Below are 144179 nucleotides of genomic sequence, written 5' to 3' on the forward strand. Positions count from 1 at the left end.
TTGTACACTCTTGTCCAACCATTCTGGCACATTGAGACCTCCAGCTTTTGTAGCTGCGATTGCGGAGAGTATTTCCCCGATTGCCTGGATGAAAAACTCTCTGGTTTGCTTCCAAGCATATACCAAAGATTCCCCTGTCTGCTGCAATATGTCAGATCCTGTGGATTCAGGGCTTATTTCCCCGATCAATCCTGGGTGTTTATTACCATGTTGTGACATTGCAGCAAGCTTCCTGCCCACAACCAAACTATACATAAAATGCAGCAAACGTTGTGGAGGACCACAAATCTTTCTCATAAGTTCCCTGTCGTCATTGGACAATTTCACTAACGAAAGTCTGCTGATGGAATTATAAACCATGTCGAATAGAATGTCCACCACCTTAAAGAACCCCTTATCAGGATTGCAATGCTGTATCACTTGTAGCGTCATAGGTATTGGGATTTGGTTTTCCAGCATCATTAAATCAGGTATCATCAAACTGAATTCCTCATGTACCTTCCTTCGACGTTTATTGTGGCTCTCCAGATCTTGGAGAAGCAGAAGCAAGCATATGGAGTCAACAATCACAATCAGCATCAAGGTCTCCTTGTCGAAATCATGGTATTTTTGACCCATCAAAGTGAGTTTTGATTTTGTAAACCCATTCACAGCCAATAAAAGTTTTGCAAGAAGACAAATGGACCAAATCCCAAGTATGAATTTGAAGCAAAGCATCTAACTTTTCTTGCATAACTTTCTGCCACAATGAATTAAAGGAAAAAGCATCTAAAGCAGAAAAATAATGATAATCATGAAGATAAGCTGGTTCAGTTCTTACCTGAGAGAGATACCGAGAGGAAGAAGGAGGTGATGGAACCATTGAAGGAGGTGATGGATCCATTGAAGAAGGCAACTCATCAGAAGGCTTAGAGGACTGTTATAGAGCTAAAGAAATGCATTCATTGGAAGGACACACTCAAGAAATATGTCAATAGAAGGATTGGTGAAATGTGATGGTAGGAAAGAAGAAGGTAAAGAAGTTTGAGGGATAGCAGAGAAAAATTTAAGTTCCGAGAAAATGACAATATGAGAAACTTGCAACTTATCTGTGGTCTTTATGAGCAATTTGATACAGTTCGAGGAACCCCTGGTTCTTCAATCCATCAATCTGTATCAATAGGGCTGCCTAAAAGGTTAATTAGATTGAATAATTGGGTAGTTGTAGCATTTTTATTAGTAATTTTAGTAGTATTTTTATCAATCTTCTTATTGATTTTATGAATAAGGGTTGTAATTGTATGGAGGAAAAAGAAAGATTATGATGAGAGCTGATTCAAGTTGAGTCGGGCACCCGGCATAAGACCCGTCGTATGGCCTATCATGTTCTGTTCCTAAAGGATTAAGCAGGTTTTTGGAACAATTGATATATTATATTATAGTATGATATGAGTCACATGGGTCAGTTGCTCTCTTCTTCATTTCGTAGAATCCATAATCAATGACTTGGAGCTAAGCCACACGCTAACCAACCACTGGCCTTAATTGTTTGTATATTAATTACTAATTTATTGTTTATGTCCTGTCTGTGTGATTTGGAGATGTGCTGATGTACATCAGGGGCGGAGCCACATTGAACCCCTCAATTTTTAAAAGCCTATAGAATAACTTAGACAAAGTTTAGAGTGTGTATAATTGCCCTACTTTTGCCCTCCATAAATTTTTGAAATATTCTATCTAATTCCACCATTGCCTCATGTAACTATTAATTTTTTTTTTTTTTTTATAGTTACCCTCTCTATTTCTAGGATAGAAATAGATAGAGTTGGTGAGCCTTCTATCTACTCAAGTAGTTTCTTGTGATGATTCCATTAGGTACTTGATTGCGATGAATGGCAAAATAGATTCTTCGCCAAAATAGAACTTGAATTCTTATGAAGCCATCTTTATGTAAGAAAATTATTGGATGCAATAAAAGAAAAAGGAAGATATTCCAAGAGTTGAAAATCCTACGTGCAAAAGCTCGATTGATTGCAAAAGAATATAGTCATATATAATATGTTGATTTCAATAATGCGTGTTTACTTATTGTTAAGCATAATTCTATTCATGTTTTGCTTGTTTTAGTTGTCGTGTGTGACTTGTAATAAAAACAACTTGATGTTAAGACAACTTTCTTGCGTGGTGAATTTAAAGAACAAATTTATATGAAATAGTCTCAAGGATCTGAAATTAAAGAAAACAAAAGGACCATGTTTGCTTGTTGAATATCCTATAATGAATTCATGATATGGCGCTTTACCTTTTTATTAGTCTCATGTTTCTTTTACTGCTCTTTTCTGGAGGAAATGAGTATTGGAATGGATTAGTGATTTATTGCAGACTAGCATACTACTAAATGTTTCCTGAGACTTGCCTCAAGTCTTGAGGTGTCAATAGTTCAGTACTTCAGCATTAGGAGACAGGACCCTCTGATGCTTGAACCCGTGAACCATTTCAGCTGTACATGGCTTTGGGGCACTTTTTATAGCTTTACAGGTTATTGATGATGGAAACTATTGTTTGCTATTGGTATTTGGGGCAGGCAATTAAGCAAATATTGTGTATTATCATTTTGTGAAGAGTGCTGTGAAATTCTGCAATTCTGGAAGTGGGACTTGACAGCACGATTGAGCCTACTTGACTTGAGTTCAAGTTCTCGAACATGACACCGAGCTCGAGTCAGAGCATCATCTTTACTACTCATTTGACTCCGAGTTTGATCTCGACTTGCACTTTTTAAGTGTCATGTTTGAGCGCGAGTATAGTGCTACTCGAGTTCAACTCTAACTCGATGTCACCCCTGCCAATAATTGCATGCAATTTTTACTCTATACTTGTCAATAGTACACTAATCTCCCTTGAATAGCTTAAAGCCTTAAACTAATTTGTCAAAAAAAAAGCCTTAAATTAATGCTGGACCCGAGCTTAAAGTTTTGGCGGGTCATGTTTTAGATAAACAGCATGAGTTAACTTGTATTATTTCATCATATTAAGTTCGTCTCTAATGTTTACACTTCTCCCCTAGTAGTCACCAATCACCATATCAGGATTGTAACAAGTTATAATGTCTCACCAATTCGCAATTTTACTCCACTAGATACGCCATTATTGTAGCCTACCAATCTTATCAAAATTAACCCTTTCTTAAACTTAAAGTAAGGAAAATTAAATTAAAAAAACTAAGTTGAGACTATTATGAACTACAAGGAACTAGCTAGTTTGCAAAACAGATAAATACAACTACTCACATTATAGGAACAAATAACAACAGGGCACAATTATACTAGTAATGCCCTATTAGCCCATTCCACAAGCAAAATTTAGGTGGTCGTGGACTTAAAAGGCAAGTATGGCTGTGTATTTGTTCGGTTGCATATAGTTGCTGGAAGAATTTTGTCCACTTGTACAGGTTGATGTTTTGACAAGAGAAATGATGCAAATGTTAACACACCAACACCCATGCAATCGCACCAAACATAGCCGTACCTTCTCCATCCAGCATTTAACTATAATAATGAAGAAATTTGCGTGGTTTCAAGAGTTCAGCTTTGGGTTCCAGGCTTAGAAATGAAGAATCCTGCAAAGGAAGATCTGCAGTCTCCCGGGTAGTCCCGAACCACGGCCAGCGACGACAGTCGTAAATATCACATAACGTTTGCAGGAAAAGCAGCAGCACCACAAACACAGGCCAAATTCTCTTCACAAAATTCAAGAAAGCGAGAGCCCATTTCTTTATCCAGTTACAGGCCTTCACTATTGGGACATTGTCATAATCTTCGTTCGTGTACCTGCCGAAAGCATCAATAAAACTGGACTTATTACCTAGCCTTTCCATGTTTTTTTTGATCGACTTGAATAGCTTGACTACATCTTCATCTTTCAATTGCGTTTCGATGACCTTGGCATCCTTGAGCAGCTGCACATCTTTTTCAGTTTTTATGATAGCACACATATGGTCTCTGACTTCTGATTGCGGCCCTTGTCTGGCATCCTTATATGCTGCTTCAAACGCCAGCAAATTTCTCAATATGACTTCCGAATTTGCATGCAGAGTCATCATTGGGAGGTATACTACCTTCTTAATTTTGTCAAAAACAATGTTGCCGAAACCACATCCAACTGGAAGGGCATGAAATGTTAGCTTAGGAATGTTGTAGAGTTCTGAAACAGAATGAACTTTATCCAAAGCACTGGCCTGCTTCATCTCACTGGAACTCACAGCCTTCCCGATACCTTGTACAGTCTTGTCGAACCATGTTGGCACTCTGAGACCTCCATCTTTATAAGCCGCAGTTAAAGAGTTTATTTCCTCAATTGCCCGGATGAAGAACTCTCCGGCTTGCCCCCCAGCATATACTAGAGAATCCCCTGTTTGCCGGAGTATATTAGATACTGTGGATTCAGCTTCCGCTGCAGAGTTTATTTCCACAGTTGATTGCATCGAGGATGCCAGTGATTGGCTGGTAATAGAGTCCGTTTCCTCGGTTGATCCTGGGACGAATTTACGAGATTCTACTATTACAGCTAACTTCCTGCCCACAGCGAACTTATACATAAAATGCAGCAAATGTTTTGGAGGACCCCAAATCTCTCTCATATAATCCCTGTCATCGTCGGCCAATTTCACTGGAGATAGTTTGCTGACGAATTCGTAGAAAATATCAAACAGACTAGTCAGCTGAGTGAACTCCTCTGCCAGAGTCTCATCCCGTAACACTAGATCAATCAGAGTAATCGGGATTTGATTCTCGAGCATCATCATATCTGAAATCATCAAACTGGGTTCCACCTCCTCCTCCTCCCCTGGCTGTCCCTTATAATTCTCTAGAACATCAAGAGCATGAAGCAAGCATATGGAGTCCACAATCACAATCAGTATTAAGGTTTCCTTGTCGAAATCAAGGTAGCTGCCATAACATGATTGGATTCTCTCTTCAAATGGCCATGGAAGGCTCTTAAGAAGTTCCATGATTCTCTGGAGTTCAACGTTATGGATACTGAGTGCTGCACGCTTTATCCAGAGCATCTTCTCCTGAAGTTCGGGACGGCAGTGATGGAATGGTCCGAGGCCTAAACTCTGGGGAATATAAGCCTCAGGCTTGGTGTCTTTCAAAATTTTGGAAAGTTGAAAAATGCTTGGACCACTTGGTATAGTTTCTAGGGGAGTTTTGTAAGTAAGTATCATGTAGTTTCTCCAGTTATTTTCACTCTCTTTTGAAGCGAAAAATGCACTGGACAACATTTTTGCTGATTGCTATAGGTTTGAGACAAACTCAGTTAGCAGTCTTGTGCTTTTATAATGGTGATGGAACGTGGTCCTACAAGTTTTTGTGAAAATCAATGATGGAGCTTCAATTACAATTTCCTAATAAAAAAATATTAGGACTAACGTGATTCAAAATTGGCGGCCTAGGAAACCAAAAATGATTCACACCGGTCTTAATTAATTGTTTCTGCAGTGATTACTAATTTATTGTTTGTATAATGTTATGCTCTATCTTGGTGATTTTGAAATTAATGTGCATGATTAAACTTTTCTAAAAGTTGTTACATTATTTATTTAGGATTATGCTGTCTTCTTCAAGAGATCTGGTTGCCATTCAAGTGCCATGAAATTATACATTTGAAAATCACAAATGGAACAATCCTTTGTGAAGGCATAAATTTTGTGGTGGGGTTCTTTGGTAGGTGTAACAATCCTCCCATTGTCTGATCCTTGACTTAATTCAATAGCAAACACAAAAAAGATAAAAAGCATAAAGTTGAGACAAATAGTTAGGTCAATCCTAAAATTTTGTCCATGACAAAAAACCAAATTAGGAGTTTAAAACTCTCAACCTGAGGATGCTAATGTATCTTAAATAGATGAAAATTTTGGTAACTTTGTCTCATCAATCCCTAAACTTTTCTAAAATCTATTGGCTTTTGGATTTTGACTTTTCTTTTAAAAGAAAAAACTCTAAACACATTTTCTGATCATCTGCTTAGTTCACATGAATCATTTTTTACATTTTTTTTTTTTGTTTACAAAAACCTCTGTTTTCAAACTCGGACCGGACCGGCCGGTCGAACCGGGAACCGGCCAGGTAGCCGGTTCGAGTCACATTAAAAAACCGGAAATTTCAAAACCCGGTCAAAGCCGGTCAAAAACCGGGTTTGACCGGAAAAAAACCGATTTTTCCGGTTCAACAGTATTTTTTTTAAAAAAAAATTCAAACTTTTTAATATTATGTTTTGACCCCCTAAATTGTTAAAACTTATTGATATACCTCAAATATTTGATACTTTATAAATATTATCCTAAAATTTGATGTTATTTTTCAATTAAATTCATAATTTTAATTCTAAACTTGTTAATATTTATTAAATAATATAAATTGCTACTTGATTGTTCTAATTTCTTTGTATTTTCTTGTTAAATATATTTGAAACATCAAATATATATGGATATACCTTTATTAATATCAATATATTATTAGATATTTTATATATAATATTTTAATTTTTAAATAATTTTTATTTATGACGTCATCCGGTTCGACCCCTATCGACCCCCGGTCGAACCCATTGACCCCTGACCCCTGACCTCGGCCGAGTCGCTATCCGATCCGATTCTGAAAACATAGACAAAAACACCAAAGAGTTGCAATCCAAACAGGAAGCATCAAAAAGTATTCAGAAAAAATACATCAACAAATAGAGAGCCAAACGAAACTAATACTCAACAATAGGGAATATGTTACACCATTGACTTGAGGGTTGATTTCTGGTCTGAGTCAATATGACTTGGAGCTGGCTAAGTCATATACTAACCAACCACAGGCCTTAATTGTTTATGTAGTAATTACTAATTTATTGGTTGTGATCTGTCTAGGTGATTTCGAGATCTGCATGATTAATATTTTTTTTAAAAAAAAAAAGTTGTTTATATTATTAATTTGTTTAGGATAATGCTTTCTTTTTAATAAGATTTGGTTCCTATTGAAGTGATGAAGTATACACTTGAAAATTACAAATGGAACAATGCTTTTTCGAAGACACCAATCTTTTTTTTTCTTTTTTGCTATGGTGGGGTACTTTGGTAGGTGTAACAATCCCTCCATTGTCAAATACTTGAGTTAATTTAATTTTTTTAAAAAAATAAAAAGCATAAAATTCGGACAAACAGGTACTTAATCATAAAATGTACTTCATGACAAAAACCATATTATGACATTAACACTCTCAAACTGAGTATGTTAATTTATCTTAAATAGAACAGAATTCTGGAATTTGATTTTTCGTAAGTCGACCCTAAACTTTTCTGAAAAACAAAGCATCGAAGAGCAAGGAAATACATGATGAACAAAAACAGAGCCAGAGGGACTAATAATCAACAAACACTTTTAATTTATGGGTTAATTTAATTTTGTTCATTCAAAGGGGTTCAAAATCTCAATTTGCTCCGTTAAACCAAAAAAATGTCACCACCAAAGTAGCAAAATGTCACCACCAACCTATTATTATATTGCATATTTAATAAGTACGAAGAAATCAAACTATTAAAGACAAAAACCCAGAATGATTATTTAATCATTCTACTAAAGTTTCCCTATTTTAATTATTTCAATGAAAAAAATTCCATTCTTTTGGTAAGATGGACTAGTGCAGTATTTATCCTTTATAAAACATCTAAGGGCCTATTTGGCAAAGGAGTTTTTGGTCAAGTTTGTCTCTTACAAGTTTTTTAACAATTTTAATTACAATAAACTCAAAAAAATTCTCAAAATTTTTAAATTACACCCTTCAAAATATCCAAAACATACAAAAAATTTTCCATTCCTCCTTTCTTCTTCCACCTCAACCCACCACCACCTTCTCCGCCAACCAAGACCGGCCAGCATCGGTTCCAGTGTCGGCCCCTTTTCTTTTTCCTTTCTTTCTCTTCTCCCTCTCCTCCTCCCCTCCCTTACTTTCCCCCCCTCTCCTCCCCTCTCCCCCGCCACAACTCTCCCCCTCCCTTCCCCGCCACCCTATAGATCACGCCGGGGGGAGGGTAGCCCGGAAGGGGGAAAGGGAGGAGAGGGGGAGAGGGAGGGAGAGGAGAGAGGGAGAGAGAAAATTGCAAAAAAGAAATAATAATTTGTTTCTAGTGCTGCTTGTTCGAGGGGGAAGAGGGGGAGAAGGGAGGAAAGGGGAAGAGGGAGAAGAGGGGGAGAGAGAAAAACGAAAAAAAAAGAGGTGGCGGGGGAGGGAGAGGGGAGAGGGAAGCGAAAAGAAGAAGAGAGGAAAGAAAACAAAAAAGAAAGAAAGAAAAAGAAAACAAAAGTTTTCCATTTTAAAATTTTTTTCTACAATTTCTACAATAAATTACAATAAAATTTTAGACAAACATCCAAAAAAATCATTTATCAAACGGGACCTAATTTTGCTCCACAGAAGAATCAAAAGTAATCAGCAAAAGATTGCAATTTATCATCCCGCAAAACTTCATATTGAATAACTAAAATAACTTGGTTTATTTTCTTTCTTTTGCAGTTAATATCCTTCTACAAACAACCAATTTTTTATTGCTTTAATGAAGGGATAATTTTACAAACCTCCCCAAGGTTTGTGACAATTGCAGGCAATTCTTTTAAATTTTAAAAATTACACCTATTTCTCTATTTTTCACTGTTTAAGTAACATTGTAGATCTAAAAGACTAGATTTTTCTTTAAAATCCTAAACTACCCTTATTGTTATGATTAAAAAAAGAAAAAGAAAAAATGAGAGAGAGAGAGAGAGAAGAATGGTTATCTTTGTCTACTTTATGAATTTATCCTTGCTTGCTATACCTGCTACGTTTTGCTACAAAACCCATCACCCTATGAAACCAATCAGGCAATCACTCGAACTCAATGCCAAAATATCCAAGCAACTCAACAGTTCCAGCGGTTTCTGTGGTTCCAAAATGCCTCTCTATTACCTACAGGCTTTGACTGCAATTAAGCATTGAATCAACTAAAACCGCCATAATGAACACCCAAAAGCTTGCCTACAATATAATACCAACCTTTCATGAACCAGTAACACTTTATCCATCAATACCATGCCCCAAACTCCAACACCATCCCTGCCATCTTCCTAACACATAATAATCCAGGTCACCATCACAAATATTAATACCAAGAGTACCGTCTAGTGTGGTGAAGAATATAATCCACTATACTTCATGACAGTCTAGAAACATAAGTTAAAATCTCTGAAATTCAGTCTTTCTAGGAAAACCATCACCTACAATTACAAATAAAGAAAAGAAATCCAAATGCTATCATTGATATCCGAGAAAATTTTTCCCACAACAAATAAAATAACAAAATTCCTCATTCGATCGCTCTTCCTACTCCCGTCACCCTTTCTTGGGTAATATATAAAAAAACTCCTTGTGATTTATCGAATGTTTAATTTAACTCTCTTTGCTTTGAAAACTTAACTATAACTCCCTGTGATTTCGACTAAATTGAAAATTAAATAGAAAGTATCCAATCTAACAGTACATGAGAGTTACAAGCTTCTGGTGAGAGTTTGACTTGCAATAAATAATATTTAATACCTGCACTTATCGAAAACGCCCCTATATCGAGATTAAAAGCTGAAGAAAGATAGAGGAAGGGTTCTAAATTCTTATCCCGTTATTCTCCAAATACTTCTCCTCTCTCGGATCAAAGCTAAAATAGTAAGGGATTAGGAGTGAAATTGGTGATTTCAGAATCTAACTTGGTATGAGATGTCTTCTAAAATGTCTTCCTTAAGTTATCGAAGCGGCAGTAGAAGTAAGGATTTGAGATATCAGTACAAGTTATATAATTATAAAAGGAACCGAAAGAATGCTAAGGGATTTGAGATATCAGTACAAGTATGAGGATGAACTGGCAAGTGATGTCCTATTTTGCTAGAATCCTCCACTGATTCTTGAAAGAATTTGGGAAATTTTGAATTTAGGGTTTTTTCTTACTTCTCTCTACTTCTCTCCATTCTTCGAATTACAAGTCCAAGAATGAAGAAAAATTCTCCTGATGTATTCATTATACAGGGACAATATAGGTATTTTACATATAACCATTAAATTCAAATTGCATGCTTTCTGTCCAATTCTCAATTTAATTAAAACCACAGGAGTCATACTGTAGGTTTCGAAATCAAAGGGAATAAAATAGAACATTCGGCAAATCATATGGAGTTTTTTGGTATTTTATCATTTTTTGTGTTAATCACTGCCATTATATTCATCTTCTACCTTGTTTGACAAGAAACCACTCACTCATTTTGTGATTTGGGAATTTCAATTTGCTAATATTTGCCAAAAATTGAAAAATAAAAGGGGAAAAAAAAGGAAAGGTTCTAATAATAACAATGAAAAAAAGCAGGGAATAAGGAACAGACACCAGAGAAATGGAAGAGGACGGCTATAGTTGGAGCCATTGGTTGAGATTGGAGAAGAGCGACTAGTTCCTAGTTTGTTTTGTTTGTTTCACTAGGTGGTATCCACCGCGCACCGCGCGGTGGTATATGCCCAGTTAATGTTTAGCTAGTAATGTTGGTGAGAATGAAAATTAGTGAAATGGAGTACAATCAAATGGAACTATAAAATGGAACTATATTATACAGGCATATTAATGAAAATTATACATGAAAATTATAGTAAGATAACCATGATGGCTCAGGGCTCCATGAAGCCATTGTTCTAGTCTTTGAAATACAAAAGTGAAATACAGACAGATTCAGTAACAACTCAAGGCATCAATCGAGCAGTGAATCCAGTCCTGTTCATACAGGAGAAAATAGAGCAGAGCAAGTAATGCCTCCGAAGCAAAGAAAAAACTGCAACAAAAGCAAAGCAAGCAAACGCAAAAATTATGACAAAACGAAAGCAGACAGCTGTATTAATGCACATATAGCCTCACGAAATGTGAAGCTAGGATTGAGGTTTACACAATCGCGGAAATGTGAAGCTACTTTTTCTAGTTGGAGAACAAGAATCATCTACATCCAATCTTGATTGAACTACTGATGTATAACTACTACTTCCCTGTTTACATAATGACATCACATCACGCAGCAAGAAAAGTAAATATTAGAGCACCCTGTGAGACATTTTCAAATCTGAATTACCTTCAAAGGGAATGTCTGTATATACAAGTCAACTTTCTGGTCATCGCCAGATACTCTAGTAATCTGCCTCACAAACTTTGTTTCCACATTATATACAAGCTGCAATTTTGAATCAATAAATGTCATACATCTTGACGTGATGTAGCACAAACTCCCAAAAAATAAAACATAATCAGGTTTTGCTTTAAAGCATAATATGAAACATAAATCAAAGTACCTGAACAACATATTCAAATAAATACAGGGTCCACTGGGTAAGCATGTACCTACCTTCCTTATATCAGGATCATTCCAAGGACTCATATTAGATGAGAGGCATCCTCCTTCAACTGGACAAGAGCATAAGCCACCCAAAAAATTAGGCAATTGACTGAAAAAACATTAAAAAAAAAGTCAGGATGCTATAATTGAAATTCTCACAAACAGGACGACCTAAAAGTAGAAGTAAACCTTGAGTCAATGGCTTCAAGTAGTTTTCCCAAAGACTTAGGCTCCAGAACCTGCAAATTTGGACAATGTGATTTTATCGAATCTGAGCCACAGTAAAGGTAGAGAGAGAGAGAGAGAGAGAGAGAGGCACACAGCCTTGCCTAAATTTTTGCAATAGTTTTAGCATCAAGAAACTTCTGTGCAGCAGGCCAGAGCACCTTCTTAAAACCAGGGCCAGCATTAACAATGAACATCCGATGGAGTGTCTGCAACAATTACAGGGAAAAACCAAAGCCACATTCACCAATAATTGTATCTAACAGAGTAATTATTTATTTCCATAAACTGAATTTGACAGGAGCTACTTAATACCTCAGGATAGTAATTTTTGTTAATTTTTGTCATGGATGCCAAAAAATTAGCAGTTGTCCTTGAAAATTTTTTAACTCCCTGTGTTCAAAAGTTCCCTGCTGTTATTTACAACAGTATCTGATGCAACTGTAAAAAAATGATCTTTAAAAGGAACTGGAAGCATGTACAAGCTAGTCAACAATTTGTAAATTTCTGTCAAAAGCACAGTACACTGATACCATCCTAAAATATTAGTTGCTTCAATGCTGAAAAGCTTTTTCAGCGCATATAGCACAAACAAGTTGGCACCAATCAAAGGAAAAATGTTATTATCTAGTAAGGTATTTTCTAAAGACACGAATCACGAACCACTGCCCCCATGGCAACCAATTTTGCAAAATGACAAACGTACCAGGCCTTGCACATCTAGAATTGTGGTGGCTGAACAGATCCGCCTCTCGTACCAGCTAAACAATAGTTTGTTCCATTGCAGCAAACCTCTCGTATTCACCGCGCACTGGGAAACAAACTATGAACCAAAAGATGAATACATCAATACATTGAAACTGCATATAAGCAAGCTAACAAATCAATTTCAAATCGAGTATTAAATAATCTGCAATAAATGAAAATTTTCTTACTAAAAAATTTAGAGACTACAAAATTACAAGGATCTCATGGTAAAAGAAACATTAAGTAAACAACAGTACATCAAAAGACTAAACATACCAAATTAAGGAGAAAAAGGCTAAACATAGAACAAACTTAAGTAGCGTTAAAGCTGGTGAGAATAATCCAAGCAGCTTCCCTCCTATCACTACCAGCGATCAGCTTAACACAAAATACCTATTAGAAACACCAGATCAGTTTTGGATACTCAAAATACCCAAAAGAAAAAACAAAAAAACATTGCAATCATGGGTTCTGAACCAAGTACAATCCCTGCATGCATAAAAATCTTTCCTTCTTATACAGGATGATGGCACATAAACATTAAGAAATAATATCATTTTCCATTGAATGCCTTCTGCACAGAATATTTGAGACAAATAAATGGAGCAAGAAGTAAAAATCTGGAACCCATACAACAAATTGAACAAAAGGTGAGATGGCAAAAAAAAAAAATCAGAGTTAAGAGATTGGCTAAATAAACACAGTTTTGGCAGGCACTTTTTCCTCACACTAGACATCGTAAGCTCAACAAAAAACTCATTATTGTACTGAAGCAAATTACAGCATAAATACTTTTGGTTCTGCTGCAAAACTCAGACACCCATAAGCCATTTAGTGGTAAGTGTTAACGACACTTGTAAATGCAACTACACCACTCTATGCAAAGTATGCATCCTCTAAATACAGAGTCACAACTATTGCAATGGATAAGTAATGACAAAAGACATCTATTCCAAACACAATTCAAACTGGATCTCCCAGTACCATCTATAACTCATATGCCTAACCATCCGTGTTAAGAAGCCAGTAGTAAAGATAAAAGGCAAAACTAAGAAATAATACCCGTAGTTACTTTGTGGAAACCAAAGAATAGAATATAACTTGAAAGCTGAATCTTAGGTGATCTGCAAAGATAATTGGGGAATAAAGATCACAATCTAAAAAGCTAAATCTATCTCTTCTTGTGAGTTTTTCTTGCGTTTTTCCTCAATCTACCAAACAGAAATCAAAATATGACATAAAAGCAAAATAAGACTATTAGCAGCAGCAAAACTAAATAACTAAACAAGAAATTAAAACCTTTAATCTTCAATAAAAAAGAAAAAAAAAAAAGAGAAGGAAGCAGAAACTTGAAGGTCTAGTTTAGCGTAAAATAAAATTAGAAAAATGGCTGGAAAATAAACTACAGAAAAATTGAAACCTTGAAAAGCTAAATCTTTTTTTCTTCTTCTTGTCGACTTTTCTTCCATTTTTCCCTCAATCTATTAGAAGAAAAACGAGATCCCTATCTATCCAATATATAGTAGAAATGAGATCATTAACAGCAGCAAAACTAAAGCACTAAACAAGAGATCAGAAATCAGAAACTTTTCTTACAAAAATTTGAAGGTACAATCTAGAGTAAAAATGGAAAAAAGATTGAAAAATAAATTAAAGAAAATAGCACAACCTGGAAAGTTGATTCTTTTTCTCCTTCTCATGGACTTTCAATCCATTGTCCTCAATCTATGAGAAGCAAAATGTGATTGTGAGTAACTGCAAGTTCAAGAAAACAAAGAAAGAAACAAAAACTAAACAAAAAAACATCAAAATAAGCAAAAATATCGAACCCATTTCGGAGAAAATATGAAGAAGAGGAAGAGAGGATGAGGGCTTTCTAAATAAAGAAGCAGAGGATGGGCGAGAGATTGAGAAAGGGGAAAGGACGGTTCTGTGAAGCATTGAACCCAACGGAAGTCTCACCAACTCTGAGTCTCTGACAGTATGTCCATCTGTTGCACGTGGAAGGAAACAAATGCAAGGAAAGGAAAGCGTAAAGGCCAAGGGAAACAGCCTGAGGGTGTGGACGAAAAGGGAAAAAGAAGCGGGCAGAAAGCAACACAGCAGTAGCAAAAACAAGCGAAAGGAAAGACGAACGAAGAAGAGAGCAGTGGGAAAATCAGGTGCGACCAAGATAAAATTTGGAGTGGAAACAACACCAATATGTGGCGGAGAAAAAAAGAAAGAAGCAGGTTGGAGTTGGTAGAGAGGAGCCTGAACAGCGGGCAGAGAGGCAGCTGACGACCCCAACCGAACACCTGCAGACAAAAACAGTAGCACTAAACAGGCGGAAGGAAAGACGGGACGAGGAACGAAGGGGAGAAAAAAATCAGGTGCAACAAGCACACTTGCCAACCAATCACTTCGCGCCACGTCACCATCCAGCCAATCCCGCCTCGCCACGCGGAGGACGACCACGTCCGACGTGGATACCGGGCTTCCGCCCTTAGTCTATATGGTTAATGAGTTAACCAAAGGGCATTGATGTCCTTTTATTGCACCAATGAAGGTTCCTAGAACTACGTAAATTTTAAGAAAAACTCAATAAAATTGTTAGAAATGTCAAAGAGATTTTTGAGAATATGCCGTTAGTAAGGAGAATGCGCCGTTAGTAAAAAGGCTCAAACGATCAACTTGGAACAACTTTATGAACAGATGACTAAATTGAGAATTTTTCAATTTAAGAGATCAAATTGGGAGTTTGTGCTACTTTGGAAGATCAAAATGATTTTTTTTTAGTCTGAGGGCCAAATTGACTTGTTTGCTACTTTGGAGGTGAGATTTTTTTTCAATTAAAGGGATCCAAATTGAGATTTTGAATTAGTTTGAAGGACCAAAAATGAAATAAACCTTTAACTACTCAGGGGAGGGACAGGCCAGGTGATTGAGGGAGAAAGTGCAAGTGAGAGATTTCGAATACGAACCCTCTTGCTTACACTTAAAAGAAAATCCCTCAACTACTCAAATTTGAAGGACAATATGAATTGCACATTGCACAACTTCTAGGTATATAAAGCATTGAGTAGTATATAAACGGTCTCATCGAACAGGATAAGAATTTTTATTTTGGAGAAAAAGAAGCATCTCCAGACCGTTAAATCCTCACTAATAAGAGCTTTCAGATTAAAATCGAGATGTTATTGTGCAACCCTTTTGCAAGTAATATATGTAATTTTTCAAATATATAATGTTATACAACTAATCTAACGGATCCAAATTGCTCGTTATCGTAACATTAAACTCCAAATATGTGTGTAATTAATCAGATGGATCCAAATGTTTTTCTATCATGGAACATTTTCTCATCATTCGGTTGATTTGGACAATGAAATGGTGAAATCCATCCTTCATTGCGTGCTATGTGATGTCGCCCTCCAGACTCCAGTCTCCATCCCTAAACTATTGAATTTCACCATAGACATGCCCTTAATTTGTTCAAACAATTAATTCCCTCGGCAAAGACAGCGTGGGAAACTTCACCCCAGACATCAAGGTTTCCTGTTTATCTTGCCCTCTTCTAAGCTTGCTTCTCTTTTTCAAGAATTCAAGCAACAAAAAGAAATTAAGCACCATGCTGATGCTTATCTCCAATCCGCCTTTCCCCATTATCTCTTTCTTATGTTCTTGATTAGAGGACCAAGGTTCAAATGCACAAACAGATGAAACGACTACAAGTATCCCTGTGTAAAACCGAACTCCCAACCAATACTGTCAAATATCTGCTACTATCTTCATCAAGCAGTTTATATTGATCTACGTATCAAAATCATGTCAATAATAGTCATTCTTTACTAATTCGGGCAACCTGATGCAAAGATATATGATCAATGAACTAAAGCTAAAGGTATGCGGTCCAATTTTGTGTTTGTCATCATCAACTGCACAACTTGCTCTTGTACCTCCTGCTGTTGAATAATTGCACCCCTAAATAATGCTTAATTTTCTTTGCATCAAAGTTACTCTCACTACTTTTTGTTTTGGAAGACTCAATTATTTCCCCTTTACATTGATTAGGTCTAACTTGGCTCCATTCGTAAAAGCCACCCATCATAATGAGCACACTACTTAATTATTTCCTCAAAAGATGTTCTTTCACCTTTCAACATTGGAACATATTCCCATTGCAACATATCAAGTATGAGCGTAATGTTTCACAGTTATGCCTGAAAAGTCAGCATATTCGGGTTCTAACACCTTGCATGTTTCAGAAAATTACCATTTTATCATACACTAGATATATCATAAGGGTAGGATGATCAACTGATCATTATTTTAGGAGATTGACTTGACACTTTTCCAAACATAGATCACTAATACAAAGCAAAATTAGCTAGTCTCCAAGCGAGACAAACATCAAACATAACAACTGACACACATACCAATAAATAATAAGGGGGTAAGAAGTATTAATCCACAAATAGCAGTGGTACACTAGGCAAAAGCTTGGGTGGTGGGACGGGGGCTAAGACAGTGATGTATTTCTGCGGTTGCTGAAGATTAATATAAGCATTTTGCTTACACTTGCATACGTTGATGTTTTTCTATCAAGAGTTGGTACAAATCTAAGCTCCCTATTAAGCCTGCACGGTTCCTTGAATCCATTACGCCATGCCTGATCTTACCTGCCCCATCCAATTGGGCGCAGGAATGGTTGTTTAGTGTTTATCCGGTTATTGTGACTTATGATTTTTGGTGTGCAATTACATTATATTGTTGTATCGAATATATGTAAAGTTTTGTTCACTTACATCAACTTTTTCATAAACACAACAGTGTAATGTGACTATACGCTAAACAATGTAGCAATTACAATAATCGTATAGAACCGTATGAAAGCACCACCATAATTGACACCAATTTGTAGCTAAATGGAATATCGAAGAAGTTTGCAGGGTATCGAGAGTCCAGCTTGCAGGTCCAGGCTTAAAAATGAAGCATCCTGCAAAGGAAGGTGCTGTTCTGCAGCAGTCTCTGCTATAATCCCAAACCATGGCTGGTGACGGCATTCGTAGATACCACAAAACGTTTGGACAAAAAGCAGCAGCACCACAAACACAGGCCAAGTTCGCTTTACATAATTCACCAAAGCAAGAGCCCATTTCTTTATCCAGTTACAGGCCTTGACTACCGGGTGATTATCGAAATCTTGATTCGTATATTTGCCAAATGCATCGATGAATTCGGACTTCTGACCTAGCTTTTCCATGGATATCTTCATTGACTTGAATATTTTGACTACATCTTCATCTTTCAATTGCGTTTCTATGACCTTGGCATCCTTCAGCAACTGCACATCGTTTTTTTTTACAATAGCACACATTAGACCCATATGATCTCTAACTTCTGATGATGGTCACCTTGTAAACTCCACATATGATGCTTCAAACGCGACCAAATTTCTCAATATGACTTCTGAAAACTAATTCAGAGTCATGATTGGGAGGTAGACTTTTTTGTTAGTTTTGTCAAAATCAATGTTACCGAAACCACATCCGACTGGAAGGGCATGAATGGTTATGTTAGGAATATCGTGAAGTTCTGAAACAGAATGAACTTCATCGAATACAGTTTCTGGCTTCTTATGATCAGTGAAGCTCACAGCCTTCGCAACACCTTGTGCAGTCTTGTCCAACCATTCTGGGACTTAGAGACCTCCAGCTTTTGCAGCTGCGGTTGTAGAGTTTATTTCCCCAATTGCCTGGATGAAAAACTCTCTGGCTTGCTTCCCAGCGTATATCAGAGATTCCCCTGTCTGCTGCAAGATGTTAGATCCTGTAGATTCAGGGCTTATTTCCCCGATCAATCCTGGGAGTTTATTACCATGTTGTGACATTGCAGCAAGCTTCCTGCCCACAACCAAATTATACATAAAACGCTGCAAATGTTGTGGAGGACCTCAGATCTTTCTCATATGTTCCCTGTCATCGTTGGTCAATTTCACTGGCGAAAATCTGCTAATGGAATTATAAGCAATGTCGAATAGAATGTTCACCACCTTAAAGAACCCCTTTTTCAGGATTACAATGCTGTAACACTGGTAGAATCATAGCGATTGGGATTTGGTTCTCCAGCATCATTAAATCAGGTATCATCAAACTAAATTCCTCCTGCACCTTCTTTGGACTTTCCTGGTAGCTCTCCAGATCTTGGAGGAGCTGAAGCAAGCATATGGAGTCAACAATCACAATCAGCATCAAGGTCTCCTCACAAAAATCAAGGTAGTTGCCATAACATGAGTAGATTCTCTCTTCAAAAGGCCTTTGGAAAACTTTTCAGAAATTTCACAATTTCGACCACTTTGACATTGCGAGCAGCGAGTACTAAACGCTTTAACACCATCGACGACTCAGGTAAGTCGAGACGACAATGATGAATCGGTCCGAAGCCTAAAACTCGAGGAGTATAAGCCTCAGGTTTGGTGTCTTTCAGAATTTGGGAATTTCTGAAATGCTTGGACAACTTGGCATTTCTTCAAGGGGAGTTTTGCAAGTTAGTGCCATGTACTTTCTCCAGTTCTTCTCACTCTCTTTCGAAGGGAAGAATCTACTGGACAACATCTTTGCCATGGTTCTGTACCTTGAAGCAAACTGATCATTGCCAGTCTTGCACTTCTCATAATGATGACGGAAAATGGAAGGATTTCATACGGTCCTGGAAGTCTTTCCTGAAATCTTCTTAATCCAGCCCATATGCATCAATAATGGAGTGCCGATGACAATTTTGTAATCAAAAGTATTTGGATGAACATGATTCAAAGATGGCGGCTTAATAACAAAAAATGATTCACATTGGTCAGTTGCTTTCTTTTGCATTTCATAGATTCCATACTCAATGACTTGGAGCTGGCTAAGTCATATACTAACCAGCCACTGGCCTTAATTGTTTATGTTGTAGTAATTACTAATTTATTGGTTGTGATCTGTCTAGGTGATTTCGAGATCTGCATGATTAATTTTTTTTTAAAAAAAAAAAGTTGTTTATATCATTAGTTTAGGATAATGCTTTCTTTTTAATAAGATTTGGTTCCTATTGAAGTGATGAAGTATACACTTGAAAATTACAAATGGAACAATGCTTTTTCGAAGACACCAATCTTTTTTTTTTCTTTTTTGCTATGGTGGGGTACTTTGGTTGGTGTAACAATCCCTCCATTGTCTGACACCTGAGTTAATTTAATTTTACATGAATAAATAAAAAAGAATAAAATTGAGACAAACAGGTACTTCATGACAAAAACCATATTATGAGATTAACACTCTCAAAGTGAGTATGTTAATTTATCTTAAATAGAAGAGAATTCTGGAATTTGATTTTTCGTAAGTCGACCCTAAACTTTTCTGAAAAACAAAGCATCGAAGAGCAAGGAAATACATGATGAACAAAAACAGAGCCAGAGGGACTAATAATCAACAAACACTTTTAATTTATGGGTTAATTTAATTTTGTTCATTCAAAGGGGTTCAAAATCTCAATTTGCTCCGTTAAACCAAAAAAATTCTCACTACCAAAGTAGCAAATATATGTCAAATTGGTCCCTTAAACTGAAAAATCCCTCATTTGGGTCTTCCAAAGTAGCAAAAAAGCTCGATTTGATCCTTTAACCAAAAAGTTCTCAACTTGGTCCAAGATGATCAATTAAGCCAATTTTGTTAAAAGCATTAAAAATTGGTTTTGTAAAAGAATTTAATCGGCAAAAGAAGGAAAATAAACTAGTTTTATTAATTGTTCAACAAGAAATATTGTGAACTTAATTTTCCGATGACGAAGGGCAATCTTTTGTTGGTTACTTTTGATTCTGTCAAGCAGCAATTTAGGTTAGAGGTTTTGTAAAGGAAAAAAGTTACACAGTCTCTACAAAAGAAGGTTATCTTTTGGGAAAAATACGTGGAACTTCATTGCGATTTGCAAGAAAGTCAAGCCACCTTCTATGGTTCGAAAATATCCACAATAACTCCAATTCTTATTTTCCTTCTTCTATCGCATTTTGTAATCAAACATCGAGATGTCTTTGCTAGAACTATCAATTATTGTGCATCATTCGAAACCACAAGAGGATCTTATGCATATTTTTGAACCATAGGGAAGTGGATTGACTTTTGCAAACCACATGGAGGTTTCACTTATATTATCCTAATTTTTTTTAATTGAAATAAGCAAAGCAAGAAAACTTTACTAGAATAATAAAATAATCATTCTTAGTTTTTATCTTTAATAGTTTGATGTCTTTGTCTTTATTTATAATAGGTTTGGAACTAAAACTATTTTCTTAAATTGAAGATCCAAAATGAGATTGTTTTGTTTTTAAAATTTGAGGGAGAAATTGAGACTTTGTACTATTTTGGAGGACCAAAGTGAGGCTTCCTCAATTTGAGGGACCAAATGAATATAGTTTACCACTTTAAGGAACAAACTGAGAATTATTCATTTTGAGGACCAAAATCGGATTTTTGATCAACTTGGAGGACCAGAAATTGACCCTTAAGTAATTGGTAGAACAAGTTCCCACTTGTTAGAATAAATAAGGATTAATTTCATTTTGGTCCTCCATAAAAATTTCAATTTTGTCCCTTATATTGAAAAGCTCTCAATTTGGTCCTTTGAAATACCCAAACATCTCAATTTCATCCCTCAAACAAAAAACCTCAATTTGATCCTCTTATTGAAAAAAATTATTCCAAATTGATCATCCTATAATATTAAAGGTATTAGAGGCTTGCTGATTATATGAAAAATTAAACTACAAGATAGGAAGTTGTTTTAATAGTTCTACAAGTCTAGCAAGCATTTTGCAACCTAGTGTTTTGCTGACAATGATGCAATCTTTTGCAGGTTATTTATGATATAATATTGAACAATTTAGAGATTAAAAAAGTGTGCAAAAAATTAATTCAATAAAAGAAGGCACTTTTCATTGAAATTGCTAAAATAGGAAAAAAATTTTAATAGTGTAATAAATCTTTCTTAGTTTTGTTTATTACCACTTGATTCTTCGAGAGTTATTGAACCACTAATGTAATAATGGAGAACCAAGGTGGTACTTTCTCAATTTGGAAGACCAAATTGAGAATTTTTTTTATTTAAGAGACCATATTGAGATTTTGTGCTACTTTACTAAAATGAAACTTTTCTAGTTAGAGGTAGGGGTGTGCATCGAATTCGAATTCGGAAGTTTGAATTCGGAATTTTTCGAAATTTTGGTACCTGGTAATTCGACCGAATTCGATTTCGAATTCACCAATTCCGAATTCGAATTCGTACCGAATTCAATTCGGAATTCGGTAAATTCCGATTTCACCGATTTCACCGAATTCGGAAAAATTTATATATTATTATATAATATAAAATTTATAATAATATATAATATTATATAAATTTTATAAATTTTATATTATATTATATTATATTATATTATATTATATAAATTTTATATAATATTATATAGTATAAATTTTATATTACATGTATAAAAAATATATTTATATATTAAAAACGAATTTGAAATCGAAATCGGAATTCGAATTCCGATTTCGAATTGTGAATTCGAAATCGGAAATTCCGATTTGAAAAACTCCATTACCGAATTCGAACCAAATTCGAAATATATGAATTCGGGAAATCCGAATTCGATTCCGATTTCCGATTTACCGATTTCGAAAATTCCGAATTCAATTCGAATTCGGTCGGTAAATCGGAATTTTTCGATTTTGCACACCCCTAGTTAGAGGTATCAAATTGAGACGTTTTGCTACTTTGGAGGACCAAATCAAGATCCTTTTAGTTAGAGAGAACAAATTGAGATATTTAACCACTTTAGAGGCCAAAATGATATTAACCCCATCTATAAGAACTTTTCTTCTTCTCTTTCAATACAATTACATCAATCCTACTCAGGCCATAGCTGTTAAATCCTCATTAAGAAGAGCTTTCAAGACTTAACGTCGAAATGTTATTGTCTAACCCTTCTACAAGTAATATGTAATTTTCCAAATATATAATATTCTACAACTAATCAAATGGATCCAAATTGCTCAATATAGTGACATTAAACTCCAAAAATGTGTACTAATCAAATGGATCCAAATGTTTTTATATTGTGGAACAGCTTCTCATCATTCTGTTGATTTGGAAAATGTACCGGTGAATCCATCCTCCATTGTGTGCAGTATACATCACCTCTATTCAAACAATTGATTCTCTCGTCAAAGACAGCGTGGAAAACTTCTCCCTGGACATCCAGGTTTCTTGTTTATCTTGCCCTCTTCTGAGCTTGTTTCTCTTGTGCTCATCTCCAATCTGTCTTTCCCCATTTTCTCTTCCTTCTGTTTCTTGAAAAATCGACAATGACTTAAAGTCCATTGGGACGTTGTAAATTAAGTGATCGTGTGAGATTCTCAGTTGAATTACAAACTTTTCTTTTGAACCAAAAAGAAGTAATGGAATAATTATTCTAGTATTTTTTGTGACGTAATGTATGTGAAATAAAATAATAATTTGAAATATAGAAAGATGAATTAAAAAATATGTTTATGATGTAAATAAAATAATATTTCAAATAATTTTGTATCCGAACACATCTGGAATTAGCGTATTGATCAGCAGCATCGAGCTATGACTTTCCAAGGATTTTTGTTGACAGGTTTTATACTTTTCTCTAGAAGTTTATTCTTAGGAGAAATATATATGTTTCTCTTAGTCTTAGCGAACTTAAATGGAAAGACCCTTTAAGAATGATTTATTTAAGGGTCAATGAATTGAAGACATCATGCGTTCTCTTGGGATGGTTAGTTGATTAGTAAAAATGGTCTGTTTATGGTTTTTTCACCTTTTACATTTTCCCTATCAAATTTATGATTACCAATCGGGAAGGCAACTTGGCCCGTTTGAGACATTTGTGACAGGTTGTCGAGCCTGTGCAATAATAAATACCTACTCAAACAAAATATAATTTCTGTAGATAGTGATAAGCAGGGTCGAATCCATAGGGATTGAGGTTATTTGTCTCTTTTCAAATTCAAATTAACAAAGAGGAGTTTTTTGGTAATAATTAAATGGTTCAAATAAAAATAAATGGCCAACTAAAAATGAAATGACAAATTATTAAAACCAAATTAATAATAACTACGCTCTAATCAAGAAACAACCTTGGCAATGGTTTGTAGCCCACTTTGCAACGCTAGACGGCTCAAAGCTAATGTAGTGAGGAATTTGCGCCTTTTTATCACTTTCTGTTCCAACTCCTTGCGAACAGCACAAATTCCCAAAAGTAAATAAAATCTACTAGTTAACGCACATTTGGTAGTATAATGCGAAGGAATTAATTATAAAATATATAACAAAATTGCGACCTATCAATTTGTTTTCAAAAAAAAAAAAGAGAACTCTGTAAGGATGGGATTTTCCAGAAATTAGATTACTTGTTTCAGTCAAATATTTGCTATTTTTGCAGTTGTTTTGGGAGAGAAGATAAAAGTGATATTTTTGCCCATGTAATTTTTTAAAAAAAATGGATGCCAAGAGAGAGAGAGAAGTGAGATTTAAAAAAAGAGGAAGAGGAAAGGAGATTTGAATCCAAGACTTTAGAGATCTCAACATAATTGATTTCTAGACTAAGACCTCCTTGACTTTTGCCCATATAATTATCTTCCTTTCTTTCTTTTGTTTATTTTTTTGGGTTAATCACAATTAAAAAACTTCACCTAGAAATGCAATTACAAATTCAAAATAAAATTTTCCGTTGAGATGGAGTTTTTATTGGAAATGATGGAAGTAAGAAGAAAGAGAAAAAATAAATAAAAGAGGGGAAAAAGGTGAAAGGGAAAAAGATAAATGAAAAGTCAAATTAATGGAAAGGTAATTTTGTGCTACAGGAAGTTAAGTGACAAAAATTAAAAGTTAGGGGATAAAGCGAGAAATAGGGTACACCTTCAGTGGATTAATTGTAATTAATCTTTTTTTAATGTTTCACAAAAACTATATATGCATCAAACCTTTATTCTCTTGTGAAAAGTGTCCATGTAATAATTAACAAGCTAACTTGGAGTTAATCAAAATCGTATCTTGATTTGCAGACACTGCAACAATCAGTTGAGAGTTGAACTAAACTTTTAATGATGAGTTTAAAAATAAACATTCATTTTTAATCACCATTTCACCATTTTTTTATTTATGCCAACGAGAGAGCATGAGGAAACATTAACCAAAAATTCTTGGCAAAGGAGACGAATTTAATTTTAAAAAAATGAAAACTGTAAATATGTTCAAGTCAAAAGAAAAAACAAAGGCAAGCTAACAACTAGCTAAGAGATCTGGAATTCTAGATCATTATATATTTTTTTTTTTAAAAAAAAACCCCGACACCACCAAAAAACAAAAAACAAAAAACCCTGTCTAGTTTTCAGAAACCTACACCAAAGTAATACTTTATCAACTGAATAATCCCAAGAAGAATCTCCTGACACAAAAAGAAAAGTTTAACAAAAGAATTAATTCATCTCTAAGTGTACCTTAAGCTTAATGGATCCAACATCTAATTTTTTTTTTTTTTTGAATTTAATTGTGTTCTGGTTCAACTAATACTTTTTTAATTTAAACTGTATGGAAAAAAATACAAAAACTATAGAAGTAGATCACAAAAAAAAAAGAAAAAAGGTTAGAAAAACTATGAAAGGACATATCCTTTTTAGCTGTGTTGCATTAACAAGCAGGATTAAATAATCTAAATTCAGATATTTATACAAATATTTAATTAAGTGGTCCAATTAATGAATGAATTAATTAGATATTTAATTTACTCCTAATAGAATTTGGTACGTAATGGGACACCATGTCACGTGCCTCACCCACTAAGACCACGTGACTGCCAGTCCACTCGAATCTCCAGGTGATCTGTCTCCGATATTTCCGCGGAAATCGAGATGTATTTTAATTTTTGTTTAATCGTTTCAAATGTCTGTCGTTTTCTGACTTACTGTTTGATTTATAATTTTGTCAGCAGAAATTGAAAGAAACTAATGTTATATTACAGCAGGTCCATATTTTGAGTAATAGCTGTTAAAGAAACTGTTAATCTTACTTCAACTGTTAAATTTTTAAACAAGTAAGATTAATTAATAATATGACAATTTGAGTAATAGTTGTAATAACATAGTAGCACTGTACCACGAACATAAATTGACTCAATTGATAAAAACAAATCACTTCCTCACAAAATTTCATTGTTGATGTGAAAGTTGTATTGGTGAGCGATTTGTAAGAGTATATGTGAATGATCTATGATCCCGCAAACATATCCTTCCTCGTGATAGTGATCGAAATCGAATTCATTTTAACTCTTTTTACAAAATATAAAAAGAAAAAAAGAGTAGCATTAAACTTGATAATTCAAAACAAAAATTTTTAGATGAATGCCCATTGTTACCGTTGTAAATCTTTAGTTGGAACCTTTCTCCCCGGTTAAAAATGAAGGGTTATCCTAATATGTGTCCAACCTACCATGCATTTATACGCTTTTCTTAATTAATTTTACTTTTTAAAAAATTTATCAGTTGAAGTACATTTCAATGAGTGGCTAATGAGCACCTTTAACCTGACTCAAAAATGAAATAGGTGTTGCTATTTGTAATTTTTTAGAAAAAAGTGTTATTATGTTTCGATTCTAGTTGATAATATGATTCCCAACTTTAGATCACAATTTAACACATCATGGATCTATTTGTTTGTTCTCTTGTATATGATTGGTTGAAAATTAACTATAGCTCTTAGGTATTCATGAAAACGTGATAGGTTTTCCTGTTTGATATCCCAACGCGAGTTACACCAAATCGTGTACACACAGTGGCTGATTTAAGGTGGGGGCACGGGCAATACTTGTAAAATTTTGATATAATTTTAAATGTGTTTCCAAAGCTTTTTTTTATGAAGGAAGTAAAAGAATTATGTGGTTCTCTAAATTGGTTTATGAACTAATATTTTAAAAGAATATGTGGATCACGAAATTCCATTTAAAGTAAACTGAAAAAAAGACTTTTTATTTCAACTTATTGGTGAATTTTTTTTTACTTAAAAAACTAAAAAATGAGTAGGTAAAAAATTTTAACGTTACTTTTACTCCTACTGAAAACTTTTTCTGGCTCCGCCAGCCACTGTGTACACATAAAGAAAGAGGTAGATCCGTTGTTTAAAAATTCTAAGATTATCAATACAGTTTTGAATTGCATTTTTTGATGAAAAAAGTGATACTGGACAATTTTTTTTGGTGCATCTTTTAAAACACTAAATAGAAAAACCCTTTTGTGACGTAGTATGATATGGCTCATAATGTACCAACCTTTTAGTCGTTCTTGGTGGTTCCTGATGTTGACGTATCGTACTTTGACATGAAGAAGCCTAGTATGATAAATCAACGTTATGACTAGAATGTACCAATGGATGACTGTTCCATCGTTGTTGTCATATTTTTATTTTATTAATATTTTAAAATTAACATATACTTTTTAATCATATCATTTAAAAAAGTAGTTTTTAAAATTTTCAATACATATTTATTAAGAGAATATTTTAAATACAAAGGATATATATATCAATTTATCAATGCCACATCATCTAGATATCATATTTTTATAAAAAGTTGAATTTCTGAAAAACGGCTCTAATATTGGAACGGGGAAAATATATGAGTAGGGCACTTTTGATGCAATTGTTGGCAAAAGTTGGCCATCTGATTGAGATTTTTTGTTTTGGGTGTCAATAAAATTACCACTAAGTTCCTTCAAAAAAAAAAAGTTACCACTAAGTGAAATGGATATGTACGAATAAATAATAGAGTAATTTTTTTACATTATTAGTGTATATATTTTTTTAAAAGTAATAGATTTATATCATATCACATAATATGAATTTGAATTTAAAAGTTAAATCATGAAGATGTAGCATACATTTATAACTATTAACATAAAAAAAAATTACTACACTATCAATGTATAAATAATAGAGTAATTTTTTTACATTATTAGTGTATATATTTTTTTAAAAGTAATAGATTTATATCATATCACATAATTTGAATTTGAATTTAAAAGTTAAATCATGAAGATGTAGCATACATTTATAACTATTAACATAAAAAAAATTACTACACTATCAATGTATAAATAATAGAGTAATTTTTTTACATTATTAGTGTATATATTTTTTTAAAAGTAATAGATTTATATCATATCACATAATATGAATTTGAATTTAAAAGTTAAATCATGAAGATGTAGCATACATTTATAACTATTAACATAAAAAAAATTACTACACTATCAATGTATAAAAAGTTTAATCCTAAATAATGTTCCAACAAACCTAATGTCTTCCTTCTGTATGACAATTTAATTAAAACGTGTAATACCAGTTAATGTCTTTTTAAAGTGTTAACTATTTCTTCCGTGGTGTCACTTCAAAAAAAAAAACTACTACAATGTAATACTATCAATTGAAAAAATATACTATTTTCAAAAAATAAATGTAGTAAGTACTATTATTTCCATTAGCCTAATAATTGAGCTCTATCAATGTGCAACTAATGATTGATTTCTTGAATTAAAAGATGGGTTTAATGGGCACTGGTTAACATAATTAAAATTCACTTAACTTACCATATATATAAATATATACTGATAATTATTATTCTCTTTTATATTTATATACATATTTTAATGGATATTTGTTAACATATCTAATATTTTTACCTAACTTATCATCTATGTACACATATTAATAATTATTAGCCTCTTATATATATACATACTTTCTTTATTTAATTTTATCTAACATCTTTTATATCTATTTATTTTCTTTAATTAATCTTGTATAATTTTTTAATTTAATTTTATCTATTATCCCTTGTCTTTGCTGTGTCAGCTTTAAGACAGACCCTTAAAAGATTAGGCAAAGACTCTAATTCAATTAATGCCTACACAAATATGTAAGATATTCTTCAAAGCCCATATAACGGCCATATAGCCGCTTATATAGCAGTATAGCAGTCCCATGGGATTCTGAGTCTGACACCATCTTTTACAAAACTACCCCTTCTCCTCTTCAGCTCTCTATTATTTATGTTCGGCTTTTCCTGTCACTTTCAGCTTCAGCATTTGCTCGTCCTCTTACTCCTCTCCACTCTCCTCTCTGACTCTTGAGGTACCTCCCTCCAATCCCTGTTTCAGGAATTTTATATTATGCTTTCTTCTACATTGCTTTCTTGGTGCTTATTATGGATAATTATTCTGAATTTAATTGCTTCAAGAATCAATATTTCAAGGAATTTATGTTCTGGGCTTTTGATGTGTTGTTTTTCTTGAAGATTTCTGTTTTTTTTTTTTTGGGTAGCAAGTTTTTTAGCTTTATCATTTGGGTTTTTGTGTATTCTGTTTTGCTTGCATGCATGGGCTGTTCTTTTGCAAAAATTTTTTCATTCTTGAGATTTAGACGTGTTCTGCACAATAGATCTGAAGATATACTAGGCCTTTAGTTTAATTTAATATCTTTAAGTGTACAATCGTTTGTTTTGGTTTGTAAAATCGTTTTACCTGTTAACTCTTTTTAGTCCGTGGTTTCTTTGACTCGTGTGTTTTCTGGATCTGTGAACTGAATTCTGCTTTTGGAGTAAAAATGTGAATGATTAGAATTGAGGGCTGAAAGCTTTTTTTTTTTTTTCTTTTCTTTTTTGGTAGTTCACAATGCATTTTCAAATCTGAAGTGAAGAACCCTTTTGATGGTAAAAGGGTGAAGTGGAATATACTGTAAGAAGAATGTGGTTGTCCTTGTTTGTGATCACTGACAAGTGAATGCTCATGTGATGTTTGCTTAGCAAAATAAGGGTAAAAAGCAAAACTCTTTAATGGATCTGTATAGAATTAGCTTCAGATTTTGATGCCCTCTTTTAGCTGTAAATATTAAAATAATACATGGCACCCATGAGAAAGATAAATAAAAGGATCAATATTGCGAAAACTTTTTGTTGCAAAGGCACGTGACTGTACAAAATTGAACAATTTCTGGTGATTGGGGCCCCGTGGTAGTTAAATCAGCGAATTTGTACCTGTTAGGTGATTTTTGAACGATCTTCTTATTTGTTTGGTACTAAATCATTACTGCAAAAAGAACACTTTGAAAACATTAGATATCATCCTGTAGGAACTGTGCTTTTACCGTCCTATGGTAGATTGTACAGATTCCATTCATTGATTGTCTCAATGTATTCTTCTGTGCGTGAATGGTGCAGAATCTATAAGTTCTAGGAGAACAAGTCAAGGTGTAAAATCTCTAAACGTCTGACTTCAGCACAGTCTCTCGTTTTCTTACTTCTGCATTTTTGTTTTTCATTGAGTTGCTATGTTAGAAACTGTTTTCAGACTTTTCATGCCTCTTGTGGCTAGTTAAAACAGTTTTAGGTAGGACAATGTGGTTCTGGCATGAAACAATTTTATGGCCATTTTTAAAATATATTTGGTGCTTACGGTTACATCTGTATCCTTTTGAGCTGTTTGTCACGATAGTTTCTTTGGAGTTATCATTTCTGACATATGTGAACTGGAATGTTGCTTGTCAATAAGTAATTAGCTGGCTATCTGGTAAAATGTCTCATTTGATAACTGCAAGTTTCTTCTGTTTATGCCATTGTAGCAGATTTTGAGTCTAAAGTGCATGGTGTATGTTTTATCTGTAAACTAAAGAATTCTGATTTTCATTTTTTTAGGGTGTACTATATACATTCATTCACCAATATGTCAGATCTTGAGGCCCCTCTTCGCCCCAAGAGGAAGAAGGGCTTGGTGGACTACTTTGTCCAGTTTCGGTGGATCATTGTTATCTTTGTTGTTTTGCCTATCTCATTCACGATGTACTTCCTGCACTATCTGGGGGATGTGCGGTCTGAGTGTAAATCCTTCAAGCAGCGTCAAAAAGAGCATGATGAAAATGTTAAGAAAGTTGTGAAGCGGCTCAAAGAAAGGAATCCATCAAAGGATGGTCTTGTTTGCACAGCGCGGAAGCCATGGATAGCTGTTGGAATGCGCAATGTTGACTATAAGCGTGCTCGGCATTTTGAGGTTGATCTTTCTGCTTTCAGAAACATACTTGATGTTGACAAGGAGAGAATGATTGCTAGAGTTGAGCCTCTTGTCAATATGGGTCATATATCTAGGGTTACCGTCCCAATGAATCTAGCCATAGCAGTTGTTGCTGAGCTTGATGACCTGACTGTTGGTGGGCTCATTAATGGCTATGGGATTGAAGGGAGCTCCCATATTTATGGCCTATTCTCTGATACCGTCGTAGCCTATGAAATTATATTAGCAGATGGGCAGTTAGTTAGAGCTACCAAGGACAATGAATACTCTGACCTTTTCTATGCTATCCCATGGTCTCAGGGAACACTGGGGCTTCTCGTTGCTGCTGAGATCAAGCTTATTCCTGTCAAAGAGTATATGAGAGTAACTTACAAACCAGTTGTTGGCAATCTCCAAGAGCTTGCACAGGGATATATTGATTCTTTTTGCCCCAGGGATGGGGATCAGGATAATCCTAACAAGGTTCCAGATTTTGTAGAAACCATGATTTACTCTCCTACAGAAGCTGTTTGCATGACTGGTAGATATGCTTCAAAAGAAGAGGCCAAACAGAAGGGAAATAAGATTAACAGGGTTTGTTGGTGGTTCAAGACATGGTTTTATCAGCATGCTCAAACAGCTCTAAAGAAAGGTGAGTTTGTGGAGTACATCCCTACAAGGGAGTATTACCACAGACACACAAGGTGTTTGTATTGGGAAGGGAAGCTCATTCTTCCATTTGCTGATCAATGGTGGTTCAGGTTTCTCCTTGGTTGGATGATGCCACCCAAGGTATCTCTGCTTAAAGCTACTCAAGGTGACGCTATTAGGAACTATTATCATGAGATGCATGTCATTCAGGATATGCTTGTTCCTCTTTACAAGGTTGGAGATGCTCTCGAGTGGGTCCACCGTGAAATGGAGGTATGATGATAATTTCTTTTCTTCAAAACAACGGTACACATACCCGGAGCTTTGTTGCCGGTCCTTATTATCCATTTAAGTTGCTAATTAGAATTTACTGCTTGCCTTCCTATTATTATATATATATATATATTCTGTTTGATCTCTGAATGGTTGTTTTATGTTTCTTTAGTTGTATCCAATTTGGATGTGCCCACACCGAATGTATAAACTACCAGTGAAAACCATGATTTATCCTGAGCCAGGATTTGAGCAACAGCACAGGCAGGGTGATACACATTATGCTCAGATGTACACTGATGTTGGAATCTACTATGCCCCTGGACCAGTCTTGAGAGGTGAGGTATTTGATGGGGCTGATGCTGTCCGTAGAATGGAGAACTGGTTGATTGAAAACCATGGATTCCAGCCACAGTATGCTGTGTCAGAGCTGACAGAGAAGAACTTCTGGAGGATGTTCGACGCTGACCTCTATGAGGAGTGCAGGAGGAAATACAGAGCTGTTGGAACTTTCATGAGCGTGTACTACAAGTCAAAGAAGGGGAGGAAGACAGAGAAGGAAGTGCAGGAAGCTGAGCAAGCTATTCTTGAGACTCCTTATGCTGAAACTGCTTAACTTTTTTTTAGGTTGAAACTGAGATTTCTGTAGGACTGGATCCGTTTTACAATTCTTGCAGTTGTGTTGGTTGTATTGTCTTCATCAGATGTTGTAGTTCATACTTTATTGGACATGCGAGTTTTCTTATTGAGCTGGTTTGGACCATGTTGCGCTCTAAATCGTCTATCTATTAGGATTGGAAATAGACCTGCTTAATATCTATACTATATATAATAAAGAGAAAGGAAGGGTTTGGGGTAAACATCTTTATACTCACAAAAATTAAATTTTATCTTAACTATCCAATTCCAATTATATATAGGATTAATCTTTCCTACATTAGCAGTGTATACACTGTCAGCATTGGATGAATGATAATTATGTAAAATTTGAATTTGAAATTTAATTTTTATACACATGTCATGAATTGGATGAATGATAATTATGTAAAATTTGAATTTGAAATTTAATTTTTACACACATGTCATGAATTTAACGGTGATAGTGTATGCACTGACAATGTATATAAAATTTATTCTTATATATAACCAACATAATTTTCATCGCAATTACCAATAGGTTTAAATATCCAAATTTTTTCGTATCAAACAAAAAGGTTTAACAACCAAGATAACTATCAATGGGCATAATTATCAAGATGGCTATCAATTCATTAAAATTTTTTTTATAAAAATTAACTTCTTCTTAAATTATACACACATGGGCGTGCCCTCAACACTAGTTTTGTTTACCCGAGTGAAGCATGCAAATGGAACAGGCCCTTTAACTCTTCATTTGATTTAGGACTGCGTTTTGTGTCATTTTGTTTTCTTTCTTCTTCCTTTTGTTGCTTTATGAAATATAGATGTAGATGCTTACTGTTGCTTCATGAATTACCAGCATTAAGCAACAATACAAACACATTCACTGATATATACAAATCATCCAGAAACAAATCAATCCCAAATAAGCTTGATTTTAAGTCAAGTACAGAAATTACTATTAGTCAAGTACAGAAAAACTTAACTCATTAGTTTGGGATACACTTGATTTTATATATATATATATGAAATTAAATATATATTTCTAATATTTTATTATTTGCTAAGAAAAATTACTATTTTATTTATTTTTAAAATAAAATAATTATTTTTTTAAACTAGAGTAGGCTCGCACTTGAGTTTGACTCAACTCGAATTTGAGGTCAATCTCGAGTTTTACATTAAGAGCTTGTCAAGTTTAGATTCAATAAAATTGAGTCAAAACTCGACTCGATAAGATCAAAATCGAATTCGACTGGCCTCATTTTCAACCCTACTCACAAATCAATTAGATCTCACAAACTTATTAAATTAGGTTCTCTAACACTACGCCGTACTAAAGAGAAAGCAGTGAATATTTGCAATCATGCAATAAATGACTCAGGTTAGGTTATATCATTGGTCTAATACGAGCTATTGCTTTCAATATAACAAAAAAAAAAAAAGTTGATATAAATGATCTAACTTGGACGAAAATGATATGACCAAATTAGAGTATTAATGGCAACGTACAACCATAAAGGTCCAAATAGATAGAGTACTGTTGTAAAATGGTACTAAATCAAAGTGGTACCGAAGGATTTAAATAGGTTAATTAATCAGGTGAAAGTGGTAGGTCCCAAAAAAGAAAGTGGTGAGCCTGGTTGGTAGTGCGGCTAGTGCCACATATTGCAACAATTACGTGATGTGATATGCAATGAGAATGTCTCGACAAGCATCTAATTAAAAAGTTAAATACGAAGATGACAATTTGTACTTATTCATGGTACAACTCCTGCCTTATTGGATTGCCCAAGTTAATTGGTAAAATTCCTAAAAGACCACCCAATTTATCGTCTCTACCCAAGGTTTGTAAAATCGGGATCCTACGTAGGATCGATTTTAGTTTCACAGAATCAGATCGTAGGATCGTAAGATCCTACCAAAAGCTCCTAATTGCAATTAAAGGCTGTAATTCTTTGATAAATTACAAATATATCACAAATATTTTCATTTACTTGCAAAATGGAGCTTCGTATTTCACAAATTTACAAAAAATTGTAGGATCGTACGATCCTACCGATCCTGCTACGATCCTACATAGATTAATATGATTTGCTACTCTGAATACGATCCGGATCGATTTTTGACAACTATGTCTCTGCCCAAACTCCACCCTCCCGCCCCGACCCCAGCCTCTCTCCTTCGAGACTCGTTTGCTTCCTCCCATTCCCGTCCTCTAATTTCAGGTCCCGGCAATTAATTCACATCCTTGTACCATGCCATACCACTAACATTAGTTGGTGATCATTTTTAGTCACTCCTTTCAATATAGTTTCTCATTTAATCATATATATGTTACTATTCAAATTCAAATTTTAAATTTGTAAGGATAAGATCGAAAAAAAAGTACAAAAATATTACAATCAAACACTATTTTTAAAAAGTTTGATTCTCGAAATATGACAAAATAATTAGAACAAAGGAAGTGATAAATTTATTCAAATTCGTTCAGCACTATGGAATCTGTCACCTGACTATCCATTAAAAACATACAGTAAAAGTTTTTCAATTACATTATTACAGTAAAATATTTTAAAAACACCCCCAAAAAATAGTTAATCCAAACGGAGCCTATGACTTTTATAATAATTAGCGATTCATATTAGGTCCTAAACAATGTGGCTCAATTAAGATCATAGAAAAAAAAAATTTAAGAGAAAGGGCAGCTAATTGGGGCTAATTTCTCTGATTATTGTTCAAAAAAAGATCGCAACAATAATGTTTTGACGGACTTTTGGTACGAAATTATGCCTACTAGGCTAACAAAGCCCAGCAGGCAAGAGAAAAAAAAAATTTAGTAAATGTTTGGCTGCCGGGCTAAACAAGCCGAGCAGCAAAACGGAAATCTACAAAAAAGCTGCCGGGCTGACGCAGTTTTTTTTTAAAAAAAAAAACTCAAGGTTGCGGGGTTTAGCCGTGATAAATTTCCAAAAAGTCTGGTGGGCATCAAAAATGAAAAAAAAAAAAAGAAGAATGTTAATTACAATTCGTAGGTGTTACTACAATTTATTAGTAACACCTACAATTAGGTGTTACAATTAGTAGTAGCGTTACAATTAGTAGTAATTTAGTAACACCTACAATTAGGTGTTACAATTACTAATAGTAGTACCTTTGAAATGGTGAGGTAAAAAAAAGGTGACGAGAGATGAAGATAAGGGTGTTGAGGGACATGTGAGAAATGAGAGAAGATACGCTACTACTGGTCTACTGCTACACTAATATACTTATTTCCCTTCTTTTCTTCAACATAGTCTCCTCATGTCCCTCTCTCCACTTTTGTCTTTACCTTTTTCCCACCACCTCCGACCTCCTCCTAGACCTCCTTCTCATCTCCTCACTCTCACACTCACACATGCACTCACCTTCATCTCACTTTCGTCCCTCCGCATTTTTACTTGTCCCTACAATTTTTCCATTTTTAAAAATTTTTTAATATAAAAGTTAAAAAGATTTTTAAATTTTTTTAAGAATCTATAAGTAGTACAGTATTAGTAGGACAAGTATTACGAAAAAAAGAAAAAAAAAACAAAAAGAAGAAGAAGCTACCGACTGCCACAATACTACTCCGTCCCACCACTACTGACAAATAGTACTACTGACATTACAACCTGCATCTGCATCTGCATCTACATCAATGTTTTGAAACCGGACCGGAAGGGTCGGTTTGACCGATTGAACCGCGAATCGGGCATAGCACCGGTCCGATTCAATGCCATAGTTGACTTTTACAGAAAACCGGTCAAGAACCGGTCGAACCGTGAAACCCGCCATTGAACCGGTTTTCAACCTTCCCTTTTTTTTTTTTTTTTTTTTTTAAGTTTTAAAAACACAACTACCAAGGATCGAACTCCGGACCTTTGTAACAGAAGACGAATGTAGTAACCATTGCACCATCACATCTTATTAGTTTTTTTTGATAGCTTATTTATATAAAGCAAACACTCATATTTCTTTTTTCCATTTTTCTTACAAAATCTCATCCTCTCATGGCTCTTTCTTTTTAATTTTCAACTCTCTCTCTCTCTATCCTCTTTTCTTTTGTCACTCCCTTTTTAATCAAACCTCTTTATTTTTAATTTATTGATGTTTTCTTCCATCTTTTAATTTTGTTTTTATCCATTAAATTGAAAAAGTTAAAAAAGAATTATTTTTTTAACCCAAATTATTTAATGCCACAACCACTCACTTTTATCTCATTTTTTGTTTCTTATCAAGTTTACATTTTTATTTTCGATTTTCTTGACTTCCTTCGAACTCCAAACTTCATTTTTTAAATTGCAATCTCTAAATCTCAAAACGTAAATTAAAATTTAAGTTCACAATATCTAAATTCTCACAGACGTGAATTTTGTATAATTTCAAAATATTGTGATATTTTTGGGTTGGATTTAGATATAATTGAAATTGAGATGAAATTTATTTGTTTTAACTTATAATTTAAAAAATTTATTTTTAAAAATCGAAGTTATTAAAAAATAGTAAACTTTTCATCATATAAAGTATTAAATTAGTCCATTACATGTCTTATTTTGTACATATATATATTTATATAAATTATTTTTTAAAAAATTCATTGAACTGAGGTTGAACCGGTCCGACCAGTTGAACCTCGACCCTTTCATTTCACCGATTCAATTAATGGTCCGATTTTTAAAACATTGATCTACATGTGAGTTTCTCGAAAAAAAAAAAAAGGGGATGAATGTTTTTAGTTTATACTCGGTTGTTTGCCATGCATTGGGCCCATTTTTTTTTCACTTTTGATGCCCGCCAGATTTTTTGGAAATTTATCATGGCTGCAGACTTACTTGAAGTTTTTTTTTTATATTTTTAAAAGCTGTGTCAGCCCGACAGCCAAATATTTATAAAAAAAAAAAAAAAAATTTCTCTCACTTGTAGTTTTGTACCAGAATTCCGTTAGAACATTATTGTTGCAATTTTTTTTCGGACAATAATCAGAGGAATTAGCCACTAATTAGCCTCACAAACTACACTTCAACGGTCTAGGCCTTAATTCCATTTGACATCACTAATACTAGCAACTAGTTTGGGAGTTAAGATTTGACAAGAAAAGAAAATGAAGAGAGAGAAAGAGAGGTGGATTTTCAGCCATTTAGGAGATGCATTTTCAATATATAAAAAAAGGAATGATGTGTTAGGTGCTACATTAAAAAATTTTCCACCCATATAGGGTGAAAAATGAAGAAAAGTAGGAAGCTCAATAATTTTTTAAAAAAATTGCCATTTTTTTAAATGGCTATTGCATAAAGTTTTATCAACATACATATCTAAAATCATAACCATCTTTATCAAACTCTTAAGCAGCATGCATTTTTGGACTGCATTTTTTTGCAGAAATATTTTTTAGATTTCTCTAAGAATATTTCTTCTCACATTTTTAATTATCTTTTTACCTTATGTATCTCCTTTAAAAAAAAAAAAACAAAGTGTGTATTTCTCTAAGAACTCTCAAAAAAATGCAATCCGAACGGAGTAATGCATAAGATTGCCAACAAACTGCATCCCGTACGTAATTTTTTTCCCTTAAAAAAAAAAAGGGGGACACATCATGTCCAAACGCCCAAATCACGTCCTTTTTCCAACGTTCACTTTTCTTGATGCCAGAGTGTCTCCACCTTGGTGGGTACAAGAAAAGTATCCGTTACAAACTTGAACGTTAAGCCCTGCCCTGCCCCATTAACATCCCCTTCCAATCTCAAGAACTTTCTCACATTGTTAACTAGAAAACCTGGAAACATCCAGCCAGGCATCAACCAAAGATCCATCCTATTAATTCTACCCCCACCACCACCTCCTCCAGCACAACCAAGGCTTCAAAAATTCATCAATCAAAGTCCTAGAAGAAGAAAAAAAAAATGGGTATGGTGGTGGTGATCTCCCTTCCATTTATCTTGTTCTCAATTTTACTGGGATTTGGATGTTATTTCCTGGGAAGAGCTAAAGGGAGGCAAGATTTAAGGAACAATGCTCAGGTCTTCGGGGTCCCTGCTCCGCCACCTGGTTCTGGGACCGGTACTGCAGCATCTGGCGCAAATGCTGCAAATTCTTCTTATTTTTCTCCTCAGAGTACTCCTCCTCATCAACCATTTTCTTCAAAATCGGATAAATTGAGCGATATGGTCTGAGGAAGGTTGATTTGAAGATGGAATTGGGGATTCTCCTGGCTTGTGTTGGGCTTTGAAGTCTACAGAACTTTGCTATAGTTTTTTCTTGATTGCTTGTATATTACTTGTACAATGTGATTTAAGTGTTTATTTGGACTTGAGCTCTCATTCTTTGATACTTAATCATATAAGGATTGGCATGAAGAGATTGATTAATTTGTACGACTTGTATTATGAATTAATCAATAAAATTGATATGCACTATCCATATTTACTTCTATTTTCTTTACTCGGGAGTTGCTTGTTTCTAGGGGGTTACAATACCAAAGAAAAAACTTTTTATTTGTCATTCAAAAAATGAAAGGTACTGCTACATTTATCTTTATCCATGGCTAGAACAAGACATGAAATTCTATCTGTCTGGAATCAGTTGCAACCTTAGTGGGTTTGGGTTGCACAGAACAAAATTCTTGATAAGAGCACTCAAAGCTACTGGCAAGCTGGGGACAAGTCTCTTGCAGTAAGTCAATACGAATCATTCAAGACTAAAAGGGCCTGGAGTTCAAAATGTTTTACAATGCAAAATGTTTTCCATTTTTGTATTTTTCCCCCCTTGTTTTCTGTTGGGGGTTTAGGTCCAGAGTAATTCTACGATAGATGTTCTTTGTTGCACACTTTGTGTAGGAAGTGTATTTTATATATATATATATATATATATATATATATATATATATAAAGCAAATGGGCATTCATAGGTAACATCAATGGATGCATTGGTGGAGCTCTCTCGGAACCTGCCTTCTTTTGGCTTCAGTAAGAAGAGATCCATCGACCTGATGGCTTAATCAAATTCGTCATAACTCTCATAATGATCAACTTCACGAAGATCCTATTATATTCCGAACACCATTTGTTGCTCAAACCGTAGCAAATGCTACTCGTACAGTAGTAGATCAAGGTATGCAATGAACAGAAGTCATGATAAAAGATTCCGGTTTCAGGAGAGACATAACGCTTCGAGCTATTCATAGAGATTAAGATTTTTTTTTTTTCACTACCTCAGAACCTCCTTTTCTCTTAAAACTAAAATAAAGCATTCATATATATATATATATATATGTGTACGCGCGCGCGCGTGCCTGAAGAGATTCATATATATACACACACATACCTGAAGAGATTATACAAATAGTGGGGAAGCTGGGAAAACAATTTTCAGTGGGAAAAAAAGTAACACTAAAATTGTTTATGTGTACCTTTTTATTTAAAAAATATAAAATATCAAAACTCACATAACTGGCAGAACTAATGCATTTATGATATGAAAAATGCAAAATATATATATATATATATATTCTACTATTAAATAGTCATTTTACTTGAAAAAGCATGTAAAGCCATTTTCAATTGCTTACAGCTGGTCTGCATGTTTCGACAATGATTTACAACCATTTCATTTAAAACTCCATGAAATATATATTTTTTTAATGTAACCAACTAAATAATCATTTATTCAAAATTTTTAAATGAATGAGTTACAAATTACACCAAGTTCCAAGAGAGCCATAAATTACAGCAACTTCCAAGAAAATCAAATGGCTAGACCATAAACTCTAGACTTAGAAATTTTTGGGTTATTTAGCATCCATTATCATCAAACTACAAAAGTAGTCTCATGTATATTTCACTTCTCAACATTTTAGTGTGTACAAATAATAAACTTTTTCTAAATTAGCTAAGTACTAAGAAAAAGTCAGGCGGACCCCAATGCCCCCACTTTGGATCCATCTCTAGATAAAATTCTTTTTTTTTTTGTGAATAAAAAGTTTGGATGAGTTTGGTTTTGATCACTACCACGAGACATAATATGCCTTCGAAATCATAGATCGCTTATAGAGGTTGTTACAGATTGTCCATCAACACAACTCTCGTATTGATATTGGGATTCAAACACATTATTTTTTGTAACGAAGCAGTCTGTCTTTGCCAACTGACCCAACTTATATTGGTCTAGATAAAATTCTATACAGGGTGGGATTTCAGGGAATGATGTAAATATGTAGCATACATCTTTTTGGCAAGTATAGGTCCTGGAGGATGGTTTTCCTAGATATTGTTTGGGAAATGTAATATAATGTGCATTTTTTTTTGGGTCAAAGAAAGCCTTATGGTCATCACATTGCCATTACACATAAACAAGGGGGTGTATATTAATCAAACTACTTAATTTGAGTTTGTGAGTAGTTCGGTCAAAGGCTTGACTCAAATTTAGCATTGATTGAGTTTGAGCAACTTGATAACGTAATCGAGTCAAGTTTGAATAGAAAAAACTCAAATTCGAGTACTCGTTAAGCCTTATCAAGTACTTCCTCCCTTTTTTTATAACTGACGTTTAAGGTTTTGCACACCAATTAAGAAAAATTTTTCATTGTTTAAATCTATACACTACTTTCCTTTTATACCCTCATTAATTGTCCAATTCACCCATGTTTTCTCTCACTAGAGTACTAAATGGTGCTGTTTTACTAGGCCAAAAGCAATGCAAACTAACTAAGAGTAGTAATTAAGAGCCCTGTATTGGAAAAGAGAGATAAAATGGTAAAATTGTGAAAAAATAATTAATGTTGTATGGGGATAGTAAAACGACAGATAAAAGTACTTAAGAGCAAATTTCTTAAACGTCAGTTATAAAAAAAGGGAGGGAGTAGTATATTTATAATATAATTATAAATTATTTATTATATATTATGTAATTTACTGAAAAGTAAAAACTGAGTTTGAAAACTGAATCGAAGCAAAATGACTCCTACTTGTTGGTTCAAACTTATTTTAGCCAAGTAATTAGTGCAAGAATTATCTCTCGCCAATAATGGCATAGAGTAACGAGTACATTGCAACTCCCCAATCTTCCATTGCCAAATTGAAAAACTTGTATAAATCATACACCAACTCGAAAAGGAACATACAATTATGAGCACTCATTAATTAATCATTTTCAGTATTCCCGAAATGGGCTGCTACGCTTGGGCTTGGGTCGTGTTAGAGGCTGGGGACTATTAGGATTAGACAAGTTCAGACCACGTGGAAAATTGCAGTCTAAATTCTGGGATGGGACACTGCTGTTGTGACAAAATTGATATCGATTATTTGAATATTTGTTCTTAATGCTATACCCTTTTCTAACTCTCCTATTCCTTCTCACCTACTTGTCACTCCTAACTGTCAAGCGCAGTATTCAAACTCTCGACTTGTTAGCGGAAAAGATTCTAAAAGTCCTCCCTAATTACTTGGGTTTTCACCGCTATACAAAAGAAAGATTGCAAAAGGAATGTATTGGGTAGAGTTTGGAAAGAAAAAGCATCGCAATATGCAAGTAAGATTTTGTTAATTACTTAAATTTCTTCCAATAACACTGAGTGTGTTTGGACAGGAGATTATTTGTCCAAATTTATTTACTTACATCACCATTACAATTTTCAATACACATTTTTATCTTTTCAATTATCTTTTTATCTAACATACATCATATCACAAAAAGTGTTATAGTAATTATTTCAAATAATATTTCAAATAATCTCCTGTACTGTGATAATGTGATGATCAGCCTCCCTACAAATGTATCGACAGGTGATAATACTAGAACGAAAGAGTAGGAGTTAAAACAAATTTTGATTTAAAAGACAATTTTACTGGAAAAAAGGGGGAAAAAAACTTCGCTAAGTGAAGACTTGCTCTGGTTCCTATATTTTGAGCTTGCAATATTTTGTATCACCAACTAAAAATAATATGCAGGCGTCAAAAAGATAAATAAATGTGAAAACCAAATATCAGTGGCCAAAAGTGACATCATTGGTAATACATATGTACAATTTTTTTTAAGAGATTCTCTAGCATAGTAAGAAAACCATGATGCATTTCAAGTAATGAGAACCAAGTAAAAGTTTTGTCGAATTCCACGTGTTTTCTTTTCGGACCAGGCCAAAAGGTTGTCAATAAAAAACGTTTAGGTCAGTTTTATTTCATTTCCGCGTGATGTAACTTACTTTGTTTACGGTATAACTCACTTTCAACAATTTATAAATATATATAACAAAATTTTGTGAACCCAACACATGATATTAAACCAAATTCCTCCAGAGGAATTGGCCATCACATTAATTATGGAGTGGGAGGTCAAGGTTCAAATCTTGCCTCCCATCAATATGTCTCTATATAATGATTGATCTAAATTTATATGGGTGCGTGGTATATCTGTCTGATCTAACCATGAAGGTTAAAAAAAAACACATGATATTAAAATTAATGTACAAGAAGGTGATACGAGCCATACAATTTTTTTTTAGCTAGATCATGGTCATCAATCTTTGCGGATAGTGTTACCTACAACCGCGGTAGCAACCGTCCTTGCCGTAACTCCTTTTCCTAGTGTCACAAGCCACTTGTAGGCCTGTCAATGGTTTTGGACTCGGACCGGATCCATCAAATTATTCCGAGTATGGGTAGGGATTTAATTTCGTTATCCGGACCTAGACCCCGGATCCGTTTTACCAAAAAAAAAAGGGTTGGATACGAAATATAGTTGTTCCGACCCGTATCTGATCCGGATCCGGATATAAATGGATTAATAATTTAAAATATACATATTTATCAATATAATTTGATTAGGGTGATGTATTTGAGTAAGATCAATTTGATTTCTTTTCTTATTTGGTTTTTTTTGTATTAGTTAGAAATTATTTTACAAATATATATTTTTTTCTCATTTTTGTTAGAAATTGTAAGCTTTGATAGATTTTTTTCGGATAGACCTGATCAGGCTCCGAGACCCGTCGGAATCGAATCCGGATCCGAAACATAGTGCAAAAGACCTGTCGAATAAACGGATCGAATCCAAATCCGATATAGTATGTCGGGTTCGGGTTCGAAATAATGAATTTCGATCCAGATCAGGTCCGTTGACAGACCTAGCCACTTGTTCGATTGATAGAGCTCAAACATATGTCAGAAAAACCATGCAACCTTATTCCCAGTGGATACCTTTATGGTGGGAACCTGCCTATGGTAGGAATGGTGGCAGGGAGCGACACGTGTTGGGGGCAAAACGGTCCAAACGGAGACGTTAAAGTGATGGTGAGCGCGTGGAGAGGAAATGAAGCAGACAGCGTGCGGAATGAAGCAAACAAAGCACACAGAGTTCCGTACTATCGTCCGTGGTTGGGACATGATGTCTTATTGCAGGTTAGAAGGAGAGGCATTTATTGTATTTGCAAATGTACCCATTACCGCAGCAAAAATGCTGCAAATGCCTTGGACAAAAAATGTGCGTAAAGAAGGTTTAGAAATTTGAAGAAAGAAAGAATGATTAGCGCACAGCAGTTATGAAAAAAAACTTATGCGAAACAGTTTTTTTTTGTTATTTGAAATAACAGAAAAGTGTTGTATTCATGATTAAAATTGAGTACGTTACTTAGTGTGGAGTTTTAATATACTTGGATAAATACTCGATCGTATGTGAATAAATTAGTTTTTTTACACAAAAAATTTATGCATATATAAATTTTTTGTGTAAAAGTTTTATAGGAAAGTAACCGAAGAATTTTGTCCGCGCCGCAGAAAAAATGGACAAGTCAAAAAACTTGGTCTGAAAGGGAAAGATACAGGTTAATAGCATTATTGTTTAAAGTTCTGAACAAAGAGATATATTTATGGTGGTTAAATGGCGGTACTTTGACATTTAGTAAAGGAAAATCATAGAAAGCAGTCCATTTACGGAAAAAAGGTGTCGGTAATAAAAATACCAGCTCTCAACGGCTTTGTTATCAGACCTCCAAAGAATCAGCAAAGTCCCAATAGTTGAGATACTAATTTTTTGCAATTTATGCGGAATTAAATTGTTTGTTGCAATGTAAACATATTAATGAAAATTAGTGATTGGAAAGCACTTAAGTCAAAAGGATTTGTGTAAAAGGGAAAGGAAATGCCGAAATGTACATTGCTTGTATTTCACGATCGAAGGACTAGAGTGCTGTTTTTGAAAAGTACCCAGAAAAGTATGTAAGCCAAGCGGAACCGAATGTTTGTTAATTAAAATACCAAACCTTTGATTGTGTTTGAAATGTTATCCATTGGCACGGTAAAGTACCAAGTTTGCATGAAACACCTCATCTCTAAAACCGCTTTTGGACGTTTAAAAAATGTAAATGGTGGATTAAGCAAAATAAACCGGTTTTACAATAAAACACTTGCTCTTTATGGCTTTCCCGCATTATAGGAACAAAGTACCCAATTTTTGCATAAAAAAAAGTAGGTTTTGGATAAAATGAAAAAAAAAACCCATTTGCAATAACACAACAGCTATTGACGGCTTTCTTCCGTAATACGAACAAAGTACCCGTATTTGCATAAACCGCTTTATTTAGGAAATTAAATGAAATAATTCCATTTTGTCGTAAAACACCATCTCTTTATGGCTTTGCCCTAGTATAAGAACAGAGTACGCTTTGTTTGCATAACGGCTGGTTATTTATCCGGAAAAAAAAACCAGCCTGTTTTTCAATAAAACAGTAGCTGTTGATGGCTTTCGTCCGTTAATGGAACACAGTGTCCGTGTTTCGACATACCATATTGTTTTTGGGATAAAAATATAATAAATCCATTTTGTTGTAAAACACTAGCTTTTTATGGCTTATCCAGCATTATAAGAATAGAGTAGCCTTTTAATTTTTTTTGCATAACACAATTTATTTATCGGATAAAAAAAAAAATTAACACCGGTGTTCAGTCGAACACTAGCTTTTTACGACTTTGCTCCATTATAAGAACAGAGAACCCCGTTTTCCATTTGAAAATGTATGTGGCGGAGAAAGTAAAATAAACCGATTTCGAATAAAACAGTAACTGTTTATAGCTTATAAGAACTGAGTACCCGTTGTAGGGGTGGAAAATTTTGTTTACGGGAACAAAATTTTAATCAGGTTTGCAATAAAACACCCTGTATTTACGGCATTCGTGCAATAAATTTTGTGAATTGTAGTAAGTATATTTAAATTTCTAAATTTGAATTATGTATTTTAATATGTATATTTGAATTATATTTTAATATATTTCAATTTGTATATTTCAATGATGTATTTGAATAGGTATATTTCAATTATGTATATTATATATATTATATCAATGTGAATATATTTAGTTCAATTATGTATAATATTATATATATTATATGAATTGAAATAAATAATATATATTTATAGAAATACATTTATTTATATATAAATTAATAAATATATTTACTAAAATTTGTTTCATAATATATATTAATATGTATATTATGCATAAATTAAATTCAATATTAATGTGTATTATATATTTTATACATTTGTAATATTATATATTTATACATACAGATTACAAATTTTTTATTTTATTTGTAGTATATTTTTATATATTTATAATATATTTGCATAAATATTAGATAATATAATATATAATATATTACACATTTATATAAATGTACATTTATACATAATATATAAATATTTATGTATATTTATAATAGACATTTATATTATGTATAATATCTAATATAATACATTTATACATTTACATTAATATACAAAATATTAATTTTACCTTTATACATAATATTAATGCATGTATACATTTATATTAATTATATTAATACATTTGTACATAATATTAATATATATTTATAATATATTAATTTATACATTTTTATAATATTGATTTATAATTTATATGTTTTTAATAATATACACTTATACATGTAAATGTACATTTTTTTATTCCGATAATTATTTTGTTTGTGGCAAAAGAGCTGTTCAAGAACTGCTATTTCACCAAAAATATTATTTTACGAAACCATTGGATAACAGTTCAAATACTTTCCCAAATTTGGTATTTTAAATAATGAATACTGTGATTTGAAATACCAAGTCTGTGAATGTGTTTCAACTATTATTCATTGATATCGTAAAGTATCATTTTTTCATCAAATTTCATCTCTTTAAAACCCATTATTCCGAATACAACTTCTTTAACCCGATTAAATTTTAATGTACTTGTTTTCGAATACAACCCCACCTCTTTATGGCTTTATCTATTACAACAACATACTATCCATTTTCCCATAAACAAATTTATTTATTGGATGAAATAGAAATAAAACCGTTTTCCAATAATACACTGGGTATTTCTTTAAAATACCCATTTATTGGAAAATGGGTATAGTTTTATTTTATGTCATCAATAAATTTGTTTATGGAAAAAATGGGTGTTAAGGTGCTGGTATTTTGTGGGATAACGATGCTTTAGCATATCAATGGATATCAGTTAAAACACATTCACATATTGGGTATTTTAAATAATCAAAATTGGTTCCATTATAATTACATGTTTTTTACGGTGTTTTTCACAAACATCACTGCAGTATTTTGAACGTCAAATACAGGTACATTACATATCTGATATTCTTTCCCCTAACACACCAATCAAATTGACTTTTGTGCTTTGTCTTACAAAATGGGTTTTTTTTATTTCATCCATTAAATAACTTTTTTTATGTAACAAAATGGGTACTCTTTTCTTGTAATAGATAAAAGCCATAAAAAGCTGCTGTTTTATGGGAAAATGGGTACTCTATTCTTGTAATACATAAAAGCCATAAAGAGCTGGTGTTTTATTGGATGACGGATTTTTTTATTCCGATACATTATTTTGTTTGTGGCAAAAGAGCTGTTCAAGAACTGCTATTTCACCAAAAATATTATTTTACGAAACCATTGGATAACAGTTCAAATACTTTCCCAAATTTGGTATTTTAAATAATGAATACTGTGATTTGAAATACCAAGTCTGTGAATGTGTTTCAACTGTTATTCATTGATATCGTAAAGTATCATTTTTTCATCAAATTTCATCTCTTTAAAACCCATTATTCCGAATACAACTTCTTTAACCCGATTAAATTTTAATGTACTTGTTTTCGAATACAACCCCACCTCTTTATGGCTTTATCTATTACAACAACATACTATCCATTTTCCCATAAATAAATTTATTAATTGGATGAAATAGAAATAAAACCGTTTTCCAATAATACACTGGGTATTTCAAAGAAATACCCATTTATTGGAAAATGGGTATAGTTTTATTTTATGTCATCAATAAATTTGTTTATGGAAAAAATGGGTGTTAAGGTGCTGGTATTTCGTGGGATAACGATGCTTTAGCATATCAATGGATATCAGTTAAAACACATTCACATATTGGGTATTTTAAATAATCAAAATTGGTTCCATTATAATTACATGTTTTTTACGGTGTTTTTCACAAACATCACTGCAGTATTTTGAACGTCAAATACAGGTACATTACATATCTGCTATTCTTTCCCCTAACACACCAATCAAATTGACTTTTGTGCTTTGTCTTACACATTTTTCATTTTTTTTTTGTCGAAACTCAAAAAGAATTTTAAAACTTATATAAACCGAATAAATTACCACATTAATTATTGCCACTTTCCTCATACATCGGACGCCTGATAACAAAGCGGTGAAGAGCTGGCATTTTTATTAATGAAAACTTTGCCTTCAAATTTATGACTTTGCTTCATTATATGATTAAAGTACCCTGCTTTTTGGTATTGCCCAGCAATTCATGTTTTGTGACGGTGAATTCAAAATTTTTTAACATCGTATTTTCATTAATCAGTCTTTTTTCCGTACTGTCTTCAAATTTAATGAAAAATTTAGTTCCACGGTGTTTGGGAGCAAATTCTAAACTACATGTGCATAATCATAAATATTTTTGTAATTGCTTAGTATATTTATGTCATGGGTATTTGTTGTTGGTATGTTATTATTAATTTTATTACAAAACTATAGTTTCACAATTTTTAAAAATGTATTAAAGCAGTGGGGAAACATTGCACATTAAACGCAGCAATTGGAGGGGAAAAAGGCCTGCATCCGCATACGTCTTGTTTTGTTTATCTGCACGGGTGTTACCACTGCAAGATAACAGAGCGTCAACTCCTCATTTTACAAATACACCTGTTACGGGTCTGCCTACGTTACGATTGCTCAAAGGTTTCCTACCATAAAGGTAGTGTTTGGAGCCGTTGTCTCGAAACTACACCCTCCGTCCCACATTTACTGTTCAAATTTGTTTTTCGCACGGTCTAAGAAAAAGCAGTTAATTTTGTTCGCATAAGCAATTTAAGTAACTTTTTTCCTAAAATACCATCACATTAATTACATTACAACTTTATGGAAACTTCAATTAATGGTAAAAAAGGAATCAACTCTCATTATATAAAGTGGGTATATAGTAACAACAACTTACATTTAATAAGGCTATTTTACGAAAATTTAAATACAACTAAATTTTTCAATTCAATTGAAAAATGTACTAGAATTTGGAACAGACGCAAGAGCAAAATTGGACTATCAAAGTACGATGGAGGGAGTAGTACGGATACCTCTCCTCTGCTTTTCCTTCTTCCAAGTTATTATCCCGCTCGCATGCGCGGTTTACATTTATTATTTGTTCAAACTTCGGTTCGTTCTTTACGCATAATTTTTTGCCCAGGGCTTTGGCAGCATTTTCCCCTTGTTAACGGGTAGATTTGCAAATGTATAAATGAGCAGTGGTTCTGAGTTGCAATTACACTGCCCCGGCCCACCAAACTGCGTTGGAAAACGCAAACGGCTGTACGAACCTCTGCTGTTAACTTGCAGCAGCGGACAACATGTTAACGTTGCATCTCCACGCGCGATTCCACGGCTAAACGTCTCCGTCTGCAATCCATCCACCTGCAACACGTGTCGGCCTCTGGAGGCCTTCCTACCATAGGCACGGTCAACCCGTTCCCACCATAAAGGTATCCATTCCCAGTACCATGTCGGTGAAAGTCATCATTGTCTAGTGTCAAGTTAACCTTTTATTACGGTTGTTTGCCTAACCTCAAGTACCAATTTCAATCAGACAAGTACATGAAATGAATCGTTACAGCTGTAATTCTTGGTGCCATAATGATTTTGATGTCAATTCTTGAACTTATCTTTCTTGCCAATCTTCTCAGCTTTAGATTAAAATTGGCATGTCAAGATCACGTAAAAAGATTCATTGCAACACAAAAAATTGTAACTGTTTATTGGTACTCAAAATGGGGTGAGCACAGTTGTTAGTACAATTTTTTTCGTACGATAAAACAATTCTTAAATACGTTATATAACTAATAGCAAAATGGATGTATACTTTTACATAAGTTAATTCTTAAATACGTTATATAACAATTCTAGTAAGGTTTGTGTACCTGTTAACTTCAAATACAATCTCTTTAGGCTCTCTCTTCCTTGTAATTTATATGATAGATATATTATATAATAATTATCGTTTGAAAAAAAATATATATTTTTACAACAAAAAATGTCAATACATATAAATACTAGCCACGCGACCTTACATGTTTGTTATATTAGAGTTACTTGATGTCATCATTGTTCGAGGCAGTAGAGGGCCCGTAGGGACCCCACCTCCACTAAAAGTTAAAAATCTTTCTTAACTACTATAAATGTTTATGACTTTTGTGTATAGTTCTTCTCTTTTCTCCCCACAATAATGATCTCATAGGAAAACCACCCCACCCCTTGTATTCAACATTTATATGATACCCCCCGCGGGCCAAGGAATTTCAACTTTATCTAACTAAGTCTAGCTAAGGCTCTATTTAATAATTTAATTCAACATTTAGTTTCGAAATTAAGTAATAAACTATTTACTTATCACTGAGTGTAATATGTGCTCAAATGTATTAGATTTAATACTTAACAATTCAATAATTTAATAGATTTAAACTTCAGATTTCAATTTTTAGACTCAATTTTATTAAACGCACCCTAAGTACGATTAGAGTAGTTAGTTATCAAGAGAATTTCCTCAAAAAATTCACTAGCAAATGTAGAGGTACGCGTTTGGTTTGATGGCAGTTCAATCCTTTTAGAACTCTCTATTGAATTTTTTAGATCCATCCTTTCTCTTTAATATAGGTGTAAAATAAAAATGATCGTGTCACAAAAAAAAAAAAACTTTGTCAACTCGTCTAGCCCATTTACCATTTGAAACTGTCACTGCCGTAACAGACAGGTGGAGGCTGATAGAACGTGCCACAGTTTCTCCCCCAAAAACAGAAGTACTCTCAAACCCTTGCGTCATAGCCGTTGGACTCACTCCCCGCAAAATTCCAAACCACCAAAGAATAATTTTAAATCCCACGGCAGATTTAGATTAGCTTGCGGGATTCTGCTGTCCCTCCGCTCCAAAACAATCAAATCATACTCTCCTCTTTTCTAGATCTGTTTTCTCCTTATTTAGGGGCTTGTTTTTGTGTTTTGAGCTAAATTATTTAATGGCGTCGTCTTCCTCTCGACCGCCTCCTGGAAAAGTGGAAACCGGCGGATGCAGCAGCAGCGGCGGCGGAGGAGGAGGAGGGGAAACGTCTGAAGCTGTAGCTGCTGCTGCTACTGGTGCAGTGATGGTGGGACCCATACCGGGAGGAGGCGGCGCCGGCGATGAGCTGGCAATGTATAGAGGGCTGAAGAAAGCTAAGAAAGAGAGAGGATGTACTGCTAAAGAACGCATCAGCAAAATGCCCCCTTGCACAGCCGGCAAACGTAGCTCTATTTATCGCGGCGTGACTAGGTACTATGTAGTATAAACTAGTGTTGAGTTACTCCATGATGGTGTGTGTTCTATATCTGTATCTAGGGAAATGCTAGTTTTTATTGATTTTTTCGCTGTAGGTTTATATTTGAATTTGTAGAGCTTATTGTTAAGTTTGTTTGATTATAAGAAGTATAAAAAAAGGGTTATTTTTATTCTAGGAAGCTACTAAAGTCTCTGGAAATCTTTCTATTAGTAAAACAAAAAAAAAAGTGACAGTTAGACAATTGTTTTTGGTGGGGGGGGGGGGGGGGGGGGGTGGGGGAATAGGAATTTGTCGTGTTAACTAAAATTATTCGAGTTGGTTAAGATTTGATTTTGTAGATTTCAGAAACTTACCGGTAGTATTAATGACATAAGTAGTTAGTAGCCAACTAAGTCAATGATAGTGCAGTTCTTTACCTTGTTGTAACTATTCTTTGGCTAAGGATGAGCTGAAAATGATATCAATCTCTGTGTTAAGTTTGTATGTCTATTTCCTGATGAGTAGTATGCGCTGTTGTTTAGCTTTTTGAGATGCATTTCACATAGAGAAGGTAGCTTGAAATTAAGCATTGTTAGAAAACAATTGGGCGCCAATCATGGGGTGATCTGACTCAAGCAGGTATTTTAAGTTAAAGAAAAAATGATGAAGCAATCTTGTGTAACTCCTACTTTAAGGAAGGAAACTTTCATCTCCTCTCTTTATTAACATCAAAAAGAAACCATGAATTCCTTACTTTAGCTGTAGGTGTGAATGCCAACTTTTTGTTTCCATACATCTGTATCTTAATGGAATATGAAGTAAATGGACAACAAATTCATATTCAATAATACTACTATAATTGAAAAAACATAAATTTGGTGCAAGTGATCCATTATCTTTTAAACTTAGTTAAGTTCTTTTGACACCTAAATTAAAAAGAGAACTTCAGTAACCCACATATCATCTCATTTTCATGAGGTCCAGATAAGAATTTGGATTATAAATTTTATATCTTTGTCTGGTTCTTCTTTCTCATCTCTCAATAGTACCTCAATGGCCCGTATACTCTTATCTCATTTCTAGTTTTTTCTGGCTCTCCTTTTTCATCTCTCCATTTAGTCCATTAAAACAATGATAAAAAGTTTGGATTGTGGAATCTTTTGGTAGGATTTGTAGTTGGAGATATGACATGAATCTATAGAGGGATGAAGCATGTGATTCAGCCTTAGCAAAAGTCTACAAACAGTTTTATAATTCAATTTAGTATTGAATGAAGTAATCTCATAATGTTGTACAATGATTTTATGATACAACATGTTTTATGTGGACAATAAAGGCACAGCTTGTTGGCAACCTAATATTGGAATATACTCTTTAATAAAAGCTTTGGTCAAAGGGAGCTATCCATTTTCGTTTCTTGTAGCTTCCAGCATCTACTGTTGGCTACAAGTCTTTTAATGATCTTTGATATCTTTTGTTGAGTTTAGGATACTAAGGATGTTTTTGTAACTTTATTAAATAGGAATGTGAATAAGTTGTTTGAATCACCATATAGAATACCATGGCAGTGAGCATATGCATATATCTTGCATTTGAGTATTGCATTTTCCATGGGATCTACAGCTGGTTCAATGAACACAATCTATTTGCAGAAATTGCTATTAGAATAGCCACAGCCAAAAGGCCACAGTGGATGCTCAGCATCTGTTAAGATAGCAGTTGGCTGCTTCCATAACTTGTTTTTGCCGTTGCCTATGACTGAGATGTGAGGGTGGGGAATATACGTCTTTTTGTCAGTGTAAAGTCTTGCCCATCTTGGAGGGGTTTATTATACACAATTTAGTAAATGGGCATCCTTGAAGATGTTGGGCAGTTTGAAGCATGTGCATTTGTGGTTACCACACCCTAAAGTAGACCAGATGACCAGGGTTGTCACAAGCTGTTAAACCTCATATGCCATTTTAATTTTCTATATGTTTGAAAAGCAATACTGTTGCCATTTCCACGATGCAACGTCAGTAGCATCTTATTCAGTGAGCACTCTGTTGGTACAATCCTTGGCACTGCATTTGATAATCAATTTTTTCTATTTAAAATACAGAGTGGATCTTGCATATTGCGAATCATTAATTCATGTCTAAGATGATTGTGAGTTGACAAAATCTAGTAGCTTCATGCCTTTTCTGCACTATCTGGAGAGATTCAGTGGGAAATGGATGGGTGGAGTTGATCTCCTTATTGCATACGCATTCCCCCCCCTTCCCCCCCCCCCCCCCCCCCCCAAAAAAAACCAAAAAAAAAAAATTTTTTTTTGAGCTCATACTGTTTCAAACCTTGGCTTATGGATGAAATTCTACACTTAACGAGTCAACTTTTCCTGAAAGCTAATATATTTAGTTTTTGTCTTTGTTATGTGGTGCATGTACGTGGATTTTTTCCAATCATGATGGCATTATGAATTAATCTAAAATCTTCAATAGAGGAACATGTAGGTTTTGGATGTTAAAAATCAAAATATGCTGATATTGGATTGTTCAGCAAAACTTATCTCAAGTAATAAACTTTACATTGAATAATACTGCTGTAATCATCCTAAAAGTTAGAATCCTCATGACAGTCTGCAAAAGCTCTGCAGGTGCAATTGTAGATTTTGTTCTCTCTTAGCTTTTCTGTTCTGAAGATCCTTGAATCAGTTGATTGTGTTTCTTTATTTATATTCTTACATTTGTGAGCTTGTCTTTGTTATTCTCATAGGCATAGATGGACAGGACGATATGAAGCTCATCTTTGGGATAAAAGCACCTGGAATCAAAACCAAAATAAAAAGGGAAAGCAAGGTTTTTATTTTCTGCTTATCTATATAGATGTACATGTAGATTTGTTTCTATTAGCATTTAAAAAATCACTATCTGAACCTCTCATTTAAATTCTGACCTGACCTTTTGTCCAACTCTTCTGTTGCATGGAAATATGGATACTGGTTGGTGATTGATTCTCATGGGCAGTTTACCTGGGTATGCAGTTTCACTGGTAGTCTTTGTCTTTTTAAAGTTCAAACTGAATGTGATATCCACCTCTATTAACTAACAAATATGATGCCTATAGGTGCATATGATGATGAGGAGGCAGCAGCCAGAGCATATGATCTTGCTGCCTTGAAATACTGGGGCCCTGGAACACTCATTAATTTTCCAGTATGACGCCACGGACTAGTTTTCTTATAAATGAATGTAAAAGGAAAATCCCCATCTCCCAAAAGAAAAGGAAGAATAGCTTTACTCTTCTTTTCCTGTCAAATCTGATAGTGTACATTTAGAGACCTTCATTTAAGAGCACAATATCATGTACTGCTGGAGTTATTCTTGTGAGAATCATTCCTATTCATATGCTGTATAGGTTACTGACTATACAAGGGACCTTGAAGAGATGCAAAATTTCTCAAGAGAAGACTATCTCGCATCCCTTCGAAGGTTTGTATACCTTGTATATGTTATACTAGAATAATTGTAATGTTCCTTATGACATGCTCCTTATGACATGCTTTTCTGCAGAAAGAGTAGTGGCTTCTCAAGAGGAGTCTCCAAATATCGTCCTCTTTCAAGGTACAAATGCATAAACTAGATTTTTGACATTGGCTTTTATTTAGTATTATGTGAGCCATAAGTTACTGTTTTTTAGCTTGAGGCAAATGTATTGTCTGAAAGCTTATGTTATCAGAGATTGCCATCATTGGTTTCTCAGTGGTGTATATAATATATATTTGTGTGTGTGTATTTACTCATGTTTGGATGTGTTTTTAATGTTGTTTTCCTTCTGTTTTATTGTTTGTTTGTGTATGCAGCCGATGGGATCCACAATTTGGTCAGTTTTCTGGGGCTGATTACTTCACCAGCATTCGATATGGTGACTAAATTTAGACATTGGAGAAAAAAATTTTCGGGTTACTAGGAAAAAATCTTCTACAGATCTATAGGTTTCATAGTGTTCTGCCTACTTAAACTTCTTAGGTTTTAGTTTGTGGTTTGGTTACCAAATTATTGGCATTCCTCTCCTCTATCAGGTGCAGCTGATGATGCAACAGCAGAAAATGAATATATTGGTGGCTTTTGCATTGATAGGAAGTTTGATTTGACCACTTATATCAAGTGGTGGGGGACCAATAAACCACGTCAAGTAGATCCACACGCTAAATCATCAGAGGAAACATCATATCGCCCTGGTGAAGACATGAGCAGTGAACTTAAATCTGTAGAACTGACAGCTAAGCCCACTGAACCCTATGAGATGCCACGATTGGGTGTGCCTCAAGAAGGAAAACACCGAAAAGGTGCTGTGTCTGCTATGAGCATTTTGTCACAATCCGCAGCATTTAAGAGCTTACAAGAAAAAGGATTGAAGAAGAAAGCAATAGATGAGAATGATGAAAATGAAGATAAAAATGTTATTAACAAAAAGGACTACGGCAAGGGGGTTGAAAAATGTAGTCATGATGGTGGAAATGAGAGAGTTGGAGCTGGACTTGGGATGACTGGAGGATTACCCGTTCCAAGAAATGTTTACCCACTAACTCCCTTACTAACTGCTCCACTTGTGACCAACTACAACTCTATTGATTCCTTAAATGATCCTGTTCTTTGGACCAGTCTTGTTTCAGTTCTTCCTGTGGGATCTTCACGCACTTCTGAGGTTGGTTTTCATTTGCTGAAGCTTCATCTTTTTCATTCTAAAATTGCGTGAGTTACAATCTCTAACCTGTTAGTCCATGCTATAGGTTTTTTAATTTTTAATTTTTGGTTTTGGATATGTGAAAAAGATTCTAATTAAAGCACTAAGGTTATGTAATGCAATTACAGCAGAATACCTCTAGGTGAACTGCTGTATCCATAATTCTTCGGGTGGCTCTTCAAGTAAAAACTGAAAGAAACACACTCAAAAAAGTTGTTATTGACGTTGAGACACAGTAAGAATTTTACAGCAACTTTCACATGAAGATTCTTTAGCAAGAACTTGGAAGAAGTAGGATTTTGAGGCAGTTACTTATTTGAGTTGCAAGAACTAGGATTTCTTTAGCTGTTTTTGAAAAATTTTGCTGTAGCAGAGTTTTTAGAGTATATTTTGGAATATTTTTAGAAAATATTTTGGGATATTTAAGAGTAGAAGAATTTCTAGAATATATTTTGAGATATTTTTTAAAATTTTAAACTAATTTTTAGATTACCTTTTAGAGTACTTTTTAAAAATTTTTATTGTATTTGAAAAACTAGTTTTTGAAAAACACTCCCATCCAAACAGAGCATAGGATTTTGAGGCAATTACTTATTTGAGTTGCACTTGACGTAATATATTTAGGGAAACAGTTCAGTTTTTGAAACACATTCCTTTTCTATAGAATGTTCATGTTTTATTAGACAATGAATAGAATGTGTGGGTTGTGTTTAGCTAGGCAAGTATCCTTTCTTAGCTTGATGACAATTCATACCTGATACAAAAGGTGGTTTAGCCTTAGAATTTAGGCTTACTAGCACTTTCTGCAGCATGCTTGAAATATTCATTTTTCTCATTCTATTTATCATTCAGGCTTGATCTTCATAAGAATCAGACTCTAGAAATTAATTTTTCTTGAACCAGCATGGTAAAATCTCTTTCCATAAGTATTTTGTTGGAAATCTGCACCCTGGCAGTTGTTGCTTATTGTGGTGACGAGCTAAAGGGGATCTTCTCCTGAATGGTTACTTGTAGGAAACAGTTTCAGGTTTACAATGGTTACAATTGTATACTGATAGCATCAGTGTGCTGCCTGTCTGAACCGTAGGATGTTCACTCAGTGCCTTTTTTTTTTTTTTTGGTGGCTGAGGTATAAATTTCATTTGATTGTTTCCTGTTTATGTAAGCAAATGAAACTAAGGAAAATGCTTCTTTAATTCATTTAGCTAATCAAGGCCGCATTAATGACATGCAGGTTGCAAAGAACGAGTCTAGCTCAGAATACAATTTGTTCCAGCAAGAAGGCTGAAATTTAATCTTGTCCTTGCAGCATTGTCAAAGCTGATGCCTTGGGGTCTCCAGTAATTTGCGGGTTTTCTGTGTACAGATATTTCAGTTAACTAACTGGGAGAAAAGAGGTATTTCTGATAGTTATAGTTATTAAGTAATTTGTAGTTTCATTAAAAAAAAAAAAAGCACGTGTTTTCTGTACAGGTATACATAGTGTTGGATAGTTGAAGTGTGATAGGTTCTACAATAAAACGTGTATTTGTAAAAGAAATAGTTATTACTTTATTTTGAGTCTCTACCTCTGTCTTTTGCGGTCTCTTTGATTGGAAAATGGAAGTCTACGGTGATCTTAATCTTTCTTAATAACAAGTTAAAACACAATTTTCTTAGCCAGTGAAGAAACTTTACTGTAACTTACTGTAAAAGTTGTAGGAAAAATTTTTGAAGTGTGTAAATTTTTGGATATTTTGAAATGTATAGTTTAAAAATTTTGATGAGTTTTTTGAGATTATTGTAGCTAAAGTTTTTAAAAAACTTGTAGTAGACAAATTTAGCTAAAAACTTGTTTGCCAAACAGGCCTGAATTTTGTCCATTTGGTTTTGAGTTGCTGCTGCTTGGAACTGACAATTAGGTGGAGTTCCGCGAACAGGTCATAGACTCATAGTAGTTGTGCATTTCATTCATCACTGAAAATGAAGACACATCACCAATTGTCATCAGAAAAAATGGACGAATGGAAATAAATTCCGTCAAGATTGAGACCACACAATTCAACACTTAAGGAGGGAAATCAGAATGGAGGAAGGGGGGAACGAATATGGTGAAGAAGAAGTAAAACTTCCCTTAAAATTCAATTGATTCATTTTGCAACTTTTTCAGTATTCGAGATCAGCCCCTTCTTGCAAATGCTTTCAAATTAGTTACATTTCAGATAGGTGATTATTTGGAAAATTGTTTTTGAAACAATCAATGTAGCAAGTACTTTTTGTGATGTGATATATTCGAAATTAAAAAAAAAAAAGATAGTTAAAGAGATAGAAAAAGGGATTGGAAAGCACTATCCAACCAAGCCATATAGAGCATTTCAATGCTTCAATTATCCCTCTTCGAAAACAAATGGTCTAGTATTAAGAAAGAGTAACAGGTGTTCCTGCAAGGTACAATTCCTAAAACGTCGTATCACAACTTATTTGTAAATCAGTTTGGGGCAAAAGATAAAGAGATATTCTTATCGACCTATTTATAAAACAATTTGGGACAAAAGATAAACAAATATTCTTATCGAAGAATTTGGTTCTACATTTAAAATTTTTTTTACTCAATGCCATTGTTATTATACTTAAATCACACTTAACATAGTATCTATTATGTAAATGCATGCACCAACAATTGTTTTAGAGCATAAGATGGTTTTTTTTTTCAAACAATAACAGCACTTTATTGATAAAAACTCAGAAAAAAAAACAATTACACAGTTGAAGCCACTGTTCCTACATCTTTCATGGATAAACTGCTTAGTCAAGCAAGAAAAGATTCTTTCCAATCTAAATCACCAATTAATGTTGTGGCAAATTTTGCCAAGTTCTGACTAACTACATTTTCATCCCTTCTAATGAAAGAAAATTGGCAACTGCTAAATTCCTTGCTCAGATTGGATTGGAAATGTTTTCCAGTAATGCGCCAATCATCGGTTCCCCATTGTTTTCTTCAACCAGCTTCTCAACCAGATTCTTGCAATCAGATTGTATAATTATGCGTCTCCATCCCCTCTGCATTGGCTTCCTGAGAGCATTTCTTATAGCATTTGCTTTCTCAAACACTTCCAGCCCAGTCTCCTACCAAGTCACCATTTTCATTCCTATCAACTGCCCCCCAACTTGCTCTCCCCTTCTGAATATCCAGTGCAGCATCAGTGTTCACACAGGTAAAACCTTTAGGTGGTCTGGTCCCTTCATTCCTTCCCTTTACTTGATCATTTCCTGACATTTCTGTCCCCTTGTCCTTTGAGCATATCTCACTGTATTCCAGCCATTCCTTTACTGCTTTCTTGTTGGTTTTCCCAAGGCATTTCCTTTCTCCTTGAAACTGCATCTGGTTCCTTGACTTCCATATTTGCCATAATATGTTTATAGTCAGAGCCAGGTGGTCTAACCCCTCAGTTCTACTTTTTGCCTTCATTATGCCATTCCACCATAACCAAAAATTGTTTCTGAACTCATTTAAATCATTCCACTGAATTGGGGGTGCTTTCCAAATCTGTTCTGCCTGTTCACAAAAGAAAAACATATGCTCTAATGTTTTAGTGCTCTCCCCACAGCAAACACATCTATCATCCCCCTTTTCAAATTTGCTTCTAACCACTGCATTTACGGGCAATATACCATGTAGACATTTCTAGATAAAGTGCTTGTGTTTAAGGTTCAGATTCTAGATGAATTTCCAAACTCCAGCATCACCACCTCTTTTACTACACTCCTCCTCTTTTGTTGAACTTTCATCTTCTCCTTCTGCATCTCTCTAGCAAGCATATATCCAGTTTTGACACTATACTCTCCTGTTGCAGAATATGGCCACACAAGCCTATCTTTACACCCCATTATACTGAGAGGAATGTTTTTGATCCTCCTACAGTCCTCTGCAGTAAACATTGAGCTTAGTATTTCGGCATTCCACTTCCTATCATAAATCAACTCAGAAACTTTACTCACCTTACAGTTTGGTGATTTCCTAGTTCTAACCTTTCCAGCCCCTTGATCGTTAATCTACCTGTCCTTCCAAATATTAATGGTTTGCCCATCCCCTACTCTTTTTCTAACCCCTCTCTCTAACAAGTCCCTTGCACTTAAAATGTTTCTCCACATTCATGAATCCCCACTTTTCTGTCTCATGGTCCAAATGGACTCCCCTCTAAAATACTTTCCCCTAAAATCCTTACTCGCCACGAGATTTGCCTTGGTTATTGTCTCCACAGCTATTTAGCTAGCATAGCTGTATTGAAGTCTAACAAATCCTTGAATGCCAACCCCCCTTTACCTTTAATTTCAGACATTTTCTTCCATCCAAGCCAGTGAATCTTCTTTTTATCCTCATTGCTTCTCCACCAAAAATTTGCCATCTCTTTACATGTATCCTTACACAGAGTCTTTGGCAATTTGCCACAAACCATCGCATAACTAGGCATTGCTAATACCACTGATTTCAGAAGAACTTTCTTTCCAGCATTACTTAGAAATTTTTCTTTCCGCCCTCTTAGCTTGCTTGACATTTTTTCCCTGATATAATTAAACACTTATCTCTTTATCCTCTCAATTACCATAGGTAAGCCCAAATATTTGCTTTGTCTAACCTGATTCATCCCCCCTAGTATGCTCAGTATCTCACTCCTGCAGCCCTCCCCTGTGTTCTTGCTGAAAAAGATAGAAGATTTTTCTATATTAATAACCTGTCCAGACACTTTCCCATACCTTTTCAATATCTACATGACTGCACTTGCTTCCTCCTTGGTAGCTGTTGAAGATATGTGATCTGATATTATGGAAAGATTTGATATTGTAAATATTAGGAAAGATTTGATTATAGTATCATATATTAATTAGGTAGATTGATTTAGATTAGCATGATTTTAGGATCTAAATTAGGTTACACTTGTGTATATATATTTGTATATTGTGTAGTCCAAAGATATGAAAAAGAGTATTTTCTCTCCCGTTTTCTTAGTTTTCATGGTATCAGAGTTTCAGGCTCTGTTATCAGTTTATCTTTTGACGTGATCCTATTGAGTCACTTTTAGGTCTTTCTTATGTGAATTATAATGGCAGATATGAAAGGTAATAGTAGAGAGATGAAAACAGTAATTTCTGATGTTATTCCTACAACATTAAAAATTACTAAACACAAATTGAGTGGAAAAACTTTTTTGGATTGGAGTAAAATTATTCGGAAATATCTGCGCAGCATCGATAGAGATGATCATCTCACTAATGACCCACCCGTTGATGGGGAAGAAAAGAAGGTTTGGCTAAGGGAAGATGCAAAACTATTTTTCAAGTGGAGAGAACAAAGCATATCGAAATTGATTGTTACTTTGTTCGTGAAAAAATCCAGCAAAACTTGATCTCAACCAGTCATGTAAGAACTGGAGAACAGTTAGCTGATATTTTCACTAAACCTCTAAATTGTCCGAGAATTGATTATATTTGTGGCAAGATGGGCATGATTAACATTTATGCTCCATCTTGAGGGGGAGTGTTGAAGATATGTGATATGATATTATGGAAAGATTTGATATTGTAAATATTAGGAAAGATTTGATTATAGTATTATATGATTATAGTATCATATATTAATTAGGTATCATATGATTATAGTATCATATATTAATTAGGTAGTAGATTGATTTAGATTAGCATGATTTTAGGACCTAAATTAGGTTACACTTGTGTATATATATTTGTATATTGTGTAGTCCAAAAATATGAAGAAGAGTAGTTTCTCTCCCTTTTTCTTAGTTTACAGTAGCCTTACAAAAAATGAGAGTATCATTTGCAAAAAAACAGATGGGCAACAGCTAGACTAGAAGGGGCAATTTTAAGACCAAAAATTCTGTGACCCTACATAGCCTTTCTGAAAAGGTTTGAAAGTGCATCAGACACCAGTAAGAACAGATAAGGGGACAAGGATCCCCTTGTCTAATCCTTCTAATAGGCTTGAGATAACCTCTTCTCTCCCTATTAATGTTAAAAGAATAAGACACTGAGGACATGCATTTGAAAATCCAGTGAATCCATTTCGTATGAAAACCCATTTTCTCCATGATGCTAGTCACAAAAGACCACTCAACTCTATCATAGGCTTTTGACATAACAAGTTTTAAAGCCATATAAGCATTAGATCCATTTCTTTTCCTACTTAAGAAATATATAAATTCATGAGCAATCATAATATTATCCATGATTTGTCTTCCAGATATAAAGGCTGATTGGTTGGGACTTATGCAGTGTTTAAGCAAAGGTTGCAACCTGTTTGACAAGACTTTAGCAACGACTCTATACACCACATTACATAAATTTATGGGTCTGAATTGAAACACAAGAGTGGGGGATTCAATTTTAGGAATCAGAGTTATGATGGTCTTATTCAGTGACGGAGCTAGGATTTTTTCTTTGGGGGGGCCAAAATTTTTTCGAACAAAATTATTTTAATATGTTATGTTCAAAATAATTTTCATCTATTTAAATATATGGCATCTTAAAATATCAAATATTAACTTTAATTATAAAGATATGTCTATTTCATAAATATGTAGCATAGTCATAACTAAAATTAAGACAAGAAATAACATTTGATTAAATATCTTATAACATCACAAACCACCTAAGTTGCACATTATGAGAAGATGCTCCAATATGTCACTTGTGCAAAAACAAAAATATAACTATGCAATATAAATATAACTATTTTCAATTAAAAAGAGATAAAACTTATGTTAACATGTCTTGAAATTTCATCCTCTTTTATTAAACGTAAATTGAGCTTTACGTTCTTTCATAGAACTAAATTCATCTATAATTGAATCAATGGTAAATTTTCGAACAACTTCCTTTTTTTATGTACATTGTTAGACAATCATTCAAGAATTATCTTTTATCTTGTTTTGGAATTTTGTTTTGATTATCTTCATAATTGAAAATGTCCATTCTATAGACTATAGAACGAATTAAGGATTTTTTCCTTGGGAGGGGGGCCAAAATTTTTTTGAACAAAATTATCTTAATATGTTATATTCAAAATAATTTTCATTGATTTAAATATATGACATCTTAAAATATCAAATATTAAATTTAATTATAAAGGTATGTCTATTTCATAAATATGCAGCATAGTCATAACAAAAATTAGAACAAGAAATAACCTTTGATTAAATATCTTATAACATTACAAACTATCCAAATTGTACATTATGAGAAAATGATCCAATACGTCACTTGTGCAAAAACAAAAATATAACTATGCAATATAAATATAACTATTTTCAATTAAAAGAAAGATAAAAGTTATGTTCGCACACCTTGCATTTGTTCATATCTTTCTCATCAGTACGTGACATCACATTGAAAACAACTAATGGGTAAAGGCCAACTAAGCATTGTCCCTTCACCGTTCAGTGAACTGAATGGGGCAGTCCAAATTCACTAACTCCGGCTTAACACAATAGCAGCAGCAAACCAAGCATCTCCTCTCAAGATATTAATGTAATAATCACATGGACAATGTTACAAACACATGGTATGCCCACGGCGCAACTATGATAAAAAGCTCAATCACAAACGTACGGTTCTAACCAGTATATTAAGGAAGACAAGAAATGAGTAGGGGGCAAAAAAAAAAACTTACCTTTGAAGAAGATACCCACCTAGCACACGGGTCCAACCAGTACACTAAGGAAGACAAGAAATCAATAAAAAGCTATACTCATTACCAAGAACGTACGTGCTGCATTAGGGCTGGGCTGGCTGCCGGAATCCCCTATATATAGGGGGTTTTCCGGCGGCTTGGGGGGGGGGCTTAAGCCCCCACCAGCCCCCCCTTAAATCCGTGGCTGGTCTTATTTGTAGCTTTGAGCAGGTTTCCAGAATGAATGAAACTAGAAATAACATCAGTCAAGTTTTTTTTTTAATAACATTCCAGAATCTTTGAAAGAAGATAGGGGTCATACCATAACTTCCTATGGCTTTGTCTGGATGCATTGAAAAAACAACCTTTCTGATATTCATTTTTGTCACAGGTTTGATGAGCTTGGAATTCGTTTGTCTAGTAATAACTCGAGGAATACCATCCAATATTTCTTCTGATAGCTTTGGATTTGTAGAAGTAAAAAGGACTTTGAAATAGCCACTTATAACCCCTTCTATTTCCTCCACTGACTTACACTAGCTTTCCTCTTTTTTTCATCAAAGTAGATATATTGTTCCTCTTCTTTCTCCTTTCCATACTAGCATGAAAAATTTTAGTATTCTTATCACCTTCCTTCAACCACTTAATTCTTGACTTCTGAGCTTAAAACACCTCTTCCCTTTTATAAGCATCATTTAACTCCCTTTTTAACTTTGAGATTCTTTCAATTCTATCAGGTTAGTGACCCCCTCCCCCCAAAATAATCTTCTCAATTTCAAGTTTCAAGTCCTTTATTTGTTTTCTCGCATTAGCCTTTATCCCCTTATTCCAATTTGATAGATCCACTTTGCATTCCTTCATTTTATGCTGCAGTTTGTATAGTCTAGATCCATCTGCTGTTTCCCCCAGGCCTTTGCTACAATGTCCCCCACCTCCCCAAAGTTCAACCAATTCTTATCAAAATAGAACCTCTTTTTCCATCCTTTCCCTCTAGGCTCAGTATCTAGCCATAACATACAGTGATCAGAAGCCTCATTTTGGATATGTATGCATTTTGCCTTGTCATCCTCACTTCTCCATTCCGTATTGCAAAGAACTCTATTCAGTCTTTCTTTTACTTCCCCCTCTTTATCCCACTGATTACTATAAGTCCATGGAACTTCCTCAAACCCAATGTCAATAAGCTGATTATTCTCTACAAACTCTCTAAACACCTTAAAACTTTCCTCAGGTCTCCTTACCCCACCCTACTTTTCTCCATTAGATAAAATGTCATTCATGTCCCTTGCCAGCACCCAATTCTGTCCTCATATATTTTTCCTCCTCTCAATAATCTTGCATTGCTCTTCTCTGACTATGTCCTTTGAATTAGCATAGATACAAATACACCACCATTTAGTCTTCTTCTCCTGCTTGTCTATCAATAATTCTATAGTGAAGTCTGTATTCATAGTTCTGCAAATTTTAAGATCCTTCCTCCACAGCACTGCTAAACCCCCAGGTTTCCCCACTGGATCAACTACAACTATATTCTCATAACCCAAACTATTCCTAATCTTATTTACCACACATTCTTTATTTTGTGTTTCAGACAAGAAAACTAGTTCTGGGGAGTGGAATTTTATAGCCTTCTCAAGTGAGGGATCTATCAAGGGGCTCTCAACACCTCGACAGTTTCACCTTCAGTAGTTTTTCCAAAATATCATCCTCCTTCATAATCTTTCATTTCTTGTTTTCTCCTTCAACAATCTCTCAGCAGCTTCCATTCTCTTTATTGCAGTCTTGTTTCCTTTTTCCAGATTCTCTTGTCACCAGTCTATCCCTATTTACTTATGAGAAATGCACTCTTTTCCTCACTTCCTGAACCAATCCTTTCCAGCCCCTACACCCTTTGTACTTCCCTCTACCTCTACCCTTATTCTTTTGGCTTCTTTTCTGCTTTTGACCTCCTTCATTAATTACCAACTTTTCATTCATACCTTCATCCCTCACCCCCTCCTCCTTTTCACCAGAACTAGCAATCCACATAACATTCCATTCCTCTTTCTCACTCAACTCATCCATATTTCCATATTTCCCTCTCAGATCCCTATCTTTGCAATTATTTTCCTCAATAGTTATTTCCATATATGTAACTGCATTTTCCTTACTATTGTTCCCAACCTTTTCCCCAATCCCTTTATGAGAGCTCTCTGTGCTGAAACCTGATTCTCCTCTTTGCCCCATTGCCTTATTGTCATCCCTAATGTCTTTATCCTTTCTCGCTCCATTACCATCTCTTATCTCCCTGGTACTCCATTCCGTATCATTCCAAGTTAACAAAAGTTGCTCTGTACCTACATCTCTGTAAGCACAAATTTTGTTGCCTAAAATAAAAGACAAGAAAACTTGCACAAATATCAAATTTATTAAATTAAATAATAAGTAGGCTACAATCTCTGAAAATTCTTGAATCAAAGAAATTAATCCCCTGATTCTTTTCTTCGAATAGCTTCAATTGAAGGGCCGAAAAGACTTGTTCTCCAATCGAAAGGGTGTTTCCTACAATTTCGGCGTAGAAAACGATTGATTTGATGATGGCGTCAAACACTTGGAACTTCGAGTCTTCAACACCGATAGCAGGAGGATTTGTTTAACTTGATTTGGACTTGGATTTGAGGAAGAAAGCTCTTGAGGGAATTTGACAGAGTTTCTCCGAATGTTAGGGATTTTTCTATATCTTTGCCTTGAGGGAAGACCTCTATTTATAGCCAAAATATGTAGGCTAGGTCTTCAAGAAAACCCTCAGAATCTTCCTGCTTTTTGGATCACTTGTTACCCAAGAAATCCATTTAACTTGGGCTTAAATAATGGGCCAACCCAAATAGTCCATTGTGAATTAATAAATCAATTAATTCACTCCAACTTAAGCGGACATTATGGATTTAATTTGATTTAATAGCCCATATAATATTGGCCCAATTTGCCAATCCAAAACATAATGGACTTCTATAATTTAATTTAATTTAATCAAGATCGATTTAATTTAAATAAATCTTGACTACAATAAATTAAATAAATTTTCTTTGTCTACAAATGCCCCCACTTCAAGACTCAATTGAGACTTGCTTGTCAAGGATTGAAATAGAGACTTGAAGTACTTGATTTCCCTTGAATCACGTGTGGTCTACACCAAGGTGCAATGCGTAGGATCATTACCCAAGTGATTACATTGAATCTGTTGCTTGCAATTAGTCTCGTGCATTTGGGAAACTTCTATGACCATTGCACCGCCCAACATCTAATAATCAAAGCATGGCTATCACTTTGTTCGGTGGAACTCCCCATTTAATATTCACCAGGAAACTTCCACTTTAGAGAGCCGCAACGTGGTGCAAAGATTAGGAAATGTCTTCACACTTCGGCACTCAAAATTACATGCGGCAGACTTGCTAAATCAAATTGATAATTTCCAATTTGTATCTCAAGCTGCTGACTACCAAATCTTGTTCACCGCACTTGGCAATATGGAATTTGCTAAGTTTCAACACTTCCTAAATCGCAAATGTATTCCCAAAACCAATGTTGGTGACTTCTGAACACCAAATTTCGAGAGCTTCCCAAACTGACTTCCAGCTTTTGAAATTATTCTTGGGAACCAAATTCATGCGATTCCAAAAGTTAAATGATAAACACTGAATTTGGTAGCTGCCCAAAACTTAAAACTTCCTAAATTGATTCATTTAGGCGCCTTGTAGAGCTCCACAAGACATTCTTTTCTCTCTTTTTTTTTTTCGTCTTGAAGCTGAGCAATTTGGAATTCCTTTGGTAGGGGACTTTTGGAAACGACCAGATCTTGTCTCCCTTTGTTACCACTTTGCTCGATGTCAACCAATCCGATATTGCCAAATCTTGAATGAAATATCAGTAGGAAGCTTAACATTCCAATTACTATAAAGTCACATACACGAACTTCCTCAAGTTTCAAGCATAGCCTTTTTTTGGAAATCAAACCCAAGCCATTGGAATCGTATCATTGCAGTGCCTTGCTAGTTGCCAAAAACAAATTTATTGCCTGGATGGTAGCCCTGTTGACTTTTAGAATCCCAAATGTCCTAAGAGACTAGTTATGAATCTTTAGGCAACTAAGCTCTTGGACGATTTACTCAAGTAAACATGTATGGCTCCACTTTCCAAACTTCTCACGTATCTAGGAATGTATTGAAACTAGCAAGTGCTTAAAACTAAGCTACGGCATACACGAGTTTCTTAGCAATGTGGTACTCTCCAGATTTTAACAGCTTCCTAATTCGAATACTGCCAAAATTTTCCATGCAACTTTATATAAGATATGAATTTCCTTGCTTCTATATGAGGAGACACAACCTGCACGACACAACTTGCAAAGTTTTCCAGCTTGCTTGGAGATTTACAATTTACGGAGTCTTCTAGCTTGCGCAATTCTCCAGCTTTCGTTTAGACCAAAATTTTCCAGCTTTCTTGGGGAATTTACAATTTGCGAAGTCTTCTAGCTTGTGCCGTTTCTAGCTTTCATTTAGACCGAAATTTTCCAGCTTTCTTGGGAAATTACAATTTGCGAACTTCACCCCCAGGTAACTCGCAAGCTCACCTAGAAACTTTCTTACTAAGAAACTTAATTTTCTCACATTTGTGCCGCTGCTGACTTTTAAAGTTCTTCTCCCTCTTTTTTTTTTTTTTTTTTTTTTAACTGGTTGCCATTAAGAATTCAATCTCCTTGCACTAGTTGCTTGTTCAATTGACTCAATGTGACTTAGTGCACATAGGGACTGCCTGGCTTTGATTCATGCTTGACCCCCCTGTCTTAAGTCAATTTCGGACTTCATTGTCACTTTGCACGTGAATTGGCATCATATGAAGATACGAAATTTATAAGCACCAATTCCTTTTCTTTTTTTTTCTTTTTTTTTTTTTTACTGTCGGACAAAACCTGGCTCATCATAAACCTGCATATTACATGTTCTTTTGGTCCTTGAAATCCGTATTGCATGACTTTGCATTGAACGAATGGCATAGCCGCCTCAAGACCATTGGATACAGTAACTTACCAAATGGTTTCTTCGTGCTATTATTCATTAATAATTGGTCCAATGCCAAATCACTCAAAACTTCATTTGTTGCTTTGCATACAAGCCACGACACTTACAATCGGGCCGAGTCCATAGATTTTTTTTTTATATGTCAATTTAATTGATAACTGACATGAAGTGTTCACCAACACATGCATTGCAACTTTCTTGGAAATGCGTCTTTCTCATGAGTTTTTTTTTTTTTTTTTTTTTGCAGCTTGTATTGACACCCACTGAAGCGAGTTGACGTTCCAATTGTGTTTGGCACTTTATAGCTCGTGGAATTCACAACACTAAGGTAACTCACATGCCTCATGATTTTCACCTCTTGTCAATGCCCTTTTTTTTTTTCTTTCGCCACGAAGGGAGGATCTCTTGGTGGACACTTAATTTGAAGAAGGTGCAACCGCAAACTCCCACGAGAGCCGTATTATGGCTTGAGGAGTACATGAAGGAGAGTGTGACCACTCAATTTGAAGAAGGCGCAACCGCAAACTCCCACGAGAGCCATATTATGGCTTGAGGAGTACATGAAGGGGGGGGTGTGACCACTCAATTTGAAGAAGGTGCAACCGCAAACTCCCACGAGAGCCGTATTATGGCTTGAGGAGTATAAAAGAGATGGCGCAACCAAAATTTGAAGAAGGCGCAACCGCAAACTCCCACGAGAGCCATATTATGGCTTGAGGAGTACATGAAGGAGAGTGTGACCACTCAATTTGAAGAAGGTGCAACCGCAAACTCCCACGAGAGCCATATCATGGCTTGAGGAGTATATGAAAAATAATACACGACTACCCACTTCAATAAAACTCACCCCAAAATTCAAGAAGCTTTTACTATCTTCGACCATGCCATTTTAACTAAACTTTCTTTTTCCTTCCTTTTGCTGCAGGTTAGTCTTGATGCAATGGTGGTGTTCAAGGAAGTCGCTTTTTCAAACGACAAGTACCTCCTTATCACTGACAGCGATGGTGACTCTGGTGACAAAGGAACGAAATTATTGGTGCACCCCCCTATACAAGGAAGTTACTCAGGTAAGTGGCCTTCTCACCAGTACCCAGAGTTAAAGGATTGGTCACTCGAACTTTCTCAAGATGATGGCACGAAGGTTCACTCCTTGAAATCCCTTATTCATGATAAGGAGCCAAGGACAACTCCTTTTCAAACCCTTGGCAGGCGGATCATAGATGGAGATGCACATTGGGGTCCTTCCTTGAGACTCAGTGGTGCATTCAGTTACATCGAGAATTATTGGGAGTGGTTGGAGGATATTCTCGGCAGGAGCAAACAAGTGCTCCGTGAAAATTGCTTGTTTGATGCCTTATATGCTTCGCTTTTCACATATGATAGGAACCTCCATGTACTTAGAGCATTCTGCGAGGCGTCCTCGTCTTTACTTGCTTTTTCGATAGCCACCATTTTAGACTATCAACCGTAGTATGAACAATTCTATCTTTGCATAATTTTGATCACACTTGAAAAGATAATTATCCAAATAATTTGGTAATCTGAATAATACACTTTCAAGTATATGTCACAAAATAATTCGAATTGTCTTAAAGATGAACGCTCTTTTTTTTACCAAAAGAATCATCCGGACAAAGACTTTAGTTTTATAGGGTTGTAACTGAACTTAGAAGTTGTCCTCTAAGTTGCCTACGTATCCCAAAAGGGAATCAAGTCACACGTAGTTCCTACCGTTCACAGTTTAAACTCTTGCGGGTCAGGAGTATGCTTTTGTTTACCACCTTAGATTTGGTGGAGTGTTTCAGCAGTTTAACCACGTGCTACACTATTGGTGGTTGTTATCCACAGTTTTAGCTCATGCGGGTCTGGAGCAACAGGCAGTTTAGACTCATGCGTCGTGGAGTATACTTTTGTTTACCACCTTAGATTTGGTGGAGTGTTTCAGCAGTTTAACCACGTGCTACACTATTGGTGGTTGTTGTCCACAGTTTTAGCTCATGCGGGTTTGGAGCAACATGCAGTTTAGACTCATGCGTCATGGAGTACTTTTTTTTTTTTTTATGGCATGTATAATTTCATGAATTTTCCATTTATAGGACCGATTTTTACGCCATCTTTGTCCACCAGTTTGTACGCGCCATTCGTGTAGACTTCTCGAACAACGTATGACCCATCCCATTTAGAGACAAACTTGTCTTTAATGCGATGAGTCATAACTATTGGCCTTCGAACGGCGAGTACCATGTCCCCGACTTGAAAGGAGCGACGCCGAACTTTCTTATTAAAAGCTCTAGAGAGACGGGCTTGATAGCATTCCAGATTTTGTTGGGCCTCTAATCTCTTTTCATCCAAAGCTTCCAATTCTTCCAGGCGCAGTCGAACATTTTCTTGCTCCGTGAGCCCTTCTTGGATAGCAATTCTCAAAGAAGGGATTTGTTGCTCAAGGGGCAGGACAGCTTCTACACCGTAGACTAAGACATATGGTGTGGCTTGCGTTGGAGTTCGATATGTGCTGCGATAAGCCCAAAGAGTTTCGCCTATCCTTTCGTGCCAATCCTTCTTTGACTTAGCCACCACTTTCTTCAACAAGTTGCATAAAATTTTGTTGAATGCCTCTGCAAGGCCATTGGCGGGGGCATTATACATGGAGGACTTGCGTTGCTTGAGATTAAATTTCTCACATAACTTATCCATCAAGCCATTGGAGAAGGATTTTCCATTATCAGTGATAATGTACCGGGGAACTCCATAACGGTAAATAATATTTACACGAATAAAATTCACCACATCTTCCTTTCTAACTTGCTTGAGCGGTATGGCTTCAGCCCACTTAGAAAAGTAGTCGGTCGCAGCCAATATATATAAGTATTGACCGGACGACTTTGGTAATGGCCCCACAACATCAAGGCCCCAAGCATCAAAAGGCCAAGAAGCAACGGTCGGGTATAACGGCTCAGGTGGTTGATGAATGTAATTTGCATGAAACTGGCAAGCTTGACATCTTTGAGCATATTCTATGCAATCTTTGACCATAGTAGGCCAATAGTAGCCCATCCTTTTAATCCGAAAATGTAACTTGGGACCGGATTGATGTGCTCCACATATTCCAGAATGTGCCTCGTGCGTCGCCCGATATGCCTCGTCTTCGCTTAGACAGCGCAACAGTACACCTTCAAATGATCTTCGGTACAGCGTGTCCTTGTACAAGATAAAACGAGGGGCTCGACGACGAATATCAGTTCTTCTACGTTGCTCCTCAGGTAATTTTTGATACTTGAGATAATCAACGAGGGGTTGTCTCCAATCTTCTTTGTCAATTTCATAGGTTGAGACCACATGAGCGTCACCTCCTTCAATATTTTCATCATCAATTAGTGATGGAACTATCCACTTTTGACATACACGAACTTGTATATCATGATCCGGCATGGCAAGTGAAGAGGCTAGCACAGCTAATGCATCAGCTTGCTTATTTTCCCTTCTAGGAACATGCTTAATACTTGCACCTCCAAGCCGCTTCATAAGTCGTGTTGCATATTTGTGATACGGAATTAACTCGAACTTTTTGACTTCATAACTCCCTAAGAGTTGGTTAACCACCAATTGAGAGTCACCATAGATTTGAAGTTCCAACTGCTCCATGTCAACAGCTATTTCAAGTCCGAGTATGAGAGCCTGGTACTCAGCGACATTGTTTGAACAATGTTGACTTAGAGTAAAAGAGTATAACAATATCCCTCCATCAGGAGTCACAAATACAATCCCTGCTCCAGCTCCATGACGATGAGCCGCACCATCAAAATACATCTTCCATGGTGGACGAATCTCGATAAGGAGTACATGCTCATCTGGTAGGTCATCACTTAGTTCCCATTCAGCAGGTATCGGGTGATCAGCAAGAAAATCTGCCAGAACTTGTCCCTTCACAGCTTTTTGAGGCACATAAATAATTTCAAGCTGTTGTAGTTGAAGATACCATCTAGTTAGACGGTCGGACAGCACTGGTCTGCTCATCACATATTTTATGGGATTCGTCCTGGAAATGAGTCTCACACTATGCGCTTGAAAGTAGTGCTTTAACTTCTGTATTGCAAAAATAAGGGTTAAGCACAACTTTTCAATTGGCGAGTAATTTAGTTCGTTGGGGGTCATCATTCTGCTTAAATAATAAAGGGCAACCTCTTTACCTTCATTATTTTCTTGAGCGAGCAATGCCCCCACCGACCGTTCTTGGGCAGCAATATAAAGGAGTAATGGCTTTCCATGAATAGGTGCAGCCAACACAGGTGCTTTCATAAGATAAGACTTAATGCTATTGAATGCATTACTACATGCCTCATCCCATTGAAATGGCACATCTTTCTTCATCAAGCGACTAAATGGTTGACACTTTCCTGCTAAATTTGAGATAAATCTCCTCAGATAAGCTAATCGCCCTTGAAGACTTTTCAATTCATGAATGTCACGAGGTTCAGGCATCCTCAATATAGCATCAATTTCAATGCCTCGATGGCGAACCACAAAACCAAGAAATTTCCCCGACGTGACTCCAAATGCACACTTGAGAGGGTTCATTTTGAGTTGATACCTTCTCAACCGATCGAAAACTTGTCTCAAATCCTCCAAGTGATTATTTCTTTTCTTTGATTTCACAACTAAATCATCCACATAACACTCGATATTCTTATGAAGCATGTCGTCAAAGATACTTTGCATTGCTCTTTGATATGTGGCACCAGCATTTTTGAGACCAAAGGGCATCACTTTATAACAATAAATACTCTTAGGAGTACGAAATGCAGTGAGCTCCTCATTCTCCGGTGCCAATTGAATTTGATTATATCCAGAAGAGCCATCCATAAATGACAGAACTTCATGCCCAGTACTTGCATCAATCATGAGTTCAGTGATCGGTAAAGGAAAGTCATCTTTGGGACAAGCATTGTTAACATCCCTGAAATCGACGCAGATGCGGATTTGTCCATTTTTCTTTCGCACAGGCACGATACTCGAAATCCATGTGGGATATTTAACTTCACGAATAAACCCGGCTTCAATGAGTTTATTGACTTCCATTTCGATCAACAGAATCAAATCAGGTCTAAATCGCCGTTGTGCTTGCTTCACAGGTCGAACTCCCTTTTTAACAGCCAAATGGTGGACGGTCACTTTTGGATCTAAACCCGGCATTTCTTTATAAGTCCATGCAAAAACATCTTGATACTCCCGTAAGAGTTCAATATATGCCTTCTCTTCGTCAGGACTCAGTGAAGCACTTATGTATATTGGACGCGGGTCCTCTGAAGTACCAAGATTGATCTCCTTTAGATCATCCACAGTAGCCTTAACACCTTCCTCCAATTCAGGTGGAGCGTCTTCAACATCTTCTTCTTCTTCAGGCGAGTCACCGTCAATTATGGTTATATGATTGCATGAAGCAACACTCTCTTCATCATCCTCTTTTGGTCTTGTGTACACCACGGTATGCTCCCTGACCCTCAATTCAGTCCCACACTTTATTACAAGGTCTGTGTATCTTCTCATTCTCGAAGGAATGATGCTACCAAATTTATGAGGACAATCAAAAGGTTCTTCAAGATTTTGCAATGACTTTGCCATTTTTCCTTTACTCTTATGAGAGTTTTGAGATTTTTGTCTTTTTTGTGGTCCTAATCTCTTAAAAACTGATACCCGTGGAATTTTATTTTCCTTTTCGTGAAAAGCTTGAGATTTACCAACTATTTGAGAAGACTCATCCTCTACAGCAATATATTGGCTACTAACTCTATTGATCTTGATGCGGATTGGTGTAGGAGAGGAGTAGCCAAGGCCAAATTTAGGATTTTCAACGGCGTATCCCTTTTCCTTCAACATCTTTTGGGTAGGATTCAACCCATGAATCATGTCACTCGTAGATTGACGGGATGAAACATTTAACACCGCAGATTCTTTGAGATCGTATCCAGCCTTAGCGAGAAGCTTATAAGCGATAGGATCAAAACCTTCATTAGTTCTTGACTTTGGTATGGTGTCTTGTTCAACTTCAGATTCTTTGCTTAAAAAGTTAGACCTTTTAAGTTGAGAAGATAACGCCTTTTTTGTATCAAAATGAGCTATCGGAAGAGTCAAATCTTTTAGAGTTTCATGCTGAATTGCAGGTGACTGTCCCTGTTCCATTCTTGATTTGGGAGGGCAACGAAAGACAACTGATTCATTGTTTGGCAATGAAACATCAGTTTCTTCATGAATTTCCTCTTTTGATTTCGAAGTCATCACTTTCTCCCCTTTTGCATTTGGAGATTCGGGGTTCTGGATTTTATCCCCAGATAGAGGTTGTTCAGTTTTATCCTTCGCAATGTGCCTTTTGATGTAAAATTTGGCATCGGCGATATATGCTTCCGCCTCAGTGAAAGGATTATCATCAGCTTTCACACTTCTTGCCACTCCGTTTTGACAGTACTTGAAGCATTGATGAAGAGTTGAAGGTACAATTCCATTTTCATGAATCCAGGGCCTTCCCAACAATACATTGTATGTTGTTTTAGCATCTATCACATACAATAGTGCTCTGGACGTCATGTCATCAATGACTATCTCCAAATTTAGTGACCCAAGAGCTCTTTGCCCTCCTTGATTGAAGCCTTGAATCATCAGTCGGCTATTGGAGAGTTCATCAACTGGGATACCAAGCTCCTTCAGAGTTTTTAAAGGGAGAATATTGACTGCGGAACCTCCATCTATCAACATTCTATTCACTTTTTGCTCCTTTACATAACCAGTCACAAACAAAGGACGGTTATACGGTGTTGACCCAAGCAACAAGTCTTCACTAGTAAAAGTGATACTTGTGACGTTCACCTCTTCATTGCTGGTAGGCACACGACCTTCTTCATTGCCGGTGGACGCACGGGCCATCTCACAGAGAGATTCGCAAGTATTATCTTTTTGTTCCTCGATATGATCTACTCGCGTTGTGTGACTTGCGACCACATCAACATCAAAGAATTCCTTTGGCAAAAATTCTTTTAAAGTGATAGGAGTTCGCGACTTTTGCTTGAAGATTTGGCCTCCTTGAAGATTATGACAATCATTAGTTTTCTTTACGTCTTTTTCTTTCCCCTTCCAAATCACCATACTTCTTGTTAGGACCTTGCTCGCCCTACTAGATGGACAAGACTTCCGCCTCCTTCTTCGCGTGACTAGAGTCCATCCTTCAACATCCACATCAGACTGTAGCGCCTTTTCATCTTCATATACATGTTCCTGAAGAGTTGAAGGAGCACCTTCTTGTTTGATTTCTATAGGATCAAGTGATCCAAATTGAATTATTGGCAATACAGGCACCATGACCCTTTTATCCTCCATGGACTGCAGGGAACCAATGGACGTTTGATTCACACTCGCCTTGTCTTCTTCAAGGAGAATTTTTCCCTGTCTTGCCAACTCCATTACTTTGTCTTTGAAGACAAAGCATTTTTGAATGGGATGCCCGACCAATCGGTGATACTTATAGTAATTTGGATGGTCAGTGTTCCTGGCCTCATCAGGTCGCTTCATCTCAGGAAGCGTGATCAAGTTTATACTTAACAGATCGTCAAACATACCAGGGACATCAGAATCAAGGAAAGGGTACTCCTTATCCTGCATCTCCTTGAGAGTTGGTTTCCTCTTTCCTTGTTCTTGATGTGCATTGATCTTGCTGTCTTCTCTCCTAGCAGTTTTGGGAACAACCTTAAAGGGCGTTACACTTGTAGCCATAGCCTCCTTCTTTTCATTTTTAAATGGTGGCTTACCCCCTTTCCTCGCTTCTTGTCTCTCTTTGGCCTTGTAAGGGTCAGGAACTGGCGGTTCTTGTCCATCAAGATTAATCTCCAACTTATGGGCTTTTGTGGACAATTCATCAAATGTTTCTGGTTGTACACCTTGTAAGATGTATCTGAGTCCCCAGTGCATACCTTGAATGCACATCTCAATCGCGGAAGATTCAGAAATTCGATCTTTGCAATTTAAGCTTAGATTCCTCCAACGGTCGATAAAATCAATGACAGGTTCACTCTTCCATTGACGTGTATTAGAGAGTTCAGTCATGCTGACAGTTCTCTTTGTGCTATAGAAGCGACTAAGGAATTCATGCTCTAGCTGCTCCCAACTGTCAATGGTTCCAGACTCCAGATCCGTGTACCAATCAAAGGCATTACCCTTCAGCGAGCGAACAAACTGCTTAATGAGCAAGTCACCATCAGTGCCCGCATTGTTACAAGTTTCCACGAAGTGTGCTATATGTTGCTTAGGGTTGCCCTTGCCATCAAATTGTTGAAATTTTGGAGGTTGATACCCCACAGGCATTTTCAAACTTTCCACTCTAGCGGTGTAAGGTTTGGTGTAACCACTATATGACTTGGCACCTCCACCAATCTTGTCCTTGATTGTGCCTTCGATAAATTCCTTCAAATTGTCAACATGAATGGTGCCATCAGGGGAGATCGAAAATTCCTTCGCGGCTTGTGACTTCGCATCCTCTTTCTCCTTCTCCCTTGATGACGAGTCCCCTTCATCTTGCACTTTGAATTTCTGTTTGGACATACTAAGGCTATTTTCGCCTATATTTTCCATCATATCCATTAATTTGACTATCTTGGCATCTTGACTTTGGGCATGCACTACTAGCCCTTCGACAATTTTGGCTAGATTCGAGATTTGGTCTTCCATAGTTGTGGTATTGGTCATCATGACGGGCATCACCACAGAGGCAGCAGAATCACTTGGGCTACCAATGGATTCATCATGGGCTCCTTTCTTGTTAGAAAGCATCTCGAGATTTGCTACTTCAGTCACAACGTTCGCCTTAGCCTTCTCTGCTAAGTTCTTGGCCTTACTCCTTGTCAGAGGTGCAGTATACTGCGTCCCTTGAGTGGTTGAGACATCAGCAACTAAGCCTTCAAGAGAAAAGTTCACCTTCTTGAACTCCATCGAATTTTGAAACTCTGAATTTGTTGGAAGAAAAGAGATGAGAGGCAGAGATGGTCCCACCGGGCGTGCCAGAAATTTGTAAGCACAAATTTTGTTGCCTAAAATAAAAGACAAGAAAACTTGCACAAATATCAAATTTATTAAATTAAATAATAAGTAGGTTACAATCTCTGAAAATTCTTGAATCAAAGAAATTAATCCCCTGATTCTTTTCTTCGAATAGCTTCAATTGAAGGGCCGAAAAGACTTGTTCTCCAATCGAAAGGGTGTTTCCTACAATTTCGGCGTAGAAAACGATTGATTTGATGATGGCGTCAAACACTTGGAACTTCGAGTCTTCAACACCGATAGCAGGAGGATTTGTTTAACTTGATTTGGACTTGGATTTGAGGAAGAAAGCTCTTGAGGGAATTTGACAGAGTTTCTCCGAATGTTAGGGATTTTTCTATATCTTTGCCTTGAGGGAAGACCTCTATTTATAGCCAAAATATGTAGGCTAGGTCTTCAAGAAAACCCTCAGAATCTTCCTGCTTTTTGGATCACTTGTTACCCAAGAAATCCATTTAACTTGGGCTTAAATAATGGGCCAACCCAAATAGTCTATTGTGAATTAATAAATCAATTAATTCACTCCAACTTAAGCGGACATTATGGATTTAATTTGATTTAATAGCCCATATAATATTGGCCCAATTTGCCAATCCAAAACATAATGGACTTCTATAATTTAATTTAATTTAATTTAATTTAATCAAGATCGATTTAATTTAAATAAATCTTGACTACAATAAATTAAATAAATTTTCTTTGTCTACAATCTCTCTACTGCATTTGTTGTTCCTCTTCCTTAGTAATCTCCTCCCTCTATTTAGTCATATTGTGTTTCTTAACAGGACTCCTAGAATTGCTTGCTCTTAACCAGGCTCCATACTAAGTTTGTCTATTAAGGTTTGCTCCTTTACTCTGACAAGTTTTTTCATTATGCCCCATTAAGCCACAGCAATAATAGAAATCAGGACATTTCTCATAATGAAAATCAATCCATTTCAAGATACCATTCATCTTAACCATAGTACTTTGTAACAATGATTGCTTCAAATCAATTTCCACCAAAATTTTAAGGTGTTTTCCATCTTTTCCTCGTAGGAATAATCATTTCCTTTATTGCATTAAAAACTCCCCCAATTTTCTTCCCCGTATCCTTTGTTATCCAACGCATTGGTAAACTCTAGATCTGAACCTAGATCCAAGTTCTACTAAAAGCATCCTCATCAGATTCAATTCCTTCTTTCTAAGGTAAGATAACAAAAGGCAAATTATCATAGATCCAAGGTCTTCCACTTAACAATCTATACCTATCATGTAGATTTGCAAATACAGTCTGAAACGTATTCATCCCTATCTCAATAACTTTGATATTCTTAGCAAAACCCCACATATTATTAACAAAACTCTTGATACCTACTATATGTGCAATTTTCTCGCCCATAACCTTACCTATAATGCTCATCTTACATTCAGCTAGCTCCTGCAGCACATGTCTCCCCCATCGATCTGACACTTCCTTTTTTGATAGAGCGAACTTTCTCAGCATTTCCTCCAACTCCTTTGCCATGCAGATTAAAGGCCGAATAGATTCCTCAATGCTTTCTGGACAAATAAACTTTAGCTCCTCCTATTTCAGAACTCAAACTTAGAAGAACAATTTTCTCTACGATCCTGACCAAACTTAGTAGAAAACAGGAATTAGTAAGACTCAAAGACAAGTTACGAACACAAACAATGAAGAAAGGATAGAAAACAAATATGAAAAACAAATCAAAATGCAAGTTGAGCTAAATCAAGTCAATCTGAGCTAAACACTTTGAATGGAGAATGGTGAAGACCCTGTATGAATTCGAATGTTATATGCTTTATTCCATCTATATAGGCGAAGATCAAACCATGATAATATTGGATTGCTATAGAATTTGATAATTGCTTGCTGAAATGAGTCAGATCTTTTGCTTTGATGGCCCTTTAAATTTTTGTTTAAATTTTGGAAAAGGTGAAAGAACGGGAAATTTGAAAAGTAGTTTCACATACTCACACACCCACGGAAAAAAGTAGGGAGGGGAACGGGAGCGGGCACCCGTCCCACGGGAGGTCATTAGGGCGGGGGTTGGGACGGGGATGGGGGGAATTTTTTTCCCCCCGTTTAGAAACGGGGCGGGGCCCGTTTGGAATATATATATATATATATACATAATTATATATATAATGATATTATCAATTATACTACTAATTATATATGTCTATTAATAAAAATTATTAATTATTTATATTAAATTTATTAATACATTTATGTTAAATATCTAACTACACTTAATACAATAACACTTTTTTCTAAAAAAAAATAATAACAATTTAGTGATTGTATTTGTATCAAAAGTGAAAACTTGATTATTTTAGTTATATTTGTTTTATCATATTAGATTGTATTCAAATAACCTTTGTTTAATTATTTTTATGAGTTTCAATTGTGAAGTTACAATGAATAATAATTTGATGATGTGTTGATATTTTAGTACTTAATTATTTGCTTAAATTTAATTATATAATAAAATTTTTTTAACCCCACAGATGCTTCCACGGAAAAAGCTGGGCAGGACAAGGGCGGGGGGAATTAAAATGCAACAGGGCGAGGGTTGGGGAGGTGTCCCCCGCCCCACCCTCGCCCCATTGCCACCACTAGGGAAAATGTTCTCTATTTAGAGAGAAAAAACTCTCATGAGAGAGATGCTGCGTAAGATGGTTTAGAAAAGGGAAATTTACCAAATTGGTCCCTAACATTTACCAAAAACACTTTTTTAGTCATTTACATATAAAATCAGCCAAAATGGTCCTTCACATTTAAATTGTGAGCCAATGTGGTCCTATTGCTCGTTTTTGCTCATTTCTCCGGCTAAAAATAGCACGCCTCTCTCACGTGGTCATATTTTTAGGGGCAAAACCGGAAACACATTTCATTACCTGTTAAAAGTAAAAGGTGTGGACAACCACCAAAATACATATTTCACCTTTGGCCCTCAAAGTTTCAAGAAACCTGAATTGCATCCCTGAATGGTGGCGAAAATTATTTTGTAATTCTCCTGTATAAGTGATGTGCTTGATGAATCCATAGATCTGGTTCTTGTTTACTTATATCCGAAAGTCCTAACCTTTCCATTCTAAGTGAGAGTCTAACAAGTCCAGGACATTTGTGCAACATCGATCCCACGAATCCAATTTGGGCCTTAGCTGGAACCCTAAGCCTCAGCTCCTCCGCCGCCCGCCAAAGCCGCTTACTCGTGTCCCTTCATCCTTTGCAAACCCTGGCCGCCGACAACAGTGTTGGAGGCGGGAGCCTCCTCAACACCTCCCACAGACAACTCATCGGCAGCTTCCCGGACCCGGCAAGATCCAATTCGAGGCTCCAGCTCGAGAAGCTCCTCCTCGTCCTCTTGGTGCTCTTCCTCATCCTCTCCCTCGTCTTGCGAGTCCCTCGCATCAATATCATCGTCGAAGGAGAGAGCTCGCCGGAGGTTGGAGAAATGCTGGCGATGAGGAGGGGGAGGGGGAGGACGGACAGTGGAGAGAGGAGAAGGGATAGCGAGGGAGGAGGCGGCTGAGTCAGTTGAGGGCGTGGCGGTGGGATGCAATTTAGGGTTTCTTGAAACTTTGAGGGCCAAAGGTGAAATGTGTATTTTGGTGGTTGTCCACACCTTTTACTTTTAACAGGTAATGAAATGTGTTTCCGGTTTTGCCCCTAAAAATATGACCACGTGAGAGAGGCGTGCTATTTTTAGCCGGAGAAATGAGCAAAAACGAGCAATAGGACCACATTGGCTCACAATTTAAATGTGAAGGACCATTTTGGCTGATTTTATATGTAAAGGACAAAAAAAGTGTTTTTGGTAAATGTTAGGGACCAATTTGGCAAATTTCCCTTTAGAAAATATAGAAATTATTTGCCCAAAAATATGAGCTTGCCATGTATTGAAATGGGGAATAAGAAAAGAAATATTTTAATTTACCTAAAGGAACAAAAAAATGAAAAAGAAACCAAAATGGCAAAAAAAAAAAGAAAAGAAAAGAAAAACTGAACTTCTTCTTCTTAGTTCTTACTTTCTTCCCCACTCTACCTTTCCTCTTCTAAAGCTACAAGTCAATCCAGCTTCCTACTGCTTCTCTTCATCTGCCATGGCCAACCCCAAATCCAAATCAAAACCCGAACCCAAGTACCGACCCGTAATTGAACCCGTCGCCCACTTCGTCTTCACCCCCACAACCACCCACCAACACGTCTTCCCAGCTCCCACCGCCATCAAAGCCCTCGCAATCTCAACCACTTCCTCCGACACTCGGCAGTCTTTAATCTACATCGGAACCCTCACCGGAGCTATCTACTTACTCTCCTTAAATCCCGCCGCCGACGAGAACGACCGTGTCTCGGTGATCAAACACACCCTCATCGGAAATGGGTCGGCGATAGTTTCCATCCTCGTGGTTGAAAATCTGAAAAGGATTATTGTCCTTTCTGGCGATGGTTTTTTGTATTTATTAGACTCGTTTTTGCTGGAAGCTCCAAAAAAAGTTAGTGTTATTAAAGGTGGAGTCACTGCTTTTGCCCGTAGATTTTTCAGTAAGAACTACAGTAATTCTGATAGAATTTTGCCGAAATTGAATGGTGTAAAAAGTAAAGAAGATGGTAGTTCTAGTATTAGCAGCAGCAGCAGTGGTGGTGGTAGTTTCGTCGTGGCTGCCACAGGTAAAAAGTTGGTGCTGGCGGAGTTGGTTTCGAGTGGTTCAGTTGTGCTTTTGAAGGAAATTTTGGGGGTTTTTGAGGGAATGATCAGGGATTTGGCATGGGTAGATGATTCGATAATATTTGGGAATAAAAGTGGGTATTTTTTGTATTCCTGTATTAGTGGGCAATGTGGGTTGATATTTTCGTTGCCCGAGTTGTCGGGGCAGCCGCAGTTGAAGTTGTTAGTGAGGGAATGTAGAGTGTTATTGCTGGTGGACAATGTGGGTGTGACTGTGGATACTGAAGGACAGCCGGTGGGAGGGAGCTTGGTGTTTCGGGGAGTTCCGGATTCGATTGGGGAGATAGGATCACATGTTGTTGCAGTGAAGAATGGGAAGATGGAATTGTATTATAAGAAATCAGGAAATTGCGTGCAAGTAGTGATGCTATCGAGTGATGCGGGCGGGGGAACTTGTGTCGTGGCAAGTCAGGAGGATGTAAGTGGGGAATTTGTAGCTGTCTCGATGAGTTCAAAGGTATACGGCATTGTCTTATATGTAAATATGTTTGGTTTTACCATATTACTCGTAAAGTGTGCTTATCTAATCAACTAACATCAAATGTTTGACGTCTTCTTTCTTCAGCTTTAGTAGTTCTAGTTATTTGTGCTTTAACATTATGTAGGACAAATATGCTCTGACTTTTTCATCTGTATAGGTGCTGCACTTGTAAATGTGGTATGTTTGAGTCATGATATTATTGCAAGGAAAGATATGCTTTTTCCTGCTGTTGAGCATGAGAAGTTTTTTCCTCTGTTGCTGTTCAAAGTAGGGAGAAGTCATGTACGTTAAGCTGAATAATTTTAGAACTTGGCTGAATGAATTTTTCCATCTAGATTGCATATGTATTCCCTCAGATTAAGTTCTAACAAATTGTCAAAATATTGGGTGTTAACAGAATGGTAACCTTTCCTAAATCAAGTGTCCTTGCATAGCTAAGCAATACATCAGCTGGCTGATTATATTTTTCCATATCAGAGAATGAACTTATATTGATTGAATTTTGAAGGAGTCTCTGCAATCCCTTCCATAATTAGTTTTTTTGGCCTAGGAGAAGTCAGGCTTGCAAAGAGCATTGTAAGTGATCGTGAAACAGTTTTAATAAATTAAGCATTTCAATGAATTTAGATTGGTCACCCCTAGAAGTGGATCTTATATTAGCGCAGCTAAGGTAGTGCCTAAATGCCTATTTCTGTTTAGAAGCCTTTTGAAAGTTTGTTTCTGAAACACCGGCAACCCCCACTGAAGTGTTATTCCTAGCTACGCTGAAGTTGAGTTTAATCATCAATGTCGCAAGGAGATGATGCTAGTAAAATACAGTAGATCATCGTCAACTAGGCTATGTTGCTGCAGTTGCTGATTGACAACATGAAGCAGAGATTGTTAGGATAGCCATCAGATTTTTACAGCTTTAAGGTTTCATTCTGAGTAGCATCGTTATGTCCAGCTTTCTCAGAACTGAGCCAGCAGAGCTGATTACTGAAGCTCTTAACTATAAATCTTGTCTAGAAAAGATAAAAAAGCAGTTATAAGATGATAATATTTAACCTCATAAAGCATCAAACTATTGAGAATCTATGAAGTACTTCACAAGCTGAAAATGTGTGTTCAACAGTTGCTTCCCCATTGCCAAGTAGGGTAAATTAGGCTACTTGAACAACTCTTTGGTGGAATGGGAAGTTTAGTGATCATTTTCTTCACTATTACTTGCGGAGTTGGAGTTGGAGTTGGAAATCGGTGCTGAGTCTTGATGCTTACTATTTGAGAGTGAAGTGGTTCCTAACTTGAGAATCGCTGTTATAGATAATTTAATGAGACTCTTGGTTGCTTTTATGCAATTTGTAGGTGATAGAATAGTGCACACTGGGTATCTAATGTCTTATTACTTAAACTTTATTTTTTAATGCAAGGTCATTAACTGCTATTAATGATCAATCTTTGGAGTTCTTAAGGTTTTTGTTTCAATGTCAGGTTATTTTCTATCGAAAAGTACCTTGGGAAGAACAAATTAAAGACCTACTACGGAAGAAATGCTTTAAAGAAGCCATCTCCTTGGTTGAAGAGCTTCAGAGTGAAGGTGAATTGACCAAGGAAACATTATCATTTATTCATGCTCAAGTAGGATTCCTCTTGCTGTTTGACTTGCAATTTGAGGAGGCAGTCAATCATTTCTTGCTTTCAGAAAAAATGCAGCCTTCTGAACTTTTCCCTTTCATCATGCGGGACCCGAATCCCTGGTCACTTCTGGTATTAGCTGATACTTTTTGTTATGATGTTTTTGGTATATCATTGTACCTGTAATTCTGCTTAAGCCTTGAGAAGGCATTCCAGCTCCTTATGTAAACTGTTCTGAAAAACTGATTAGCGAAACTTGATGAGCGGACTAGATATCTTCTTAAGAATTTGTATAGCCATTGTTTAGATAGAGGAGATAGCATGTGGGCAATCCACTTTGAATATAACAATGCCTGCTGGTGGGAATGCCTCGGGTTGTCTTCATCAAGGGGTTGGATTGAAGAAATTTCTGCAAAATTATTATCTGGACTAAACTTAGTGGCATGGAACTTTGGGAAGAGAAGAAACAATGATAAATAGTGTTAGTTGTTTATGAATTTGTTTATAAAAGCCCACTTTCTGAAGATCTAGCTGGAAAAGCTGATGTTGGGTTAGATAGCAGATAGTTTTGGTGATGATTCTGGTGTTTTGAGAGCATGACTGGTTAGGTGATCCTAGTTTGGATGGTCCAAGAACATACTTGACTATACTTTTCAATTGGTAAAAATTATCTTACGTAATTCGTTAAATGAATATCAGAAAGATTAACTACCTTTGGTGTAAACTAAGATATTGATCCTTAACATATTGATAGCAATGATGGTTGTTATACTTAAAAGGGCATGTCACATGTTTTGGTGTGCATATGATACTTTCTTCGTCTTTGTAATTCAGTTAGTCAGTGTATGTTGAGTGAATGGATAAAATACAGATCTTAGTACTGTCGACTTGGTGCAGCTTGTTGCACAAGTTTCTACTGCTATGTTCAGAGAAATTTTTTTTCCTTGCAGGTTCCAAGGAACCGGTATTGGGGCCTGCATCCTCCACCAACACCTCTTGAAAATGTTGTTGATGATGGATTAAAGACTATTCAAAGAGCTATATTTCTAAAAAAAGCAGGCATTGAGACTGCAGTAGATGATGAGTTTATTGTAAATCCACCAACTAGAGCTGACTTATTGGAGGCTGCAATTGAAAACTTCATCAGGTATTCATGATTTTCTGTTGGTAATTACTTTTCATTTCCATTACTTGATTTCTTGTTTATGTGGATAAGATTACACTTGCCTATCTGTGGGCTTTTGTTTGAGAGGTTTATGTGGATGTTATATCATGGCTCAGGTTGTCTATAATTCCTGTTAGACCTATTGCTTCCCCAAGAAATATTGTAACTTCTTGTGAGTTTGTTATTAAAGATAGTCTCACTTTCTTAACTACCATAGGTATATGCAAGCGTCTCGTCATAAAGATTTGACTCCTTCAGTGAGGGAGGGAGTTGACACTCTCTTGATGTACCTATATAGAGCCCTCAATCATGTCGATGATATGGAAAGGCTTGCATCTTCTGAGAACAGCTGTATAGTGGTATTTATGCTTCGAACCATTTGGCTCCTTTGTGCTTTTGTTATCGTGCATTATGATGAATGGAATCTTAACAGTATTTGTGAAGGGATTTAGCTAAGAGTTGAGGTATCATAGCATCATTGGATCATGCAGTTGTGATTCTTTTGTGGTTTCAAACTTCGAGCTTCTGTATAAAGCTAATTGATTTAGCAGTTTCTATCTCTGGCTTTATTCTTTGGACAATCACATCATGGGCAAAAGAGGAAACAGGAAAACATGAAAGCAGAAATCACAAATCATATAAAATATTAGAGGCATTTTAAATGCATTTTTACTGTTAGAAGGCATCTCTATCACCTTCCAGGCGTATTATGACTTAATTTTGGTGATTTAATGGATCCTGCATTAGTGTTTAGGGTAGGGCTGGGATGCCCTAGAGTATTGGTGCTTGTCTTGCAATGGATTGTACATATAGTCAGCAGTTATCAGACAATCAACCTTAATGCTGATAATTGTAAATTCTCCAGACTAGATTTGGAGGTTTCAGAAATGTTTGATGGGCTGAACCTAGAGATTAAAACAATGCTGGTTCCTTCTTTTGCTGAAATTGAGCAGGATTTTAAGTGCTTGTATAGATCACTTTTTTCTGCTAAACGGTATTTGAGGAAGCAAGGATTTGACTGGAATTTGGAGTTAAATGAGATGTAGACTTGATGCTTTCATAATTTACACAGCCTTTATGAGTTTTGGTTTTGTAAATTAACTGTTTTAATCATGAGTAACTTGACTATCTTTGGAGTGTTTCATGTCTGACATTTATGGTGGAGAATGTCACCCCAACAGTAAGTTGTTGGAGATGTCGCTCCGGTCAAGTTATTTTAGGCTGAAGCTGTGCTTAGGGTTCCACATGCAAAATTTGATGGTGGTCTGAGCTTTACATTCTCTGGCTGGGTTTTGCGTTAAAAATGTTGTAGTTGTTTCTTCAGCTAAATTTGGCATGCTTGTGCTGATAAGTTCTTGTGGACTGGAAACTTTTCAAGTATCTTTTAGGCCTTGGGCCCATTTAAAGGTTGAACATGCTATTTTGATTGGCAGTGCAGGAGGAATTAGAGATGTTATTGAATGACTCTGGGCATCTACGTACACTTGCATTTCTTTATGCTAGTAAGGGAATGAGCTCTAAAGCTCTTGCTATTTGGCGTGTATTGGCGAAGGTTACCTCTGGTCAGGAAACTGCTGTCGCAGAGGCTTCAAATATTCTTGAAGAGTCATCTGACCAGGATTTGGTATTACAGCATCTGGGATGGGTATGTAGATATATTATTGCATGTCTTATGCTCAACGTATCTTTTTATTAATGGCTTTTACTTTTGGTATTAGATTGCAGACATCAACCCGGTGCTTGCTGTTCAAGTTTTAATATCTGATAAAAGAAGCAATGTGCTCCCTCCAGGTAAGCTGTGATATGATCATAAGTTTTTGCACTACAATTTGTTATTTGCTTCGATGCATATTTAATTTCTAAAGCAAGCGGGTCTTAGAATTTCTCAGACTTTGAAGGGGAGGATGTCTATTTTTGTAAATAAACTGTGTTCTGGAAAAGAGGAAGAGTTGATTCTTACCTTGGTTAATAATTTAATGGAAGGAAAAGAGAGAGAAATTAAAAAGGAATAAAGGAAGAATAAAAAAAGAAATCAAGTTGGTACACGATTGTCTTAGGGAATGTGAAATTTTAGTTCACAAGTGTTGCAGATCCCAATTTTTCAATGTTGAACCTGTTCCATTGCAAATAAAGGCTGCTTTGATGAAACATTTTGGATGATATTCTTGACTTCCTCCCCCCCCCTTCCCTCCCCACCCCCCACCCCCTTCAAAAAAAAAAACCAAAGAAACTACTATGCATGCACACAAACTAACTCATGCAAATAGTGTTCTTGAATGCTTTATTTCCAGAATGTTTTTAGTTTATTCCAATTCCAGTTGACGGTTTGTTGTTATTGTAGAGCTAGCTTGCATGTTGTGGTGCATAATAGTTGTAAAATGTTATACTGAGACTCATCTCCTTTTGTTGGATTGATGGGTTGCTAGTTTTTATTGGAGTATAAGTTCTGTCCTTAGATGTCTCTCTCTGACACTAAACCTTCTTTTCACAGATGAGGTAATAGCAGCAATTGATCCCAAAAAAGTGGATATTCTTCAAAGGTACTCTTTTATTTTTCTGATATTGCATTAAGCTCGGTGAATATAAGGTCTTCAAAAATTTAAAAGTTTCCTGTAGTCATTTTAATTCACTGTTCCTAATCTTTGTTGGAATCATCTCTTTCCCTTCCTTTTTTTTTTGGATATTATGCTACATGTTTGCTTCTCTCTTGTTATGTTTCTGTATCTGACATTCCATTTCATGTATTGAATTTCTGCCATTCTCTCTCTCAAATGTATGTGATCTGTGCTTGATTACAATTTGTCTTGTAAGTTGTTTCTTCACGCATAATATTCAAATGTTGGTTACTGGAGATTTAGAAATCTAGCAGTCATTGAGACAAAGGCTTAGGACCAGGATCAGGAGGCTTAGGAAGCGAGACCAGATATGGACTATTCTATTAAGATGATAGAAGTTGATTCTAAGAAACATCCACTTAATTCACACAGTTGCAAGTAGTTTGATTTGTGCATATTTTTATTGAAGATAAGCTTCAATTCGAACTGAACAAGACTCAGTTTCTCTGTTTAGTGCTTTTTATGTGTTTATTGGGAAACGGATTTTATTGTTGGATGAGTAATTGTCTTCATTTTCAGAAAAATATTGTCCTTTGAGCTACCCTCTTGGGCATCCATATCCTAGTTGTGCACTATCCTGTTCTTTTTTTATTTGCCTCAAGCAAAGCCAATGACAAAATCATTATTCATGAAAGAATTGATCGCGAAAAGAAATTATTTTGCTAAATTATCTGAATTCATCAGCAACATGTATAATATACGCTACAACTTCCTCCTTTCTTGAGTTTCCTCTGTATCCTATCTTTGGCTGATGTTGCATGATAATTTTACGCAATAATGCTTGCCTTATCCATGACAGATATCTCCAATGGTTGATAGAGGATCAAGATTCTGATGACATTCAGTTCCATACAATGTATGCACTCTTGCTTGCTAAGTCAGCACTGGAAAGTTATGAAATTGAACATGGATCTCAAAATTCAGAAGCTGGAACTTCAAAGGAGCTGAATGTTTCTCATCATGGATCAAATTCAATATTTGACAGCCCTCTTAGAGAAAGATTGCAGATCTTTTTGCAGTCTTCAGACTTGTATGACCCAGAAGAGGTCCTTGACTTGATTGAAGGATCCGAATTGTGGCTGGAAAAGGTCTTAGAATACTTCTTTTGATGCTTAAGTTCTTTCCTCTTACAAAGCATACTAAGTCTTGCTGGGAATCTCGGAGTTATTGTACTTTTCCTTTTTGGAGAGTATTCTGTTCAGCAAGTGATGTGTTTCTAGTGTTTCAACCATTTGCTCTGTATGTATCTCTTACATCTGATCGTGTTTTTGTGGTTTCTTACTCAGGCTATTCTTTACAGGAAGCTTGGTCAAGAAACATTAGTGCTCCAAATATTGGCCTTGTGAGTTGATAGTTCTGTATATTACAATACATATTTACGACCTTGTGTGGGGAAAGAAGGGGGGGGGGGTTGGGGAATGGCTGCCTTGTGATGATTTCTTCAATTCCAAACTGCACCTCAATTTTCTGATTGCATTATTCATGCCCTGCAATCCTTTGTGAACTGGGCAACTTCGTTTCTGAGATGCTCTCAGCAATGTGCTAAGAAATCAGTTTTACCATTGGTAGAAACTACTAAAATTTCTTATCACAAATATCGTGGTGTCAGTAATTAATTAAATTCTATGAATATATTGTCATCCTTAAATCTTTCTTGAACTCTGATACATATGTTGATTGGTTGTATATAAACTGTTCAAAGACATGTCTGGTAGTAAATTGTCATTTTTTAATGGGGTTAAGGTTGTATATCTAATGCAGTTCAATTTCTTTTTTCAAACTGTTAAGTATACCTATTCAATCTATTCAATTGATTGCTTTCTTTAATGTAAATTTTAAACATGAACAGGGGCTTTTAGGACTTTGGCAAGGAGAAGATTTAGGGTTGATTTGTGATTAAAGGAAAGTTTAAGAGGGCTAAAATGGATGTAATCCAAGGGACAGTTAAGTGTGTTTGGATAATAAGTTATTTGAGAATTTTTTTGGTTGAAACACGGTTCCCAATCAACTTTTTATATTTTCAACCACCTTTTTATCTTACATTCATTACATCGCAAAAAGTGGGACAGTAATATTTAAAAATTTTTTGCCAAATATTCTTCAATCCAAAACAGACGCTATAATATTTCATATGTAGCTTTATTTCTAGGATGTGCTGATATTTTGACACTGAAATCATCAGTCTCTTGTTTGTATTATGTGTTAATAGTGAAGTGTATTAGGTCATTTGAATTATGTGCAGTAGGCTGAGCTTCTTGATACGAACTTTTAGTTTACATTCTGTAGAAATGAAATTCTACAGAAATATCTGCAGGTGTAACATACCAGACCAAATTACATGTTTAATTAGTACTTAGCTATGAAAAATGTTGGTTATAGGTTCCTAATTGTTGAATGAAAACTTTAAGGTGATTTATTCTCTGATTCTGGTCCTTAAATTTGTATTGTGTAATTTCCTGGCGGTTCAGGAAGCTGGAGGACTGTGAAGCTGCGGAACAATATTGTGCAGAAATTGGTAGACCAGATGCCTACATGCAGTAAGTCTTACTTTGTCTCACTTAAGAGTCTCAAGTTAACTTCCTTTAGTTTTCTCAAATCTGGCCTTTCTCCTAGACTGCTTGAGATGTATTTGGATCCGAAGGATGGCAAAGAGCCCATGTTTAAGGCTGCTGTCCGCCTTCTCCACAATCATGGAGAAGCACTTGACCCTTTACAAGTCTTGGAGGTATTTCCTCTTGAGTATATGCAATCTGCGTGTCTATACTAACATTTCATTTGAGCATGCTTTTGGATTTCAACGTGTCATTTATGGAGTCTAATAGACCTCAAGTAGTGAGGAAATATGGAGATAGATGAGGAACCATTTTCCAATTTTCTGCTCTTTGATACTGTAATTTTGAACACTTGCTATTGTGTTGAGGTCTCGCTAAATGTAAGGTACCTTGCATGTTTTCTGTTATATGTCTGCTTTCTCTCTCTATCCTAATTAAAGAAGGGAGGGACTGTATTTCATGTAGATTATATACCAACATTGTCCTTTTGTGGGACCCTCCCTACTTTCTTTTTATGTCATAAAACCAAGAGAAAAAGGGGCCTGGGGAAAGAGAGAGAGGGGGGGGGGAGGGGGAGGGTTGGGGGCATGTGGAGGGATTCTTCACATGGATTTAGGAGTTGCATCAGAGAATTGAAACTTGTGTATTTTGTTCTACTTCTGTAATAGCAGCTGTAAAAGGAAACTGTTGTTCGCTGACATGATATTTGGTGATTAATTTGTGACAAATATCACAAAGGTTCCACGGACCTAAGATACTGTTGCATCATTATCTTTTTTTTTTGAACCTCTCTGTTGTTGTTAGGAGTGTTATTGATTCAGTAATCACGAGTCTTTCGCCTGTTGCATAGCTGGGCATTTCTCCAGGTAAACCCAATTTCAAGAAGTTGGAACATAAAAATATAGGTCTTAGTTAGAAACTGATAGTTGAAAGTTGCTTGAGATGAGTTCTAAATAATGGGTCTAATATCATCTAGTTCCACAGAGGGTAATGCCTCTGATCCTCTTTATGCCTTTTGCTATATCTGATGCTGAAATAGGGTTCTTTTTTTCCCTCCTTTTTGTAGAGGTTGTCCCCTGACATGCCCCTCCAGCTTGCTTCGGATACTATATTGAGAATGCTGAGGGCGCGGCTTCATCATCATTGGCAAGGGCAAGTAAGTTGATGCTTGATTGATGAAAATCAGATATGACTTTTATCAAAAATTGGTTTCTGTACCATTTCATTTCCTGAGTGTCAAGAAACAATGTATTAGACTGTTAGTTTTGGGTTGTTCTTGAAGTCTTTTGATGATCAGATATCTGGGTAGAGAGAGAGAGAGAGAGAGATTTGTGCCAGTTACCAAAGGCCATGGGAAGCTAAATGTGGGTTGTCCTGCTTGCAGCTTTGTTGCATTATTATCAGTCTCATGAGATTTATATCCTTCCACTGTGATCTTGATTAGTATGTGCAGACTAAAACTGGAGTTGTAGATATTGGTGTGGAAGATGACAAATTTGAGTCTCCGCTGAAGCATATTGCATTATTCAAGCTGTTACCCTTGAGGCCTTTGTATCTTGTTCTACTTGGAAGCCTATTATCTTGACATGGATGAATAAATATGAACTCTGTGTATTGTTGATGCATGGATTTTACAAATTATTGCATGAAGTGGTCTCTTAAGTTATCTATTGCTTTTGGGCCATAAAAAATTTATTGTTGATGTCAACCAAAATCAAACGCAAGCTTTCTCCCACCCCATGGAAAAAGGAGTTGGGATTGAATAGTCTCCAATCTGCCTACTAGTTTAACTTCAGTATGAACCATTTCTTATTGGTTGTTTCCAAACATACATGTGATCTTACATTGACCACTACCAATGGCCAAGATAAGCTTGTTTGCTTTCTTTTATGCTGGCATGACCAGTTTTAAAGTTTGCAGTTTCATTGTTTGTTCTGTACATGAATCTTTCCCTCCTGGGTGTGAGACATGATAATCTGGTAACTTTCTTCAGATTGTCCATAATCTATCCCGTGCTTTAGATGTCGATGCGAGCTTGGCACGATTGGAGGAAAGGTCACGCCACGTGCTGATCAATGATGAGAGTGTTTGTGATTCTTGTCATGCTCGGCTTGGAACCAAATTATTTGCAATGTACCCAGATGACACAATTGTCTGCTATAAGGTGAGTAATTTGGCTTTCTCCTTTTATTTGTTTAGTTTTTAGTAAGTTTTAAATTTGTCTCCTATGCCTTATTGGCATACCATCAAGCCACTTAGTATTTAACTTTCTATGGTCATAGGAGCATTCCTCATTCTCTAAGCATTTTCCACATCCTTACCCACCGAAACCAACCCAAGGTTCTAGCAAATGTAGTTGTGATTTCAAACATATCCTCCATTCAGAATCTAAGGTACCATAGCTGTGCCCCCGTATTATTAGATATCTGGCACATGGGCATGTACGTCACTCAGCATTGGCACCCAAGTCCATGTAACATAGTTATATATGCTTTGACCTGTGGGAGTGCTCAGGTGAAGTAATATGCTCCAAAACGTAGTTGGGAGCATAGCATATGCTGATAATTGTCTAACATAATATATGTCGCCTTGTAAAAAGTCCATATGAGGTCTAAATATTCAAGAGACTGAGCATGATCCCACAAAACATGTAATGATTGAACAAGAGCTTGGATTTGAGATGTTAATTCATCACTTGGTACAGCGAGCTGTCAGAGAGATCTAAGGCTAGGCGCCTGACACGTTAAATAAGTTGGCTGGAATTGAGCTAATATCCATATTATGGTTCAAAAAAAAAAAGTCTTATTTGAAGAGTTAATCACCATAGCATATAGAATGAATGGTATATATTGTATCATTGCAGTGAAGGATAAGCCTTTCAGATTGTTGGTTTCTGTTGGGATTGGGAGATAGTAATTGCATCTATTGCCTAGATAGAGGGTTTAAAATATTTTCAGTTTGTTGAACTGGCAGTAACTAATCAAGAATAATATTCTATACAGTGTTTTCGTCGTCAAGGTGAATCCACCTCTGTCACAGGTCGTAATTTCAAGGAAGATGTTTTATATAAACCAGGCTGGTTGGTAACACGGTGACCATGGAAAAGCAGATGATCTTCTATGTCTTGAGCTGGCTGCTTGGCATGATCAAGAACTCCGGTATGCAATTGCCAAAGAGGCCACCTAATGGGTCAAATGTTGTTTCATTCCATATTGCAGTTAGGTAATTTTTGGCACAATGCCCTCTGGCCTTTCAAAGGAGAATACTGCTTTCTTTGGAGTAGCATGCTCCCTGTTGATAGGACGTAATTTATTTACTTGGGTTGAAGAAGACTCCAGAGTAAGGGCAAAATCTTGCCGAGACTTATTTGTGTAGCAGGACTCCAGAAGAGGGCTCTAGTATTCTTTGGTTAAATCTGAACAGAAAGGTGGAAGTGTAGGTAACTCTTGCTGGCGGCTAAAGTTTTGTCTGATTGTAATGTATCAAATTCTTGTAACCATATTAATAGGTGTTCAGAATGGAAATTTTATATAGATGGCATTCTTTTCTCCTTCAATGCAATTTTTTCTTCTGTTGAAAATAAAGTTTACCTTTAAAATTGGTGTTCAATCTACTGAATGGATTTCTGCAGATTGTTATGCATGATTCAGCTTTCACGTTGAAATGAATGTTCGTGGAAGAATAGGAAACCAGCCATGTGTCTGAATGTCGATGTGTTTTCCCTACTGTGCATTATTTTCACTTCTTAGCATGAAAGATAACAGGATGCATGATTTTGATGGGAAATTGCAAATATCATTCGTGAAGTATATGAAAATCTTAATTTAGTCTGATGAATCAGATGTCATCCGGTTAATGTAACAACCAAGTTGAAACGTTTGGCCCTGTTGCCATTCCAATTCTCTGCCCTGATTTGAATGTTCCATTCAAGAGAATCATGTGCCCATTTCTGTAACCTTCATCAAGATTCAAGCTCTAAGAATGATGAAAGTACAATCCATCACAAACTTCAAGTGGCAATAAAGAAAATGATTCACCGGAAAGTAACATGTTGGATATCTGGGATATGGAAATTTGTCTGATTTTCGTTCTGAGATTGTCATTCGCGTCCTTCACCTATTTCATATCCCAGTAATGTCTCCACATCCCAATTCACCATAAATAGAACTTCTTGTTACGTTGAAAACCAGGCAACAACAGCAGCCTCTGTGTTTGAAGTTCACTAGTAGATTGAGCCCAGTAAACCTTAGGAGGAACTTCTATTTATTTTTTTTTAAATTTATTTTGGTAAGTATTGATATCGCAAAATACAATTCATGCAAGTTTCATGGCTGAGACTAAACAGAAAAATCCTAACTATTTACAAATAGTTCAAGTATACTATACCACACTCAATTCTAGTGAAGATGCATTAATCAAATTCCCCCGAGACCACACTAATTTGCCAATTCAGCCGAGTATTGGGCATCTATCTCCAGCCAGCAAAAGACTGTTTTTCTTCATAAAAATCCTCTGACTCCTCTCGTTCTAGAGCAGGTATAGAGCTACTCCAACGGTAGCAAGCTTCCTGATCAATTGATTTACAAAGTCACCTTGCTCATGGTAAATTCCAACCAGGCCTAAAAAGTTGGGATTACTCGCCGAGAAACTCTTAGATTTCTTGATGATGAACAGCCATGCGCTTGCAGATGGGGCAGACATTCTTCACTTGCAACCATCTCGTGATACAATCTGCATGAAACTGTGTCTGCAGCCTAGAGTTCCCAACATCTCTCCACTTTTGAATTCATCCTGGCATATTACACAAAATTCATCAACCTCATCTTCATCTTCATCTTGCTTAGCAAGTTTTTGATACTTCAGAGTTTGCAGATGTTCCGCGATTATTTCTTGGGACAGATTACTTCGTTGGTCCAATAATACATCAAAACCTAGAATTACAGCGAGTTCATTCCCAAACGTGACGATCTCCCCATTCAGTTCGGCCAGTTCTCCAAGTATATCAACAAACTCTTCATCAGATTCACCATCGTCATCGTACTCATCATATACTTGAGGAATGTCCCAGTGGCCACCATATTGAATGCTGTTCGGTGGCGGAATATTTTCCGGCTGATCCTCATCCTCCTCCCAAGATTCTTGAATGCTTTGAGGTTGATACTGGTCCTCCGGACCGGGGATGAAGTTTTCCGGGTGATCTTCGTCATCCCAAGGCGAAACAAAGTTTGCCGGTAGAGCTATTGCTTGCATATATTGTTGTTGTGACTCCATAAGATCACTGCTGTTAAAAGGGTCCGCAGCTGTGTCAACGAAACTATAAACTGCTGCCATTCCGACGATCTTAAATTCTTATGGGCTTGCTCTGGTTTCTTGAAGATGATCTTACTTTTTTTTTCTCTCTTGAAGATGGATGACCACGAATGAGATTGCAGTGGTTGTATGCACTTATATAGGTTTGGAGATATCCAAGTTTGGAAAGGAAAAGATTCAAGATTTTGGTAATAATGTAGCTGAGTTCAGGTAGGACACAAGTTCGATAGATTTCTGTTGTTTTGGTAACAATGTGATAAAACGGTGTTACAAATATGGTAAATTTAAAAAATAAATCAAAGAGCTCTACAGTATTTATTAGACTATGAAAATTATTTTTGATTGTTTACTGGGATATTAATTCCTTGGCTTTGGAAATGGTCTGCATTGACTATGATCCTAATTATTTATGTGAATATTATTTCTGTCTTTTCCTCTTTTTTGGTTTTATATTACTATCTCATAAATTGACTAATTCTTTATATTACATTTCTACGTATTTTTTCGTCGTACTAATATTAACTCACATGGTTTCCACATAATTATATCCTTACAAAATATAACAATTAAATACTAAAATGTATGATTTAAAAATAACCACATAATCTCTTTTACTGTCATGCAAAGTCAAAAGTGAAAAAATGAAAAAAAAATGCACATATCATTCCAAAAAAAAAACTAAAGAAGTAAGTAAAGGTAGCGTTATTATGCATACCATTTGAAATATTGATGCTTATGTCAATGCTTTTAGTATTGTTGTCAAAAAAATTTTTTTTTGGTGAATTGCTAATTTTACTGGGAAGTCCATCATGAATCTACTTTCAAATTGACGAAAACATATTCTGACTCAGGCAAGTTAATGATTTTGTAAACCAAATTTGAGGGTAGGGGAAGGAGGGGATTGGTCTATTAGGATAACAAAATGACTTGAAAGGGTAGAAACAGAATAAGAGAATTCATTTATCCTAATACCACTCTAAAATGTGATAATACATCTTACACCTTGACTTTACTGATTTTAATTGATAAATTTTATTTGTTGCTCCCACTTTTGACAAGTACATTTATTTTTTCGCTTAATAACATGATAGGTTGAAATTTTATCATTAATTTTATGATTATTTTCCTATTTTATTTTACTAAACATTGCGTTAATTGGTGGATTCTACTTATTTTTGGTAATTATGATTGGTTGTAGGGATTTGGAGCAAAAAGGGATTAAAGACGTGATTTTCATTGAATTTTTATGCTAATCAGCGTGGTCACATCAAATTCAAAACTTAGCACGTTCAAGAGTTAGGGAGTTGAAGTGTGATATGTAGCTATGAAGTGAAGTCTCAAGAGTGGGGTCACAATGTTTTACCAGAGGATTGTTGTTGGTTTTTCCTTTTCGGATAGGTTGGAATTCGTTGGACAATTCGATTTGAAATAGTAGCAGTAATTTAGAAGTAATAGGAGACTAGTCAATAGTGTAATTTCCTTTCTTTTCGGCCAGAGAGACTAGTCAAGTAGTCAATAGGTTTTCTTATCTTTTCTTGGCCGGCCGTAAGAGACTAGTAGTCATTGGATATCTCTTCTTAGGAGCCGCGTGTCTTTGGCTCTTTTCCATAACATCGCGTTGGAAATTTTCTCAACAATGAAGAACTAATTTCCTTTTCTAATCGAAGGTCAACTTGAAGATGCGGTTTCAAACATTTATGAGATCGAATTAGTTTACTTATTTCTTTTATTTATTAGTATTCGTATGTTTTCTAGTTTAACTTCTTTGATTATTGTGTTATTTGAATATCATGGGTCCGATATTTGAATTAACCTAATAATCTATTGTCAGATTAATTGATTAAATCCGTAATTATTTGATCGATTAATACTAGTGGCGACTAGCATGATTGATCCCATGTTAGAGAAACGTATGATCTAATTTAAATAAATTCCCATAGTGAGTTTGTTGGTTAGGGTTGGACTTTTTTAATTCTTAATGCAATTGAGGAATTAAATCCACGATCGCACCTAGGGTTGTTTCATGGTTAGGGGAATAGTTGACGGTCGTACCTTGACTATCGATAAAGTAAGGAAAAGTTGATTGTCGGAACATGTTGATGACTATAACTAATCTATTAGTGAGTAATTGAATTATCTTTACATCAATGATCAGCTGAGTGATCCGTATCTGAAAAGTTGTACCTTTGGCTAGAATCATATTTGTTATTGATTTAATTCCTATTTATTTCCGTTAGTTATTTTATTAGTTGGTTAATTAGTTAATTTTGTATTTTCCAAAAATCCCCTAAGACTTTGAATTCTAAAAGAAACGAATTTTTTCCAATCCCTGTGGATTCGACCCTACTCACTGTTATATACAAAATTTATATTTTAATTGAGTAGGTATTTATTTTTGCACAGGTTCGACACCTGTTATAACATTTGTTTGGATAGGTATTATTTGTAATAATTACTGTAACACTTTTTATGATGTGATGTATGTGAGATAAAAAGGTGGTTGAGAATATAAAAAGATGGGTTGGAAAATGTGTCGAAATATTATTTGAAATCATGAGATATCCAAACAAAAATATTGATGTATATACAAAATTTCAATGTGATGATTTAAATATACAATATACTGAATACACAACAACTTTAGTAAAACATGATATTATCAAACATTGATGTGTTATACTTTGAGTTATATATTATCTAAATGGCTAAAAAGAAAGTTCATACAATGGTTACACTTTTTATGATGTGATGTATGTGAGATAAAAAGGTGGTTGGGAATATAAAAAAATGGGTTAAAAAACATGTTTATGATGCAAGCGAAATATTATTTGAAATCATGAGATATCCAAACAAAAATATTGATGTATTTACAAAATTTCAATGTGATGATCTAAATATATAATATATTGAATACACAACAACTTTAGTAAAACATCATATTATCAAACATTGATGTGTTATACTTTGAGTTATATATTATCTAAATAGCTAAAAAGAAAGTTCATACAATGGTTGCCTTATGATTTCAAATTAATCCTCATGGAAATGTTAACCACGTAGGTTGCTTTCAGTCTCTTTCTATTTAAAATATTGTTTTTAAAAACAACTGGTTAAAAAATATGGTACTATATAATACTATAACCGCGTGCAAAGTACGTGACCGTCTAATACTTCTCATTAATCGTGGGCACTTCATAAAATTCGACAAAGAACAAATAGAAATTTCCAATTGTCAACAAAGGGTATTATTGATTGGATCCGATTGATTAAGCTTATATTGATTAAAGGACTTGATAGAAAACAGCTGCTGGATATCTCACTCAAACCATACTCTTTTTGGATGATCTGTTTTTTGGATGTAGGTATATAACTTTACTGTAACTTACTATAGAATTTGAAGAAAAACTTTTGTAATTTTCTTTTCCTTTTTTTCCTCTCTTCTTCCTTCTTCTTGTCACTGCTGCTACCCCAAGCATCGATTAAGTGATCTGCGATCTAGACCAGACGAATTTGGCCTAGATTTGGTAAGGGAGGAGGGGCAGGGGTGGTCACAAAGGATAGAGGAAGGGGGACGAGGAAGGAGGAGAAGTGGAAGTGGTGGGACAAGGGGGGAGGGTAGGAAGGAGGAGGATGGGAGGAGAGGAGAGGAGGAGGGAGGGTAATAGATAGATTTGGTTTAGCGGAGTCACAGGGGATGGATAGGAAGGGGGAAAGGGAGGGAGTGGAAGCCGGCAGTGTTGGACGGTAATGGACTGATGTGGGGCAACAGTCATGGACGTGGAAATGGTTTGAGGGTGATGATAGAAGAGAGAAATGAGTGTATAGTTTTATGTATTTTGATATTAGTATTTTAAAAATTTTATAGTGTTTTTGAGAGTTACTATTGATATATATTTTTTTAACTTGACGTAAGATCTCCTACTTATAATTTCTCCTATCTTACCAACTTATGCAATTTTCTCCCTGTGGACAAAATAGTTAAAAAACTTATCTAATAAAAACATGCCAAAAAACTGGGGTGCCAAGCTAGCAAACACTACACATTGAACATTCGTCCTTTTTGGAACATATTTATCATTTGATGTTGTAACGTACTAAGGTTCTTTTGCTAATCAAGGAAGTGATATACTAAGATTCTTGGATTAAAAAATATGAGATCATGTTGAAAATTTTAAAATCATGTAGTACGCAATATTTTTAGGCCAAATAAACAAACAAAGATTTTGAAATTTAAAAACAAAAAATTATATAAAATAAAGCCTTGATATTTGTTTCTTTATTCTTCTTCAAAGAATCCAATAATGTTTGGATTTTATACCAAATGTAATGGATTTCATGATTGGAAATGAATCAACATTTTGGCCAATAATTTTTGAATTTTTTTAATGTTGGACATGATAGTTAAGAAATGAACTGGCATATAGAAAATGTAATTTGGTTTAGATCTATTAAAATCTAACATGACATGTTTTATGTGTTATACCGCATTTGTTTCCTGTAATGCGTGTTTACGCTAATTAGATGGTAGCTAAAAATTGTTTAATATTTCAAAGGCTAAGTTTTTATTTATTAAATTTCTATGTGTTATATATTTCTATAACTATTTATTTATTTTTTTCATAACATTCTTCATAGCCGTGCATAGCACGGGCTTTTAGACTAGTCCATATAAATTGCACAAGGTGTTTTTTAGTCGGGTGAAGTTATAACACTTCCAACTCCCCATTTTTTTTCCCTTGGAATTTTGATTTTTTTTTAATTTTTAGAAATCCATTCAGGCCTTATGATTAGTTAGTTTTCAATGATTTTGAATTTAAAAAAAAGTACGAAATGGTTCCACTAATAAAGCCTAAATTTTAGGATTGATCATGCAAGAGCGTGTAAATGCATACCGCAAAAATAACACCATTATCATAACCCTTAAATTTAAAGAGGGAAGGAGGACGAGGATGAAGGAAAGGAGAGAAGGAAGAAGGAGAGAGGGAAGAGAAGATAGGGAGGAGGAGAGGGTGGGAGAGAGAGAGAGATAGAGAGGAGGCAACCGACTGGGGATGACGGAAGTGGAGGCTGGCATTAGCGATAGTGAGGAAAGAGGGAGGAGGAAGAGCAAGTGTAGGAAGGAGGAAGAAAGAGAAAAGAAAGGGAAAAAAAAGAAAGAAAGAAAAAGAAAAGGAAAAAAAAAAAAGAAACCCTATTTTTTTAAAAAATTTTTAAATCATAAATATACAAATTTTTTCTACAATTTCTACATTAAGTTACAGTAAAATTTTATATAAACACCCAAAAGACACATCTTTCAAATGGACTCTCAATTTTAATTCGTCATTATGTGCACTACACGTGCATATTTCTAGTATTTAATTTTAATTCATGTTTGATCAGCACTACATCTGATTTTCTATCCTTTTAATCAATGAGCTCAATTTCTTCTTTAAAGCATCTAAACTTTAAATGCCAAATCACGAAAGTTAACAATTTCTACATACTGCATGACCTACATACACAGGAGAAAGATAAAGCATAGAAGTGTTACAGTAGAACTAAGAAGCTTTCAAATGTTATGGAAAATCAGGTCCTACTAACCTTTTTTAGCACTAAATTCCAGTTTTTGAAACAACTCAAACACTCCAAAGCCATTTAATTTAGGCTCTCTTTTATCTAATTTATTGTCTCATTTTCTAATTTGCAATTTATTGTTTAAAAAATAGAGAAACAAAAACAAATAAATAGATACAAAAAAGGAAAAAAATAAAGAAACAAGAACGAATAAAATTAATGAAAAAAAGGGCAAGAACTTACATGAGAATTTCAAATGTGGACGTCAATCTTGAAGACTTGACCAGATGTTGCCAGCATTGAATAGTTTGGAGCCGTCGGCGGCAAAGATTGACTACAAAGATCTGCAGCAAAAAGGTGTAAATGGAGGCGGAGCGAGGGATTTAGGCTGGAGTAAACCAATGGACTCTGGAAGGTGGAAACTGGAAAACATCAACTGAATTGGATGAATGTGAAATTGGGAATCGGTGAACAAAAGGTCAGCAAAAGCCAAATTGAAAAAACTCAGTTCTCATTGGTTCTGGTAGTTCATGGATCAACCCAAATTTTGAATAAATTTGACCGAATTTTGAAGAGAAAGGGTTTTTAAGACAACTTGGATTGGATGAATGACTGGTTCAGATTTGACATGATTTGACCGATTAAATCGGTCGATCTGATCCGAGTTTAACAATATTAAGCAGAGGTACGTATGTTCTAAAGTATGTCATTTGTCTATTAATTCTATGCTATGAATTATGCCAAACAATTAGTTTTTCTAAGGTATATCATTTTGTGAAGATATAAACATAACCTATTTTGTTTGACAAATGTAAAATGTATGTTACTGGCAGAATGACAAGTACATATGATACATTTAAAAAAAAAAAAGCAATATGCCTCCATCAAGAAAGGAACTCCTAATCATTGTTTAATTACTTTTTTCTTTTTAAATGTAATTCATTGTTTCATGTAAGTTTAGAAGTAAAACAAAGTCTATTTAACATTTAATAATCTCATTTTCACTCTTGGTACAAGTGTTTCTTCTTTTATATATTTGCTTAATATGCCCATAATTAGTCGACAAAGGAACAACTAATTATTACAATTTCAATTTTATATAGACCCTATCAAAGTCATCAGTCTAAGACCAGACCATTCATAGAGGAAACTTAAGGTCTGCTTGGGAAGGGTGATATTTAGGGTGCTTTTAATAGTTTTTTTTTTTAATAAATTTGTCTATAGGAATCTCTAAAATTGTCCCAAAATTTTAAACTAAACACTCCAAAATATCCAAAAACATAATAAAATTTTTTCTTATTTGTCCTTTTTCTTCTTCCTTCTCCTCACCTCACCCAACTGGCGTTTCCGTCGACATCTCTTCTGGTGCTGGCATCACCTTCTTGTCCTTTCTCCCCTTTATTTTTCCTTCTCCCTGCCTCTTTCCCTTCCTGTTCTCTCTCTCCTTCTTTCTCCTCTACTTGCCCCGCGCTCGCCACATTCTCACCCTTTACCCTAAACCTCTTCTCCCTCCTCTGCGACAAATGGTCGCATGATCGCCTTTGGTCGCAAGGATAGGGAAAGGGAGGGGGACTTGGGTGAAGAGAGAAGGTGGAAGGGGGTGGCAGGGGAAGATGGGAAGGAGAGAGAGACAGAGAGAGAGAGAGAGAGAGGCCGTCGACCGGTGGTGACGAAAGTAAGGGTTGGCAATGGCGATAGTGAGGAAAGGGAGAGGAGGAAGTGCAGGTGTGGGGAGGAAGAAGAAAGAGGAAAGAAAGGAGAAAAAAAAAGAATGAAAAAAGGAAAGGAAAAATGAAGAAACTTTTTTTTAAAAAAATGTTTTTTAAACTATAAATATACAAAAAAATTTCTATGTTTTTTACAGTAAATTACAGTAAAATTTTATACAATTACCCAAAACAACACATCTTCCAAATGGACTCTCAATTTTAATTCGTCATTACGTGCAGCGCACGTGCATATTTCTAGTATTTATAATGTGCAGCTATGTAATTCGATTTTGGATGGCTACATTGGTGTTATAAATGCTAATTTTGGATTTTGTACTTGCTTTTACTCTACATTTTGATTTTCGTTTCTGTACCATGCCAACTTAAATTTCAAGCTTGAGATGGAATCGAATTGATGGATTGCCAAGATATCGAAGGATTTATGATCAAGTTGGTTTAATGCAATAACGCCACCTAGAAAAATGCTTACTCATGATTTGAAAAAGACATAATTATACATTTTATATTAACCAAACTAGAATTTACATCTGAAGAAAGTGAGATGTATCCTTGGGACTTGAAATACTAGAGAACTCAGGAATTTGAAAAAAAAAAAAACAATTCAAACTACGCACCTAGGAAGGTGACAAGATATTTATTTAGATTTAGCAATAAAATCAAAAGAATGAGGTATTACAAAAGGAAATTGTGCACCTGGATCTTGTTATTTTTTGTTTTTTTTTTTTTTTGTTTGTGGGGAATTCCAGGCTCCTGTTTGATGAGAGAACCTGGGGCGCAACTGTGTCACGTATGCTTTTTTTTTTTTTTAATAATTGATAGCTCGGAGGAAGAGCCATTAATATTGAGACTTTAAGCTTCTGAATCCTACTGGGTTTTAGACTTGCAAGCCTTTGTTTCACAATCATATTGCTATTTGATTTACATAAATTATAGGGGCTTTATCAGGAGACTGGTTTTAGTTTTAATTTTGACATGATCTATTTCCAGGGAACTGGTGATGAGTGGAACTTGGAATGAAGTAGAGACTTATTTGTCAAGCTTTGTTTGAATTGTGTCTTGATTTTGCTTTGGCTCTAGATATCGTTTTGAAAGATATAAACTTGGACAACTTCAAGGTTCTTTGTTCTATGTAGCAAATCTGTATGCCAACAGCAGACTTTGGAATAATATTCAATAACCTGCGTCATTTGTGAATATTGAGCACCGGCAGATTGTTGGATGATGAGAGCTTCTCTAACATAAGAGATCTACCCTAATGAGGCAGTTTATCCAGATGGGGAGCATCTCGACTAGAGAATAAAAATTGTCATGTTGCTGAGGAGGTGCTGGTGCAAATTGGGAGCTTCAGCAACTCCAGGTGCAATATGCGATGGACCATTCAATCGGAAGATCAAAATCATTTCACAATGATAAAGTTGAATCAAGCACTATATATTATTTCTGCCGCTAATACTACTAGAATGCTACACAATGCACAAGTAATGCACATGTTTTATGTCAAATATCTATATCTTTCCATTATGGAGCATTTCTCCATCGTTAATTCATTTTTTAATTAGTAATTAGATAGAATTAACTTTTAGTGTATAGCTCTAATAGATTAAAGAACAATTGGTCAGGACTGATTCATCTGTCTTTACATAGCTATGCCTATGCCCTTAACATAAGAAAAAAAAAGGGGGGGGGGATAGATCTACTCTATGTGCTAATCAACTTTTTCTTCTCAACCAGTACCAGGTAATTTTAGTGTATAGTTTCAAAAAAGAAAATTTTACTAATTAGAAGTAATTCAAGTGCTCGTTCATTTTCCTAGTATATTAGGAATTAGTTGCTCTAGCAAGAAAAGGTTCATGGAGCTTAATTGTCATTTGTATTAAAATGTATAGCTTTTTTTTTAAAAAAAAAATTTATAGTTGTTGGTATTTGGGGAAAATAAATAGCAAATCCAAAACATATGTGCAAAACATTTAACGTAAACAAATTTTTATAGTTGTTGGAATTTCGGGAAAATTCCTGTTATTTTCTAGTATCTGATCTAATGGAAAGAAAAAGCAGCAGCGTTTGTCAATTGAGCTTGATTAGATGACCTATTTGCGTGAACTGTTGCAAAGATATAGATTTGTTTGCATGCATTATTTGTGCATTATCGTGTGGAATTCTAATATTATTAGTGGCAGAAGTAATTTATAGTGCTTCATTCTACTTATGTAGTCACCAAGTGCTAGAGTTTAATTAAATAGGTCATTTAATCAAGCTCAATCGACGCACATCGATGCTTTTTCATTCCATCAGATCAGATACAAGATAATAACAGGTTTTTTTCGAGACTCTAATCAAGTTCCTTACCTCAAAATGGTGATCGGGGAGGCAAAATATTTTACTTTTCTCCTTTAATGTTTATCGAACCGAATTTGAAAATTTATTTGGTATTTCTTGAAGGGGTGGATAACAACGAAGACAAACCCTATTTTAGAAGAGAATGCCAAACACAATGACATATGTTGACTAATACTTGGAATGAAATAGTGTCCAGGAACAATCTATGAGAAAATTAGATTGTGCAACTGTAGGCAGTTCAAGTTAGGGGAATTTTATCATTTTAAGAATATTATATGTACTTTTAACTTCTTTTTTTTCCCAAAACTCCATTTTGCACTTCTATCTTCCACCTTAATCCAAAATGACTAAAATGGATGTTTACGTTAAATTTATTTTTTGTTGTGGACAAAGCGATTTACCTAGTTGTATATGAATTATAAAGAAATTCAACAAATTTCTCCTTTTCTGTCCTCTATCTCCTAAGGTTCAGCAATTCATCTTTGCTATCTCAATCACAATTGTTTGAGATGAGTGTATTAGTATTCTTTCTTTTTTTTTTGTCATAAATATTTCTAAGCATAACTTTTTATTCAGTGGACATCTCATGCATTGCACGAGGATAGAGCTAGTTAGAACTAATAAACGTGGGATTGAGATCCTCTCCATTACTTTTCTCTCTATTTATTTATTTATTTATCTTTTTTTATTATATTTATGCAATTAAATATTTTCACAATAATCTGTTTGTGTCAATAATTTTATTTTATGAGTAGATCAACATACTCAAAAATCAAGCTCACCTATAATATCTACAAAACTTTATTCATATGCTATGGTTTGAGGTGTTTTTAAAATTTTAAATTTTTTGGGATGTTCTTAAGAATTTTGAAGATTATACTCTTCCTTCCCCTTCCTCCACTCCTTTCCTCCTCCTTCCCTGTCGGCCACTTTTCCCCTCCTCTTCCCTCCTCCTTCCGACAATCCGACTTCTCCCATCCCTTCTTCTCTTCCCTGCTATCTTTTCTCCATTTCTTTTCTCCCTCTCACCCTGTTTCTCCCTACTTTCCCTAGATTCCATCATAATCAGATCTAGTTGTGACCAAATCATCATAACTTGATTTGGAAAGGAGGAAAGGAGGGGGGTGGAGCAGAGAAGGAGGGAGGGGAGGAGGAATAGAAGAGGAAAGGGAAGAGAACAGAGGAGAGAAAAGGGAAGAAAGAGGTGGTTGATGTTTCTAGAGGGCAGTAGAAATGGAAAGAGTGGTAAAGGGAGAGGGTAAAAAATGGGTAGTCAAGAGAGATCAGTTTTTTTTTTTAATTTACTTTTTGATTTACTTGTTTGGTTTTTTTATTTATTATTTTATTTACTTGTTTGGTTTTTTTGATAATTTTTGTTTGTTATGAGATGCATTTGAAATAGTTTTGGGTGTTTTTTTAAGTGTGTTACTGAAGATTTATAATTGAAAAACTTATTTGCATAAAAAACTTGAATCCATACAAAATCCGTACCTTTACTTTGACATTGCATACACTGTATTTAATTTGTTAAGTCTTTATTTATAATTTTTCAAAGAAAACATAGGATCTGCTTAGGAGGTGATTGAATCAGTCCATCGCATATGGCTGAGGAGCTGGCAGAAATACTGCAAAGCTTTGAGCTTTCGAGTAAGGAACTTCAGGTTACTGATGTGGGCAGGGAGGAGCTGGCCATAGGCATTAAGGAGTGTCAATGCAGCCTCATAGGAAAGATTATGGGCGAAAAGATTGCAAATTACACAGGAGTTAAGAACTTTGTTAGCACAGCTTGGAGCTACCCAAGAGACCTGAAAGTAGCAGAATTAGGGCCTAACCTTTTTCAGTTCATACTCCCAGGAGAGAATGACAGGGACCGAGTCATGAATGGAGGTCCTTGGATACTGGATAACCAGGTATTAGTAATGAATAGATGGTATGAAGGTATAGAGGATGACGAAACAGCTTTTAATCTGGCACCAATTTGGGTACAAGTTTGGAATTTACCAGTACATTGGATGTCTAAAGAAGCTGGGAGAAGGATTGGTGCTATGTTCCATCAAGTGAGAGATGTCATAATCCCACAGACGGGTGGGAAGGAGGGAAGACATCTCAAACTATCAGTACTAATGGACATTGCACAACCTCTGCTGAGAGGGACAACTGTTAAGGTAGCAGGGAGTACAAAATGGGCAAGCTTTAAGTATGAGAGGTGTCCAGATTTTTGCTATAAATGTGGCAGAATAGGCCACAGTGAAAAAACATGTGATAAACCTATGCTTGTTGGAGGAGGGAAAAGAGATAATCAGTATGGTACATGGATGCGGGCTGGACATGGAAATAGAAAAATGTCACCTCAGAAAAACCAAACAAGTGTTAACTATAATCCCCAAAGACAGCATTGGAGCTTTAAAAACGGAGACTGGGTGGAGAAAGAGAACCAGGAAGCTCCAGTGATAAGGAAAGACAATAATGGAATGGGTGGAGGGGAGCCAGGAATACCCACGGGAAGAAACAGAGATGGGATTGTGGAACAGAGACATGCTCAGCCTTCTCCCACAGGTAGGGAGATTATTACAACGCAACCTGGATTAGGCCAAGCTACATGCATGGGAAGGCGAAGTGACACAGAGGAGGAGGACGTTACACCTTGTGAGGGAGTCAGTAGCATCACTAATCTAGAAGTTGGGGTTGATGAGACTGTAGAGGCAATGATCACAGATGAAAGAAGGCAAGAGGATAAACAAATGGACGTTGAACATCAGAAGATAGACCATATCCATAATGATGAAGGACTAATAGAAACTGAAATAATGCAGGTGGATACTGATAGAGATAAAAGGAAGAAAGATACAGGGCTGAAGCAAATCAGAAGAATTCTGAACCCCTTGAGGCCACCACGGAACAGAAGATTAACTATAAGGGATAGTAACAATAAACATGATGATCAGAAAAAGCAAGGAAAAAGGAAAATCAACGAGATGGATGTGGAGATGGAAATTGCTGGAGGAGGAACTGGGGCTGTAAGAAAAGTAAGAATGATATTGGAGCTGGTATTCGAAGGGAAGAAGCTGAGGGGGAGGGGTCCAACCCAAATTGGACCCCAGAGAGACAATGAAGGTGTTGGTGTGGAATTGTCAAGGAGTGGGGAGCCCCTTGACAATTCCCCAACTGAGGGAGGTGAATAACCTCTCCTCTCCAAACATGATTTTTTTGTGTGAGACCAAAAACAGGAAAAAATATTTGGAAAAAGTAAAAAATATGTTAAGATTCGATGAGTGTGCAGTAGCTGAAGCCATGAACAAAGCAGGTGGAATGGCTCTTTTATGGAAAGAAGAGGTGACAGTAAAAGAGGTTCTGATGTCTGCCTTTACCATTGAGGCACATGTGGAGGACCAAGAAGCTAACATTGACTGGTGGTTCATTGGTCTTTATGCGAGCTGTGATAAGCAGGTGAGAGGTCAGCAATGGAAAGTGATTCAGAACAGAAAACGACTATGGGGAGAAAGGTGGATAATAGCTGGTGACTTTAATGATATTGTCTCAAATGATGAAAAATGGGGTGAAAATTGGAGGGAGGAAAGAAGCTTTAGGGATTTTAAAGAGTTCATCAATGGAAACCAGATGGTTGATATTGGGTTTGAAGGTCACCCATGGACATGGTGTAACAATTGGGATGTTGATGGTGAAATTAAACAAAGGTTGGATAGGGGGCTTTGCAGTTATCCATGGTATCAGACTTTCGATCAAGTCAAGTGTAGACATATGGAGACCTATGCTTCAGATCACAGCATGATCATGATAGATACACGTCCAAGGCCAGGTAAGAGGAAGAAGAGATTCTATTTTGAAAAGAGATGGCTAAAAAGAGAGGACATTGGTGAGGTTATTAGGACTGCATGGGAACTGCAAACTGAAGGATCAAGAATGTTCCAAGTGACAAAAAAAATCAGAAACTGCAGAGTGGCTCTACTGAAATGGAAAAATTCCTTCCAAGCAAACTCAAGAAGAAATATAGATCAGATTAAGAGGCAAATGAGCGAGCTAAAGGACAGGGATATCAGTGCCAGAAAAGGCAGCATAGCCATGCTCAAGGGGAAGCTAAAGGAAGCTTATAGAGAAGAGGAAGTGTATTGGTCACAGAAATCAAGAATTCAGTGGCTCAGGGAGGGTGACAAGAACACAAAATTCTTTCATGCAACTGTGAAAGGAAGGAGGAGGAGAAATAGGATGAACAAGCTGCAAAGGGAAGATGGATCATGGACTGAGAGTGAGGACGAGCTCAGCTATGAGGTTGCTGACTATTATAGGAAACTCTTGACCAGTAGGGGAGAGGGGGACTTAACTGAGCTACTTGAGGGTATATCAAACACTATAACAGTGGAAATGAATGAAAACCTCATTAAACCCGTGGAAGAAGAGGAGATTAAATTTGCTCTTTTCTCTATGAGTCCTGAAAAGGCCCCTGGGGTTGATGGTCTGTCGCCAATCTTTTTCCAAAAATTCTGGGACATCATCAAAAAGGATGTAATAAATGTAGTCCAAACTTTTTTTCACAATGGTCATCTCTTAAAAAGTGTCAATCATACAGTGATCACTCTCATACCTAAAGTGCTGAATCCCACATCTCTGAATCAGTTTAGACCCATAAGCCTTTGTAATACCATGTATAAAATCATTGCTAAAATCTTAGCAAATAGGCTTAAAAATGTATTGCATTGTTGCATCTGCAAAAACCAATCTGCCTTCATCCCTGGTAGGCAAATTTTGGACAACATTATGCTTTCTCATGAATATTTGCACTATCTAAAAAATAAAAGGCAAGGTAAGGACGGGTTCATGGCTGTGAAGCTGGACATGTCCAAAGCTTATGACAGAGTAGAATGGAGCTTCTTGGATGCAATGATGGCCAAAATGGGATTCCACAACAAATGGAGAAACTGGATTATGGAATGCTTAAGGACAGTAACCTACTCTTTTTCTATAAATGGGGATGTTAAAGAATATGTTATCCCAGGAAGAGGCATCAGACAAGGGAATCCCTTATCCCCCTATCTATTTCTCCTTTGCTCAGAAGGGTTCTCAAGCCTTCTCAGACAGGCAGTAGGGAACAAGAGGATATCAGGAATGAGAATTTGCAGGCAGGGACCAAGTCTTACTCATTTGTTCTTTGCAGATGATTCCCTAATATTCTGCAAAGCAAACGAGCAGCAAGCAATAGAACTGATGAGAGTGCTGCAAGTGTACGCAACTGCCTCAGGTCAACTGATAAACCTGGATAAGTCTTCTATACTCTTCAGCAAAAATATGTGCCCACATAAGAAGCATCAGATCTGTCATATTATGGGAAACATGCAACAGGTAAATCAAGGCAAGTACCTGGGGCTACCAATGGTGGTGACTAGAACAAAGGAACAGATTTTTGGTTTTGTGCGAACAAACATACAACATAGGATCCTCAAGTGGAAGAATAGATTTTTAAGTGCAGCTGGAAAAGAGACAATGCTCAAGTCGGTATCAATGGCTATGCCCACGTACACAATGTCGTGCTTCAAAATACCAAAAAGAATTTGCAAAGACATCAGCTCTCTCATGTCTAACTACTGGTGGGGGGAAGCAAATGGTAAGAACAAGGTCCACTGGTGCTCCTGGAAGAAACTAACTCAGAATAAGGAAAAGGGGGGTTTGGGTTTTAAGGAGTTGGAAGCTTTCAACATGGCTTTGCTGGGTAAACAGGTGTGGAGGATTCTTACAAATCCAAACCTCCTGGTTAGTAAAGTTATGAAGGCTAAATATTTCCCTAGGAGCTCTATATTTGAGTGCAAAATTCCAAAGAATGCATCTTGGATATGGAGGGGCCTAATGGCAGCAAGGAAAGTAGTGGAGCACGGGGTTAGAAAGAGAATAGGCAATGGGAGGAGCACACAAATATGGGAAGACAGATGGATCCCAGATACTACCACTGGAAGAGTGACAACTATGAAACAAGGGGATAGCAGACTGCATAAGGTGGAAGACCTGATAATTCAGAAGAGATGGAACAGAAATTTGGTGTTCCAGTATTTTAATAAAGAGGATGCAGAACGAATCCTGAGCATTCCAATCAGTCTCGCTGGAAGAGAGGATAGTTACTTCTGGATGCACGGTGAAGATGGAAGATACTCAGTCAGTTCTGGGTACAAGGTGTTGGTATCCAATAAAGAAAGGTCAAAAGAAGTGAGTCAGAGGGAGGTATCTACAAGCTGGGGGAAACAAACTCATAAGATGTGGAAAGTAATGTGGAGACTCAAGCTCAAACACAAGCTGAAGATTTTTCTATGGAAATGTTTGAATAACGCACTGCCTGTAAGGGAGCTAATCAACGGCAGAACCAAAGCAGGTGACCCCATTTGCAGAAGGTGTGGGGAAGAAGTAGAGACGGTGGAGCACTTGCTTCTGAACTGCAGAGAAACAAAACATATCTGGCACATTGCCCCAATCCAATGGGATGGGATGCAAGAACATCATGGCTGTTTCAAAAGATGGTGGATCTCTGTCACTGAAGCAAGGCATAGGATAGCAGGATCGCAACATTTGGCCTTAACTGTCAACATTCTTTGGCAGATTTGGAAGGCTAGAAATGACATGGAATTTACAGGGAAAGTTCATCAGCCCTGGAAGATTATAAAGAAAGCACAGGAGGAATGGCTACAATTTGATGAAGTTGCAAAGAAGGAAGCTAGGATGAGCACAGGAGAAACATCAACTCACAACAATGAAGACCAGCATTTAGAGCCGGAAGAGGGAACTGTGCAGATGATAGTTGCGGCAACAAGACAAACAGACAAACCTATCTTAGGCATTGGAATCACTGCAGCTGAAAGGAACCAAGAACCAATGATAGGATGGGCGCTAAAGGAAAGAAGCTCAGGGGTACAGCTACTGGATGATGCAGTAGCATTAAAGCTGGCTATGTGCAAAGCAAATACTTTGCACCAGAGGAATGTACAGTTCCAAGTGAAGAACAGGCAACTCCTCAATCATATTCGAACTCAGAAGGCAAGTGACAGCAGAATAGCTACGCTGGTGGAAGACATTGTACAATTGAAAAGGTTGTTTCATATGTGCTCCTTTTGTCTAGCTAGTAGTGATAAAAATTATCTAAGCTCTAGGATTAGCAAGTATGCCTTAGGCATCACAATTGATGAGGAATTGGTGTTTCCTCAGTGTTAAGTACACTGGCTGTAAAGTCAATTCGAGCCTTTGCTCGCACTTGTATATCTTTTGAAAGTAATATAATCAAATATCATTTCGGAAAAAAAAAAAAAAACTAGACAGCCTGGAAATTGCACCTAGAGTTACTGGAGCTCCCAATTTGCGCCAGCACCTCCTCAGCAACATGACAATTATTATGCTCCTCATCTGGAAAAATTGCCTCATTAGGGCAGATCAGCTTATATTAGAGAAGCTCTAGCGGCAGTACAATCATCATCCAGCAATCTGCAAGTGCGCAATATTCAGTAATCACTTGGGTTTTTAAATAGTATTCCAAGTCTGTTGCTGGGATACAAATTTGCAACATAGAACAAAGAACCTTGAAGTTGTCCAAGTTTAGATCTTTCAAATCGATATCTAGAGCCAAAGACAAATCAAGACACAATTCAAACAAAGCTTGACAAATAAGTCCCTACTTCACTCCCAAGTTCCACTCATTCAAACAAAGCTTGACAAATAAGTCTCTACTTCATTCCAAGTTCCACTCATCACCAGCTCCCTGGAAATAGATCATGTCAAAATTAAAACCAGTCTCCTGCTAAAGCCTATACAATTTGCGTAAATCAAATAGCAATATGGTTATAAAACAAAGGCTTGCAAGTCTAAAAGCCAGTAGGATTCAGAAGCTTAAAGTCTTAATGTTAATAACGAGATCTAGGTGCACAATTTCCTTTTGCACTACCTCATTCTTTTGATTTTATTGCTAAATCTGAATAAATATCTTGTCATCTTCCTAGATGCATAGTTTGATTTATTTATTTTTTAAAATTCATGAGTTCTCAAGTTTTTCAAGTCCCACGGATATTGCAATAGCTCAGTTTCTTCAGACGTAAATTCTAGTTTGATTAATTTAAAATGTATGTCCCAATTTCTCTTCGGCTGCAATTATATCTTTTTCAAATTATGCGTAATTGTTTTTCTAGGTGGTGTTATTGCATTAAATCAACTTAACATCACAAGTCATTCGATATCTTGGCAGTCCTTCATTTCGATTCCATCTTAAACTTGAATTTTAAACTGGAATGGTATAGAAACAAAACATCAGAATGTAGAGATAAAAGCAACAACAAAATCCAAAATTAGCATTTATAACACCAAAATCGAATTACATAGCTGCATATTATAAATACTAGAAATATGCACGTGCACCGCACGTAATGACGAATTAAAACTAAGGGTCCATTTGAAAGGTGTATTTTTTGGATGTTTGTATGAAATTAAACTGTTACTTACTATAAAAATTGTAGAAAATTTTTTATATTTAGGATTTGAAAAAAAATTTAAAAAGTTGTTTCCATTTCTTTTTTTTTTTGTTCCTTTTCTTTCTTTCCCTTTCTTTCCTCTTTCCTTTTGCTCCCCAGACCTGCTCTTCCTCCTTCCTCCTTCCCCACTACCACAACCGCCAGCCACCACCTCCGCCACCGTCGGCTGGCTGCTGCCTCTTTTTTTTTCTTCTCTCTACCTCCCTCCATCTTCTCCTCCCTTTCTTCCTCTTCCTTCTTTCCCCCTGTATATCACAAACCCTATTTTAGAAGAGAATGCCAAACACGATGAGATGTGTTGACTAATACTTGAAATGAAATAATGTCCAGGAACAATCTAAGAGAAAAACACATTGTGCAATTGTAGGCAGTCTAGGTTAGGGGAATTTTATCATTTTAAGAAATTTATATGTTCTTTTTAACTTTTTTTTTTCAAAACTCCATTTTACACTCTTGTCTTCCACCTTAATCCAAAATTACTAAAAGGGATGATTACGTTAAATTTATTTTTTTTTTGTGGACAAAGCGATTTACCTAGCTGTATATGAATTATAAAGAAATTCAACAAATTTGTCCTATTCTATCCTCTGTCTCCTAAGGTTCAACAATTCACCTCTGCTATCTCAATCACTATTGTTCAAGATTGGTGTGTTAGTATTCTTTCTTTTTTTTCCTTGTGCCGTAAATTGCTCTAAGCATAACTTTTTTGTTCAGTGGACATTTCATGCATTGCACGAGGATAGAGCTAGTTAGAACTAATAAACGTGGGATTGAGATCCTCTTCGTTGCTTTTCTCTCTAATAAACGTGCAGAGACAGCTCAAGAGAAGGAATTGCAAGAATTTTAAAGGGAATTCCAAACGCGAAATTCTTCGGAAGAGTGAATAACTCTCTGCATAAGCTGACACTCATGTTCAGCAATTGATGAAACATAATAAGAATAATAAAAAGCAAACGCGTACAATGCATGTGCTTTGTTCTAGTAAATTTAAGTGCACCAAACTGATTAAGTACTAAGAATCCCCTTTTTACCTTATAATTATTGTTAATTCTAATATAAACTAGTTATAATTAATACTTTGCAACCCTTCCCCCCTCCCCCCAACAACAAAACTACAAGATATATATATTGCATCCCTCCTCAAATAAACTAACAGGGTACTTAATAATAAAAGTTAAATCTATCTTCTCATGGAGTATTATGCTTTCATAATGATGAATATAGGAGCAATTAGCAACCAAAAGCAAAACTACGAATTCCTCAAGTTCTAAAAAACTATATTGACTCTATATGAATTAAGTATTTCTTGGGTTGCTTTTTAAAAAATTTACTGTAAATGTATTTGTACAAAAACATCTATGAAACTTTATTTATATGCTATATTTTGAAGTGTATTTAAAATTTATTTTTTTTGGATGTTCTTAAGAATTTTGAATATTATATTCTTCCTTCCCCTTCCTTGTCGGCCACTTTTTTCCTTCTCTTTCCTCCTTTTTCCTCTCTCTCTGATCCCTTCTTCTCCTCTCTCCAATCTTTCCTCTCTCTTTTTCTTCCTTCCATCCCACTCCTCTCTACTTTCTGCAGATCTGATCCTAATTAGATCTTGTTGTGACTAGATCATCATAATTTGATTTGGGAAGGAGATGAGCAGGATGGAGTAGAGGAGGTGGGAGGGGAAGAGGAGAAGGGAGAAGAGTCGGGAGGAAAAAGGAGAGAGGAGAGAAGGGGCAAGGAAGAGATGGTTAACGTGTGGAGAGAGTGGTAGGGATGGGAAGGATGGTTAAGGAAGAGAGTAGTTTTTTTAATTTACTTTTTGGTTTACTTGTTTGGTTATTTTTTTGGTTTATTGTCATTTATTTTTTTTTTTGGATTTTTGATAATTTTTTTTGAAATGTTTTTGGGTGTTTTTAAAGTGTGTTATCAAAAATTTATAATTGAAAACCTTATTTTCATCAAAAACTTGAATCCATACTTAATTCATACCTTTATTTTGACACTGCATAACTGTGTTTAATTTGCTAAGTTTTTATCTATAATTTTTCAGAGAAACTTAAGGTCTGCTTGGAAAGGGTGATTTTTAGGGGGTTTCAATAGACAATTTTTTTAATAACTTTGTCTATAAGAATTCTCTAAAACTATCCCAACTAATTAAACTAAAGATTTCAAAATATCCAAAAACACAATAATTATTATTCTTTTTTACCTTTCTTCTTCATCCTTCTCCCCATCTCATCCTGCTGGCACTTCTGTCAACATCTCTTCTGGTGCTGGCGTCACCTTCTCTTCCTCTCTCCCCTTTATTTTTTCTTCTCCTTCCTCTTTCTCTTCCACTCCTCCTTCCCCTGCCACCCTTTACCCCAACCGCTTCTCCCTTCCCTCTTCCACCTCGACGACCTCTGGTCACATGACCGCCTCTGGTACAAGGATGGGGGAGGGGCTGGGTAAAGGAAAAGGAGGGAAGGGGGTGGCAAGGGAAGGAGGGAAGGAGGAGGAGGAGGGAGAGAAGAGACGGAAGTAGAAGAGAGGGAGAAAAAGAGGAAAAAGGGAGGAGAAGAGAGAGGGAAAGAGGCGAGAGAGACATAGAAAAAAGATGAGGCAGCTAGCCAACGGCGACGGAAGTGGGGGTTGGCAATAATAGTAGTGAGGAAAGAGGGAGGAGGGAGAATAGGCGTAGGGAGGGAGAAAGGGGGAAAAAAGAAGGAAGAAAAAGAAAAGGAAAAAAGAAGAAACTTTTTTTTTTAAAAAAAAATTTAAACCATATGTTGGGTTTGTGGGCCAGCCCATTTGTGGGTCAAGCTACAAAACAAAGTCAGAGGTTTTCATTCTTAGAAAGTAGAAAAGTGTCAGCCGTCACTTCTGTTTTGCTAGGCAGAAAAAATAAGAGAGAGAAAGAGTAAAGAAACTAGAGAGAGAGAGATTTCAAGGTCTTGATTGGAGGGTGATTTGAAACCCAATTGAGACGAAATTTTACACACACGATTTTCTCGTCAAGCTCTACTCATCTACTGGTTCAGATTTTGGATTTCCTCTTCGTTTGATAATATTTTTCTAAACCCACTTCTTTGACAGTTGTAGTTTTTTAGGGTGATTTTGTAGCAATTTAATTTAGTTGATATTGGTGATATTATTGTCATTCGAATAATTCGGGTAAACTCGTGTATTCCCATTATTGTGATAGTGGAGATTTTTTACTAGATTTGATCCCGTGATTTTTTTCAATTTAGATTTTTCACGTAAAAATCTTGATATCCTGTGCTATTTATTTTTCTTGCATTTTATTATTACTGTTGGCATTGCTACTTGGTGATTTGGTTTATTCTAATTTTAACTGATACTTGGGAAAAGAAAATTTTGCCTTGGGCTAATTCTGATATTGTGTGCCTGTACTGGTACCTTTTCCAAACAAAATGGTATCAGATCAGCCAAGTTGGACTGTTCAATTGTACTAGTTAAAAATGGATTACTCGGATAGTGGTTGTATGATAAAATTAAATGTAACTAATTATTCGATTTGGAAGTTTAGAATGGAAGGCTACCTGTATTGTAGAGATTTGTTTGAACTTGTTCTAGGGAATAAAGGTAAACCAAGTTATATGAGTGAGGAAAAATGGGTTGTTATATATAGAAAAACTGTTGGTAATATTAGAAAATAGATTGATCAGAATATTTTTCAACACTTTTCTAATGACACTAGACCTGATGTATTGTGAAAAAAGCTTGAGAGCATGTATGAACAGAAGATCGGTTTGAACAAGGCTAGTTGTCTGAAGCAGATTACTCGGATGAGATATAAAGATGGGAAAGTTATGACTGAACACCTAAGTAACTTTCAGAAATTGATAAATCAGGTAACTACGTTAAATTTGAATTTGGATGATGAAGTACCAGTTCTATTATTATTCAGTTCACTATTGGATAGTTGAAAAACTATGGTGGTCTCCGTCAGTAATTCAGCTTCTAATGGTGTGTTGACCATGACTATTGCAAAAGAGGCCGTGATGAATGAAGCGTTCAAGAGGAAGGAACAAGAAATTGTCTATGAGTCCCAGGTCCTGGTGACAGAAAAGAAAAAATAAAGAGGGAGAAGCAAAAGTAGAGGATCCCACAATAAAAATGACAAATCAAGAGGCAAGTCTGATTCACAAAAAAATATTACATGTTATTATTGTAAAAAGAATGGACATTATATGAAGGATTGCAGAGTTTTAAAATGGGAACAAGCTGAGAAAAAAGGTAAGGAGAAGGAAAAAGGTAATGAAGAGACTACAACAGTTATGGCAACTCATGATGATATGTTTGTGTTCTGTAATGATGGTTAGGTGAATATTATTTGTTATGATAGTGATTGAATAGTTGATTCGAGTGCATCCTATCATTTTACTCCACACAGGCATTTCTTCTCAACCTGCACTAAAGGAGATTTTGGTTATGTTAGGATGAAAAATGAAGTTTCATGCAAAGTTGTTAGCATGGGAGACATATATTTTGACATAGATACCACGCACCAGCTGATCTTGAGAAATGCTCAACATGTTTTCGATATTCACCTTAATCTTATTTTTACATAAAATATTGATGATGAGAGCTACCATAGTTCACAAGATGGAGGCAAATGAAAACCCAGTAAAGAAAATCTCGTTATTGCCAAAGGAAAGAAGCAGAATACCCTTTACTTGATGCAAGTCAAGTTGGGGAAGGGAGAAGTGAATAGAGTTCATGATTTTTCAATTGACCTTTGGCATAGGCGACTTGGGCACATGGGTGAAAAAGGGATTCAACCACTTGTTCGCAAGCAACTCCTACCTGAAGTAAGAGGTAATGCACTTAAAGCTTGTGTTGACCGCATTTATGAGAAACAACATAGAGTTGCATTTCAATACTTTTCTCCATCTAAAAATTGAATCCGTCAGATTTGGTGCACACTGATATTTGCTATATGAAAGATAAGTCTCTTGGTGGTGCTGTTTATTTTGTAACATTTATTGATGACTTTGCTAGAAATGTTTGGTGTTTTGCTTTGAAATCCAAAGATCATATTTTGGATGTATTTAAAGATTTTCATAATAAAGTTGAAAAAGAAATTGGCAAGCAGTTAAAGTATATTCGTGCTGACAATGATAGTAAGTACAGAGAACCGTTTGAAAATTACTGCAAATCTCGTGGGATCAGACTAGAAAAAATAGTACCAGAAACTCCTAAAGAAAATAAAGTAGTAGAGAAAATGAACAGATCCATCATTGAGCGAATCAGATGTATGTTATCCAATGCAAAACTGCCAAAATCCTTTTGGGGGTGAGGCAATGAGGACTGCAGTTGATTTGATAAATCTTTCTCCATCAGTTCCTTTAGATGGTGATATCCCAGAGAGAGTATGGACGGACCAAGATGTGTCCTTTAAACATTTGAGAGTATTTGGTTGCCGGACATTTGTTCATATTTTCAAAGATAAAAGATCAAAACTTGATGTAAAATCAAAACAATGTATTTTCTTGAGTTATGAATATAAAGATTTTGGCTACAGACTATATGATCCAGTTGAAAAGAAGGTGACTAGGAAAATAGATGTTATTTTCTTTGAAAATCAAACCATAGACATTTATAAAGGTGACAATCCAAAATCCTTAGATAACATTCCTGCTAGTTCAAATTTAGATCCAGATCCAATTCCAATACCTGTTGATTTTAATCAAGGGGGAGTTGAGACAGAACAGAGAGAGGATGTTGATGATGGTGATAATCCTGCTGCTAATGAACCTGAGCATGAGGTGCCACCTACTCCATCTCTGTCAGGACAAGATGAACTTAGGAGGTCTACTAGAGAGAAGAGACCTTCTAGCAGATATAATCTCTATGAATATGTGTTGTTAACAGATGGAGGAAAGCCAGAGTCTTACTGTGAGGCTCTAGAGCATGAAAATAAAGAAAATTGATTGTGAACCATGTAAGAGGAGAAGGCGTTTCTGTATGAGAATCACACTTATGATTTAGTAAAATTACCTATAAGTAAGAGAGTTTTGAAAAACAAATGGATCAACAATTTAAAAAACTCAAGAGCATAGTTCACAATCAAAGTACAAAGCAAGATTGGTTGTGAAACGATTTAGTCAAAAGAAGGGTATAGATTTTGAAGAATTTTTCTCTCTTGTGGTAAAGATGTCATCAATTTGAGTTGTTCTAGGTATTACAGCTAGTTTAAATTTGGACATCGAGCAACTTGATGTGAAAACAGCCTTCTTGCATGGTGACTTGGAAGAGAAGATCTACATGGAGCAACCAGAGGGGTTCAAAGAAAGTGGCAAGGAAAATCTTGTATGCCGTCTCAAGAAAAGGTTATATGGGTTGAAACAGGCACCGAGATAGTGATATAAGAAATTTGACTTCTTCATGACAAACCACGAGTACCACAGGATTACATCTGATCGCTGTGTTTATGTGAAAAACTTTTCAGATTGTGATTTTATTATTTCTTGCTGTATATTGATAACATGTTAATTGTTAGTTGTGATATTATGAAGATTGACAAGCTAAAAAAGGAACTAAGTAAATCCTTTGCAATGAAGGATTTGGGTCCAGTTAGATAAATTCTTGGGATAAAAATCTCACGAGACAAACAAAATGGAAGCTTTGGTTGTCTCCGGAAAAGTACATTGAGAGGGTGCTTAACAGGTTTAACATGAGTAAAATTAAGGAAATATCTACTCCACTTGCAGGTCACTTTAATTGAGTATCAAACAGTGTCCTACAAGTGAAAAAGATAAAGAAGACATGAAAAAAATTCCTTATGCCTCGATTATTGATAGTTTGATGTATGCTATGGTTTGTACCAGGCCAAATATTGTTCATGCAATTGGAGTAGTCAGTCGGTATCTTTCCAATCCTGGTAAGGAGAATTAGAATGCTGTCAAATGGATTCTCAGGTATCTCAAGGGAACTTCCAAATTGTGCTTGTGTTTCGGCAATGGTAAAACTATACTGGATAGGTACACCGATGCAGATATGATAGGTGATCTTAATAATAGGAAGTCCATATCTGAGTACTCGATAATTTTTGCAAAGGGAGCAGTGTCATGACAAAGTAAGTTATAGAAATGTATAGCCCTTTTCAGTAAAGAGACAGAGTATATCGCAACCATTGAAACATACAAGAAGACTCTTTGGTTGCAGAAATTCCTTCAGGAGTTGGGTATAAAGCAAAAGAAGTACAACCTTTATTGTGACAGTCAAAACGCTATTCATTTGTGTAAAAATTCTATATTTTACTCTCAATCCAAACACATTGATGTGAGGTATCATTGAATTTGGGAACTATTGGATTCCAAGTTATTGACACTTGAAAAAGTTCACACTAATGACAATGGTGTAATATGCTAAGGAGAAACTCTTGTTTTGCAGACAGGAAGCAAGTTTGACTATACCCTTCAAATGAGTTGGAAAGGGAGATCGTTGGGTTTGTGGGTCAACCCATTTGTGAACCAAGCCACAAAACAAAGTCATTGGTTTCCATTCTTAGAAAGTAAAAAAAATGTCAGCCGTCACTTTTGTTTTGCTAGGGAGAAAACGGAAAGAGAGAAAGAGTAAAGAAGCTAAAGAGAGAGAAACTTCAAGGTCTTGATTGGAGGGTGATTCGAAATCCAATTGAGAAGAAATTTTACACACGCGATCTTCTCGTCAAGTTCTACTCATCTATTGGTTCAGATTTTGGATTTCCTCTTCGTTTGGTAACATCTGTCCAAACCCACTTCTTTGACAGTTGTAGTTTTTGGGGGTGATTTTGTAGCGATTTGATTTGGTTGATATTGATGATACTATTATCATTCGAATATTTCGGGTAGATCTGTGTATTTCCATTATTGTGATAGTAAAGATTTTTTACTGGACTAGATCCCGTGATTTTTCTCAATTTAAATTTTTCACGTAAAAATTTTGGTATCCTGTGCCATTTATTTTTCCTGCATTTTATTATTACTGTTGGTATTGTTACTTGGTGATTTGGTTTATTCCTATTTTAACTGGTATTTAGGGAAAGTGAAATTTGTCCTAAGCTAACTCTGATATTATATGCCTGTACTAGTACCCTTAAATATATACAAAAAAATTTCTACAATTTCTACAGTAATTCAAGGGAAAATTTTATACAAATACCCGAAAATCACACCTACCAAATGGACTCTCAATTTTAATTCGCCATTGCGTGCAGCACACGTGCATATTTCTAGTATTTATAATGTGCAGCTATGTAATTCGATTTTGGATGGCTACATTGGTGTTATAAATGTTAATTTTGGATTTTGTACTTGCTTTTATCTCTACATTGTGATTTTCGTTTCTATAGCATGCCAACCTAAATTTCAAGCTTGAGATGGAATTGAAATGATGGATTGCCAAGATAAAGAAGGATTTATGATGTGAAGTTGATTTAATGCAACAACACCACCTAGAAAAACACTTACTCATGATTTGGAAAAAACATAATTGCAGCCGAAGAGAAATTGGGACATACATTTTAAATTAATCAAACTAGAATTTACATCTGAAGAAAGTGAGGTATATCCTTGGAACTTGAAAAACTAGAGAGTTCATGAATTTCAGAAAAAAAAAAATCAAACTATGGGCCTAGGCAGATGACAAGATATTTATTCAGATCTAGCAATAAAATCAAAAGAATAAGGTATTGCAAAAGGAAATTGTGCACCTGGATCTTGTTATATTTTTTATTTTTCCTTTTTTTTTTGGGGAATTCCAGGCTCCTGTTTGATGAGAGAACTTGGGGCCCATCTGTGGCACGTATTTTTTTTAATTGATAGTTCGAAGGAAGAGGCATTAACAAGCATAATAGAAATAAACACATGGACAAAAGCAGATATATTAAACAAACACGCACATATATACATATATGTTCTCTTTTTCTCTCCTCATCTCTCTCTAAAAATATATGGACAATAATAATATTTTTACATATCTCAAGATGGCTACTAGCGAGCCGCTATTAAGTACTTATTTATTTACCCTATAATTAATTGTGTATATATAGTATAATAATTTGCTATATATTATATTTTATTAAAGCCTATTTAGTATTACATGCAATTTAGTTCCAGGGGTAGTTGCCATTAAAGATCCCTGGATCACTCATAACAACCTAAAAAGGGGAAGCAGGGTGAGCTTAATTGTCATTTCTATTAAAATGTAAGCTTTTTTTATTTTAATAATTGTTGGCATTTGGGGAAAGTAATAACAAATCGAAAACATCTGCAAAACATTTAATGTAAACAAATTTTTAGAGTTGTTGGCAATTAGGGAAATTTCCTATTATTTTCTAGTATCTAATCTGATGGAATGAAAAAGCAGTAGTGTTCATCGATTGAGCTTGATTAAATGACTTATTTGCGTAAACCCTTACAAAGATATAGATTAGTTTGGCCTAAAACACGTGCATTACACGTGCATTATTTTGTAGAATTCTAATATTATTAGTGGCAGAAATAATTTATAGTGCTTGATTCTACTTATATAGTCACCAAATGCAAGAGTTTAATTAAATAGGTGGTTTAATCAAGTTCAATCGACACACATTAATGCTTTTTCATTCCATCAGATCAAATACAAGATAATAATAAGAATTTTTCGAGACTCTAATCAAGTTGCTTACCTCAAAATGGTGATTGGGGAGGCGAAACATTTTACTTTTCTCCTTTAATGTTTATCAAACCAAACCTGAAATTTATTTGATTTTTCTTGAAGGGGTGGATAACTATGAAGATGAACCCTATTTTAGAAGAGAACGCCTCACACGATGAGATGTGTTGACTAATACTTTGAATGAAATAGCGTCTAGGAACAATCTTCGAGAAAAATAGATTGTGCAACTATAGGCAGTCCAGGTTAGGGGAATTTTATCATTTTAAGAAAATTATATGTACTTCTAACTTTTTTTTTTTTCCAAAATGACTAAAATGGATGTTTACGTTCAATTTATTTTTTTGTTTTGGACAAAGCGATTTACCTAGTTGTATATGAATTCAATCGTTAATTCAATCGGTAGATCAAAATCATTTCACGATGATAAAGTTGAATCAAGCACTATATATTATTTCTGCCGCTAATACTACTAGAATGCTACACAATGCACAAGTAATGCACATGTTTTTTGTCAAATATCTATATCTTTCCATTATGGAGCATTTCTCCATCGTTAATTCATTTTTTAATTAGTAATTAGATAGAATTAACTTTTAGTGTGTAGCTCTAATAGATTAAAGAACAATTGGTCAGGACTGATTCACCTGTCTTTACATAGCTATGCCTATGCCCTTAACATAAGAAAAAAAGGGGGGGAGGGATAGATCTACTCTATGTGCTAATCAACTTTTCCTTCTCAACCAGTACCAGGTAATTTTAGTTTATAGTCTCAGAAAAGAAAATTTTACTAATTAGAAGTAATTCAAGTGCTCGTCTCTTTTCCTAGAAAAGTTTCATGGAGCTTAATTGTCATTTGTATTCAAATGTATAGCTTTTTTTTTTAATATTTATAGTTGTTGGCATTTGGAGAAAATAAATAGCAAATCCAAACATGTGCAAAACATTTAACGTAGACAAATTTTTTTAGTTGTTGGCATTTGGGGAATATTCCTGTTATTTTCTAGTATCTGATCTGATTGAGCTTGATTAGATGACCGGTTTGCCTGAATTCTTGCAAAGTTTGACCTAAAACACGTGCATTATTGTGTAGAATTCTTGTATTATTAGTGGCAGCAGAAATAATTTATAGTGCTTGATTCTACTTATATAGTCACCAAATGCAAGAGTTTAATTAAATGGGTTGTTTAATCAAGCTCAATTGACACACATCGATGGTTTTTCAATCCATCAGATTAGATACAAGATAATAACAGGAATTTTTCAAGATTCTAATCAAGTTGCTTACCTCAAAATGGTGATCGGGGAGGCGAAACATTTTAGTTTTCTCCTTAACAATGAAGACAAACCCTATTTTAGAAGAGAATGCCAAACACGATGAGATGTGTTGACTAATACTTGAAATGAAATAATGTCCAGGAACAATCTAAGAGAAAAACACATTGTGCAATTGTAGGCAGTCTAGGTTAGGGGAATTTTATCATTTTAAGAAATTTATATGTTCTTTTTAACTTTTTTTTTTCAAAACTCCATTTTACACTCTTGTCTTCCACCTTAATCCAAAATTACTAAAAGGGATGATTACGTTAAATTTATTTTTTTTTGTGGACAAAGCGATTTACCTAGCTGTATATGAATTATAAAGAAATTCAACAAATTTGTCCTATTCTATCCTCTGTCTCCTAAGGTTCAACAATTCACCTCTGCTATCTCAATCACTATTGTTCAAGATTGGTGTGTTAGTATTCTTTCTTTTTTTTCCTTGTGCCGTAAATTGCTCTAAGCATAACTTTTTTGTTCAGTGGACATTTCATGCATTGCACGAGGATAGAGCTAGTTAGAACTAATAAACGTGGGATTGAGATCCTCTTCGTTGCTTTTCTCTCTAATAAACGTGCAGAGACAGCTCAAGAGAAGGAATTGCAAGAATTTTAAAGGGAATTCCAAACGCGAAATTCTTCGGAAGAGTGAATAACTCTCTGCATAAGCTGACACTCATGTTCAGCAATTGATGAAACATAATAAGAATAATAAAAAGCAAACGCGTACAATGCATGTGCTTTGTTCTAGTAAATTTAAGTGCACCAAACTGATTAAGTACTAAGAATCCCCTTTTTACCTTATAATTATTGTTAATTCTAATATAAACTAGTTATAATTAATACTTTGCAACCCTTCCCCCCTCCCCCCAACAACAAAACTACAAGATATATATATTGCATCCCTCCTCAAATAAACTAACAGGGTACTTAATAATAAAAGTTAAATCTATCTTCTCATGGAGTATTATGCTTTCATAATGATGAATATAGGAGCAATTAGCAACCAAAAGCAAAACTACGAATTCCTCAAGTTCTAAAAAACTATATTGACTCTATATGAATTAAGTATTTCTTGGGTTGCTTTTTAAAAAATTTACTGTAAATGTATTTGTACAAAAACATCTATGAAACTTTATTTATATGCTATATTTTGAAGTGTATTTAAAATTTATTTTTTTTGGATGTTCTTAAGAATTTTGAATATTATATTCTTCCTTCCCCTTCCTTGTCGGCCACTTTTTTCCTTCTCTTTCCTCCTTTTTCCTCTCTCTCTGATCCCTTCTTCTCCTCTCTCCAATCTTTCCTCTCTCTTTTTCTTCCTTCCATCCCACTCCTCTCTACTTTCTGCAGATCTGATCCTAATTAGATCTTGTTGTGACTAGATCATCATAATTTGATTTGGGAAGGAGATGAGCAGGATGGAGTAGAGGAGGTGGGAGGGGAAGAGGAGAAGGGAGAAGAGTCGGGAGGAAAAAGGAGAGAGGAGAGAAGGGGCAAGGAAGAGATGGTTAACGTGTGGAGAGAGTGGTAGGGATGGGAAGGATGGTTAAGGAAGAGAGTAGTTTTTTTAATTTACTTTTTGGTTTACTTGTTTGGTTATTTTTTTGGTTTATTGTCATTTATTTTTTTTTTTGGATTTTTGATAATTTTTTTTGAAATGTTTTTGGGTGTTTTTAAAGTGTGTTATCAAAAATTTATAATTGAAAACCTTATTTTCATCAAAAACTTGAATCCATACTTAATTCATACCTTTATTTTGACACTGCATAACTGTGTTTAATTTGCTAAGTTTTTATCTATAATTTTTCAGAGAAACTTAAGGTCTGCTTGGAAAGGGTGATTTTTAGGGGGTTTCAATAGACAATTTTTTTAATAACTTTGTCTATAAGAATTCTCTAAAACTATCCCAACTAATTAAACTAAAGATTTCAAAATATCCAAAAACACAATAATTATTATTCTTTTTTACCTTTCTTCTTCATCCTTCTCCCCATCTCATCCTGCTGGCACTTCTGTCAACATCTCTTCTGGTGCTGGCGTCACCTTCTCTTCCTCTCTCCCCTTTATTTTTTCTTCTCCTTCCTCTTTCTCTTCCACTCCTCCTTCCCCTGCCACCCTTTACCCCAACCGCTTCTCCCTTCCCTCTTCCACCTCGACGACCTCTGGTCACATGACCGCCTCTGGTACAAGGATGGGGGAGGGGCTGGGTAAAGGAAAAGGAGGGAAGGGGGTGGCAAGGGAAGGAGGGAAGGAGGAGGAGGAGGGAGAGAAGAGACGGAAGTAGAAGAGAGGGAGAAAAAGAGGAAAAAGGGAGGAGAAGAGAGAGGGAAAGAGGCGAGAGAGACATAGAAAAAAGATGAGGCAGCTAGCCAACGGCGACGGAAGTGGGGGTTGGCAATAATAGTAGTGAGGAAAGAGGGAGGAGGGAGAATAGGCGTAGGGAGGGAGAAAGGGGGAAAAAAGAAGGAAGAAAAAGAAAAGGAAAAAAGAAGAAACTTTTTTTTTTAAAAAAAAATTTAAACCATATGTTGGGTTTGTGGGCCAGCCCATTTGTGGGTCAAGCTACAAAACAAAGTCAGAGGTTTTCATTCTTAGAAAGTAGAAAAGTGTCAGCCGTCACTTCTGTTTTGCTAGGCAGAAAAAATAAGAGAGAGAAAGAGTAAAGAAACTAGAGAGAGAGAGATTTCAAGGTCTTGATTGGAGGGTGATTTGAAACCCAATTGAGACGAAATTTTACACACACGATTTTCTCGTCAAGCTCTACTCATCTACTGGTTCAGATTTTGGATTTCCTCTTCGTTTGATAATATTTTTCTAAACCCACTTCTTTGACAGTTGTAGTTTTTTAGGGTGATTTTGTAGCAATTTAATTTAGTTGATATTGGTGATATTATTGTCATTCGAATAATTCGGGTAAACTCGTGTATTCCCATTATTGTGATAGTGGAGATTTTTTACTAGATTTGATCCCGTGATTTTTTTCAATTTAGATTTTTCACGTAAAAATCTTGATATCCTGTGCTATTTATTTTTCTTGCATTTTATTATTACTGTTGGCATTGCTACTTGGTGATTTGGTTTATTCTAATTTTAACTGATACTTGGGAAAAGAAAATTTTGCCTTGGGCTAATTCTGATATTGTGTGCCTGTACTGGTACCTTTTCCAAACAAAATGGTATCAGATCAGCCAAGTTGGACTGTTCAATTGTACTAGTTAAAAATGGATTACTCGGATAGTGGTTGTATGATAAAATTAAATGTAACTAATTATTCGATTTGGAAGTTTAGAATGGAAGGCTACCTGTATTGTAGAGATTTGTTTGAACTTGTTCTAGGGAATAAAGGTAAACCAAGTTATATGAGTGAGGAAAAATGGGTTGTTATATATAGAAAAACTGTTGGTAATATTAGAAAATAGATTGATCAGAATATTTTTCAACACTTTTCTAATGACACTAGACCTGATGTATTGTGAAAAAAGCTTGAGAGCATGTATGAACAGAAGATCGGTTTGAACAAGGCTAGTTGTCTGAAGCAGATTACTCGGATGAGATATAAAGATGGGAAAGTTATGACTGAACACCTAAGTAACTTTCAGAAATTGATAAATCAGGTAACTACGTTAAATTTGAATTTGGATGATGAAGTACCAGTTCTATTATTATTCAGTTCACTATTGGATAGTTGAAAAACTATGGTGGTCTCCGTCAGTAATTCAGCTTCTAATGGTGTGTTGACCATGACTATTGCAAAAGAGGCCGTGATGAATGAAGCGTTCAAGAGGAAGGAACAAGAAATTGTCTATGAGTCCCAGGTCCTGGTGACAGAAAAGAAAAAATAAAGAGGGAGAAGCAAAAGTAGAGGATCCCACAATAAAAATGACAAATCAAGAGGCAAGTCTGATTCACAAAAAAATATTACATGTTATTATTGTAAAAAGAATGGACATTATATGAAGGATTGCAGAGTTTTAAAATGGGAACAAGCTGAGAAAAAAGGTAAGGAGAAGGAAAAAGGTAATGAAGAGACTACAACAGTTATGGCAACTCATGATGATATGTTTGTGTTCTGTAATGATGGTTAGGTGAATATTATTTGTTATGATAGTGATTGAATAGTTGATTCGAGTGCATCCTATCATTTTACTCCACACAGGCATTTCTTCTCAACCTGCACTAAAGGAGATTTTGGTTATGTTAGGATGAAAAATGAAGTTTCATGCAAAGTTGTTAGCATGGGAGACATATATTTTGACATAGATACCACGCACCAGCTGATCTTGAGAAATGCTCAACATGTTTTCGATATTCACCTTAATCTTATTTTTACATAAAATATTGATGATGAGAGCTACCATAGTTCACAAGATGGAGGCAAATGAAAACCCAGTAAAGAAAATCTCGTTATTGCCAAAGGAAAGAAGCAGAATACCCTTTACTTGATGCAAGTCAAGTTGGGGAAGGGAGAAGTGAATAGAGTTCATGATTTTTCAATTGACCTTTGGCATAGGCGACTTGGGCACATGGGTGAAAAAGGGATTCAACCACTTGTTCGCAAGCAACTCCTACCTGAAGTAAGAGGTAATGCACTTAAAGCTTGTGTTGACCGCATTTATGAGAAACAACATAGAGTTGCATTTCAATACTTTTCTCCATCTAAAAATTGAATCCGTCAGATTTGGTGCACACTGATATTTGCTATATGAAAGATAAGTCTCTTGGTGGTGCTGTTTATTTTGTAACATTTATTGATGACTTTGCTAGAAATGTTTGGTGTTTTGCTTTGAAATCCAAAGATCATATTTTGGATGTATTTAAAGATTTTCATAATAAAGTTGAAAAAGAAATTGGCAAGCAGTTAAAGTATATTCGTGCTGACAATGATAGTAAGTACAGAGAACCGTTTGAAAATTACTGCAAATCTCGTGGGATCAGACTAGAAAAAATAGTACCAGAAACTCCTAAAGAAAATAAAGTAGTAGAGAAAATGAACAGATCCATCATTGAGCGAATCAGATGTATGTTATCCAATGCAAAACTGCCAAAATCCTTTTGGGGGTGAGGCAATGAGGACTGCAGTTGATTTGATAAATCTTTCTCCATCAGTTCCTTTAGATGGTGATATCCCAGAGAGAGTATGGACGGACCAAGATGTGTCCTTTAAACATTTGAGAGTATTTGGTTGCCGGACATTTGTTCATATTTTCAAAGATAAAAGATCAAAACTTGATGTAAAATCAAAACAATGTATTTTCTTGAGTTATGAATATAAAGATTTTGGCTACAGACTATATGATCCAGTTGAAAAGAAGGTGACTAGGAAAATAGATGTTATTTTCTTTGAAAATCAAACCATAGACATTTATAAAGGTGACAATCCAAAATCCTTAGATAACATTCCTGCTAGTTCAAATTTAGATCCAGATCCAATTCCAATACCTGTTGATTTTAATCAAGGGGGAGTTGAGACAGAACAGAGAGAGGATGTTGATGATGGTGATAATCCTGCTGCTAATGAACCTGAGCATGAGGTGCCACCTACTCCATCTCTGTCAGGACAAGATGAACTTAGGAGGTCTACTAGAGAGAAGAGACCTTCTAGCAGATATAATCTCTATGAATATGTGTTGTTAACAGATGGAGGAAAGCCAGAGTCTTACTGTGAGGCTCTAGAGCATGAAAATAAAGAAAATTGATTGTGAACCATGTAAGAGGAGAAGGCGTTTCTGTATGAGAATCACACTTATGATTTAGTAAAATTACCTATAAGTAAGAGAGTTTTGAAAAACAAATGGATCAACAATTTAAAAAACTCAAGAGCATAGTTCACAATCAAAGTACAAAGCAAGATTGGTTGTGAAACGATTTAGTCAAAAGAAGGGTATAGATTTTGAAGAATTTTTCTCTCTTGTGGTAAAGATGTCATCAATTTGAGTTGTTCTAGGTATTACAGCTAGTTTAAATTTGGACATCGAGCAACTTGATGTGAAAACAGCCTTCTTGCATGGTGACTTGGAAGAGAAGATCTACATGGAGCAACCAGAGGGGTTCAAAGAAAGTGGCAAGGAAAATCTTGTATGCCGTCTCAAGAAAAGGTTATATGGGTTGAAACAGGCACCGAGATAGTGATATAAGAAATTTGACTTCTTCATGACAAACCACGAGTACCACAGGATTACATCTGATCGCTGTGTTTATGTGAAAAACTTTTCAGATTGTGATTTTATTATTTCTTGCTGTATATTGATAACATGTTAATTGTTAGTTGTGATATTATGAAGATTGACAAGCTAAAAAAGGAACTAAGTAAATCCTTTGCAATGAAGGATTTGGGTCCAGTTAGATAAATTCTTGGGATAAAAATCTCACGAGACAAACAAAATGGAAGCTTTGGTTGTCTCCGGAAAAGTACATTGAGAGGGTGCTTAACAGGTTTAACATGAGTAAAATTAAGGAAATATCTACTCCACTTGCAGGTCACTTTAATTGAGTATCAAACAGTGTCCTACAAGTGAAAAAGATAAAGAAGACATGAAAAAAATTCCTTATGCCTCGATTATTGATAGTTTGATGTATGCTATGGTTTGTACCAGGCCAAATATTGTTCATGCAATTGGAGTAGTCAGTCGGTATCTTTCCAATCCTGGTAAGGAGAATTAGAATGCTGTCAAATGGATTCTCAGGTATCTCAAGGGAACTTCCAAATTGTGCTTGTGTTTCGGCAATGGTAAAACTATACTGGATAGGTACACCGATGCAGATATGATAGGTGATCTTAATAATAGGAAGTCCATATCTGAGTACTCGATAATTTTTGCAAAGGGAGCAGTGTCATGACAAAGTAAGTTATAGAAATGTATAGCCCTTTTCAGTAAAGAGACAGAGTATATCGCAACCATTGAAACATACAAGAAGACTCTTTGGTTGCAGAAATTCCTTCAGGAGTTGGGTATAAAGCAAAAGAAGTACAACCTTTATTGTGACAGTCAAAACGCTATTCATTTGTGTAAAAATTCTATATTTTACTCTCAATCCAAACACATTGATGTGAGGTATCATTGAATTTGGGAACTATTGGATTCCAAGTTATTGACACTTGAAAAAGTTCACACTAATGACAATGGTGTAATATGCTAAGGAGAAACTCTTGTTTTGCAGACAGGAAGCAAGTTTGACTATACCCTTCAAATGAGTTGGAAAGGGAGATCGTTGGGTTTGTGGGTCAACCCATTTGTGAACCAAGCCACAAAACAAAGTCATTGGTTTCCATTCTTAGAAAGTAAAAAAAATGTCAGCCGTCACTTTTGTTTTGCTAGGGAGAAAACGGAAAGAGAGAAAGAGTAAAGAAGCTAAAGAGAGAGAAACTTCAAGGTCTTGATTGGAGGGTGATTCGAAATCCAATTGAGAAGAAATTTTACACACGCGATCTTCTCGTCAAGTTCTACTCATCTATTGGTTCAGATTTTGGATTTCCTCTTCGTTTGGTAACATCTGTCCAAACCCACTTCTTTGACAGTTGTAGTTTTTGGGGGTGATTTTGTAGCGATTTGATTTGGTTGATATTGATGATACTATTATCATTCGAATATTTCGGGTAGATCTGTGTATTTCCATTATTGTGATAGTAAAGATTTTTTACTGGACTAGATCCCGTGATTTTTCTCAATTTAAATTTTTCACGTAAAAATTTTGGTATCCTGTGCCATTTATTTTTCCTGCATTTTATTATTACTGTTGGTATTGTTACTTGGTGATTTGGTTTATTCCTATTTTAACTGGTATTTAGGGAAAGTGAAATTTGTCCTAAGCTAACTCTGATATTATATGCCTGTACTAGTACCCTTAAATATATACAAAAAAATTTCTACAATTTCTACAGTAATTCAAGGGAAAATTTTATACAAATACCCGAAAATCACACCTACCAAATGGACTCTCAATTTTAATTCGCCATTGCGTGCAGCACACGTGCATATTTCTAGTATTTATAATGTGCAGCTATGTAATTCGATTTTGGATGGCTACATTGGTGTTATAAATGTTAATTTTGGATTTTGTACTTGCTTTTATCTCTACATTGTGATTTTCGTTTCTATAGCATGCCAACCTAAATTTCAAGCTTGAGATGGAATTGAAATGATGGATTGCCAAGATAAAGAAGGATTTATGATGTGAAGTTGATTTAATGCAACAACACCACCTAGAAAAACACTTACTCATGATTTGGAAAAAACATAATTGCAGCCGAAGAGAAATTGGGACATACATTTTAAATTAATCAAACTAGAATTTACATCTGAAGAAAGTGAGGTATATCCTTGGAACTTGAAAAACTAGAGAGTTCATGAATTTCAGAAAAAAAAAAATCAAACTATGGGCCTAGGCAGATGACAAGATATTTATTCAGATCTAGCAATAAAATCAAAAGAATAAGGTATTGCAAAAGGAAATTGTGCACCTGGATCTTGTTATATTTTTTATTTTTCCTTTTTTTTTTGGGGAATTCCAGGCTCCTGTTTGATGAGAGAACTTGGGGCCCATCTGTGGCACGTATTTTTTTTAATTGATAGTTCGAAGGAAGAGGCATTAACAAGCATAATAGAAATAAACACATGGACAAAAGCAGATATATTAAACAAACACGCACATATATACATATATGTTCTCTTTTTCTCTCCTCATCTCTCTCTAAAAATATATGGACAATAATAATATTTTTACATATCTCAAGATGGCTACTAGCGAGCCGCTATTAAGTACTTATTTATTTACCCTATAATTAATTGTGTATATATAGTATAATAATTTGCTATATATTATATTTTATTAAAGCCTATTTAGTATTACATGCAATTTAGTTCCAGGGGTAGTTGCCATTAAAGATCCCTGGATCACTCATAACAACCTAAAAAGGGGAAGCAGGGTGAGCTTAATTGTCATTTCTATTAAAATGTAAGCTTTTTTTATTTTAATAATTGTTGGCATTTGGGGAAAGTAATAACAAATCGAAAACATCTGCAAAACATTTAATGTAAACAAATTTTTAGAGTTGTTGGCAATTAGGGAAATTTCCTATTATTTTCTAGTATCTAATCTGATGGAATGAAAAAGCAGTAGTGTTCATCGATTGAGCTTGATTAAATGACTTATTTGCGTAAACCCTTACAAAGATATAGATTAGTTTGGCCTAAAACACGTGCATTACACGTGCATTATTTTGTAGAATTCTAATATTATTAGTGGCAGAAATAATTTATAGTGCTTGATTCTACTTATATAGTCACCAAATGCAAGAGTTTAATTAAATAGGTGGTTTAATCAAGTTCAATCGACACACATTAATGCTTTTTCATTCCATCAGATCAAATACAAGATAATAATAAGAATTTTTCGAGACTCTAATCAAGTTGCTTACCTCAAAATGGTGATTGGGGAGGCGAAACATTTTACTTTTCTCCTTTAATGTTTATCAAACCAAACCTGAAATTTATTTGATTTTTCTTGAAGGGGTGGATAACTATGAAGATGAACCCTATTTTAGAAGAGAACGCCTCACACGATGAGATGTGTTGACTAATACTTTGAATGAAATAGCGTCTAGGAACAATCTTCGAGAAAAATAGATTGTGCAACTATAGGCAGTCCAGGTTAGGGGAATTTTATCATTTTAAGAAAATTATATGTACTTCTAACTTTTTTTTTTTTCCAAAATGACTAAAATGGATGTTTACGTTCAATTTATTTTTTTGTTTTGGACAAAGCGATTTACCTAGTTGTATATGAATTCAATCGTTAATTCAATCGGTAGATCAAAATCATTTCACGATGATAAAGTTGAATCAAGCACTATATATTATTTCTGCCGCTAATACTACTAGAATGCTACACAATGCACAAGTAATGCACATGTTTTTTGTCAAATATCTATATCTTTCCATTATGGAGCATTTCTCCATCGTTAATTCATTTTTTAATTAGTAATTAGATAGAATTAACTTTTAGTGTGTAGCTCTAATAGATTAAAGAACAATTGGTCAGGACTGATTCACCTGTCTTTACATAGCTATGCCTATGCCCTTAACATAAGAAAAAAAGGGGGGGAGGGATAGATCTACTCTATGTGCTAATCAACTTTTCCTTCTCAACCAGTACCAGGTAATTTTAGTTTATAGTCTCAGAAAAGAAAATTTTACTAATTAGAAGTAATTCAAGTGCTCGTCTCTTTTCCTAGAAAAGTTTCATGGAGCTTAATTGTCATTTGTATTAAAATGTATAGCTTTTTTTTTTAATATTTATAGTTGTAGGCATTTGGAGAAAATAAATAGCAAATCCAAACATGTGCAAAACATTTAACGTAGACAAATTTTTTTAGTTGTTGGCATTTGGGGAATATTCCTGTTATTTTCTAGTATCTGATCTGATTGAGCTTGATTAGATGACCGGTTTGCCTGAATTCTTGCAAAGTTTGACCTAAAACACGTGCATTATTGTGTAGAATTCTTGTATTATTAGTGGCAGCAGAAATAATTTATAGTGCTTGATTCTACTTATATAGTCACCAAATGCAAGAGTTTAATTAAATGGGTTGTTTAATCAAGCTCAATTGACACACATCGATGGTTTTTCAATCCATCAGATTAGATACAAGATAATAACAGGAATTTTTCAAGATTCTAATCAAGTTGCTTACCTCAAAATGGTGATCGGGGAGGCGAAACATTTTAGTTTTCTCCTTAACAATGAAGACAAACCCTATTTTAGAAGAGAATGCCAAACACGATGAGATGTGTTGACTAATACTTGAAATGAAATAATGTCCAGGAACAATCTAAGAGAAAAACACATTGTGCAATTGTAGGCAGTCTAGGTTAGGGGAATTTTATCATTTTAAGAAATTTATATGTTCTTTTTAACTTTTTTTTTTCAAAACTCCATTTTACACTCTTGTCTTCCACCTTAATCCAAAATTACTAAAAGGGATGATTACGTTAAATTTATTTTTTTTTTGTGGACAAAGCGATTTACCTAGCTGTATATGAATTATAAAGAAATTCAACAAATTTGTCCTATTCTATCCTCTGTCTCCTAAGGTTCAACAATTCACCTCTGCTATCTCAATCACTATTGTTCAAGATTGGTGTGTTAGTATTCTTTCTTTTTTTTCCTTGTGCCGTAAATTGCTCTAAGCATAACTTTTTTGTTCAGTGGACATTTCATGCATTGCACGAGGATAGAGCTAGTTAGAACTAATAAACGTGGGATTGAGATCCTCTTCGTTGCTTTTCTCTCTAATAAACGTGCAGAGACAGCTCAAGAGAAGGAATTGCAAGAATTTTAAAGGGAATTCCAAACGCGAAATTCTTCGGAAGAGTGAATAACTCTCTGCATAAGCTGACACTCATGTTCAGCAATTGATGAAACATAATAAGAATAATAAAAAGCAAACGCGTACAATGCATGTGCTTTGTTCTAGTAAATTTAAGTGCACCAAACTGATTAAGTACTAAGAATCCCCTTTTTACCTTATAATTATTGTTAATTCTAATATAAACTAGTTATAATTAATACTTTGCAACCCTTCCCCCCTCCCCCCAACAACAAAACTACAAGATATATATATTGCATCCCTCCTCAAATAAACTAACAGGGTACTTAATAATAAAAGTTAAATCTATCTTCTCATGGAGTATTATGCTTTCATAATGATGAATATAGGAGCAATTAGCAACCAAAAGCAAAACTACGAATTCCTCAAGTTCTAAAAAACTATATTGACTCTATATGAATTAAGTATTTCTTGGGTTGCTTTTTAAAAAATTTACTGTAAATGTATTTGTACAAAAACATCTATGAAACTTTATTTATATGCTATATTTTGAAGTGTATTTAAAATTTATTTTTTTTGGATGTTCTTAAGAATTTTGAATATTATATTCTTCCTTCCCCTTCCTTGTCGGCCACTTTTTTCCTTCTCTTTCCTCCTTTTTCCTCTCTCTCTGATCCCTTCTTCTCCTCTCTCCAATCTTTCCTCTCTCTTTTTCTTCCTTCCATCCCACTCCTCTCTACTTTCTGCAGATCTGATCCTAATTAGATCTTGTTGTGACTAGATCATCATAATTTGATTTGGGAAGGAGATGAGCAGGATGGAGTAGAGGAGGTGGGAGGGGAAGAGGAGAAGGGAGAAGAGTCGGGAGGAAAAAGGAGAGAGGAGAGAAGGGGCAAGGAAGAGATGGTTAACGTGTGGAGAGAGTGGTAGGGATGGGAAGGATGGTTAAGGAAGAGAGTAGTTTTTTTAATTTACTTTTTGGTTTACTTGTTTGGTTATTTTTTTGGTTTATTGTCATTTATTTTTTTTTTTGGATTTTTGATAATTTTTTTTGAAATGTTTTTGGGTGTTTTTAAAGTGTGTTATCAAAAATTTATAATTGAAAACCTTATTTTCATCAAAAACTTGAATCCATACTTAATTCATACCTTTATTTTGACACTGCATAACTGTGTTTAATTTGCTAAGTTTTTATCTATAATTTTTCAGAGAAACTTAAGGTCTGCTTGGAAAGGGTGATTTTTAGGGGGTTTCAATAGACAATTTTTTTAATAACTTTGTCTATAAGAATTCTCTAAAACTATCCCAACTAATTAAACTAAAGATTTCAAAATATCCAAAAACACAATAATTATTATTCTTTTTTACCTTTCTTCTTCATCCTTCTCCCCATCTCATCCTGCTGGCACTTCTGTCAACATCTCTTCTGGTGCTGGCGTCACCTTCTCTTCCTCTCTCCCCTTTATTTTTTCTTCTCCTTCCTCTTTCTCTTCCACTCCTCCTTCCCCTGCCACCCTTTACCCCAACCGCTTCTCCCTTCCCTCTTCCACCTCGACGACCTCTGGTCACATGACCGCCTCTGGTACAAGGATGGGGGAGGGGCTGGGTAAAGGAAAAGGAGGGAAGGGGGTGGCAAGGGAAGGAGGGAAGGAGGAGGAGGAGGGAGAGAAGAGACGGAAGTAGAAGAGAGGGAGAAAAAGAGGAAAAAGGGAGGAGAAGAGAGAGGGAAAGAGGCGAGAGAGACATAGAAAAAAGATGAGGCAGCTAGCCAACGGCGACGGAAGTGGGGGTTGGCAATAATAGTAGTGAGGAAAGAGGGAGGAGGGAGAATAGGCGTAGGGAGGGAGAAAGGGGGAAAAAAGAAGGAAGAAAAAGAAAAGGAAAAAAGAAGAAACTTTTTTTTTTAAAAAAAAATTTAAACCATATGTTGGGTTTGTGGGCCAGCCCATTTGTGGGTCAAGCTACAAAACAAAGTCAGAGGTTTTCATTCTTAGAAAGTAGAAAAGTGTCAGCCGTCACTTCTGTTTTGCTAGGCAGAAAAAATAAGAGAGAGAAAGAGTAAAGAAACTAGAGAGAGAGAGATTTCAAGGTCTTGATTGGAGGGTGATTTGAAACCCAATTGAGACGAAATTTTACACACACGATTTTCTCGTCAAGCTCTACTCATCTACTGGTTCAGATTTTGGATTTCCTCTTCGTTTGATAATATTTTTCTAAACCCACTTCTTTGACAGTTGTAGTTTTTTAGGGTGATTTTGTAGCAATTTAATTTAGTTGATATTGGTGATATTATTGTCATTCGAATAATTCGGGTAAACTCGTGTATTCCCATTATTGTGATAGTGGAGATTTTTTACTAGATTTGATCCCGTGATTTTTTTCAATTTAGATTTTTCACGTAAAAATCTTGATATCCTGTGCTATTTATTTTTCTTGCATTTTATTATTACTGTTGGCATTGCTACTTGGTGATTTGGTTTATTCTAATTTTAACTGATACTTGGGAAAAGAAAATTTTGCCTTGGGCTAATTCTGATATTGTGTGCCTGTACTGGTACCTTTTCCAAACAAAATGGTATCAGATCAGCCAAGTTGGACTGTTCAATTGTACTAGTTAAAAATGGATTACTCGGATAGTGGTTGTATGATAAAATTAAATGTAACTAATTATTCGATTTGGAAGTTTAGAATGGAAGGCTACCTGTATTGTAGAGATTTGTTTGAACTTGTTCTAGGGAATAAAGGTAAACCAAGTTATATGAGTGAGGAAAAATGGGTTGTTATATATAGAAAAACTGTTGGTAATATTAGAAAATAGATTGATCAGAATATTTTTCAACACTTTTCTAATGACACTAGACCTGATGTATTGTGAAAAAAGCTTGAGAGCATGTATGAACAGAAGATCGGTTTGAACAAGGCTAGTTGTCTGAAGCAGATTACTCGGATGAGATATAAAGATGGGAAAGTTATGACTGAACACCTAAGTAACTTTCAGAAATTGATAAATCAGGTAACTACGTTAAATTTGAATTTGGATGATGAAGTACCAGTTCTATTATTATTCAGTTCACTATTGGATAGTTGAAAAACTATGGTGGTCTCCGTCAGTAATTCAGCTTCTAATGGTGTGTTGACCATGACTATTGCAAAAGAGGCCGTGATGAATGAAGCGTTCAAGAGGAAGGAACAAGAAATTGTCTATGAGTCCCAGGTCCTGGTGACAGAAAAGAAAAAATAAAGAGGGAGAAGCAAAAGTAGAGGATCCCACAATAAAAATGACAAATCAAGAGGCAAGTCTGATTCACAAAAAAATATTACATGTTATTATTGTAAAAAGAATGGACATTATATGAAGGATTGCAGAGTTTTAAAATGGGAACAAGCTGAGAAAAAAGGTAAGGAGAAGGAAAAAGGTAATGAAGAGACTACAACAGTTATGGCAACTCATGATGATATGTTTGTGTTCTGTAATGATGGTTAGGTGAATATTATTTGTTATGATAGTGATTGAATAGTTGATTCGAGTGCATCCTATCATTTTACTCCACACAGGCATTTCTTCTCAACCTGCACTAAAGGAGATTTTGGTTATGTTAGGATGAAAAATGAAGTTTCATGCAAAGTTGTTAGCATGGGAGACATATATTTTGACATAGATACCACGCACCAGCTGATCTTGAGAAATGCTCAACATGTTTTCGATATTCACCTTAATCTTATTTTTACATAAAATATTGATGATGAGAGCTACCATAGTTCACAAGATGGAGGCAAATGAAAACCCAGTAAAGAAAATCTCGTTATTGCCAAAGGAAAGAAGCAGAATACCCTTTACTTGATGCAAGTCAAGTTGGGGAAGGGAGAAGTGAATAGAGTTCATGATTTTTCAATTGACCTTTGGCATAGGCGACTTGGGCACATGGGTGAAAAAGGGATTCAACCACTTGTTCGCAAGCAACTCCTACCTGAAGTAAGAGGTAATGCACTTAAAGCTTGTGTTGACCGCATTTATGAGAAACAACATAGAGTTGCATTTCAATACTTTTCTCCATCTAAAAATTGAATCCGTCAGATTTGGTGCACACTGATATTTGCTATATGAAAGATAAGTCTCTTGGTGGTGCTGTTTATTTTGTAACATTTATTGATGACTTTGCTAGAAATGTTTGGTGTTTTGCTTTGAAATCCAAAGATCATATTTTGGATGTATTTAAAGATTTTCATAATAAAGTTGAAAAAGAAATTGGCAAGCAGTTAAAGTATATTCGTGCTGACAATGATAGTAAGTACAGAGAACCGTTTGAAAATTACTGCAAATCTCGTGGGATCAGACTAGAAAAAATAGTACCAGAAACTCCTAAAGAAAATAAAGTAGTAGAGAAAATGAACAGATCCATCATTGAGCGAATCAGATGTATGTTATCCAATGCAAAACTGCCAAAATCCTTTTGGGGGTGAGGCAATGAGGACTGCAGTTGATTTGATAAATCTTTCTCCATCAGTTCCTTTAGATGGTGATATCCCAGAGAGAGTATGGACGGACCAAGATGTGTCCTTTAAACATTTGAGAGTATTTGGTTGCCGGACATTTGTTCATATTTTCAAAGATAAAAGATCAAAACTTGATGTAAAATCAAAACAATGTATTTTCTTGAGTTATGAATATAAAGATTTTGGCTACAGACTATATGATCCAGTTGAAAAGAAGGTGACTAGGAAAATAGATGTTATTTTCTTTGAAAATCAAACCATAGACATTTATAAAGGTGACAATCCAAAATCCTTAGATAACATTCCTGCTAGTTCAAATTTAGATCCAGATCCAATTCCAATACCTGTTGATTTTAATCAAGGGGGAGTTGAGACAGAACAGAGAGAGGATGTTGATGATGGTGATAATCCTGCTGCTAATGAACCTGAGCATGAGGTGCCACCTACTCCATCTCTGTCAGGACAAGATGAACTTAGGAGGTCTACTAGAGAGAAGAGACCTTCTAGCAGATATAATCTCTATGAATATGTGTTGTTAACAGATGGAGGAAAGCCAGAGTCTTACTGTGAGGCTCTAGAGCATGAAAATAAAGAAAATTGATTGTGAACCATGTAAGAGGAGAAGGCGTTTCTGTATGAGAATCACACTTATGATTTAGTAAAATTACCTATAAGTAAGAGAGTTTTGAAAAACAAATGGATCAACAATTTAAAAAACTCAAGAGCATAGTTCACAATCAAAGTACAAAGCAAGATTGGTTGTGAAACGATTTAGTCAAAAGAAGGGTATAGATTTTGAAGAATTTTTCTCTCTTGTGGTAAAGATGTCATCAATTTGAGTTGTTCTAGGTATTACAGCTAGTTTAAATTTGGACATCGAGCAACTTGATGTGAAAACAGCCTTCTTGCATGGTGACTTGGAAGAGAAGATCTACATGGAGCAACCAGAGGGGTTCAAAGAAAGTGGCAAGGAAAATCTTGTATGCCGTCTCAAGAAAAGGTTATATGGGTTGAAACAGGCACCGAGATAGTGATATAAGAAATTTGACTTCTTCATGACAAACCACGAGTACCACAGGATTACATCTGATCGCTGTGTTTATGTGAAAAACTTTTCAGATTGTGATTTTATTATTTCTTGCTGTATATTGATAACATGTTAATTGTTAGTTGTGATATTATGAAGATTGACAAGCTAAAAAAGGAACTAAGTAAATCCTTTGCAATGAAGGATTTGGGTCCAGTTAGATAAATTCTTGGGATAAAAATCTCACGAGACAAACAAAATGGAAGCTTTGGTTGTCTCCGGAAAAGTACATTGAGAGGGTGCTTAACAGGTTTAACATGAGTAAAATTAAGGAAATATCTACTCCACTTGCAGGTCACTTTAATTGAGTATCAAACAGTGTCCTACAAGTGAAAAAGATAAAGAAGACATGAAAAAAATTCCTTATGCCTCGATTATTGATAGTTTGATGTATGCTATGGTTTGTACCAGGCCAAATATTGTTCATGCAATTGGAGTAGTCAGTCGGTATCTTTCCAATCCTGGTAAGGAGAATTAGAATGCTGTCAAATGGATTCTCAGGTATCTCAAGGGAACTTCCAAATTGTGCTTGTGTTTCGGCAATGGTAAAACTATACTGGATAGGTACACCGATGCAGATATGATAGGTGATCTTAATAATAGGAAGTCCATATCTGAGTACTCGATAATTTTTGCAAAGGGAGCAGTGTCATGACAAAGTAAGTTATAGAAATGTATAGCCCTTTTCAGTAAAGAGACAGAGTATATCGCAACCATTGAAACATACAAGAAGACTCTTTGGTTGCAGAAATTCCTTCAGGAGTTGGGTATAAAGCAAAAGAAGTACAACCTTTATTGTGACAGTCAAAACGCTATTCATTTGTGTAAAAATTCTATATTTTACTCTCAATCCAAACACATTGATGTGAGGTATCATTGAATTTGGGAACTATTGGATTCCAAGTTATTGACACTTGAAAAAGTTCACACTAATGACAATGGTGTAATATGCTAAGGAGAAACTCTTGTTTTGCAGACAGGAAGCAAGTTTGACTATACCCTTCAAATGAGTTGGAAAGGGAGATCGTTGGGTTTGTGGGTCAACCCATTTGTGAACCAAGCCACAAAACAAAGTCATTGGTTTCCATTCTTAGAAAGTAAAAAAAATGTCAGCCGTCACTTTTGTTTTGCTAGGGAGAAAACGGAAAGAGAGAAAGAGTAAAGAAGCTAAAGAGAGAGAAACTTCAAGGTCTTGATTGGAGGGTGATTCGAAATCCAATTGAGAAGAAATTTTACACACGCGATCTTCTCGTCAAGTTCTACTCATCTATTGGTTCAGATTTTGGATTTCCTCTTCGTTTGGTAACATCTGTCCAAACCCACTTCTTTGACAGTTGTAGTTTTTGGGGGTGATTTTGTAGCGATTTGATTTGGTTGATATTGATGATACTATTATCATTCGAATATTTCGGGTAGATCTGTGTATTTCCATTATTGTGATAGTAAAGATTTTTTACTGGACTAGATCCCGTGATTTTTCTCAATTTAAATTTTTCACGTAAAAATTTTGGTATCCTGTGCCATTTATTTTTCCTGCATTTTATTATTACTGTTGGTATTGTTACTTGGTGATTTGGTTTATTCCTATTTTAACTGGTATTTAGGGAAAGTGAAATTTGTCCTAAGCTAACTCTGATATTATATGCCTGTACTAGTACCCTTAAATATATACAAAAAAATTTCTACAATTTCTACAGTAATTCAAGGGAAAATTTTATACAAATACCCGAAAATCACACCTACCAAATGGACTCTCAATTTTAATTCGCCATTGCGTGCAGCACACGTGCATATTTCTAGTATTTATAATGTGCAGCTATGTAATTCGATTTTGGATGGCTACATTGGTGTTATAAATGTTAATTTTGGATTTTGTACTTGCTTTTATCTCTACATTGTGATTTTCGTTTCTATAGCATGCCAACCTAAATTTCAAGCTTGAGATGGAATTGAAATGATGGATTGCCAAGATAAAGAAGGATTTATGATGTGAAGTTGATTTAATGCAACAACACCACCTAGAAAAACACTTACTCATGATTTGGAAAAAACATAATTGCAGCCGAAGAGAAATTGGGACATACATTTTAAATTAATCAAACTAGAATTTACATCTGAAGAAAGTGAGGTATATCCTTGGAACTTGAAAAACTAGAGAGTTCATGAATTTCAGAAAAAAAAAAATCAAACTATGGGCCTAGGCAGATGACAAGATAT

The 144179-nt window shown here is 35.5% G+C and overlaps 6 protein-coding genes across 23 annotated transcripts; 4 read left to right on the forward strand and 2 right to left on the reverse strand.

Annotated features, from left to right (window-relative positions):
• Positions 1 to 3523: 3523 nt before the first annotated feature.
• LOC113709833 (putative UPF0481 protein At3g02645) lies at positions 3524 to 5263 on the reverse strand. Its single transcript, XM_027232690.1, has one exon. The coding sequence runs from the start codon at positions 5261 to 5263 to the stop codon at positions 3524 to 3526; it is 1740 nt and encodes a 579-aa protein (XP_027088491.1).
• Positions 5264 to 10618: 5355 nt separating this feature from the next.
• On the reverse strand, positions 10619 to 14739 carry LOC113710561 (uncharacterized). Of its 10 annotated transcripts, XR_011821501.1 has the most exons (11): positions 14349 to 14739; positions 14056 to 14111; positions 13449 to 13510; positions 12663 to 12779; positions 12346 to 12462; positions 11955 to 12032; positions 11744 to 11848; positions 11604 to 11653; positions 11424 to 11523; positions 11154 to 11252; positions 10619 to 10862 (listed from the first exon to the last, which is right to left on the reverse strand). XR_011821501.1 is itself a non-coding variant. In XM_072066280.1 (10 exons), the coding sequence occupies exons 6-10, from the start codon at positions 11821 to 11823 to the stop codon at positions 10809 to 10811; spliced, it is 342 nt and encodes a 113-aa protein (XP_071922381.1). In that variant the 5' UTR covers positions 11824 to 11848; positions 11955 to 12032; positions 12346 to 12462; positions 12663 to 12779; positions 14056 to 14111; positions 14349 to 14739; the 3' UTR covers positions 10619 to 10808. The 10 variants fall into 10 exon arrangements, 8 of the variants coding, with proteins under 8 accessions (XP_071922381.1, XP_071922379.1, XP_071922380.1 ...); XR_011821500.1 differs by lacking the exon at positions 13449 to 13510; XM_072066280.1 differs by lacking the exon at positions 13449 to 13510 and having other exon boundaries at positions 11424 to 11482.
• A 13715-nt stretch (positions 14740 to 28454) lies between these two features.
• LOC113710212 (delta(24)-sterol reductase) lies at positions 28455 to 32207 on the forward strand. 2 transcript variants are annotated; one of them, XM_027233090.2, is made up of 3 exons: positions 28455 to 28610; positions 30169 to 31444; positions 31617 to 32207. In XM_027233090.2, exons 2-3 carry the CDS (start codon positions 30197 to 30199, stop codon positions 32058 to 32060), a joined length of 1692 nt encoding a protein of 563 aa, XP_027088891.1. In that variant the 5' UTR covers positions 28455 to 28610; positions 30169 to 30196; the 3' UTR covers positions 32061 to 32207. The 2 variants fall into 2 exon arrangements, with proteins under 2 accessions (XP_027088891.1, XP_071922147.1); XM_072066046.1 differs by lacking the exon at positions 28455 to 28610 and adding an exon at positions 29149 to 29290.
• Positions 32208 to 37841: 5634 nt separating this feature from the next.
• LOC113710501 (uncharacterized) lies at positions 37842 to 38527 on the forward strand. Its single transcript, XM_027233548.2, has one exon. It carries the CDS (start codon positions 38005 to 38007, stop codon positions 38272 to 38274), a length of 270 nt encoding a protein of 89 aa, XP_027089349.1. The 5' UTR covers positions 37842 to 38004; the 3' UTR covers positions 38275 to 38527.
• An 11928-nt stretch (positions 38528 to 50455) lies between these two features.
• On the forward strand, positions 50456 to 57275 carry LOC113710394 (AP2-like ethylene-responsive transcription factor At2g41710). 2 transcript variants are annotated; one of them, XM_027233366.2, is made up of 9 exons: positions 50456 to 50979; positions 53720 to 53802; positions 53971 to 53979; positions 54071 to 54159; positions 54362 to 54435; positions 54517 to 54567; positions 54807 to 54868; positions 55026 to 55651; positions 56925 to 57275. In XM_027233366.2, exons 1-9 carry the CDS (start codon positions 50687 to 50689, stop codon positions 56976 to 56978), a joined length of 1341 nt encoding a protein of 446 aa, XP_027089167.2. In that variant the 5' UTR covers positions 50456 to 50686; the 3' UTR covers positions 56979 to 57275. The 2 variants fall into 2 exon arrangements, with proteins under 2 accessions (XP_027089167.2, XP_071921702.1); XM_072065601.1 differs by having other exon boundaries at positions 50458 to 50979; positions 54807 to 54826.
• A 24176-nt stretch (positions 57276 to 81451) lies between these two features.
• LOC113709832 (vacuolar sorting protein 3) lies at positions 81452 to 94210 on the forward strand. 7 transcript variants are annotated; one of them, XM_072065518.1, is made up of 15 exons: positions 81457 to 82684; positions 84179 to 84284; positions 84390 to 84454; positions 85273 to 85469; positions 85705 to 85846; positions 86926 to 87132; positions 87206 to 87278; positions 87979 to 88027; positions 88902 to 89190; positions 89389 to 89444; positions 90571 to 90639; positions 90716 to 90827; positions 91721 to 91810; positions 92648 to 92818; positions 93657 to 94210. In XM_072065518.1, exons 1-15 carry the CDS (start codon positions 81602 to 81604, stop codon positions 93747 to 93749), a joined length of 2802 nt encoding a protein of 933 aa, XP_071921619.1. In that variant the 5' UTR covers positions 81457 to 81601; the 3' UTR covers positions 93750 to 94210. The 7 variants fall into 7 exon arrangements, 2 of the variants coding, with proteins under 2 accessions (XP_071921619.1, XP_071921618.1); XR_011821312.1 differs by lacking the exon at positions 93657 to 94210 and adding an exon at positions 91459 to 91520 and having other exon boundaries at positions 81453 to 82684; positions 84179 to 84454; positions 92648 to 92776; XM_072065517.1 differs by having other exon boundaries at positions 84179 to 84454.
• Positions 94211 to 144179: the final 49969 nt, after the last annotated feature.

This window comes from Coffea arabica, chromosome 9e (genome assembly GCF_036785885.1).
Source record: "Coffea arabica cultivar ET-39 chromosome 9e, Coffea Arabica ET-39 HiFi, whole genome shotgun sequence".
Taxonomy (NCBI): Eukaryota; Viridiplantae; Streptophyta; class Magnoliopsida; order Gentianales; family Rubiaceae; genus Coffea; species Coffea arabica.

Coding starts and splice junctions, on each gene's coding strand:
- LOC113709833 (XM_027232690.1), bottom strand. CDS start 5,263: ATGTTGTCCAGTGCATTTTTCGCTTCAAAAGAGAGTGAAAATAACTGG.
- LOC113710561 (XM_072066280.1), bottom strand. CDS start 11,823: ATGCTGGCCCTGGTTTTAAGAAGGTGCTCTGGCCTGCTGCACAGAAGT. Junction 11,483..11,603: donor CTTGAAGCCATTGACTCAAG/GTTTACTTCTAC, acceptor GCTCTTGTCCAG/TTGAAGGAGGATGCCTCTCA. Junction 11,253..11,423: donor ATGATCCTGATATAAGGAAG/GTAGGTACATGC, acceptor TCAAAATTGCAG/CTTGTATATAATGTGGAAAC.
- LOC113710212 (XM_027233090.2), top strand. CDS start 30,197: ATGTCAGATCTTGAGGCCCCTCTTCGCCCCAAGAGGAAGAAGGGCTTG. Junction 31,445..31,616: donor GGGTCCACCGTGAAATGGAG/GTATGATGATAA, acceptor ATGTTTCTTTAG/TTGTATCCAATTTGGATGTG.
- LOC113710501 (XM_027233548.2), top strand. CDS start 38,005: ATGGGTATGGTGGTGGTGATCTCCCTTCCATTTATCTTGTTCTCAATT.
- LOC113710394 (XM_027233366.2), top strand. CDS start 50,687: ATGGCGTCGTCTTCCTCTCGACCGCCTCCTGGAAAAGTGGAAACCGGC. Junction 54,436..54,516: donor TATCTCGCATCCCTTCGAAG/GTTTGTATACCT, acceptor GCTTTTCTGCAG/AAAGAGTAGTGGCTTCTCAA. Junction 55,652..56,924: donor GATCTTCACGCACTTCTGAG/GTTGGTTTTCAT, acceptor AATGACATGCAG/GTTGCAAAGAACGAGTCTAG.
- LOC113709832 (XM_072065517.1), top strand. CDS start 81,602: ATGGCCAACCCCAAATCCAAATCAAAACCCGAACCCAAGTACCGACCC. Junction 85,470..85,704: donor GCAATTGAAAACTTCATCAG/GTATTCATGATT, acceptor TAACTACCATAG/GTATATGCAAGCGTCTCGTC. Junction 92,819..93,656: donor ACACAATTGTCTGCTATAAG/GTGAGTAATTTG, acceptor TATTCTATACAG/TGTTTTCGTCGTCAAGGTGA.